The sequence below is a fragment of the Paralichthys olivaceus genome, chromosome 21 (assembly GCF_024713975.1).
Source record: "Paralichthys olivaceus isolate ysfri-2021 chromosome 21, ASM2471397v2, whole genome shotgun sequence".
Classification (NCBI taxonomy): Eukaryota; Metazoa; Chordata; class Actinopteri; order Pleuronectiformes; family Paralichthyidae; genus Paralichthys; species Paralichthys olivaceus.
The window spans coordinates 12,008,881-12,152,203 of NC_091113.1; the positions used below are offsets into that span (position 1 = coordinate 12,008,881).

General features: G+C 41.4%; 9 protein-coding genes and 1 long non-coding RNA gene across 13 annotated transcripts in view; 6 read left to right on the top strand and 4 right to left on the bottom strand.

Annotated features, from left to right (window-relative positions):
* Window positions 1-15,575: 15,575 nt before the first annotated feature.
* fam20cb (FAM20C golgi associated secretory pathway kinase b) lies at window positions 15,576-67,237 on the top strand. The gene is made up of 11 exons (XM_020083565.2): window positions 15,576-16,886; window positions 17,115-17,290; window positions 21,081-21,159; window positions 57,167-57,259; window positions 60,849-60,964; window positions 61,956-62,136; window positions 62,752-62,861; window positions 63,168-63,249; window positions 63,851-63,910; window positions 64,168-64,318; window positions 65,347-67,237. Exons 1-11 carry the CDS (start codon window positions 16,372-16,374, stop codon window positions 65,461-65,463), a joined length of 1,680 nt encoding a protein of 559 aa, XP_019939124.1. The 5' UTR covers window positions 15,576-16,371; the 3' UTR covers window positions 65,464-67,237.
* A 4,637-nt stretch (window positions 67,238-71,874) lies between these two features.
* On the top strand, window positions 71,875-74,284 carry foxl3 (forkhead box L3). Its single transcript, XM_020083018.2, has 3 exons — window positions 71,875-72,078; window positions 73,304-73,472; window positions 73,661-74,284. Exons 1-3 carry the CDS (start codon window positions 71,972-71,974, stop codon window positions 74,132-74,134), a joined length of 750 nt encoding a protein of 249 aa, XP_019938577.2. The 5' UTR covers window positions 71,875-71,971; the 3' UTR covers window positions 74,135-74,284.
* Window positions 74,285-78,881: 4,597 nt separating this feature from the next.
* Window positions 78,882-92,035, bottom strand: LOC109627001 (target of myb1 like 2 membrane trafficking protein). Of its 3 annotated transcripts, none has more exons than XM_020083309.2 (15): window positions 91,886-92,035; window positions 91,354-91,438; window positions 90,565-90,643; window positions 90,113-90,262; window positions 88,913-89,047; window positions 88,642-88,788; window positions 88,266-88,382; window positions 87,981-88,114; window positions 87,771-87,822; window positions 85,703-85,871; window positions 84,647-84,773; window positions 84,218-84,293; window positions 83,055-83,114; window positions 81,398-81,443; window positions 78,882-81,294 (listed from the first exon to the last, which is right to left on the bottom strand). In XM_020083309.2, exons 1-15 carry the CDS (start codon window positions 91,935-91,937, stop codon window positions 81,146-81,148), a joined length of 1,578 nt encoding a protein of 525 aa, XP_019938868.1. In that variant the 5' UTR covers window positions 91,938-92,035; the 3' UTR covers window positions 78,882-81,145. The 3 variants fall into 3 exon arrangements, with proteins under 3 accessions (XP_019938868.1, XP_069373256.1, XP_069373255.1); XM_069517155.1 differs by having other exon boundaries at window positions 91,581-91,962; XM_069517154.1 differs by lacking the exon at window positions 83,055-83,114.
* A 268-nt stretch (window positions 92,036-92,303) lies between these two features.
* atpaf2 (ATP synthase mitochondrial F1 complex assembly factor 2) lies at window positions 92,304-96,168 on the bottom strand. Its single transcript, XM_020083404.2, has 8 exons — window positions 95,701-96,168; window positions 95,570-95,614; window positions 95,299-95,447; window positions 95,001-95,098; window positions 94,652-94,732; window positions 94,418-94,530; window positions 94,012-94,127; window positions 92,304-93,385 (listed from the first exon to the last, which is right to left on the bottom strand). The coding sequence occupies exons 1-8, from the start codon at window positions 95,798-95,800 to the stop codon at window positions 93,248-93,250; spliced, it is 840 nt and encodes a 279-aa protein (XP_019938963.1). The 5' UTR covers window positions 95,801-96,168; the 3' UTR covers window positions 92,304-93,247.
* A 71-nt stretch (window positions 96,169-96,239) lies between these two features.
* LOC109627047 (glucose-induced degradation protein 4 homolog) lies at window positions 96,240-100,430 on the top strand. The gene is made up of 6 exons (XM_020083405.2): window positions 96,240-96,634; window positions 97,078-97,137; window positions 97,787-97,894; window positions 97,974-98,075; window positions 98,172-98,302; window positions 98,969-100,430. The coding sequence occupies exons 1-6, from the start codon at window positions 96,443-96,445 to the stop codon at window positions 99,030-99,032; spliced, it is 657 nt and encodes a 218-aa protein (XP_019938964.2). The 5' UTR covers window positions 96,240-96,442; the 3' UTR covers window positions 99,033-100,430.
* Window positions 100,431-109,213: 8,783 nt separating this feature from the next.
* On the top strand, window positions 109,214-112,784 carry noxo1b (NADPH oxidase organizer 1b). The gene is made up of 8 exons (XM_020082959.2): window positions 109,214-109,655; window positions 109,750-109,830; window positions 109,929-110,001; window positions 110,285-110,468; window positions 110,584-110,792; window positions 110,892-111,008; window positions 111,350-111,467; window positions 111,685-112,784. Exons 1-8 carry the CDS (start codon window positions 109,581-109,583, stop codon window positions 112,340-112,342), a joined length of 1,515 nt encoding a protein of 504 aa, XP_019938518.1. The 5' UTR covers window positions 109,214-109,580; the 3' UTR covers window positions 112,343-112,784.
* A 5,941-nt stretch (window positions 112,785-118,725) lies between these two features.
* Window positions 118,726-137,092, bottom strand: tex2l (testis expressed 2, like). 2 transcript variants are annotated; one of them, XM_020083490.2, is made up of 12 exons: window positions 136,952-137,092; window positions 127,228-128,666; window positions 124,561-124,761; window positions 123,984-124,314; window positions 122,955-123,229; window positions 122,642-122,791; window positions 122,436-122,535; window positions 121,805-121,937; window positions 121,124-121,261; window positions 120,467-120,676; window positions 119,355-119,475; window positions 118,726-119,267 (listed from the first exon to the last, which is right to left on the bottom strand). In XM_020083490.2, exons 2-12 carry the CDS (start codon window positions 128,623-128,625, stop codon window positions 119,094-119,096), a joined length of 3,231 nt encoding a protein of 1,076 aa, XP_019939049.2. In that variant the 5' UTR covers window positions 128,626-128,666; window positions 136,952-137,092; the 3' UTR covers window positions 118,726-119,093. The 2 variants fall into 2 exon arrangements, with proteins under 2 accessions (XP_019939049.2, XP_069373854.1); XM_069517753.1 differs by lacking the exon at window positions 136,952-137,092 and adding an exon at window positions 132,301-132,581.
* neurl2 (neuralized E3 ubiquitin protein ligase 2) lies at window positions 136,304-138,347 on the top strand. The gene is made up of 2 exons (XM_020083491.2): window positions 136,304-137,729; window positions 138,010-138,347. Exons 1-2 carry the CDS (start codon window positions 136,958-136,960, stop codon window positions 138,123-138,125), a joined length of 888 nt encoding a protein of 295 aa, XP_019939050.1. The 5' UTR covers window positions 136,304-136,957; the 3' UTR covers window positions 138,126-138,347.
* LOC138406088 (uncharacterized) lies at window positions 137,933-140,792 on the bottom strand. Its single transcript, XR_011239746.1, has 3 exons — window positions 140,768-140,792; window positions 138,804-139,024; window positions 137,933-138,136 (listed from the first exon to the last, which is right to left on the bottom strand). It is a non-coding gene; the product is annotated as an uncharacterized lncRNA (long non-coding RNA).
* Window positions 138,973-143,323, top strand: part of msrb1b (methionine sulfoxide reductase B1b) — a 4,407-nt gene continuing 56 nt past the window's right edge. Inside the window, exons 1-4 of the mRNA XM_020083492.2 lie at window positions 138,973-139,132; window positions 139,876-140,018; window positions 141,770-141,887; window positions 142,596-143,323. The exon at window positions 142,596-143,323 is cut by the window's right edge and continues 56 nt beyond it. Coding sequence (XP_019939051.1) covers window positions 139,078-139,132; window positions 139,876-140,018; window positions 141,770-141,887; window positions 142,596-142,612 — 333 coding nt within the window. The 5' untranslated portion in view covers window positions 138,973-139,077 and the 3' untranslated portion in view covers window positions 142,613-143,323. The remainder of the gene's footprint in view (window positions 139,133-139,875; window positions 140,019-141,769; window positions 141,888-142,595) is intronic.

The following is a 143,323-nucleotide window of genomic DNA, read 5'->3' on the forward strand; positions in this document are numbered from 1 at the left end:
TATATTGAGTGATTATGTGTTTCCAAGTGGATCGTTGTTATATATTATTTTAAACATCAAGCTTTTAGTCTGTTGACAGTTTTGATGACAGACCAAAATATTTACTTAGGCACAGACTTCATCTGTGTTTGTTCCGTTTGTCTGTTTGTTAGCTAATTACACAAAAACTGTTAGCTCTCCACCAAACTTGGTTGTGGATTCGAATCAGGGGCGGTTCCAGGAATGCTTTTCACCTCCTTGAACATTGTGAGAAAGGACAATTTTCATTTTCATTGATTTCTCAGAGAATTAAAGGATCTAGGCAAACAAATTTGGTATAATAAGGGAACTGATATCTAGGTGTAAATGCAATTTGAAGCAGATCCAAATAAAATTCCAGATCTAGCTAAACCTGGTTTTCTAAGGGGACTGTTGGACCTTGGTGGGGGTATGCACGGTACTAACTGACGTTCTAGTTATCTCTGTAATTTCATATGATATGGTTCATTTTTGCCAACTTTCTATGCTTTCTTTTTTGTCCTACACTTTTAACAGTGTCCTTATTGCAGAGCATAGCTGCATATGTCCTCTATCATCAAATATGTTTGATGAAGACAACTTAATTGATTTTATTTGGATATAAATAGCAGGTGATTGTAATTTTAAATATGGAAACTCCAGTTAACACATCAACCCTGGAACATGCATGACATGCTAAAGGCAGGACTGTGGGTTAACTGGGTAGCTGAGCAGTGCATAGCTCAGTTTGTAGGGTCATCTATGAGAGCTGTGTAATTTTAGCTCTGTCGTTGTAAGCCTGTTATGCGGCACTATGCAGCCTCTCAGAATATTGTGTGTGTGTGCATGTGTGTGTGTTTACTTTGGGGTGAGCAGAGTTCAGAAGCTACTGTGTGTTCTTAGAACTTAAAAGTGATTGGATGCATCAACTATATCAGCTCCGGTCTCGTCCCCATTTCCCTAATCAATCCCACTCTGGATCCTGCAGCAGCCCTTCATATATTTCCTCTGGCTCGGGATCAATAATAGAATTGAATGATTGAAGACGGCTAATCCAATTGACCCCACCCACCTCCCTCACCCAGTTTGACTCAGATCTATGCGGAGGTCCTGAACTGTTTTCTTCCTTGCTTACCTTAATTTAAAGTGGGCTAAATGACAGATAGAGACAGAGGTCGTTAGTGTCTTTGGGTTGATTGTGATCACTGGCAGAGTACATCTAGTCTCGGTTTGAATTCGTCATTGTGCTCAGACTCTGCAGCGGTAGTAGAGCGGCAGCGTCTATTAAGGTGAGTGCTTTTAAAAATTAGGGAGATTTCCACCATTTTGCTCTGCAGCTATTTCTGTGTGCAACCAATGATATTTAGACGGATGCGCAATCATCCAAACAGTCTTCCTGGACCGCTTACAACCACTGACCATCCTTATACTACACAGTGAACAAGATGTTGTTAAACCTCTGTTGATATTCATTCTCTCACTTTTAGCATTGTGGTTGCATCTTGTAAATGGAAATGGGATGTGGCAGGAGGCCTGAGAGAAAGCCTTTACTGGTTTAGCCATAAGTTTTAAGCTGCTCTTGGGGCCCAACAAAGCTCCTGCAAACCCCCCCCCCAAAGCAAGTGGGAGCTCACGGACTCAGATATAGTAAAAGCACTGAGATACACTGAGGCCCGGTAATCTGGGAGAAAACAGAAACCTGAGCTTTAATGTTTGCTTTGTGTTCAGGGGAAAATTAGCTTTACCATGTGTTACAATTTGATGTCGCACTAAAAGATCAGGAGTTGCTGATAGTGAATTAGCTTCATCTGGATCTATTCTCGGCATGCACCTCTCAATCCCTCCCATCATTTGTCTCTGTATCTCACGCACTTCTACAGTTTTTCCCTCAAACCACTGGCAAGTGGCAGGAAGCCGACTCCCTGCCTGTCCCTCCTCTGACGTTTCAAGTGCGTCATCCGTCTTACGCAATCACAGCTGGTCACCTGCCCTGGCCGCAGCGAACCACCACCTATTACAACAGAGCTTTTGTCTTTATGCACAAAGACACAAGGATTCTGTTTGCTGAGATCAAGAGGTGATAGAAGAAATGAGAGACGGGAGGAAAGTTAGAGTAACTGAATACAGTGAATGTTCATGCAGCCGCATGTTCAAGTATTGTTCTTTATGGGGTCAGATAGTCTGTATATGGAAATTTCAAGTGACAGATGACCTGTCCTTTGCTTTGTAGTGTTAAGCACAGGAAGCCAAAGGAATGTTGCAGCGTGTTGATCTATTAAGGGTAACAGCTCAATATCCACTACATGAGCACATGGGGCTTTAGTCACTGCAGTCTTAAGGGAAATAAGACAGGAACAGTTTTGTGTAAAGCTAAATCAATATGTCCTTTGAATGGCTAAAACACAGACAGCGGAGGTCGTGCATGCTCTGTCCATTTGATAGTATTAACAGTAACAGAACCTCTATATACATTTTATTAGGCTTTATTGCAGCAGACAACATGAAACAAAATCCTGAAAGCTGAGGTATAAAATCACAAGAACAATAAAATTATGGATGCACTAAGTGCAGACATCAAGTCATGCAAGTTTCATGGCTCATATCACCCAGCATTAGGGAGTACACTGGAACGTGTCCCATACTCTCAATGTTTTCAATTTTTAATACACCTTCCATCCCTAATGCATTTGCATGGTGGGGAACTATTTCTGTAAAAGAAAAAAAAAATCAGTTTGCTCTCCAAGGTTGAAAAATGGATGAGCGTGCGACTTTATCGTAATTTTGCCTGACACTCGATAGGGAAAGTGGAGGAGAAACCGCCGCCCTCCTCTCTCTCGCTCCCCCGTTCAATAAAGCTCCCTTTGAGGGGAAGAAAACAGCAGACGCACTTTTTCTTTTTACCCTGAGGGGAAAGTACCTCACATTGAGGCTATCACTGAAAGGTCAAGCTGCACCTAATCTCATAGAAACTGTGCTCAGGATACACACTCCTTGTGTCGCACTGGGCTCCGTGCAGCTATCATCTCTCATACAATAACATTTGTGCGACCCGGTGGGGGATACAAGCTCCAGAGGTGTAGAGAATGTCAGGACCACGCTTTGACCTTTTGATCATCATGACTATAGATGGGTATCTAACACTGTTGATTTTAGACATACAATTTGAGTTCTTTCACATTTACACTGCCCTTTTGCTATGTGTCCTTCTTAAACATATCAAATTTTAGCTTTAAACATATTTTCCTTTATATCGCACCCAACTCTGGATGACCACAGCAATAAATAATGTTTAATTATGCTAAGCTTGCAGTGCACAGGGGATGTCAGTCAGTTAGTCAGTTCTGCACTTTGTTACAATTCAAGGGGTTTCCTGTAACTTTGTACAGACATATATGGCCACATACTCTAATGACTTTGATGACACTATTCTAGTGTCACCATGAAGTTATGGTTTTGAATTAAATATCTGATTACCTGTCAGACTGGCACGTTCATGTCCCCCTCGGGTTGAATTGCAATAACACTGATCATTAGGTCAAAATTTGGAATCGTCCAAACATTGGCCTTCAGCTTAACTTTGTGTTTAGTGCTAATTAGCCAATTTTAGCAAGTCCAGACTCCTGAGGACAAATGGACAATGTGCAATTGGAACAGCAGCATTCTTGTTGATATCAGCAGCTCAGCTCGTATTTCTCGTCAGCACAGCTGTACCTGAGAGTACTGTCACAAAATACTCTTAACTCAAAGGTCCTCAAACAAACCTTTTCGGGGAAAATTGACTTGAGTGTGGTAAAAGATGCACTTGATATCACATCTGTAATGTCCAATTTAATGTGGGCATCACTGGCTTTATTCATTTTTCATTTATATAAATATTTCTTCACCGTTATTTAAATATTGGTTTATGTCTCTAGATAAGAAACCCACAGATACTGCGTTGTTTTATTGTTTATCAAAATGCTACAGACAGCAGAGCCAAAGAGTTTGTTTTTAGACTCACCTTCCAGGACGACCTCACATATTGACCAGCCAGTTATCTGAGGAGCCTGCGGCCTCACCTAAACAAAGGGCCCTCACATCCCAAAATTGCTGGAGCAAACTATATATATATATATATATATATATTTAAGGCATCATATATTTAAAATCTAATCTGTTGCATTATAGTTTAAAATTTGTTACAGCTTTGACCTTCACTCAATCTCTGCCATCACAGCTGGTTGACCTATTAAGTAAAGCAACACAAAGCTGCTGGCAGGCAGGTAGACAAGACCACCAGGGTAAAAATGTCAATGTCTTATTTGGCCAAGATAACAGATAACAAAATTAATATTCCCTAAAAGTGAAGGCCAATTATCTGGATCACCCCCTACTGGCTGGCTGCAGTACAGGTCATAAACCCCATCTCCTCCACGTTAGTGGGTGGAACATGGATGTCAAAGGCACAGTATAGTGGCAAATAGTAAATAATAATGTGTTTTCTGACCACATGTAACGGCAAATAGGATTACACCTGATTACAAAAGCCACATTTGAAAGTGGGGGTTAAAAACCAGCCTTCTTGAGATGGGAGATCTGGTATCATTAAAATATGTGGCATAAGAGCTCTCGGTTCTTCACATGAACAGCGACACAAACAGTTGTGTTGGTAATGAAAAAGGAAAGCTAGAGAGAAAACTTGGTGTGAATGTCAGACAGTTCTATTCAGACGCAGCCTTTGCTAAGCTGACATGTATGAGGTATGAGGAGAGGTCAGATGTTGTTGCTTCATCATTCCTCACTTTATTCATCACAGGTCTGCTTGACTTGTGAGTTACTGTAAGAAAGAATTAAAATCTCCCTTGCCTCTGTGGTGGAAATTTATCTTGAGAAGTGAAATAAAGAGTTTCTCAGACCAGAGTTATCTTTGGGTCTTTAATAGAGCTCTGCAGAGAGTTTCACACTCAGCATCAATGCTCAGAGTGGAACACCTCGAATAGTGAAAGGAGAAGGTTTTATACAGTCAGGTAAACAGGAAACAAAAGAGGCAACTGTTTCTGAGTGATAGCATGAAAACTGAAGCTACCTGTAGTCTGGTTGAAGTCTGGTCTTGCTTCTGCGTGAAAGAAGAGTTTTGCTAGCTACACAGATCAGGGTTAACAAGGGGATCATCATCAAGTAAGGACATGAACGCTGAGGTTACATCTGCCAAGTGCATAGCAACACTCAGGGCATTTGTTGGTTAAAGGTAAAAAAGAAAAAAAGGTATCTGTCTAGTTTCGATTCGTCCGTCTGCATGTTTGCCAGACAGTTCCTGTTATGCGAGCACAACTGTTTCTACTGTATATGAGTTATAGTTAAACACAGCACACAAGCATTGATCAGACATAGGAAAGAGTTCAAGCTAAGGTCATATGCAATTCTTCCATTACACCTCACTTACTTGAGTTTCTGACAACAAGACACTATCTTGTGCAAGCCAGCCAGTGCTCAGATACAAATGTTGGCAGTACAACAGAACCCTGAATGAATAGCTTATTGTTCATCATTGATCACACACACGTAGGTAGGAATCACAAAAGTGGTGACATTATACATTTTTGCGAAATGTTTTTTGTGAGGCTTTATGGAACAATAGCACAACAGCTCTATGAAACAATGTCCTGAAAACACGCTTCATCCACCAAACCCCCCCCTGACTGTACCTTTGTGGCTTTGTGGTGCCACACTGTGTGAGGGCAAAACCAGACTTGTACCTCCTGTAGAAAAACAAAGACAAGTGCCTCTTAGACTGTGTCACCATGACTCGTTATCCTCCCACACAGTCATACACATGTGAGTGGATGCACGCACACACACACATACTGAAAAACCAAGGCAGCGTTGCCAAGTATTGAGAACGCACCCTCTCACAAAACCTTGTGTTTATGCAGACAGTGATGGGACTTTGTGGCACAGAAGAGATAAGTGAAAGGAACAGAATGGCACAGAGGAGAGGAAGAGAAAGAGAGAGGGCAAAAGGAAGAGAAGAGAAGAGGAGGAAAGGGGAAGGGGGAGAGGAGGAGGGAGGGGAAAAGTAGGGGGATGAGAAAAGAAGTGGGAGAGTAGGCAGGGATGAGAAGAGAAGAAGAGGAAGAGTAGAGGAAGAAAGAAAGGAGAGGAGAGACAGGTGTGTGTGGGAGGAGCTCCTGGGTGAGCTGCAGAAAACAGGCAAGTTTGTGTGTGTGTGTGTGTGTGTGTGTGTGTGTGTGTGTGTGTGTGTGTGTGTGTGTGTGTGTGTGTGTGTATGTGAGGTGTTTTAGTGATCCACTGTGAGTAAAGATCCCGGATGGAATAGCTTCATACATCATTCTCATAAAGTCTTTGGCCTGGAGTCAAATATTTCAGATATCTCTCATTATGCCTTAACTTCAGGATCTGTCTCCATTTAGCTTTGTTTTAGCATGACTGTCATAACTATGGAGAATTACTGCAGTGTGACACTCTCCCTCCCAGTACACTCTCACTGCATTTAACAACCCAAACATGTCTGTGCCGGGCAGGCGGCTCGATTAATAGTGAGATTTCTGTGTTTCCAAGCCATCAGGATCTTTATTGCCTTTTCAGCTCCCAACACGAGGCTTTTCTCTTGCAGCACACCCTCTTCCTTGTGAAGGCGGTCTTAACTAAACCCATAAAATGTTTTAATATAAATGTTGATTTTGTGAGATGGTATCAGTAAAAAGAGGCCGCGTAAAAACGTACAGGGAGCAAAAATTTGTTTAGCAAAAGGAGCGTGTCACAAGATAACACTGCATTTAAAGAAGAACTCAAATTGTGGTTTCAGCTATTAATTCAAATAGTCACATGAAATTGAATATGTGGACGTGGAAAAAATATCATTCAGAATGAGAGGTACAGACAGAGTGAGGGTAAAGCAGTTTAGCAGGGGAATAAAAAGTACTGTATAGAAGTGAAAAGAAAAGTAGTAATACTTGTAAGTTGGTGAAACTTTAAATTAGATGTTAAATTAAACTGAATAGAAAATCTGCTTGAGTAAATGTATGCAAATTTAAAATGTATTTATTATAAATAATATTAATATATATATATATAAATATATAAGTAATTCAATCTGTAAGAATTCTTTCAAGTTAACAGGACGTTATAACAGCTTTACCCCTGGATTTGCTTTCTGCTATAACTATGATGAATGAAAAACACCAATGGGCCAATCACGATTATTCTTTGGCATTTGCTGCTTAATGTCCCATGATTCCACGCTTCACAATGTCATCAAACAAGGTATTTTACTATGTTACATAATGTACGTTTAAGGCAGTTTAGTTAGTACCACTTCTTCTGTAGAACTGATTGACAGAGTGAGGGAAACTGAGTGGATCTCCTAACTCTCAGCAAGAAAACAAACTGGTGTTTACCCTCCAAAAAAACCCAACTGTATGATTGCTTTAAAATGCTCTGGTCCCTTCATGAGGGTTCATAGCTTCGAAGGTGAGCCCACAGGTCAAAGGGCATCTCAGGCAATCAGAGTGAAAGTGCACAAACAAACTTACCACAGATAATTGCTCTCGGACAGCGAGTGGGGAGGGTCCTTACTATATCTGTGCCTGAGCAGAGAGCGCCATGCTGGGGAGGCCCGCAGGTCAACAGAGCCACACTCTAAAATAACCACACGCTTGTACCGAATGATCCAAACAGAAACACTCATCCATCCAAGCCAGCCTTCATTAAAGTGGTCCGGCCAGGCTCTAATTATAGGATTACAGGGCAGCCAGTGGCACAAACACAGCAAGGGCCTCTGGTTGGATGCAGCAGCCCCAAAACACACTGATCACTGTACCTAGTGACCCAGGTATCCGCCCACATGCACACACACACTCCAGCACTAACCCCAAACACTCATTTACACAGTGCTCGTCTTTCTCTCCCGCTCCACAGGACACTGTACACACTTCTCACTGTTTGAACTAAAACACTGACACACACACACACACACGAGCCAAACAAGCATATCCCTGGATAAGTATAGTGCAGACCGAGCGCCTCCCAAATGGACTTAAAAATAACCCCAAGGTGGAGAAGCAGGGAGAGTCAGCTCCACGGTGTGATAGCAGAAGCAGGCATACAGGGTCAGGAGAAGTTTTCTCAATAACATCTTATTAGAGCTACAGACAGTCTGGGCTTTTAAGATGTTTTAAGAGATGACCCTGGGGACTCTGTATCACGACTAAAGAGTACTGATTCAAGGAGTAACATGTGTCCTCTCCTTCTTTTCCCTCCCTGTAGATATTCTCACACACAACCTCCTTCTCGTTTAGTTAATTCTTTTTGGTCATTCAGTCATTTCATTCCCTCTGGGGTTAGATAAGTAGAAAAGTAATGGTTTGGTCTGCAGAGCTGGAAGGCCAACTCTGAGGAACTGTTTTCCATCATTTCACTATGTGTGTGATTTCAGCTACGCTAGCAGCACGGCTCCAGGGATTACAGTTGACTTTGGTCAGTCCACAGTCCACCATTTTGGTCCAGACTGAAAAAACTCGACAACTGTCCAATGGTTTGCCATGTTATTTTATTGGGACGTTTATGGTTCCCAGAAAGTGAATCACACAGACTTTGTTGATCCCCTTTACTTTTACCCTAATGCCACCAGCAGATCAAAATGTTCACTATTTTCCCTGCTTGACAGATTGGTGCAAACATTTTCATTGAGATAGTCATGGTTCCAACCCTGAGATGTGACTTTGTTTTGTGGAATGTCTCAATAACTATTAAATGGAGTACTATAGTTCTAAGAAATCTGTAACAGATATCTATGGTCCCCTGAGGATAAACCCGGATGACTTTGAGGCACAATGAGATGATGACTCCGTTAGAAACATCTCAATGGATTGCCATTCAATTTGTTAAAATGTTCATATCCCTCTGAAGATAAATCTCATAAATCCCTTAACTTTTCATCTGGCGCCATAATCGATGTAATTTTTGATTTGTCCAATAGTTGCGGTTGCTAGCGCTGTGCCCTCACAGTAAGAGGGTTCCCTTTTTTGCCTTCAATGTGGATGTTGTGTGATTGTGAACGTGGATGGTTGCTTGTCTCTTTATGTTTTATTATATTCACTGGCAACCTGTCCAGGGTTTACCCCGCCTCTCGCCCAATGTCTGCCGGGATTGGTTTCCCATTAAAAGGATAAGCAGCATAGATAATGAATGGATGAACTCGGATTTTGATAAAATTGTCAAACTAGCATAAAATATGGGTGATGGATATTTTTAATCATCAACTCACTTTGATTTTTCCTAATGAGAAACAAAACAGCCCATTTAATTCACAGTTTGTCACATTTTGTAGATAAACTAATAATAAGTTAGAACCACTGATCTGTAAAGAGATGAAAAGATGTTTTTTTAAGCCTCCAGGCATCATCATACAAAACAATGAGCTCTCTGTGAATATTGCGTTTTATCTAAATGAGACGGCAATTATTTTTATAAACAACTCCCATCCCTTTGCAAGTGGAAACAAAGTGCAGATCACAAAGAAAACATGCATCTCTCTCATGCAACCCTAAAATGCAATCAAGTAGAATGTCAGCGTTGCTTTGTGCCGGCACCCTCAAGTGATAATTGCGCAAACAAAAGTTGCATAATTCATTCAAACATTATAGGAAAATAGATGAAAAGGGACACACAAAGGGGGTGACAAAAGAATGCAAACAGTAATAAGAACAACAAAAGCAGAACAGCTTTGTGTGCGAGCGATTCAGAGGCAACTCTGGTGATTTGAAAATGTCACTTGGTCTCCTGCAACTGTGTAATATTTTTACAGAAGCGATTTTCATGACAGTATAAATGTGTTTGGCTCCCTGAACTGAGCAACTGTCGATGGTGGCGAGGAGGGGCTGAAAGAGGAGGAGGAGGAGGGTCAAGGAGCTGGAGGAGCAGCGAGAGCGGCGTGAGGCTTATTGGGGCCAACAGAGGGCATTGTTATCTGTAATATCCATTCAAATGTGCCGTATCAGATGCAGTGAGTGCGGCACTGCTCAGGGATGGAAATTAGTCTTGTTCCCCACTCAGCCCTGGTCACGCCAAGGGCAAATTCAGACAAATGAATTTACTCAGACAATACATATGGAACGCTGACAATACAGAGGGATGTATGAACTGCAGAGAGAGCGGGAGGATGTGAAGCAGAGAGGTCCATGCCTCAGTTCAACTTCCGACCTGCTCTCTCTCTTTTATTTTTTCTTGAAATGCTAAACAACTGTCAGCATTTTATTTCTGTGCAGCTTCAGGGTGACTTTCACATTTTAACACGGTACATTTCTAAAGCCTTTTAGGCTTTGCCCACTGCTGCCATGGTTGCAACTGATGCTAAAATCATAGTTGATGGCGCATGATATTTTCCTCTTACTTCTTATGGAGCTTGATGCAGTCATACTTGAGAGAAGTTGCTGTCAGACATATTCTCCTGAAATTATCCAGAGGGACTGTATGTTAGGACACAAATCTAAATCAAAAATCAAAACTTGTTTTGGACATTCTCAGGAGTTTTTTTTACTGCAAGCTCCCCGAGTAAAACCTCCAGAGAATGAGCCCATGTGAGAATGAGCAAGTGGGTGTGTTGATGATGTTTAGAACACTTGGCGGAGGCAAAACTAAAAAAACTAAAAAAATACATATATCTCAGGATGAAAAAGAGGAGCCGCACACGTCGGAGATTCAAAGGTTTTTGGTGATGAGGGCCGACGCTGGTGTCGCTGAGATTCTCCTGTTGTTGTAAGCGCACTTCACCACAACATTCTCCAAATTTCAATTACCTTTTCAAACAAGCTCACAAGCTTGCACTGACCTGTCATTCTTACATTCTTCAATCATTGAAAAGTTGAAATCCTCAGCCACAAGAATGCAAGCAAACCTGTTTGGTGTTATTCTGGGATTAACAAATCATAGCTACAAGAATAGATAATGGTGTTTTGAACATAAGGAATAACTGTAAGGCACTTATTCTCATCACAGAGTAGAAGTGTTATGTTATGTTATGTGTTATGATGTAAAATATCATATCAACAAAATGAAAATGTCTTTTTTTTTTCATTCCAACTCAAATCACATGTGGATCTAAGACTTTGTACAGTTGTGAACTTCACCTGTTACACTGATAGTGGAGATAGGAACATGGGAATAGTGCTTGCTAATGCCCTGTGATATCTCACCAGGAGACACAGGGAAGTGTAGAGGACATAAATCTTATGTATTTATGACCTGTGCTGTAGTCAGCTATCTGTTATGGTGCCCTGCCCCCCTCCTCCTTCTGATTTTGTCTGTGCAAGGTCTAGGTGCCTTGAATGCTGTTGTCCAGTGGAATATTGGAGGATGGTGTTTCTCAATCAGGCGGTTATGTCACTCTTTTGAAAAAAAAACATGGTCATGCTGCAGACAAAGGGTGAAATATGAACCAGGAAATCCCTGAGATGGATCCTTTTATCTGCGGATCTTTTGTTTTCTTAAGCTGTACGTTGTCATGATGGCCTGACATTTCTGCCCAGTAACAGAATGAGATTATTAATTTGGAGTCGCAAATTGTCATCTCACAACAGTCCGCTTCTATTAGTACATCTGAAATGCTAATGTCATTTGACAGCATATAAAATGAGAGTCAAAAAAAGGTTTGTTGAGGTGACAGCCCAGCAGAGAAAGAGAGAGAGAAACAATCGAGCAGCCCTCGAAATTCCTCCTGAAAGGATCAGCTACAATTGCACAAGACAGGCCTTGTGAGGAGCCATTGACCCATCGACTGCTGTGATCCATGTCTGACTGACATCAATACACATTCATCTCTGCTTGTTTCACCTCAGGCTAGTAGGCCACAGGGTACAGTGGCTGGCATGAGATCTGGACAGGCAACAAGCATCACTTTGTCTTCCACACTCGCGCTATCACTGACATCTAACACCAGAGGAGGCAACCCCATGGACCTTTTGCTTTGTTGGGAATTAGTCACTGTTAAAAGGCCCCAAAATGTCAATGGTCAGTGTATCTTCTGTGTGTAAACCCTCCATTACACAGCAATTCATAGGGGAAAGGTTGCGGGTGGTTTGAAACCTGATGCTTCCTTCTGGAATGATAAATCACTTCCTGCTCACTGTACCGACTGTTTATTTTACACATACAATATTAATACTTGAATGTTGAATGAGCATCTTTAAATGGAGAAATAAACTTGTTTGTCTCAGTTTGTGCTGTGATGTTCTGCTCATATTTACATTTGTAGGACAGGCTGGGCTGTCATGCAAAACATGATGGCAGATATTGCTCGATTTGTGACCATCGGTTATGCACTATGTCCATGATGCACAACGGGAAACAATGAATGCACTATAAAAGGTATAAACAACGGACACCACTGCAAAATGGCGAACTCACTATATAGTGAAAAGTGAGTGATTTCTGGCGCAGCCCGTGTGAGAGCTGAAATAGGAAGACATCACTTACCACAGTCAGAATAATATAAGATGACCTGGAAGACACCCAAGATGTGTCTCATTGTGACAGCACCTAAATTAACTAACCTTACTATTTAATACATGATTACCATTCATGATAAACAGAGCATTGACCCATTTCTCATGTGAATTAAGAAGTGCAGTTTTCAAGCATTGGCAATACAACAAGAAAACCAAAGCGAAGTTTAAAAAAAGAAAGTAATTTGAATCAAATTGGAGACATATGCATGCAAGAAGAAGATTTGAGGGGCAGTATCCACAAACTACAAGCTGACCTGGACTGGGCCCTGCCCAAAAGACAACCACAGCCAGCACCATCATCATCATCTGCCCAAATGGTGCAGCCAGATTCACCTCAGCTCCATTTGAATCTTAGCAGCATAAAAGGAGAGGTATGAGGATCAAGCAGGAAAGCAGACCCCCACTGTTCGTCACCTCATATGCTACAGCAGCAGGACCACCATGAACATGGCACCATCTTCAGGCAGGATACAGCTATACTGGCCATAGCTACTGAACATCTTGAATATATGCTCATCAGTGAAGACATTCATTTTAACAGGATCATGGATAAAAGCATTGCCTACTGTGTTTATGAAATTGAGAGCGATGGTAAAAAAAACACACACAAGTGGTATTAGCCCCTCTGATACTGCACTTGTCAGAAAGCTCAACATCAGAAAAGACAACCTCCCACAGTAACTTACTGTGAAGATGAAATTCTGTTGTGGAAACCCTGTCCTCTTCTCCGCATTTTTCACACTGAACCTGAAAGCTGTGGAGTAGAGGCTTCACAATTTGGAACCAGGGGACTTTATTGTGGTGACAGACAGGAGGAAGAACTGAAGAGCATGCAGGTGGAAATGATCATTCCAGATTCTGTTAACCACTGAGACAGCTACGTGGATTCATGCCAACATGGGTTCCCGTAACAATAGACGTCATCTCACCAGAGGGGCACCAATGACAAAGCGCTCGACACAGAGACAGTAAACTTCACCTGCTCGGACTTGGTGTGTAGGAGAGAGGTAGAGAGACAGCCCTTGAAGCTTTTATCTCCCTAGCCCAAGAAACCAGCCAGAACTGAGAATAGGAGAGAAGTGACTTCATTGTGAGAATGGCAAAAGAAGATTTGAGGAGACATCCATGGCACCCACTCAGACTCCAGGTAGGCAGCAAATGGAGAGGTGTTGCTGTCTGTTCCTGATTGCAGTTATCATTATCCTAACTACTATTTCTATGAGACATATCTTGGCGGTGTGAAGGTCAATGCAACAACAGCCTAAACATCAGCCAAACCCCAGAGCCCCAAACCAGAAGAAGAAAACCAGTTTATGATCCCAACAACAGCCTGTAGCCCTGACCTGAAGACAACACCTGCAGCTGTGCTGTCAGCGGTGAGGACAGAGACCGAGCTGTTTGTACACAGCTCCCCCATGGAGTTGGCACTGCGCTGCCCACGTGGCCCGGCTCGCTGAATGTCTGAAGAATTGAGGGCACATCATGACAACAAATCTCACAAGGCAAACTGGGACTGTTTATTTCCCCAGATAATGCACATATATCGATGAAAAACCTGACAGCCCTCATGACCAATGGTTTCTCCGCCCCATCATCCAGGACTGAATCTGCCACATCATCTACTGTACACTCCGGACATTCCAGATAACATGACTTACTAACATGCTTTCTCCCATCTTAATGATCTGCGGCAGAAAGACAAAAGCAAGGACTCTCCAGCTCCCAGGGGATGGGGTTTGTAGAACCAGTTGACAGCAGGAGGGTGGAAATTGGCCGGTGTGTGCAACAACCAGAGAAAAACACCTTCCCACCAGAGGAATGGTCCCCACTGTGTTATGATGAAATGAACATTTGAGTTCATTATTTCTGTTTAGCTGTAATCAGGTGAAATTGTAATTATTTTTCATTAAAACAATACTTCACTGATAGTGATTATAATATTGGGTGATGATGATATATAGTTTTCCTCATTATGCCAGCTTTTGATGAGTTTTTACCAGTTTTTTAATTACGCTAGTAGTATAGGAGTATGTAGTATAGGAGTATAATCTGTAGTAATGATAGAAATTTAGATTATTGGACTGGACGTTTGGCTTCTTATGAGCATTGAAGTTTACTGGGAATTTCTAGATCCTATATATTCTGCTTTATCACTGTGACCAAACTTTTTACTTCTTTATGCGGATATACAGTTCCTATAAAACATCAGTCAATGTCCAAGATGGCCTGGAAGACACGTCTCACTGTGAAGGGAGCATGTAACATTGTGATATTTCCTTTTCCTTGTGCTCATTTGTGCATCTCGACCAGCATTGACTGGAAACTGCCCCAAAAGTATGACAATGACAATCATGCATATCCCATACATACTAAGAAACATATGAAGTTTATTCCATATATCTGCTGCCTATTTACAGCCTCTAAGAAGCATGGATGCAGCCATGATGCTGTGCCAATTAGCCGTCAAAAAGAAACATTCGTCCACTGGCTGCATGCTGGAGATGGCTGTGTTTGGCTTTCATGGTAATCTGTGTGCAGCATGAGCTTCACATAGGTTGGAGGTCACTTGGAGAGCAGCATGAAAGCATGAGGTCAGTTTATTTCCCTGCTACATGAAGAGCTCGGTGCTGAAAGGCGCTTTGTGGTTTTCATTTCATGCAGCCCTTTAAACATTATTGAAGATGTAATTGCCGCTGAGTGGCAGCAGCGCAGGATGGAACTGGATCCTCAGACTGATGAGCGCTCTAATAGGCCTGTCTAATGTATCAGCGATGGATCGACTGTCGTCTCGGAGGAGACGTTTCAGAGGGATTCCAGCAGATGAAGAAAAAAACATAACACGGCGTTGATGCTGCGTGTGAGCCAGACTGAAAAATGTTGGCCGGTGAAAAGACGCCCTCTTCTTGCGCAGCCGGGATGTGCAGGGGAGGATTTCAATCCAAGATGAGCACAGACGAGCGGTTATACGCTTCACATGGTCGCAGTGTCTCTCTCACTCTCCCCCCTCAGCCAATGTGCGCACGGTGACGCTGCGCAAAGGCAGGATCTAGTCCTGACTGCGCCGTCGTATTTAACACACCCACCCAGATTCACACATGCTACAAGAGGTGCGTTCTCTTATACCGCTGCTCTCCTGGAGGCTGCCTGGTCCTGCGGGGAGGATTCCTGTCTCCTGTTACCCGACGTGCGCTTTTCTATTCCGTGTCGGGTGATTAACTGTGGCCAGATGTGACAGAATTACGCATCCCGCTGAGGATCGCAGAGGTGGATGAGAGCGCACACGTCGGCTACTTTGCGGGGACTTTCCCTCAAAAACTGTTTAATGCGAAGAGCTTCACTCCCAGTGCGTTTCTATCCGCCGTCCCAGCTGGTGCGCTGCTGCTGCCGCTGCTCTCCCCCTCACGGGATCGAGGCTGGACGGTGAGACCTCTGCGCGCAGTCAGACCTCCCGGACATACGCGTTTAATGGATCAGTTCCCTCAGCTGGTTTCGGATCGTACTCACTTGTTCTCCACAATAGTCGGTGTGCGACGGGAGCGGCTGTGTGAAAAGAATGTGGTTTGCGCAAATCCAGCGCTGGTCTGAACCCATTCGACCTGCTCTACCTGGACACTTGCGGATGCTTTTTGCGCTTCTGAACCATCGCCCGGACACGCGCACGCACTGAGCTGAACTCTAATGTTGAAGATCCAAAGGCTGAACACTGAATCCTTTACTCAAGACGGCAAGTGAAGATGGCTCCTACGTGTTTAATGTATATTTCATTAGATTGGCGTCCAGTCTGATCAACATCATCAGCGATGTAGTCAGCTTGTTCATCTGCGTACTGATCATTTGCAGTAAATACTCACATCTGCTCAAACGGGAGACCATGAAGATGATCCTCCTGCGCAAATTCCGGGTTCTGATCCTCATGGTGTTCCTCATCGCATGCTCCATGCACATAATGATAGACTTGCTACCAAAGCTGGAGAGGCACGGCAACAGCGGCTGCTCCTGCTCCCACACGCCGAGCGAGGAGCCTCAGAGCTGGGGGAAGCAGCAGGGCTGGCCTAACAAGCACACCCTGCGGATCCTCCAGGACTTCAGCAACGAGCCCAGCTCCAACGTGTCCTCCCACTCTCTGGAAAGGATCCCGGTCACGGGCGACAAAACGCAGGCTCTCCGGAGGCTGGAGCTCCACGGGCTGCGCGGTGACAGGAAGAGACAGTTCATCCAGGACGCCGGGGCGACCAAGAACATGCCGGTGAAGGGTTCAAGGCTGCTGGCTCTCTATGAGCACCCCCTATATAAAAGACCCCTGCCACCTCTGACAGACGAGGACACACTGTTCAACGTCAACACGGACATCAGATTTGACCCCAAAGCAGCTGAAGACCAGACATGGTAAAACCTGAAGCATTTCCGAGCCAGCCTCTCACCCATGATTAAACATTTTATAATTTGTCTAAAAAGCAAAACATCACATGAAAGGGATTACAGTTCTACCCAATCACATTAGTCTGTGCTCATGTACTGTTGCACAACACCTGTCACACACAACAAACCTGAAAATCCTCTCTCCCTTTTTCTCTCCCCCCTCTCATTTTCCCTCTCACTCCTCCTCTCACCTAGGAATACTGAAGGCAACGCAGATGAGTTTAGCCCCACAGGGGAGCTGACAGCAGAGTCCTACCCTAACTGGCTCCGCTTCCACATTGGGATTAATCGTTACGAGCTGTACTCCAGACACAACCCGGTCATCGATGCCCTCCTGAAGGACCTGGTCACGCAGAGGATCACCAGTGTGGGTGAGTCATGAGCAAAGAAAAACAACAGATGGGGGTGACTCAATGGCAGCAGCAGCCAACAGGAGAGTTTGGGTGCACAGATGTAGGGTCAAAATTACACGTGTCTTTTAATCACATTCAAGTCACTGTGACATGCCTTATTTTAAGGTGTGTTGAGGTTTAAAGATGATCGAAGAAGTTTTACCCACCTCAACACCACATCAGTGATGCCCTATAATAAACACAGCGGTGAAGTCCAGGTCACTTGCCTGCAGATGGACGCAGACATTGGTTGGGCTCATGGATTAAACCTGTGCCATATTGGCTATACGGTGTGTGTGGAGACGTCAAAGTAGGAGAAACGGCATCAGCAAAGTTGCCAGATTCGACTTGATGCCAAGTTGCCCAATCAGATCTTTACCAGATCTTCTTCAAGAGTAGAACTATCTTAATTATTTTTTATCGAAAAATACTTTCAACAAATATCTGGATTCAATAAACAGACATTGTTAGGTTTGTTCTGTGGTTCTAAAAAAGGCATTAAGTCCTTCACATCCTCTGTGTTACAGTATGTGGCTGAATAAAAGTGCCATCTGAACCAAAACCATGCAGGAATAAAATAGCATCTTAACTGTGAAAAGGTCATAATTTGCATGAGCAGGCATATGATTATACGTTTTTTCTCACACAGAAAAGAATTAAATATAATTGAATAACTATGTAAAAAGGAATTTAAGCTATTGAACTAAGTGCCCTGTTAGCCTCAGTTGTAATACCTGGAGAGGAGAAGGTGCCGATCCGTTTGGCAGCTTAAATGGTCAAAAATTAGCCTAAATTAGAACAAGCTGCACAATAGGAATTTCACATGCTCATTCGAATAAGAAACAGCCCAGTTTGGTGGAAAACAGTCCAATTTGGCAACACTGAGTGTCAGTTTAAGAGTAAACCAAAGGGGAATATGTGCACATAACATGCTGGAACAAGCCGAGTCCAGAGGGACAGGAAAGCCAGCTCAGTGATGGACAAGTGTGTTCCTCGCTGCCACAGACACAGATGATATAAACACTCTCCGAACCACACACGCAAGCATGCATGAAGATGGAAGTCAGCTGCAGGCTGATCGTACAAGAGCGCTGCACGCTCCCGCCGTACGAGCAGAATGCATCAAGCCTGAGAGAACACCTGGTTCTCAATGCAAATCACGCTGCTACTGTACATTGTGGTTTGATTCACATCAAATTCGGAGATTTTGATTTTGATTGACAAGTGCGCAGTAAATCTAGTTTTCGACAGAAAACGCCACAAAGCCTTTGCTGCTAGTTCAGGTGGATACCTGACGGCAGCAATAATCCATCCTGAGGCAGTTATATGGAATCTATTTCTGCTTTTTTTTCCTCTCTGGGGAGATCGTCTTCCTTTTTGGCTCCGTCCAGCTCCCACATTCCAAGAGTGCTTGTCGACTCAAGGTCTCCCATCTGGCACTCACTGTAAAAAGTGATTGCAGATTTCAGATTTATCTGCCAATGACAAAACTGTAACTGGCCTGTAGCAAAGATTAAATACTTATCTGGGAGCTGGATTAACTGTTTGTAAAACTACCTGTGCTGCCTTGGTCACTAGACGAAGACTTTCTTCCTTTCTTTTTCTGTCTTTTCTGCTCAAGAACTTCTCTGTTTTTCCCAGATTTTCTCCCTCGTCTCTTGGCCTTGGTGGGGAGAGGAAGCAGTTCGCAGCGTCTCTAGCCAGCTAAATACATGGTGGCTCAGTAATTACAGAGCCTTAACACAGGCCTGAGGCAGAATACCAATAGAAGCCAACAGCAGTCGGTTATTATCTAAACTTAAGGATAGAACTGCTTGGATGTATTTTGTACTATAACCTCTTTTGACCAGTGTTCATCAATGAAGACATAGTGTACAGCAGCAGAGAAGATATGATAAGCACGCAAGATTTTAACAAATGTTTTGCTCACTGTGAGTGGAGGCTAAAAGGAAACATAATTTTCATGATCTTTGAACTGCCGCTCCACATGCATGAGTTCCTAGCGAGTAAATTTATATAAACCTTTATTTAAAATGTCTCCAAATGTCCACATGAACACACACTCAGCAGCAGGTGAGGGCAGACGGACATTGATCCTTCCTCTTGTAATTTCTTCTCCGTAAACATTTCGCTTGTCCTCATGATTCCCATATGTAGAAATAAATGAGAAAATTGATCGAGAGGGTTGTTCTTTGGCAAACGCCGTTTCCAATCGATCAGTTGAAGAAACAACAGGCTCAGATTGTTTTAGCTCTGTAAAGTCCTCGCCCCAGCACTGAGCCCAGTCCCGAGACTTCCTTTAGACTCCATTAGTATGTTCAAAAAAGGGACGAAACATGAAGGACAGAGGGATGATTAGAAACACAAAAAGAGCGGGGAAAGACAGCCAGACATCGGCGCACCAGAGAATTCACACAGAGAGAGTAAACAGCGGAGGGACAGAGAGCGTCGGTCGAGCACTCGCTGTCCTTCACCCTCTCTGTTTCCCTTCCCATCAAACAAACACTGTGACATCAGTACTCTGTCCTTTCTCTCTCACTCTGAGTGCAAGCACACACAAATACAGACATGTAGACAAACACGCATCTATGCACACACACACGCTCGCATTCACAACAGTGCGCTTCATTTAGCAGGGCAAAGGGAAATCGATTGTTTAGGCATCAGGTGTGCCTTGACATGTCAGTGTCCGTCAATATTACATTCAACGAAACGATGGAAGCCTGTGAGCAGATTAGTGTTAGCAGGCTCACAGTGTTTGTTTTGCTTTGATTCCAGCTTTGGTCGGTATTTTCAAGGATGGAGCCGCACTAATAATTAATCATTAAGTTGTGATGAAAGAATCAATGGGGGGGGGTCGATGCATACCCCATTGTAAATATTGTAAATACTATGAATACTATTACATACTATATTTGCTCTGCCACACTTTCATACATATATTTATTACACAACATAGATCGCTAACCTTGTATTTTGAGCCGTCGATTCATTTCAGAGCTGTGTACATTGCTCACACACAAACATATTGACTGTCTTTCACAATCAGACTGACCATTAGCAGCACAGGAAGCAATTGCGCCCGTCGGTGGCCCGTCTCAGCTTGCTGGTTACAATCAACACACAATGCCCAAACACATTCACATTGGGTTTAGAGAATTTGTGCAGGTTACATTTGTTATATTTTCAGATATTTTAAAGCCATTTATTTCATAGTTCTTGTTGTTTTGGAGTTGAGTTAGATTTTTTTTCAGACCAGAATTTTGATTGGAAGTGTTGGACAAAGCTACAGTTCCAGATTATCTAAGCTACAAATTTGAGAGGGCAAAAAAAAAAAAAAAAACGAGGCAGCTGCTTCTTTTTAGTAGAAGTGTTTTTAGACTGTCTACAGCATTATTAATTAACTTATCTAAATAAAATATTGTATGATTGTTTTGAATGTCAAAGGTCGGATTGTGAAACTAAAACTCAACTCCAGTGGGTTCATTTTTTATCAGAGCACATAAAACTGGCTTGTCAATGTCGCCATCAATTTTATTTATATAGCACATTTAAAACAACTTCGTTGACTAAAGTGCAAAGTATAAGGTACAAGAACAAGAAGAGAGCAACATGTAATACATCAGAGTACAAGTAGAAACTTTACTTAAGCGTACATTACACACGCGGCTCATTTCTTACGGTCAACAGTAAAATGTGAAGTTTTGCACTAACAGTAAATATATTGTATAAATTGTTAATAGCAGTCTTGTCTGTTTGACTCCGACAGCGATGAAGTCTGGAGGCACTCAGCTGAAGCTCATCATGACCTTCCAGAACTACGGCCAGGCTCTGTTCAAACCTATGAAGTAAGTTATTTTGCTTTTCAGCAAAAAAGCATTTTATGCTCCACATGTGTTAAATGATAGTTTCCTCTAGCAGCGTTTTCCTCTGGTTAAACTGCCCTCACTTCTTGCCTGCTCCACCAGGCAAGGTGGTCTGTGTCGGGTTCACCCTCTTTAACAAAAGGCAATCTCTTTTGTATCGTGTTAAACCTCGAGTGCCATCTCAGCATAAAACTCCAGCCATGCAGCCTCCGACTGACTTCCTTTTTTCACATCCCACCACCTACTCATTCTCCTCACAACATCAATCTCATTTCCTCATTCTCCTCTCTGGCTATATCAAATAGCTTTCATTTCAGCACAATCATGATATCGGACTGATGGCCGACACCGTTCGGCTGTGTCAGAGGCAAATGTTAAACAGGCATTTCACCTCGCAGGCTTTCAGGTGACACATCACATCCTTCAGTCAACACGTTGGAGGTCATCAGCCCTCGGGCCACAGCTACTTTTCTTTTATGACTGATTCATCTGATCAATTTTCTGTGTTTTGATGTTAAAACTTCATGTCGGCTAAATTTCACTGCCTTGTAGTCAGCACGTGAACACAAACAAACTGATCCTACAGCTTGTGATGCTCTGAACCCAATGCTGCCATGAGTTTGTGGTTCTGAAATGAACTTTCATTGGATGGATTACCTCCAAATTTGGTAGCTACAGGCACCCAGCTCTCTATAATTGTGCCACACATCTCCTTCTGAATCTTACAGTTGTGAAATAAGAACATCCAACCTGTGAATTAAAGCATATCATTAATGTCTCACATAAAGAGGTTAAGAGCTGTGAAAACAACACGTTCCTGTTCTACCTAAGCTTACCTCTGCACACCTTGTAATACACCTTGGCTTAACTGGTAGAGGAGATAAGTCTCCCCAATCGTAAAAATACCCCGGTAGATGCTATGAAATATTAGATTAATTCACTTATTCTTTATCCAAGCTGTCATATTTAGAAGATAAGACATCCCACGAGAAGTGCTCTTTGCTCCTAATCCCTTCTCAATTGGTGGATTTAAATGTCACCCGTCCTTTGTTATGGTGATTGTAATTTAATTGTAGGTTAATGGTTTTCTACACAGGCTGTTGTTTGGCCCTTGCATGTCAGCATGGAGAGCGGGGTTAAGCCTGAGGAAGATAGGTAGCAAGGTTTTCAGTGGGAGAAAAAGCTGTTCAGAGACTGTTGTAATTACCACTTCAATTGTACCACACTAAGTCAGGCCAGACGCAACAAGCCTGAAATCATGCTGACAGGCCGGGGAAGAGGAGAGATGAGAATGACGTGAGAAGAAGGAAAAGATGCGAGAGAGGAGAGGTTTGCTGTTCGAGGGAGGAGGGAGGAGAGGTGAGAGGCCAAGGACCGGAGGAGATGGCTAGGGAAGGAAGAGAGACAGACGAGGAGACTTCTGCAAAGAGTGTTGTCAATACACGCACAGAGTCGGAATCCACAGATTATCTCGGTGCACTGCCTCGAATTTGAACCCAGACGGAAATGTGAAATGACATTTTCCGAGAAAAGCATTGGGTGATGGGTTTGGATGTAAATCTGTTGCTTGACAGTTGTGCTTGTCAGGGCCGCCGTGATATTTGATAATCCCAAAAAACGGCAAGAGCGAATGGGGAGGCTTTTTCATTCCCTTTTGCTTGAATGCACTTGACTTTAACAAAATAGGGCAACCCATGCCGGCATGCGTGTTTGTGTGTGTGTATGTGTGTGTGTGTGTGTGTGTGTGTGTGTGTGTGTGTGTGTGTGTGTGTGTGGTTCTCATTTGGACTATAATCAAGGTCTTGACAGATCTGCATTCCAGATATATATATATATATATATATATATATATATATATATATATATATATATATATATATATATACATATACATATATATATATATACATCATTGCAGAGATCACGCGCACATGGACATGCAAACACATGGATACACATAGATACACACACACACACACACACACACACACACACACACACACACTTAACACTTAACACTCAACATCATCCCCTCGTTCCCAAATCTGCTGGTGTGTTTCTGCATGGTGCATCAAAGAGAAAGAGGCTGAGAGATCAAAGACTTCTCCGGCTGTGCTCTTCTGCTCGGCTCCTCTCAACTCTAATGCAAATGTGTGCCAGGCAATCAGGCAGCGAGGGGGAGGCAGGCAGGAAGGCATGCATGCGGTGTCTGGGTAACGATCGACCCTCCAACCATCCGTATCTGTGGAAACCTGGACTCTCGCTCCTCTATCGGCCCCGCTGTCTTTCTCATTCTTAGTATTCTTCATCATTCAACCTCCCTCTCTGCAACTCTGTCTTTTTGTTTTTCTCACCCACAAGGTCTTTACTGAACAGCACAGATGAGGAAATCCATTAACAGGCTTGCCCTATCGATTCTTCAGGTATTCTCTCTTCTTTCTTTTCCTCTATGTCTCAGAGAGAGAGGAAGAGAGAGTGATATGATACTACAGTCAGTGATGTTGTTTAGTGGTGGCGGAGTTCCTCTTTATGTGTCTGTAAATCCTCACACACCTTAGCATGATGTAAAAGAGATTTAATCAGCTTCTGCTCTATTGAGACACCACAAATGGCTCACAATACCTGTCCACTATGATGTAACAAAGATGAATCAGGCCATTGCACTCCTGTCTGCGGTTCACTTTTCCAGACGTGGAATAAACCCAGTCTTAACAGATCTAATCTAACTCAAGGCTTGTTGTGCAACATTTGTTAAGACTACAGTCCTTGTGAGGTCATAGAGACTTCATGGGATGGCCCCAAAAATCCCAGATGAGTCCCAGCCCTATATGTTGCATAAGCAGACAGATTAAAAACATTGTATCCGGAATAATACTGTTTGGTGACTAAGCACAATTATCATCTTCGTCATCCTCTGCATCCTGTTATGACCAGGACTGAAATAACCATGAATTGCAGCATTTCCATAATTTATTATTTTGTTCCCATAAGCAAACACCTTACAGTGTCAAGTTTGAGGCATTTTCTAAACAAGTGTGTGTTGAAAACATGTTGTCAGTTCACATAGTCTTCACATATGCACCATATAGGCCCAAGGAAAACAAGGTACAGGGGCTCAGCTTGTGAAGATGCTGCTTTTTATTCTGATTCAGCATGTAATGAAATGACCACGTCGTCTGCATGCATTTGGATAATAACTAGCAGATGATAGATTATCTCTATAAATACGGAACTAGAATTACTGCCTCATGATTGTACGTCTCCACCATCATTCAAGTCACAGGTATGTGTAGTGAAGCCTTAAATGGAATGAAAGTGTATTTTTATTCTTACGCCATATGTTATCTATGAAGTCACAGTGACCTTGACCTTGTACCATCATAATCGAATCGGTTCATCCGTGAGGCCAAGTGAATATTTGTGCCAAACATTAATATATATTATCTCAAGAGAATGGGACAAATGGAAGTATGGACGGGCAACTCAAAAGCGTGATTCTTCCGGCCACAGCTCTTGCCAACTCTGAGGCATAAAATAGGAATAAATAATATTCCAGAAATACTTGTGTTGTTCTTGTAAATATTGGGCCCCTAGTTGTCCCTGTCTGGTTAATGAAGCTTAACATTACTGCAGGTGCACAATGTTCGATTGATGATGCTGAAAGTCCCACTCAATTTTAACTCACATTAGCTAACTGGATGCTATGAAGCAAAAAGGGTCACAATTGTGGCCATCAGCAATAAAAAAAAATACTACAATGTAGAGTGGTAGCCCTGGAAGCGCTCTGTAGCCCTGAAGAAAAAAACAGCATTCCCTTTGAAAAGGTACAGTCCTCTGGGAGGACAACTCCAGCAACAAAACATTTTGTACCTTGAAAAGCTTACCCTCAAGTTCAAATAATACCATATATATATATATATATATATATATATATATATATATATATAGTGCACCTATTGCTGTCAGACATGTCCATGTTCCTTTTAGTGCAAATAAAACGGTGTACATATAAAAACTTAAGGACCACAAGGGACCTTTGTTACAATCACCTGTGTACACAGAAATGTGCTGTACGGTATGTTCGAGTCCCAGCTGTAGTATTGTACTTACTGAGCACTTTGAGTGTCTTGGTTGTGAAAACAATCTTTTATTTTCTGTTCGTCTTTGTCTCATCCTGCCGTTCCATCCTTCTTTTTATCTCCCTTCCATTATGGCTTTGTGCTGCTCTGAGCTAGAGAAGCATGATTGTAACATTCACAGTGAAATTAGTCTCAGAGCACACAAAGCCCATTAGATGACGATCGCAGTTGATCGACGAACGGAGGCGGGGGAAGGAGCGATGATTGATATAATGATGGTCTTCCGTTCCCTTCTTGCTTCTACTTAATTGTATCGCTTGTCAATCAGGCAACTGTTGGTTCAGTCACATGGGAGTGTTTGCAAATGAGATATCTGCTCTTTCCGCTGCCCCTCCCCTCCGAGCGATCCATATCGGTGCTGCGTCGTGTCTGTGAGTAATTTTTGATTGACACATCGGGGAGACAAGAGACGGGAGCCACATAATGTCACATCGTTTGTGTCAATAACATATTGACGGGAGCACAAATAACAGCCTGAAGGAAATGTCTGTATATTAGTGAAATATGAGTGGGAAATTGGCTGCATATAAGAGTTGATGCTGTTTCATTAAGCGACATCAGCTGTGGGAGGTGAAAGAATAAGATTGAGGGAGCTTTGTCTGAAGACATGTGTCTCATGGTGGGCATGTCTTGACAAAAAGCCTTTTTATCCTCGTTTAAAGCTGTCTAAATTTTCCTTTGAACAATAAACACTGGGAGGCCAATAAACAAAGGACAATCCAGCACTTGTTCCAGTATGTTGCCAGGCAAAATAGACGTCAAAAATACTAACTTCTCTGCGGACTGGCCTCTGTTTTCACTGTCATTCTTTATACATATTTTGCCGGGTTGATATGTCGGTTGTCAGCTTGTCTGCATGTGTGCTTGTTTACTGTGTGATGTGGTATTCACAAGGTCTTCTGTGCCTGTGCTGCGACTTTGAGTCGGAAAATAAAGGGATGAACCGCCTCAGGACAAGTCATTCAGAGCACAAATGATGAGTGTGTCTCTGTTTGGAAATACAGAAAATTCACAACAGCACAGTGGCAGAGCTGAGGGCTACAAAGCACCAGGTTAACCCTCACACTGCCGGCCCACATACCTGGAAATACTGCAACACATACTTCAGCAGCCGCAACGACCCGTGGCATAAAGCATTAAAACACTATCACCGGAAAAATTGGATATATACCGTACACGCTTGCGGCATACAGTACGTAGCACATGAGTGAAATCCACAGTGAATGCATTTGCATGGATTACATGCTTTTAATTCAAGTGAAGTTTATATCTAATAAAAGCTGTTTTTTATGTGCTCTGGGTCTCTCAGCAATCCACCTACTATCATAATCAAGTTTCTCTCAATCAGAGGAAGTGTTTACCTTGACTGTTTATACAATACATGCTCCACTTCTTAAACTCAGGAACTGTGAATAACAGCAGAATATTATAATCGCTTGTAAAAGCATTTACCGACCTCAGGAAACGTTTCTGTTCACTTCCTCTCTGCCCTACCACCTGGCTCTGCTCGGTGAAAGAACCATTTGAATAATTAATCTAAAATTACAGCCACTGTGAGATGTGTGATTTAGCAGCATAGCTCTCTGCTTAATGTTTCGGCTGTTTCCCCTGCGCTATAATTGTTTCACCGGGGTATTATTGTCTGCCCTACAGTTTGTGCCGACGCAGAAATTAAAGTGTTTACGGCATATTTGTGTTCAAGTGCTCAGTTTAAAAGAACTGCTCACACAAGCACATGAATGCAGCGGGTACATGCAGGCACACACATCAGTCATCACATGTAGTAAAGATGAGATTTGCAATAGCTGAACATATAGTTCCGTGTGCAGCAGAGTGATACATATAATCAAATGAAGCCCTCGGGCTTGGTAATCCGACCCCCTTACTGTCTCTTCTGCAGAGACTGTGACACACTGCAGGCCGCTGGTGCACCAGCATCATGTAGAGCACATCTGCACTGCTTTCATCCAATACAGTGTGTGTTAGCATGCACAGAGAGATGAAGATAAAAAGAAAAAAGACGACACAAAAGTGGTGAAATCCACCCACATACTACCGAACCTCCATTATATAATACTATCAGCAGTTTTGACTGACGCTGGATACCAAGCTAATAACACCTCTATTCATTTCGGATGAATAGGTAAAAAGAAGAGAGGTGCACCAGCAGAGCATTGTTGCTAGAGGATGCTAAAATGACAGCCATGTCAGGAAAACGTTAGAGAAATAGACAGATTTCTACAGATGATCTACATTGTAAAAGGTTGTCTGCTACCAAATAGGCCAAGACCCCGAACATGGTCTTATACAGTTCCTATGAGTAATTGTATTGATAAATTAGGTTATTGCAATAACCATAGAGGTTATTGTATTTCTATTAACAGATTCTGCATGTGAATACGCAGACTCAGTAGGCGGGGGGCAAGAGCTTCCTGGTTTGTGTTTCTAGTTCGACCAATCACGTCTGAGCAGGCTTTGGTTGCCTGCAAGTAAACAGTCCATGTTGAGAGCATGGTGGAACACATTGACCGAAATGCATGAGCTTTTCAGCTTAGCTGCGTTCATATGCAGATTGCTGTTAATAGACATTAGCCAAAAATGGCATCTGGACCTAAATCTCCTAACTTTTTGTTTCATGCACCTAACAACATATCCACTATAAGCCCCAAAATATTGGCCGTTGCCCCCAGAGGCTAATTCACCATCAGATGATTGCTTATGGGTTCTTAGACTGCTACATAACAAACCTCTTATTCTGTGAATGGAAAACATAATTATCTCAATCCATGGTCTTACAGGACAAAAATATCTGCCGTTAGCTTCCTGTGTTTTATACAGCAGATATTATATTATATAATATTTAGTAATTGAAAATAAAGGCTAAACTGACTCACCCTGATTATAATCTCTTAATATGGGGCTGAAGTTGTCCTGGTAATGGACAACAAGCAGTGCAGACCTATGGCCCACTATGCTATAGGAAAACATGCTATGAGCACTTAGTGACAGAAGCTTATCCAACTAATCTATAGTCCAGTGGGAATAGAAAAGAAAAAAAAGCTCCACAGGAAGTAGCTCACTGTAAAAATCTGTTAATGTATTGTTGGCGTTCTGCCATCCACAGTAATCAGCCATCATGATTTATGTAGAATGTAGATATTAGTAAGCCAGTGATGTTTTCCCCAGGAATATATATTCTAACGCCCAGTGCCATTTTTAGTCAGTGTAGTTGATTAGCATAATCATTACTTTTGACACGTCTGTCAGATGCCGGCATCAACTTCTTTTCTTTCTATTTCTTTGACACTTTTTCCTGCTTTTTAAAAAACCTCCACATCAGCATCCATTCATCTCATGACTTCCTCGCGCTGCACTGCTATCGCTGCAAGTGAGATCTCAGTGTGCATGTGTGTGCGTGTGAGTGTCAAAGCCTTACTGCAACCTCTCACGACTTTCGACATGCGGCACTCCAAACTGTCACGGCATTCATACTGCAGTTGCCTAGGAGACAGAAAGTGGTGATATTTCTTGTTTTTGCATCCTGATCTATGTGTATTTGTGTGTGTGTGTGTGTGTGTGTGTGTGTGTGTGTGTGCGTGCGTGCTATGATACTGTTGAAGCAAATTCCATGCAGCGTTCGCTCAGGCCTTCCAGGAGCAGAAATGTCTTGACGATATTATCAGTCAACTGCCCCCTTCAGGTAAATGTTATCAGCTCTAATGTTGTGTTGAAGGAATGATAACACAGTGTTGCAGCCAGCAGAAATGACAAGCCAGCATCCAATCTGCATATCAAAGCCTCGGCTAAATTCCTCTGCCATCTGTGTGTGTGTGTGTGCACACTTGTGTGTATGTGCCTGAGCGATCGCCAGAGCTACACACACACTTGCACACGCATGCTTGCATTTCAGATGCGTGCTGTGCCGCGACTTCTCTGCAGTCTCAGAGGCAAGTCGTTCCCGGTTCGTTGTAGATAAACTTCATTGTTTCACAGAAATAATAAAAAAGAAGCTTAATTACTTGCCCGTCAACATTTTAGAAAAACCTGTTCCAGCTCCGTGTTTCTTCGGGAACGTGGGCTTTGATACCATCTGTCATCTTGTCTCTTTGCCTCGAAGGAGCCGTCAGTCAAAGGCACGATTTAGTCCCTGCCTGGACACAGTGCACCTCGACAGATGATGTGACAATCATCGCAGACATTGAATCATAGGGGCTGCCGTCCTCATTGAGGAGAGAAGAGACGCAGAGGGTGTTTCATAACTGGAAATGAGCCTTTTATGTTTTCTCAGCATCAATGAACAAAGGGAGAGTAGGACAGTGTCATGTGTCCCGTGTTTATTATCACATACTCCAGTTGAGTGGAATCACCAGCTGCTTTATATATTTAATATTCATGAGGCTGAAAATGAGCGTTACGGGAATTATGTGAAGCTTTTCACACCTTTCGCTGCGTGATCACACTATGCGCTGTCTTTTTTTGGCAACTTCATTACATTTTTACTTGTCTTTCATTTACTCTCAAGATGCTTAACACAAACAAACTAGGTCTTGTGAACAAAATTCACACTGACTCACAATGCTCTGGTTTACTGGACGGAGTTTTGGAAACCTGTCATCTTATGAGGTTAGACATTTTTGGCAGCAGGGTGAATCTAAATAAATCTAACCGCAGCCCCTTTAACTTTTGGCCAAAAAGCACACACTCATTTACTTTCTGCACTGTTTATACCAGTTTAGGAGCATGTGAAGAAATAACAGTGAGTCCTGACGGCTGTTTGTTTTGCTCAGCTGCCGGCTATCAGATGTCAACATCCGTCTTCGTGTAACATTCAAACCTCGCGTTTTTGGGTTGCTCCCTGCAGCTGGCCTACATTTTCACATCTTAAAAACAGCACCACACTTATCTTGGAAGAAATATTTTCACCGGTTTGATTATTTGTGCCTGAAAGTTCAGGCCAAACAAACTTGAGTTTGCTGAAAATGCTGCAAACAGGTTTGGGGTGATGATATATTCATTAATCATGAGCTATTTTCAGACATGAACTCCAGAAAATGTCAAAAGATTTGAGTCCAAACATTTTCTGGAGTTTGCCTTTCACATATAAACCATGCAGCAGGAGGTGCGTCTGAGTCAGACATGTTCACAACAGTGTGAATGCTTGGGTAGATCATGTATTTGTGGTTGTTTTTTTTACAGAAGATTGACACAGACATCAGCCTGTATTGTCAAAACCTGTTAAATCTTGCTTTCTTTCTAAGTTGACATCCTTGTCAGCGTCTTCTACTGACACGACACCTCTTTTTCATCTTGAAATATTTGTTATTCCTCCAGTTTTGCATGTCATTTGTTTGAAACGTCATCAACACGCCTACTCGCTCACTGCTTTATTCTCACAAGCTCTCTCGGTGAGACATTCCTGACATTTTACTCGGGGGCTGGTGGGAAAAGCTCTCGAAATTTCAGGAAAATGCCCAGAGTTCAGTGCATGTCTGAAAGCAACGTAAGTGGGACATTGGCAGAAATGTACTGCATGGTGCAAACATACCTTCAAGATGTCAGAGATTTTTTGGTTAAGAGCAAATTCCTGGAGAAACAGCCAAGCTAAAAGACACTGAATCTGTTTTCCTGCCACAAAGAGACAGCTTTAGTTTAACTGAAGTATCAGGTGCTTGTATAGTTTGGTGGAGCTTCAGTCTGGTCTGCTGGTCTCTCTGGTTTTCTCCTGTGATCCTCCTCCTTTCTTTCTGTCTTTACCTTCACTCACCATTAAAGCTCCTGCTCTCTTCTCAACTGTCCCCACGGCAGAAAGTGATCCCTTTTATAAGCTGCAGTTAGTGTCAGGGAAAACACCTTGGGGGGATCATTAGACTGTAATGAAGCAGGAGGTAAAACACCATGTTCACCCGTCGCTCTCCAACATTCCTGATTGTCAGGTTTAATTATAGCACTGCAAGGTCTTTGGGCTGTTTTTACTGCATTTATCTCATTTCTTCAACTCAGCCTCCACCTCTCCCTTTTCAACAGACGGACACTTGGTCTAATTAGGCTTTCTCTTCCGCCCAAAGAGTCGCCCGCTCAGGGAGGCATTATGTGGCATTATGAGGGCATGTTGTGATACGTAATTAGCAAACAACAGAGAGGCGACTGAGGTTACAGAGGGAAAGAGGTTGTGTGAACCACAGCTGTCAGCACTCTGGTTATGGTATAGATGCGGATTAAGCAACATCTGTTCCACACTGATGGATGCTGTATGAGCTTGATTAAAGTAGAAAGCTCTGCTCTTACAATTCAATGTCTGCATATCCCCCCTGAGCCTGACCAGTGACGTCCTCTTCTCAGGAAAAGAAGGATGTCGAAAAGTCAAAACAAGTGATGCAACCAACCTCAGATAGGGAGATTAAAAAAAGCCACCCATAACGCCCAAGTCTCAACATGAACTGCTGCCTCACATGAATAGAAAAAGGTTGGATGTGCTGCGGCAGAGTGAGGCTCTGCACTCAAACAGCACCGGTTGTCTTAGAAATTAACATAATTTAAAAATGATGACAGCATGTAATTTGTTTCACTGGGGTTGTGCTGCTTAAGTGGCACAATAATGTACTCACACTGAGTTGGCTATTTTTTATTGGAGCATTTTAATGCACTCTATTGGCACGAAATGCAAATGTACTCACTGCTGGAACAAAAACATTAAGTAACAGATTATAATTGACTTAAAGAGCAACTGTTATGAGGTGTGACAGAAATTACATCAAACACAGCAATGCTTTGTTTTATTCTCACCATAATAAAATAGTCCATGTTGGGAGTGTAAAATAAACATTATCATTGTGAATCACGTATTTTGCTTGACATTGTCGCAGGTTCTAAGAAAGATTATTTTTCATGTGTGCAAACTCTTATTAAAGTCGTTTCCACTAATGTTTGGCCACTGGGGGGCAGCACGACAATCTGTAAACTGCAAAGATTGACAACATGACAACTTCCCAAAAGTGAAGCCTGAAGCTTCTCCAGCACCCCCTGCTGGCTGACCACAGTATAGGTCCCACCTCCTCCATGTTAGTGGATGGGACGTGTGCCTTCCTAAAAAGTACACGTCAAATATATTGATCTCTGTACTGATTTGGTTTACTGTCAACTGGTTGAGCACATGTATCGTTGGGACCACGCTACCACAGCTCCATCCCCAGATTGCTACTGCAAAGAGTCTAGCAACATCCTAGCAACGTCCATATCCAGGATATTTTGGCTTCATATCAGGGTAGTGGGAGGAAGTGGAAACATGTCATCCATCTTTTTATACAGTCTCAGCTATAAACACAACATTAATATCCTGCATTATCACCATATTCGGTGGCTAACATATTAGCAAACAGTGGCTTATTAACACATCTATAGAGCAACCCAGGACCATAAACACTCATTTTGAGATGTCTTTCTGGTCATGTAATGCTCCATTATTCACTTTCTTTTTTGTCCCTATAATATACAGTATGTATATATATTTATCTGAGACAAATATGTTAGATAATAATTATAAGATTGTTACAGCAAGCAACACCTGTCTAATTATTTTTTATGAAATTTCTCGTAGAAAATCATAATTGATTAGTGAAGCTTAAATTGTTGCTCTATTAGTCATGTGTAAAAATATAATTTATACACAGATATTGTCATTTACACTTGCAAAACACTCATTCAACATCAAAGCCAGTTGCAGCTTAAAAAAAACCGTACAAAATGACACCAATATTATTTGAATGTTTTTTTGTGTGTGTGTGTTTTGTCCCTCATATAGCATCTCCCCGGCCCTACAGATTATTAATGTCGGTGGAGTGTGGATAAAGAAAGGATAAAGAAAGGAACATACAGTTGGGCTCACCAAGGGATTATGATTTGTTGTTGTTTGCAAAAAAAAAGAGAGAGGGAGGAAAAGTGACTTCAGCATTGTTGGGCCCAGCAAGGAGAAAGCAGCTTGGCAAAATGGCACGGATTAGTGTGCTGGGAGAGCGCACTTCCCTACCAACTGTGCTGCTGTCCTGTGTGTTCAGTTAAGTCAGCGGGGGGTGGGAGGGGGAGCACGAGGGAGGAGGGCGGGGAGCATTTCGGCTGTTTGTCCAGCGCTTATTCAAATATGAGCTTTGGAGTCTCAGTTCTTGTCCAAGCACAAGCTATCTCCAGAGCGGGGGGCGTGGCTGCCTCGTCATTCAGGGTAACGATCCGCTGAAATCAGAGCCCCGAGAGCGATACACCTTTATTTCCCCATGTCCTCCCCTAATTCCACACTCATGAACAACTCAAGCACGCAGCACGCTTAAACATGCAGCACGCACCATCCTAAATGTAAGAGTGCACCTCATAATTCATCAGACAGACTGAAGAGGGGCTTTCACATCTGTCCTACCATTTAAGGAGACATTAAAAGCAGTTTGTTTGAGCTCTCGGCCAATATTCCCCCCTTCATTCTGCAGTGCAGAAATGGAAGAGCTGCAGTTAAGTGCAACATACTTTTGAATAAAAACACATATTCAATATTAGACAGATCTTTTCCCGCATGTTTTTCCTCTTTCTTTTTACTTCCTTAATTAAATCTGCATGAGTCTGTCATGGTGTGTACAACGTTAGTTACTGCCGCTCGCTGCATTTCAACAGTTTTTTGCACAGCAGAAGAGACACTGGAATGTTACAGTTGGATTTGCATTCTCTTGTTGGAAAATAGGAGCTTGTGACAGTTTGTGTCCCGAAGTCCAGTTCGCTGCTGCATTTTTCTCCCTCTTTACTTGCAGTTTCTTTGCAAATACATTTTACTGCATCACACAAAAACACTTTGCTCATATTTCAAAAGGTAGGCAAAACTCTTCTCTTTAGGTCCTTAAAGACATCAATAAACCAAGTTGTATAAAAAAAAGACAATAAAGTGTATGAGGAGTGTAATCTGAAATTACCAACCCTAGCTTTAAAGGTTCAGTGTGTAGAATTCAGTGACATCTAGTGGTGAAGTTGCAGCTGAATACCCCTCACCTCACCCTCCACTTCCAAATATGACAGAGATCTTCAGTTGTCATATAAACTCAAAAGGTGTTTAGTTTGTCCAGTTTGGACTACTGTAAAAAACATGGCAGCCTCCGTAGAGAGGACCCACTCCTGATTTAAATATAAAGTATTACAATATAAAGGGCCCATTCTGGGGTAAAGAAAACAACAATTCATACAATTTAGATGAGTTGCACTAGTGAAAAAATCACTAGGGTAACTTTATGTTCAGTTTCTGCCAATAGATCCCTTTCACATGAATCTTACACACTGGACCTTTGATACTGTCTTTGCCATTAAAGCAACATAATTTCCATCAATAGCAATAAAAAGAAAGACCAATAATTCAATATAATACTCATGTATTGTGTGTCCACAGTTAGAAGGTATACTGTAACACAATTGATTTGTAGAATGTTTTTGTCATTCTCCGCTCATAAAGAAAGTAAAAAAAAAATCTGAATTTAAACTTAAAATAATGATTCATGTGACATTTATTAGAATAATTCTTTAACCGAATTATGCAAATGTTGCTGTAATTTTCACCCAGCCCCCTTCTTACACTTCTTACATGCCCATGTGTACACTGAAACAGGCATTTGATCAGTGTAATTACTCCTCCTGACCTTACTGATAGTGAATAGATCCCTCACTAATAGAATTTCCATGTTCACAGGCTAATTAGCACTTTAATATCTTTGGTATGATAAGTCTGCTAGTATGAGCCAATACAAAGTACCCCACATCAGTTCATTTTATCAGCACCTTTTATCTCTCCTTTCTTCTCACCCTCATTCTTCGTCTTCCTCCCGTCTGTTTTTATTCCTCGTGCACCTCTTTTGTAACCCTCAATTGGCCATTTCCTGTTTCCCTCTGTCCCTCTTCTCTACCCTCTGTCCCTCCTTTTCACCATCACCCCGTCTTCCCCCAGCCACACATCTCAATCTCTTGGTCTTGTGAGAATAGAAAGCGAGAGGAGAGCGCTGCACTCACTCCCTCCTACAACACCCTCATCTTCTCATTTTCTCCGGATATGATATGAGGGATTCATCCGAGAGATGCAGGCTCGCTGTACAGCACGCTGTCCCCTCCCTCCTCTCCTCTCCTCTCTTGTGAGTTTCTTTCTTCCCTCTCATCCCTGGAAAATCTGAATCTGTCATTTATTGTTCCTCTTCTCGCAAAACTTGTTTTTCCCTGCTCATAAAGCCGCCCAGACAGGCCTTATAAAAGCTTAACAAGGTCAGTTTTGTATTGTACTTTCCAGCAGTGTCCATCCATTTGGCTTCCTCCTGTATTTGTGAGGTTATAATGGTGGTGCAATAAAAAAGAGGATGGCTCTTCTGAGGTTGGAGGGAAAAGATACACCTTTTACCTTCATTTACTGCTCTTATGTAACAGACGTGAGTCACTGTGTTACTGATATCTGACCACGTGTGCTGGTAAATGTTTTGCTTTTGAATTTTCCTGAATACCTCAATGTTTGTTATTCTTTCCCTCTTTCTATCCATCCATCCTGCTGTTTTTCACAATGTTTCCAGTGTGAAGCCTTACCTCACTCCCGCTGTGCCCTTGCCATACTAGTCCCATGGCTACAGGGTTTCCATGTGTGTATTTATAGTGTATTTATAGGCACTGGGCCCTATTTTCTATCTGCTTATCAACAGCCACCATGTACCCCACCCACCAATTTACCAGACACTGCCCTGGGATTTCAGGATGCCACAGGCCGTGGCTGCAGTCACTCACAGCTCACCAGACCTTGATGTTTGTCCTCCCCTTTCTCTCATCTGTTGCTTTTTATAAAAGTCGCTTGAAATCACTTGATTTGTGTCTTTGCTGATTTGTCTTTTCTCCGCCCGGTTTTTATTATTTCTCTGTCTTTTACCGTCTCTCTCTGCTAACCCACTTTTTTGACTCTCATCAGTCACTGGTCTCACATGAGCAGTTTTTAGACATGAACTCATTTACCTTTCACTTGTGAGGAATGCAGCAGGAGATCGTCTGGGTCAAATGCAGGAGAACAGGAGAATCTCCAGAGCATTCAGGAGAGGGGTGACGACTGGGCGGATTGTGCAGGAGGCAGGACATTACGTTAAAAGTTCGCTGTGGAAATCGCATGTTTTTGTTTTCAGGACACCGACAACAGCGTCAGGTCTTTTTTTTAAAAACCTTTGAATCTCGTTGTCTTATCAATTTGATATTTTCAGCAGCATTTATGTGTGTGACACCTCTTTTCTTCCTGGCAGGAAAACTCCAGGTGAAAGTCTAGAGCAACTGACTCAGACATTTGCGTTCTCACACAATCTGGATAATTACAGGAGAATATCCGGAGTTTAGTGCATGTCTGAAAGCAGCTATAGAGTTAGTACTCATCTGCTTTCACTCAGTGGTTTCCTCCAGCAAAACCAGAAGAATACCTGCTGTAACACTCCTTGCCTCTGCTCTTATCATGTGTGTATTACTTTAGCTGTGAGCTGTGAACTGTAATCAGCAGAGATTTGAGTGTCATGAATCATCCATGCTCACTAGTCACCACGTTGCCAAATCACATCCGGGCACATCTTATGCACCATCTCTGTGTTTCTTCATTTGCAAAAACATGTGAGTCTAGACTGAAGTCACACAGAAGTGCACAAGTTGGATCCTGTTTTAGTGGCATGCAAGCGCCTTCTAAACCAGGCGGCAAACAGCATAATTATACTAATTGTCTCAGCAATAAATTTACATCCAGACATGAAAGAATTTGGGGGGGTTACATTGCTAATTGCTCTCATAGTTTTTAGTCCATGTTCAGAGACAAGACACAGGCTTAATGCCATAGACTGGCGTAGTGGTGAAGGGTAATTTTAAGTTAGAGCTGATTAAAGTAGCTCTCAAGTTGAGGCACAGTTAAGTGAAATTGTGCACAGCAGCCACAAGATTAAAAAAAAATAGCACCTTGGTTGATTGTAGTGAGCTGCGTGACGCAGAGATAGAGACAGACAGAGAGCAACAGAGTAGGAGGACGGATGAAGCGCTGCCTGGCAGAATGGGCCACTTCTACTAGATTTAATGGGGTGTTATATGAATGTATGAATGGTTTATCTCCTCATGTCTAATTCAGCTCTGCTCTGTTCTCATTGTCAGACATTGTGAATGAGGCGAGGCACTACAGGTGAATATGAGGAGGAACAAGCTCTTTCAACCTAATGACATTTTATAAGTTCAATATACTCACTTGTTTGACATATTATACTTCCTATAATCAGATTAGTGAATATATCATTTAAAATGCATGACTTGTACTTGTGGATGTTTTATTTTAGCATAATACAAGAGTATTTGTAAGAATAGGATTTGTTCATGGGAAATATAATAATCGGGTCTCTAGACAAGAATATCTATATCAGAACAGTGCAGACAGACAGGAAATGCTGGGAAAGACAGAAGGGGAAGTACATGAGTTGAACCACATGGGCATTTACGCCTATGTGGTTCGACTCATGCACCCAACACCCAGGCCACCCAACTCTTCCCCAACTCTATCATAAATCAGCCAGAATACAATTAGCTTAGCTGAGCATAAAGATGCTTAGGGGAAACAGCTTGCCTGGTTCTGTTCAGAGGCAACACAAAACAAAATATCTGTGATTTCAGAGGAGCTACAAGGTGTTACCGTTAAAAATTGAGTTTTTGTCGCAGGGAATGGTTTTGAGTTTCGTTTTTCTTGATACTACACCTCTTCCATGATAGCAAATGGGACACCAAAAACTCAAATTACACATAGTAAATTTCTTTCTCAATAATTTTTTTTTTCATTTGTTAAAAAATGGGGTGAAAGATCCTGATAGACAGCTGAGACTCACTCACGACTGGCCGAGCATGTGTATCGTCAGGAACTCTCTACTGTGGATCTATTCTCAATAGCTACTGCTCAGACTCCAAAAGCTCAAGATGGGGGCATTCATATTGTTTATCAGACCACTTCTTTTATATTTCCACTATAAGAACTAGACAATCATGTGTAGTCTGGTTCAGCCTTGGTGCATGTGCTTTGGAGTTGTACCTGTGGTGCTGTACATTTACCATCCATCCGTGGTAGAAACGTGTCAAGAGAAGATTTAATTATTCAGCAGCCACACATTACAACCTCTGTGGTTCTTAACTTAGGCTCCCACATTAAAAACCAGTCAGCCATGATCTGAGATGGCCCGATCTGCTGCATTAATCATTTCCAACTCCAGCTTATGCTGATTAAAAGATAGCAACTTTTTGTCTCCAAATTATCTCTCTTAAAAAATCAGTACTCTCACCCTCACCAGCATCGTTGCAATTTTTTTTAGTATTCTCTTTCAAGTCCAAAGCCACAGGAAATGAGGAAAATCCATTAGCTTGGTGGTTTTAGCTGTTTTTCTCCCCCCCTCTCTACTCTGTACTTTAGCGTAGTCCTGCCCCGTGGGCCTGCATGACAAGGGCAGAGGAAATGGCCAGGCATTAATGGCCGCTTTGATTACTCTCCTGTCACTAATGCAGCCAACATGAAACACAAGAAGAGGAGAGAGATGACTTCAGCCTCAATCAGAGGCAATCTGATGGCATCTACATGTAGCCAGGCCATACTTACTGTGGCATTTGGAGCACACAAAGGCTCTGGGGGGTTATTTTATTCAGTCACTGCATACCTCCAAGCACACAACTCTCATCCGTATGTCAGGATAATGATTAGTTGCTGGGGAGATTACACAATCTTTGCTCTCATCTCTGTCCTTGATCTGCCGTCTAAGTCAGAGGGCTCGCTGTGCTGCTGTGCGCTGTAGGTTGTTAGTGTTGCTGTTTGGAGCAGTAGAGATGTGTACTGTGAAAGTCCATATGGACGTAAAGGCACATGTAGGTGTGACAGCCAGTGGTACAACTTGCTTTAAAAGCTGGAGAAACTGGAGGTGGAGTAAAATGAATGCACATATTGTGTTGAGTCTGGACAGCAGTTTGTTTTTGTGAAAGTGTGTGCCCAGTTTTGAATGAGTTTCCATGGTGTAGCTATGTGCATACGAAGTAACTGGACGAGACAAGTTTCTGCTAATTCATGTGTCTTCTGTCTCCATAAGGTCTTGTGGAAATAGAATATTTGACTCTGTGGAGAGAGAAGTTCGGTCAAGTTGGTTTTCCAAGGCCAGCTCATTAGGCTATGTGAACCAAACTAGCAACATTACCTTATAACATTATCTTCTTGAATTTCACAATTTGTTGCTTTTATGCGATAGTAGATTGAGTATTTTTTAATTTGGGATTCTTAGTCGGACAAAAAAGGATACAGTATGTCACCTTGAGCTCTACAATACTGTGGTGGGCATTTTTCTATGTTTTATGCGTTGTTACAGGGAAATTTCGTGAAAAATGTCAAAAATCTTGGTGAAGTTGAAGAAAATGAAAGTAATTCCTGGCTCCGCCTCTTTGTCCAAATCAGTGCCAAAATTTGATTTTTTTTGTGTCCAATCCTGCTGACAACCAAACCAACCAACCAATGAACAAGCAAACAGACAGACAGGGTGAAAACATAACCTCCTTGACTGATATAATTGTTGAGAACAAAAACCATGTCACGCACAAATGAAAACCTATTACCATTTTTTTGATTATTGTTCTTTCTTACTTTCGGTTTGGGATGTAATTTATCGGCTGTGGTGCTGCAGCTCTGCCCACCGATGCTAATCGCAGCCAATGAGATTAGCTCTGCCTTTATCAAGGCTCTGGCTTCTTGAAATGTTTGGATAATTACATTTCCAATTTGCCATATGCATGTCCCCAAGCACTGTGGTTTGTCATACAAAACCTGATCATGAGCAGACATGTTATCCGCCCAGTTCAGAGCAGGAGTCGTGCTCAGTGAAGCTATTTGTCTGTCAACTTGAGTCATAAAAGAGCAGCGTGATAATCCATGGTTTTATACTACAAAATTCAGACTGAATTTAAATTCAAAAGGCTTCCTTCCATTCATTTTGTAGATAAAGTAAGTTAAAATTTGATGTGAAAAAATAACTGTCGTATCAGTTCTAAATAATGGCTTCAGTAGAGAAGAACACACTGTCCTCTCCTAATTGAGATGCTGCGATTTGCCGTATTTGCCCACACTTGCAGGAAATCTTCCCAGCACGCAGGGTTGATGAATGGAAACTCAAGAGCAAAACACAAAGCTGTCTTCTAAACAGCAGCAAGCTCACACTTTGTAGGGAGGAAACTGGACTCAGCAAACCTGCTGCGAAGAAACTCTTTCCTGTTGAGTTTGAGTTTAATTTCTTAACCAGCCGACATTTTGTGCAATTGTGTGTTTGAATTCTTATTTTACACTCAAATGATATAATAACATACAAGTTACTGCTTTGCACGTAGAACATTTTAATTTGACTTCTTTCTCTGTGCTTCTCTCTGCTTTGAATTAAAGCACATTCAAGAAACAAATGTTCCTCAAGCAATAAACGCTCTGTAAAAGCATTTTAAATCATTTTAATAACTTAATGACAGAGTTAATAAAGTGAGACAGGACACCAGTGCATTATAAACTATTAAAGCAAACCAGTGTGAGGCTTTCTGCTGCTGTGCATCAGTGCTGAGCGACCCCGTCCAGCTGTTTCCTGACTGCTCAGCCTCAGACGTTACTCTGGTGGAACACACACACTCTTCATGCACATCAAAGATGTGTGTGTGTGTGTGTCTGAAAGCTGGTAGCATTTGTGTGTGTGTATGATTTGAAATTCCACTTTTCCACCTGCTCATTCAGCGTCAAAGTGAAAATAGAGTCGCCTGCAGTTCACATCTCTCTCCATCTCTTTCTTTCTCTCTCTTGCCTGCTCCCCAATCACAGATGTGGATGTGACTCCTGTGGTTGCTCTTACCCCCGTGCCTGGGAGTTCATTTAGTGTCAGCCGCGGCCTTATTGACTGGGAGGCTGCACAATGCCTACAACATATGTCCGCGAGACTGTCGCGCTCCTCTGGAAATGGGCTCTGAACAGAAACATCGCTGCCATTCTCTGCTCCTTTCACTCCCTCCTCATAATTCTATTAGCGCATCCTATTCAGGAACAGCCCGATAAGTCCACGACACAATGAGCAGCGCGATGGAGAGGTTCTTGTGGGGTTTGGAAGGCGCTAGCATGTGTGGGGTTCCATAGAGCCTTGTCTTTGTTCTTGCTAGTGCAGCTTCCAGTGGCGGCTGCTGCTGGTACAGTAAGCTGCAGTCTATCAGCTCGGAGAGCAGCTTGATGAGCTTAGGAAAGGCCTGTGTCTTTTCGGGCTTTCATGCTCTATGTTTGATGCCACAAATGGCACGATATAGCATCCTGTGCATGTGCGTGTTTCTGTCTGTGTTTTTGTCACTAAAATGCATTTGCAGACACATAAATGAGCAAACCTAGTGACATATATGCAAATGCAATAGCAGATTCATATATTTTGCGCACATGCACACTCGGTGACGCACTTAATCACACTGACTCGTCTCCGCTGCCTCAGGGAATATGTGTGTCTGTGTGTTTTTGCTTTTGTGCGTGTTTGCATGTGTGTGAGTGGGACTCTCAAAGGAAGATTAATATGGCCCATGTCTGTCTGCGCTGTGTGTTTGTTCCATTAAGCTGTGTCTAACAGGGAGAGATAATCTGGACTGAACAGTATCTGGCATCAAGATTTTCGGACTTGGTCATCATTACTGCCCAGCCTTCACTCCTCTGATGACAAGTGTCTGCTCTCCTGAGGTTTCCGTGGTTATTCTGAGCGAGGCCTGGTCACTTTATATAAACAGTAAAGAGACCAAAACAAAGATGCAGTGAAGGTTTGAATGATGAATTGAATCTTAGAGGGAAATGAGTAGACGGTTTTCAGGCAGGTTCAGTACAAAGAATAGGATAGTACTCATGTTACTAAAAAACAAACTGCATCGTCACACCATCATTGCAATTCTTGTTGCAGAGTATGAAGAAAGTGTATTTTAAGAACACACTTTTTGCCTCTCATGAGTCCTATTTGTGTTTACTCCTCCCTTGTCCGTTCCTCCTCCTCTCCATGAATTAATCTCGCTTCTCCTCCCCCCACTCTCACCTCTCTCCCCTCTGCATCTCGTCCATCAGGATGTAAGATGGGCCTTCTCTGTAATATCGTCTAATAAATCCACTGCACGCTACGAGAGGAAGAGGGCGGATGAGGGGATTGAGGGGAGTAAGAAGGGAAACTGCGACAAGGTTGAGGGCAGGCATGAATAATGAAAAAGTGCCAGAACTCACGCTGTCCCATCAGGCCCGGCAACACCCGGGCATCCTCCTGTGCTGTTTTGGTAACAGGCAGACGAAGGCTGGAAGGGAGAGGGAGATAGAGGCGGAGAAGAATGGCCCGAGACGTGAGCGGATGAATGTGTGCTACGTGCTCTGAGAGCGAAGGGCAGAAGCTGCTGATAATTAGCAGTAATTGTTCAGTCAGGGAAAAAAGGCCACTTGGCTGGAGTGTGATCTTATGTTTGCGTGTATTTACATTGGAGAGTTTCTCCTGTTCACCCCTGTGTTTATATTCCATTTTACATGAACACAACACATCTATTTTAACTAGTTGTTATTTTCACTTTAGATATCAAGCAAAAATTGTGTAAAAAGATTTTCACACTTTTTTTCATCCCTAAGGTGACATCGTCTCCTGAATATACATGGTTCATTTTAAGTCTGACGTTTAGTAATCAACAAATGTAAGTCCTCTTTGCTGGGAAAATGACTCAGGTGAATTTGTTTTGGCCATTTAATAATCGCCTAATAATTTCATATTTATTTTGTATTATATCTTCACCCATGCAATTCTAACCAAATGTTTGTAGATAGGGAAATATTGTCCTTTGCTGTAATGTGAAAGATATGAAAATGAAACATGCAGATAGGGATGATGGAAATGCTGCTGCCAAGGTAATTGATATCAGTATTTGAATACTGCGTTCTTAATGGGCTGTTTGCTTGGCCTGTGGTAATGCACAAGTGACCTGCAGTATTTTAGCTGAAGCAAGTAAAGACCCACTGCAGGACTCAGTCCACAGAACCATGAAGCTGCTCCACTGCTGCTGCACAAAGAGCTGTTCATGTTTATTCAAAGTTCAGTAAATACTCAATACACAGAACCCTGAACTGGAGAATCAGTTGTTGTTGCCATTGTTGTGAATGTGCTTTTTGTCGATTTTTTTGTTTGGCAAATTACCTAAAAACCGCAAGTAACAGCATTGCCTACGATTTAAACCAAGTCCCTCAGATTTAAATTGATCGCTCAAAGTGGACAAACCTGAAATGAATATGAAGCGACATGGAGCTGTCGAGGACTCGGCCTCCACTACCCGCTTTGTCAGATCCAGGGAGGAAGGTCAAAAGGGAAATGAATATATTAGACCTCAACCACGTTAGTTATAAGGGCAACATTTTTTAATAAAGGTTTTTCACAGACTGAGATCCAGATACACCTCTGACCCATGGAATATTAGATTGGATAAAGTTACACGTCCCTCATATCAAGATGTGTCATCTAAAATAAATTGATTTGCTTCGCGGCAAAAAAAAGAGATGGATTTTAGTCTAAAATATACTGAATGCAGTAAAACAGCATTTAAACATTTTTTTGAAAAAGAGACATTGTCTAGTTCGTCTGATTGCAGCCAAACTACCCAAAATTAACTTTGATAATTTTACACAATAACCAGCTAATGAAGGATTATGATCTTGTGAATGTTTGAATATTCATTTACATTTTAATTGTGGGCTCCATGGACTAAATGAGAAAACATGAAATCTTGTTACCTGACCAACACAGCATCCAGTGAGGGCCTGACACATCTGCACTGTAAATAAAGAGCTGTAAAAGCAGGCTTCCCTCCGCACACTTGACTGCCTTGGGGAATGATAGAGGAAGAAAGAGAGAGAGAGAGCAAAAGAGAAGGCGAAACAGACATAAAGCGAGAGAACGAGCAGCCATGGAAGGTGCTGTAAAAGAACAGCCCTGGATGTAGTTACATGGAGGCCGGGGCCGTAAGCTTTTGTGGCTGCACACTGGAGAGGAAAGCTCAGTGTAGGTGAATGAGCTCTCCGACGATGGAGAAAATTGCAGTTGAGCGTTGAGCAGCAAAGGCCAATTACACACGCTCAGAAACTTAAGAGACAAATTCCTCCATTTTTTAGGATTACACTTTCGACAGCAATGGGAATCCTTCTTCAATTATTCATCTTACAAATGCTCAGCTGTGTCTTACCAAATATATTTAAAAGGAATCATTTACAAAAACACTAATCAAACATCAAGCATCACATATCGTAAACATCTTGTTCCCAGTCATATTTTACTTTTCGCACATTGAATATTTTTTTTTGCAGTGGACCAGACGATGGCTTGCATGTCTTTTTTGATGAATGGGTTATTGCCTTCCATAACTAACCTTTAACCCCGAGGCATCCACCTGCATCTCATTATAGCGAACAATAGCAATCGTTTTTCTAACCCTACCTACGGAGCCGCAGTTACATGGACGAGCTGCTCAATTCCAATTATACTGCAGTGATTGCAATGCCGTCACAAAGGCCTACAAAGGCTGCTCAGTGGTGCACGACCGCAGACACACACTGGAGAGAAACAGCGGCTGGCTATTGTTGATGCAAGGAGAGGCTACATCAATCTTGTCATCAAAAATCAACCTGCTTGTTAGTCTGCGTCTCTGTGTTTGTGTGTGTAAGCTCGGCTGGTCCTGAGTGTGCGGTCGGGTTGTGTGTGTGTGTCTAGAAATGAGATTCACCTTTTGGTCTGAGCGAGGTTTTACTGGACTGTGGGTCGATAGATCAATGTTGAGTGGAAGGCACACACTCAGCAGAGCAAGAATAGCTCTGAAAAGGCCACAGCAATCAGTCTCCGCCAAGCCTGTCCCCTAATCATCCAGTCGAGATTCTCATTCTGAATGGAGGCTATTTTTATGAAATGACACTTGAAGTGCTTCCAATGAAGTCAAATATGCAGCAATTGCACATATGGATAATTGAATATGATGATGCATTTGGTGTCTGTCTTAAATGCTGATTGTTTATTGTGTGTCACTGCTTGATAGTGCAGTGTGACATGCATGTTACCGCAGCAGGTCAGACTCAAAGTCAGTCGAACAGCAATCAGAGACAGAGGGCAGCAGATATAATCTCAGTGCTTGACTTAAACCCAAAGAGAAAGAGCCAAAACCACAGATCGCGAGCTGCCAAAGCCGACTGGCAAATAAATAACCCTGATCACAAATGGCTAGCAGTCGTCCAGCCAGTGGGGCTTCATAATAATATTGTAGCTACTCTCTCTCCCCCATTTGGTCTTTCTGCCTCAGAGCAAATGTTTGTTTAACTAAAGCAAAGCATTACTTACTGCATTTCTTTTTCAAACAGCCGTCTGTATTTGTTATCATCGCAGCTTTAATTCTAGTGGTTTAACTTATGGAGGTTTTGATTGTGTTTATTGTCAGAATTTGTAGAAAAAAACAATAAATCTTATCGAGTTGACTTTGTTTGCAGTATAAGTCATAAATACCACCTCCTCCATGTTAGTGCATGGGACATGGAACAAAATAATAAATGATCATTGGACACGTCAAATTAAGATTTAATGCACTTGTATGTAGTTCTTATCACATTGATGTATGTTGAAATGTACATTTTTCAGGTAAGTTTGGTTTTAATTAGTTTTTTAATGCTACAAAACGGGGTTGACACGGGGTTGTTGAGTGTGTGGCTCTGCAGGATCTCCTCACTGTGGCTCCATCCACACCAAATCTGCAATATGGCACTGTTTGTATCAGAAATATTTTGGCTTCATTTGATCAAAATATAAAAATCTTCAAAACATTTATCACAATACCCATTTAAAATGCTCAATTCAAGTCTCCATACATTGATATTGCACACAGTTGTGTAGCATACATGTAATGCGATTATTCGGTCAATACGTGGCCCTGCATGCAACACTCTCAAGCAGCCTCGTGTGAGCCGACAGACGGTGGCACCACTTCATTGATGTCGTTCATTTGAAAACTGAATGAATGCTGCAGATTAAGCATCATCTTTTATGTTGTATGGTAAAATTCATCATCTCCTCTTCCCACTCAGCAAGAGACGCACACATGTGTAATCCACCTCTTCTTTAGTAATGGAGATTACGAAACAGTTTGGTCGTCCTCTTATATTGGAATTCAACAACGCATGTTTATGCTTCTGTTAGCCTACGAGATTCAGGTTCAATCTTCTGCATGCTTTTATCGTGACTTCATGTTTTATTTCCTGGATTGGTGCATGGAAATTGGATTTCTCCTCCTCATGGGAAACTGAAATATTTGAATTGCTAAGCAGAGACGTTTTCATCTATCCATCTATTTGCATGAATTGCATTTATGTATTTCTTTCATCCTCTTCTTAAACCTTTCTTCCATCGATTTTTGCCGCTTCGCTCTCGACTCTGAAAGCTCCATCCATCCGTCCATCTATCCTTGCCTCATTCTGTCCATCCATTCCAGTCCACATTCAAGACGGAAGAAATGGCATTAGGCATTTTGCAGTGCTTAATTGCATTCTCAAACTCAGCTTTTAATCAAAGCAATTTAATTAACTTGGAGCCCTCCCTGAATTCTTGCTGGCTTTGATGCCTTTGGAACTAAACAAGAAATGATTGGATATTTCCTAGACATATTTCCCAGCACTGGAAGGATGACTCACTGCTTGTTTTCTGGTCCATTCAAATCACAAGAAACATATTGGGGGAAAAAAACAATTCAAGACTTGAATGACTTTTTCGAGCGGGAGATCCAAATATAGAGAGAGATGGAGAGAGGGACCGACAGACAGAGTTAGAAGGGCAGTTTTTTTTCTAGTAAAGAAAGACTTATTGAGACAGAGAGGGAGATAGAGGTGCTGAGATGAGATGTGGTGCGGTATTAGAACATGTACTGTTGGAAAGAGGCATCCTGTTCTGAGATAAGGGGATCGAACTGGCTGTCAGAGGCGGCAGTATATCTGTCTCAGATTATGTTGAGATGATGGCTTCATCTTTATGGCCTGTTTATCTGCACAGGATATTTACAGGATGACATGACAACAGCTGAGGGAGGAGGCCGGACGGAGTATTGTAGCTGCTGGGATGTAACTCTGCACTCTGCCTCCATGTGTGTCTGTGTGTATTTACACACTCCTGCCTCTCCAGGATTAATACAAAGAAAATGACAATGCAAATCCTTGCAGACTTAAACTAATCGTGCACACATTTCACCTTTCGGCCCCTTGTCTCTTGCCATCATCTATAAACCCTCTCAGTGACAATCTAGAACATCCCTCTTCCAGCGTCTCCCTCCTTCTTCTTCATGGTGTCTTGCCACACACTCTAACAGCTGTGTTTTGCTCAGTGATTTTCATTTAGGACTATTCTTTGCTTAAGCACAAGCCTCTTTGAAGTGGCTCCAGATAAATAAAATAGTCTTCTGTGTTCCGAAGGCATTGGCTATTTATTCAGGATGGCGGCATTTACATGGTGCAGGCCTTGAGGACACAGAGGCTGAACTTAAAACAGGATGTAGTTTCTTGAAAGAAAAAACAAATTGATGCATAATTCATTACATTGACATTTTTATTCATACACATTGTGATGTATGTGAATCATGCTTGTGTTTATGAATTGGTCTCAGAGCGAAGCAGTGTTTAACATGAAAGCACAATTGTTTGTCATTTAGATTAGAATCTGGCTGTTAAATGGGTTTTGAACTATTTGTGTGTGTGTGTATGTGTGTGTGTGGTTGTGTGTGTTTTACTCTACTATAATACTTTCATCACTTGCCATTGTGTATATGTTCCTTCCTTGTGTGTTGCCTATGTATGCAGCTTCATGGCTTTCTCCTCTTTATTCTGTGTTCGTCATGATCTGTCCCTTTCTGTGTGTGTGTATCAGTGTGTCAGAGAGAGGGAGAGGGGGAAGGAGAGAGAGAGGGAGAGAGAGAGAGAGAGCTTTGCTGGAAGGAAACAGCTGTCTCTCTGTATGTCAGGCCTGGGATCTGAAGAGCTAGGGGAGTGAAAAGAGGAGGAGGACAAGTACTGCAGTGCCTTGGGAACTATGACAGCCATCACACTTAGAACTAACATAGCCCGAGCCACACGCAGAGTGATGACACACACACACTCACACACACCTGGATGGGAGTGTGAAGGTTACTTTGACAGCCCCTGGGTGTTTGTGGTGAGCTGGTTAAAAATCCTGAGTGAAATTTTTACTACTTGGCTCATTATGCCTGCACACACATGCAGTTTGACCTGATGGGCTTTTGAAAGCAGATGCTGATTAGCTAGATTTGTTTTTCTGTTTTTGTTTAAAATCTTCAGGGTTCTCTTTGGTTTTTCTAATTGTCAGTGCAGAAAAAACAGCCTCAGAAACAACATTCAGTCATCACATGAAGCTCTTAACTAGACCAGAAACTTTTTATAAAGATGGATGACATGACAGCCCCCTCAAAACTGAAGGCAAAGTGTCTCCCCCATGTTAGTGGATGAGTTATGGACTAAACCAATAAGACAAAGTACATGATAAATACAATTTGCTCAAAGATGGTTTCTGCTTAATCTATTCCATCCAGAGTTTCACAATTGATCCTAAGATTACAGTGCTATTTGCCAATGCAGACGTTTTTACTGTCCATGCAGACAATCAGATTTTATAGTTTAGCCCGTACCATCAAGTGTTTTCTCTCTCTCTCTCTCACACAAGATCATGTCTTTCACTCGTTAGTCTGTGTACCTGTCACTTGGAATCTGTTGGGCACAAGAGCAGTTTTTGTATATGTGCAGCCCTGGTACCACCATAGGTTGAATAAGTTCTGGGGGAAACGATACTGATGTATGTCCAAGTGCTTATTTTTTCCACTAACTTTGTTTAAAATAGTTATTTGATATAAAAATGGAGTGAAATGATATGATTGGCAGCTGAGACCAAATGTTGGTATCCGGGGTATTTTAGCTTCATTTTTGGATAGTGGGAGGAAGTGGAGACGCATCATTCATATTTATATACAGTCTTTAATTGAGCCTTTAAATTACTAAAGAAAATAATTTACATTTATATGACAGGTTTTCATATTGTCTTTTAATGTGTCGAGGAGAAACCTCCATTATAGGCTAATTCTTCCCTTTAATAAAAGTATATTCTTCTGTATGTCCTTTCACACACACACACACACACACACACACACACACACACACACACACACTGAAAATGTCATCTCCGTGTACACCTGCTTATACAGTTACAAAATATACCCTGTCACGCATTGCCATTTGCGTGTCAGATCCTCATCGCGGGCATGAGATGACAGCAGAGGGTTACAGCAGTGAACAACCAGTAAACGCTAACACGCATTGTCAGATGCAAACGTGCAGGTACGCTCGCTCTCATATGCTCGTGAAAAGCTTTTTTCCCTCAATTTATCAAATGCCATTGCTCAAAAGGTCAGCCTTCACACACGTTATGCTTGAGATAAAACAATGCACCGCCTCCGCTCATCCCCAGTCTCCCTGTGGTGGTGATGGGGGTGTTTTTCTTTTCTTTTTGACCGCTAGGTGGGATTCGCTATCTTACGCTCTCATGCATTTAAGAATCACCTGCTTCTCCGCAGCTCAACACCACCCTCTTGAGGTTTACCGTAAATGGTCTGTATTTATATCGCGCTTTCCTAGTCTTGAAGGCCACTCAAAGTGCTTTTTATACCATTCACCCATTCACACACACATCCATACAGGGCAGCCCTTTTTTTTCTATGAGGGGCAATTTGAGGTTCAGTATCTTGCCCAAGGGCACTTCGGCATGCAGATGGGACTGGGATCGAACCGCCAACCTTCTGGTTAGAGGACGTTTAAAAATGTCTTTCAAGCTGTTTTCTCTGCGTGTGTATGTGTGCATGTACAGTACAATTTGATACCATGGGTTTGTGTATCTGTGTGTGTGAGCGTACACGCGCTTTGCCGTGCCCGTGGGTTTGACAGATGATGTGTGACAAGTGTGTGGAGTCAGCCCTTTGGTGGGAACCCGCTGGGGCTGGAAAGATGCCCTTGTCCTTTTATATTTTACAGCATATCTTTTTTACTCCTCCGCTCTGCTTCCCCTCCGCTCCGTGGCCACGACCATGGTTATAGGCTTGCGGTGATCGATTGGCAGTTTGACTTTGAAACTACATAAAACATCCTCTCCTCGCTACGCCCAGATGCTCCGTGGCACGGTGACACCCGGGTTATTAACTACCACGTCGGACAAGATATTCCCTCTTATTATAAAGTCAAAGGCAACAACATTTTGACGATGTTTCGTTTCCATAATTCAAATAAAACAGAATTGTGGAGCGAGGTACAAGACCCGTGAGCGAGCACCATTCAAGCATGAGCAGGTTGGACAGCGAAGAACATGAGAAGCAAGAGTAAATAAAACCCACTCTATACTCGAGATTCATTTGTGTGGAAGGAATTCACAGTTAAATGCTTTGTGCATAATGCGGTGCTGTCTTCATAATGAATGACTTGTAGTCACTGAGATGCAACATTGCTGTCTTACAAAAGGGAAACAAGGATTTGTGGTGTGAGCTTCCAGAAATGCTAGAAGGATTTTCTATATCTTAGGCACGATGAGTCAGGAGGAGAGATTTTAGATACAGAGTTGCAAAACGAAGAGGGATCTTGCTCGTGTTTACATGTGTCACAGATAACAAGTTGAACAAGACATTATGCCATATAAATTCTTCTGCTAGTTGCTGTAATTATTGTAAGAAGAGAGAGGTAAAGGTGTAAATTCAGTTCACTCATTAATAGGACTGCTTCTCATGTTAAGACAATAATTTTGTGGGAGAGAGCTTATTAAAATCTGTGAAAACAAAAGTTTTGGCTTGAAGACTAAATTCTAACAAATAAAGTCACAAAACTAGGACATGGAGTTTGCAGGCATTTACCAGACAGTGGAATTCTAATAAAATATGCTAACAAACTGCATTATGGGGATGTAGGATCCAGCATGTTTGAAGGTTTAAAAGCAACCTAAAAGTTTTAATATTTTGGTCTCTGAGGCTTCAATTTGGAGTTCTCTTCTTTAAATCTCACCCTTGCATGCCTCTCAATGATGTGAAAGAGCAGCTCTCCATTTACTGTGAAATGTCAGAATTTACCTATAGAAATCCTGCAAGTGTATCAGCAAACTGCACGCTGCAAACATTTACATCTTTCACTATTCTGTCTGTGATGTCTCTGCTGAACTCTTGCTGCTGCGTAGAAATTTGTGTGTTTCGGTTGCAGACAATCACTGAATGCAAGAAACTGGCCAGACTTTTTTTTTAACAAACAGAAATGTGAAAAGTGTTTTTTTTATTATTTTTTTTGCAGCTCGAGGCAAAAAAACATATTTTTCCGATCTGATGTCAATACCAGGGCAAAAGGAAATGCCTCTTATTTTATTTTCCCTCACTCTCTCCTGCTGCTGATGCAGAGGTCAGCTGTGTGCTGTTTGCACAGGTAGATTTTCCAGATGCACTGCTCTAATTCACATTTATATTCTCACACTGCTGTGTGTTTGCTGCTCACGACCTCTGCTGCCCCAGTGGCTGCTGGGGCCCCTTTGGAGCAGGAAGCAGAGCCAAGAAACTGTCTGGCCACCCAGTGTAAACTATCTGTTTACAGCGGGGGCCAGGGTCACTGTGGGCGCACACGGCCCAGCACATCTCACCTGCAGCCGATGATAAAGGATCTGATGTCGGTGCAGACAGACGGCCACGGTGGCGCCACCGAAGCTCCTTAAAAAATATACAGTTTCTTTCAGTGCTCACAGAACAACATTTGTCAGTTCTGTCTCAGTGATGAGAAAAAGAAAGGTGTGGTTCTCCTGGCAGCTGGCTGCGTGATGTCTACTTATCATTCAGCATAAATCCGCTGTGGATTTGTAAATATTTTAAAAGTTAAGCTCGACCAGGCAGTCCAGAGCGTTAGCTCTTGAGCAACCAACGTCTCTGCCCTCTTCTCTGTTTCCTCTGAGCTTAGTGCACACTGTCTGCTCAAACATTCATAGACCGTGTGGTCGTGCATTTATGAATGTTTCCTCTGCCTCTCGTTGATGGAGCAGCCTCTTCGCAACAACGTGCCTCTAATAGTTTCCTTCATCAGAACATGCTCAGATTCCCAGAACACAGGTGCCGCTGTTGGAGGCCTTACGTAACACAACAGCTGCCTGTTTGTTAGTTCAAAGAACACTAATAGACGTTGACCGTAGTTGGTCCCTGGTTATTCTCCCTGTTTAACAGCAGCACGTTTGTCACATTGATCTCCCTTCCTCTCCTCCCTCACTTCCCTCCTTTTACTCATCCTCTGTCCCGGTCAGGACGTGGGAGGGGGGGCGCCATGCCATGCTCTAAATAACTTTATTGACATTTCAATTGGATGTGGATCACGGTAATTATACAGGCTTCCTGCTTCCTGGCTGGCATTCATTGAGAGGAGAGCATCGGTGCAGCCTCGTCTCGATCAGGCCCACACGCACAGGAACTTCTCTCTCAAACACACGATGCTTCTATTAAAGGGTTTCCACTCATATCATCATTCACTGTTACTTGAAAACACAAAACATGAACCAAACATATTTCACTATGACATGTTTTTTGGATCGTATCAGAACTATATGATAGAATCGTGGACAGAGCAGCTTATTGTGCTGTTTTCCTCATATGTAGACAGCAATGTAGCAGGACTATGTGAAGTATGCTACAGGATTTCTATAAGGCTGAATGACAATGAATCATTGCACCAGTGTTTGCTCGTACTTATCCTTCAAGAAATCTCCATGACTACACTCCTGTAAGTTCAGTGCGGTCATGAAATACTATACTCTACTCAAATATCAGACAATTTGTCTGTACAGTTTTTTTCCTCCTGAGAACAGATTTTCTTTGTTTTAATATAAATTAATATCTTAGGAAGTGCTGGAAATCAAGATGTCAAGGGATGGGTTTCAAAAGAACATCTTAAATCTTTATTTAATAATAGAACATACAGTTTTTGCTTGATGGTGTTTATCTTTTACATCATCCTGCAGGTTTTAACACGATTTGTAGTGAAGCACTATAATCTTAAGGTATTATTCACTCTCTTGCTGAGAATTAAATGAGAAGATACCACTCTTAGTCTTAGTCTCAGTAGCTTACCATAAAGGCTGGAGACAGAGAGAAACAGTTAGCATTTCTCTGCCCTAAGGTAACACATTCTGAAATCTGTTAACCAGCACCTCTAAAACTCAGTGATTAAGACACCATCAATTAACCTCTGTCGTCTGTTCACCGCCTCAGGAGGTAGAGAGGGTTGTCCACTAACCACTAATTTGGTGGTTTGATCCCCAGCACCTCTAGTCTTCTGAAGTTACCTTGGGCAAGAAACTGAGACCTAAATTTCTCATGACAACTGTACCAACAGTGTACGAAAGGTGCATAATAGAAAAAGCCCTGCATATATAAGTGAATGCATGTTTGCTAAAGTCCAAATGTTTTATTTACGGCAAAAGTGCTTTGAGTGGAATAAAACTGGAAAATTGCTCTATAAAAACATTCCGTTTACCATAACCCTTTATAACACCACACGAAAACTGTTTTAATGTTCCATTAATCAAGTCACATATTCATTTTATCATAAATGTATCATTAGCTACCAAAGAAAATTTATCAACATGTTATCTGAAAACACAAAAAAATAAACTCATAGCTCAAAGCTTACTGCTTTCCTGTTTCCTGGCTTTATGCTAAACTAAGCTAAGCTACCAATTGCTTCCATTTGCTTTATATTTGTTTGAAGGAAAATAAAGCTCTGCTTAAATAAGTTGTTTTTAGTGGATTTTCAGTGAACTCCACTTAAATCCTTTCACCTCACTCTCACTTCACTTCCAAAAGTTGAACCCAGCCCATTGTGGCTTTAATGATACATCAATGATTCATCCATCCGAGACTAATTCTTCCGACATCAAATAAATTCAGGCCCCGACTTTGCACGAATATCCCCATCAATAAAACAGTTGTAGTCACTTCATATTCTGACTCAATGATATTGTCCCGTTGGTGTAAATAGACACTGCTCGCCACTTTCAAAGTCAGCGTAAGTTTTCCTTGAAGTGGAGCGATACCTGCGTCCCTGAAGCAAGGCTATATCCAGGAGAGGAGATGCGATACAATCACCAGACAGCGCTCGGCCTTTACTGGCAGAGAGCCGTCATGGCCGCTCAAGAGTGAGGGATGAGCTGGGGCGAGGGGGAGAGAGCGAGGAAAGAGATGGAGAAACATAAAAAGAGGACTATGTTACCTTCACGTACAGTTCGTGTTAAATTGTGATGTTGATCATAGTTGTCGGCAGAGAAAATTGAAGCTAAGGGCCTTTCTGCTGAGCTGATGGTGTATGTAGGATTTTTCTAAAGCAAGCCATAATGGGGCTACAATTTACACAGTGGGTCCGATTACATGTGCAACATCCATACACACTTCCTGATTCAGTAAGGTAAACATTTAAGTCATTCCTTTATACTGTTAGTTCTATAGATTTGAGGAAAGCCCAGTGCCCCCATGGCCCCACCCCTGGGTCCACCCCTGCTGAAAGCAATATTTAAAACTATTTTAATCCAAAATGTATCACCCTTATCATACTGTTCTGCTTACTTTAGTCAAACACGTCTTCCAATTTGTACAAGCGGTAAGCGGCTGTCTGTCACACAGCGAGATTCAGAGAAAGACACAATGCGAGTGATAAAGAGAGGAGGAAATTGAGGAGTTTTCAGCGGATGAGTGTGTTCTGGGCTCCGTGTTGGGTTAGTTAATGACTGGTGCAAATGTCAGCCACACAGCTGTGGAGGCGCAATCAGCCAGCCAGCTGAGGAAGGGATCGGAGGATGGAAAGGAGCGAGAGAAAGAGAAAAGGAGTGAGGCAGACAGATATAAAGTATTAAGGCCGCGGATGCACAGAAGAAAAGCAGAGAAAACAGTTCTGCATGAGGGAAGAGGGAGAAGCAGAGGAGGTGAGATAGAGGACTTTGAGTGAAATAAACAGCAAGAGGCATCCGGAGGGAATAGAGAGAGAGGAGGAGAGACGGAGAAGTTGCCAAGATAGTTTCCATTCTTCTCATCCTCCCTCGCTGTAACAGAAATGGCAGAGGCTGCGGTCCAAATCATTACACACTGCCTTCCTGGAAAGTATTTACTGTTGTCAATAAAAAAAGCAAAGAAGCCAGTGTGGATAAAAGGAAAAATGACTTAAAATATGCAGCTCCTCTGTAGAAACATTGTGAGCTGATGATGGACTGTGCTGCTCCCCTTGTCCCCTTCAAAGACATTTACATATTTGAAATACCCAGCACCTATTTAGGGCGTCTTTTCACCTCCACTTCTTTTGACTTTGTCTTTCTTTTTTTTTTAACCCAGCCGTCCAGTCTGCGCTGCACCGTCCTGGCCCGTGTTCCATCAGCTCTGGAATTTAAGCCTTTAAGAGCCTCTTTTCCCTCCAGTAAGAGCTTTAAGGCAGAATGTGTGTGAAAAGCAGTTTTTTTGGGGTGGGGGTGGGGGGGCAGGATCAGAGCCGGACGGAAATAGGTACAGATCGAGAACAGGAGTGGACGCTTCAGGAGGAGGTCTTTGACCTTGACTCGTCCCCTCTCTGTCTTTGTTGTCCCACAAAACAAGTCAGTCCAGGGCTTTTTCCTGTGAGACAAGGACACTTCACTTTTTCGTGTCCTGGTTATTGCTCACAAATGCTGTTAGAAGTATCAGGTACACAGGTGTAAAGCTGGGCTGCTGTTTGGATGACACTGGAAATGTGAAGATGACCCATTGCGCCAATGTCACTGTGTATATTGTGAGCTGTTTGTTTTCCAGTTTACTACTTCAGGCTTGTTTTATTGTGTTTATTGTATATTTTACACTTTGTCATGTGCCTTGTCTTTTCTGGTTCAACACGACAACAATAACGATTTTTCTATCCTCCACCAAGGACCAACAGTCCCTTAAATTTAATCGAGCTGCATATATTTCACACACTCATGTGGCTGATTTCTTTCATCAAGATCCATGATTTACTCCCTGGGAAACTGGAAAATTTAAAAAACGCGGTGTCTTGCAATGTTAGAGAAAATCATTTCTTACATCAGTTCTCTTATCCTGACGTGCACGGAAATTTAATAGGTTATCCCCTCACACATGCTGCATCCTTCTGTCAAGTTTGGTGTTAATCCGTCCAGTAGTGTTAGTGTAATCCTGTTTACAAACAAACACACAGACGGAGAGGGGTGAAAACATAACCTCTTTGGCAGAGGTAATGAATTCCTGTTAGTGTGAGCTCTGCTGCTGTGCGTTACTTGAAATCAAGACCAATATACCTCAAATTAAATCTGTTTATGATCAAATGATTTGTGGATTAATGGTTGATTCAAAGAAAATAAAGTAACTATTGATATTGAGCTGATTTTTTAAAGTAAAATTGACCGAAAAATGTCTGTTTTCCTCTGCTTTCAATTTGTTCTAATTGAATACATTTGGCTTTTGAGGTGCTAGTCTGAAAAAACGTGTCGTTAGAAGAAATCTGATGTTCTAAAGATTAATAAATCAATTGAGGCATTCATTGGAACATCAATCTATAAGGAGAATGAAAGCAGCTGCTCTATGTCCACATCACTGTGAGGTTAACACTGTTCCTTTAGCATATTGCTGACTGACAGAATCTTGGCTTTGCGCTGTAGTTATATCAAACCTCTAAGCCTTTTTTCCTTTTGTTGCTCACGCAGGCAGACCCGGGAGCAGGAGACGCCGCCAGACTTCTTCTACTTCTCTGACTTTGAGAGACACAACGCTGAGATCGCTGCCTTCCATCTGGACAAGTACGTGAAACCTGTTCTGTGTGTGTGTGTGTGTGTGGGAGTGTGTCCATACGTGTGTGTTTGTAGTATAATTTTAAGGAACTAATGATAGTTTGGCACAGGAAGCTAAATAAAGGTAAACTAAATGAAAAGAGCCATTTCAGTTAAAAAGTAAGATAAAATAAAATAATTATTGAACTAATAATCAATGAAATAAATGAAATAATTAAGTTTACACGAATAATTAGTTGTAATAATCAAATAATTCTTCTTCTCTCCATCCTGGAGGGCCAGTATCCTGCAGGTTTCTCTTCCTCCCTGATTGCAAATGTTCTTCTTTCTGTGTCAGCTCATTAACCTCCCAGGAGGAGCACAGGCCCTGGAGAGCTGAGCAGAGCTTCAGGGCCAGAGCTGAGTACCTGTGTTTTACAGTAAAGCTTTATGATATGTGTCCCCTCCAGTGAAGAAACACCGATACAGGATGTGTGTGCAGGCACAACTGAGAGCAGACCCATTTCTCTTCTTTGCTTCAACGCCGTCAGAGTGCTTGAGATTTTCTGCATGCTTACTTGTAGATTCTCCTCTCCTCTCCTCCGCGGCCATCCTTCAGAAGCTCGTCTCTCTTTCAAATGCAGCGAGCGCTGTGAGCCTGGCCCGTACAGTAGAGGCTGCGAGCTCCGAGAGACCATGAGTCATAGAGAATGAATGCCTCCCTCCCGCAGCTAGCATCTGACTGAACAATGACTGCAGCCTCCTTGCTTAGCTAACTGCCACACTCTCTGACTTCACTGCCTTTACAAGGCTAACACTTTATGGCCGGGCCTGCCCATCCACCCGCCTGCTGGAGAGACTTTAATGGAAAGAGAAAAGCACATGAGGCTCCCTGATCGACGACAGAAAGCAATGAGTCTCAGCAGCGGCGTTGCTGTTAAAGTCAAGGTGACGCCACCGTGGCTCTGTGTAATTGTGAACAGAGGGATTGTGTTGTAGTGTGAATGCTGGTGACATGAGATGATGCTGGGGTCACACACACACACACACACACACACACACACACACACACACAAACACACAAACACACACACACAAAGGGCCCACAGAGGGTAGTGATGTTGAATCTGCTTTCGCTTCAAGCACAATGACACAGTTCAGCAGCAATTGCATTAGCAGCAGCTTTCTATACACCAGTCTGCTACACATCTGGTCATCCTCTGTACACACACATACACACACACACGAAAATGTACTCACACACTCCAGGCATATGTGTGGGTTAAGGCGAAGAGGAGGAAACCAAAGGCATGAAAGGCCCTGTGCCCATTCTAAATATAAGCCAGGCAGGGTTTGCCAAAAGCAGCGCTTTATTTTTTTCCCCCTTATTTTGTCTGTTCTAAATTAGAGCCTGGCTACAGAGCTGCTGGTGCAGAGGCTGAGGCTACACTGCCTCCCAGGGGGCCCACAGACACACACAGGCTCTTTTAAAAGCAGCACTCGATCGCACAGACGTGTGCACAAATACCCACAGAGACACACTGTCTTTTATATAGGCTACACTGCTTTAGGCTTCATTAATTAAATGATTAGAATGAAATGGGAAGTGCACTTGGCTGCATTAGGTAGTCAGCAAATATACAGACAATACAAGGCCCCATATGACTTTCAAATAGTAAATCATATCGCTCCAAATTCATGAGAGCCACTGGGGTCTAATACACTTTTCAGCAGGGTTTGATGCACAGTCTTAGCTGGCCTTTCTGTCCCACTCTGGATATAACAAAAGTTATTACGGCCAGTGTGGGAATAAGGTTTATAAAAGAATCTGAGGCGAGCCGTCCTCCTTCATATGGCAGCAGGCCCAGGCCCAGCAGGCCCGACGCTGCTTTACAGCGCTTCATCCTGCGTCCTTCTCCATGTTTGACAGCGAGGAGGAAAGACACATGACTGTGTGCGTCTGTCTCACTTCACCCGTCGCCACGCTACTCGATGGCATCATTTGTACCACGGGCTCTCGATTAATGGCCACCTTGTTTTCCCCACGTCCTGCTCTCTCTGTTCTCACTCCCCTGCCTCCATCTTTAATCTCAGCCTCTCTTCCTGTGTCTCTCTGCCCTCAGGCCGTGGCCATTAGGTGTTGTCAGGGGCATCAATTTTTAAAGCGGTGGAGCTGATGTTGTAGCTGGATCATATTGACGGCAGGTGGCTACACATGCATAAAATAGGGATGCGGCACGCACACAGGACGACAGCCACGCAATCTTTACTTGGATAAGACGACTTTCCTTCACCTCTTTTTCCCTCCCTCCATCTACATGTACATAAATATTAAATTAATGCAAACACAACATCACGATAGGCTTCAGAAGTGGAACATAGATATATATTCCCAACATGGGGGACATTTATACCATGTAGGACATTAAAGCAGGAACCTATGTGTAGAAGTTAAAAATGTGTCTGGTGTAAAATCACAGCCACATTTAAACCAGCGGGGTAATACCACCATGTGGTGGAGTTGTCATTGCTTGTGTCACAGTGCCCCCTGTTGTCAGTGACAGGGACCCATCTTGGGTGAAATCTAGTTTTCCCACAATAAGCTGTTCAGTACGTCACAAAACTCATTTTAACTTAAGGGAACTTTCAGGGTTAGAGCCAACAATTAAAAAACACAGATGCATTTTTGCCCTCACATGACTCCTGATATTTGTATATCTACTGTGATTATGTTATCAATGTTTAAATACAGTGTTACAAATGTGTTTGCGTCAAACCTCACACGTAACTCATCCCCTGCTCCAGCCACTTTTTTTTTTGTATTTTGGCAACTTTTCATCATTAAAAGAATATCTAGTTAACTATTAGAAAATCCTGTTTGAATTGTACTCATTTACTAAAAGGAAAGGATTTTCACGCAAATTCTAGTTTACTATTCAAGTTTAAAGACTTTTTTTTATTTCTATGCACGTATTCTATTCTGTTTGGTGTAGTTTGATTTCTATAGTTCCAAATCACAACAGGCATTATCTCAAAACACTTCACAGATGTTCAGTTGGAGATGTTACAATGAGATAAACTGCTTTTAAACCTCTGACAGCTCCAGACTGAGAGTAGGAGGAAGTCTGCTCTGTTAGACTGAGAGGAGAGACCGGGGGGGGGGGGGGGGACCAGAGAAAGAGAGAGAGAGACCAGGATCAGCTGTATTCACGCTCTGTCAGCACCGGTTGTATAATAGTGTTTAATAGTGCTGTGATTTACTGTGTATGAGGAGAACAGAGAAGTTCTCTATGTGTCGGGGGAGTTCCTGGAGCAGCCCTGGTCTATATCTATTTGTGATAACAGATATTGATCGTCCGTGAAGATGTAAGTCACACTGAACTAAAACATATGTTAATCATTTCTGATCAGTTCATATTTGGCCGAGATGTGACTCCACAGAGGAGGGGCATTTTGATGCTAATTGCGGCAATTGGTTTCAAGTACCTCACATGAGCTGTGCTGCAGCTCCTCCTGTGACTGCTGGCAGATGTTAGTGCTTCTCCTGCACTCCCCTGGAAGTTTAAAAAAACCTCTGCTCTGCACCGAAGGCCCCTCAGTGTTTGTCTCCGCCCTGCAGGATCCTGGACTTCCGCCGTGTGCCTCCTGTGGCCGGCAGGCTGGTGAACATGACGAAGGAGATCAGAGACGTCACGCGAGACAAGAAACTCTGGAGGACCTTCTTCATCTCACCAGGTAATGATGGCTTTTAGAGTCAAACCCAGAGAGAAGAGAAGAATCCTGAACTGTATTTTTCATACACCCACAGAGCTTCTCAAAATACAACACACATTCAAATCAGTTCTTTTAATTTATATTTTGTGCAACACTCAGTGCTAGGACCATTAGCAAAATAGTAATAATATATGTTAGATGAGCTTTCATATTTAAATTACAGCTCAATATTTATTTTATTTGAAGTCAGCTCTGGCTTCTGATTGGTTAAATACTATAATACGCTGCCTGTGCTTGTTAGATAGTTTAGTTATAGAACACACTAGTCTTTGACTGTGTTTATATTCTTATCTGCGGTTATGTCTGTGTAGTATGTTTGAAGTATCTTTTCAAAATCTTTCATTTTGTATTTGAAGACAAAACTTTTCAAACATTTTCAAACTAAGTACCTAGACCGTGAAACATGCATCTTGGACTCTATAGGCATTTTCAAGAAATAGATGCAGCCACACTCTCTTCTATAACAATTTGAATTTCTATGATCTTCAACAAAAATTAAATGATCTCAGCTCAGTCCCCCACTTCCTGCAGACGCTACAAGTCCAGCAACAATAATGGTTTCCTGCTCATTATGTTGAGCGGAGCTTCTTCAGAGCCCTGAGTTCCTGGGATATTCATTTGCATGGGATTAGTATTATCAGGGGTCTTTAGCTTGCACCGGAGTGCTACAGTTAATTAGCGATGCAACTTTTTACCTTGCATATTATACACAGGGAGAATTCTCAGAGGATTAAAATTACAGACAATTTCAGCAATTAATACAAGTCCCTGAATGTCCCCAGGTGGTTTGAATCATGTACAAAGAGGGTGTTCAGTATAATTTCCTGGAGGACAGAAAGAGTGAAGTCATATTTTAAATATTTAATGCTCAGTAGAATACTAGATTTTATTCAAAGGGGTTTCATTCAACAAAGCAGCAACAAACAATGTGTGTTTCCTCTTCGATTCTCAGCCAACAACGTGTGTTTCTACGGAGAGTGTTCGTACTACTGCTCCACCGAGCACGCTCTGTGCGGGAAACCAGACCAGATCGAGGGATCCCTGGCTGCTTTCCTACCGGATCTGGCCCTCGCCAAACGCAAGACCTGGAGGAACCCGTGGAGACGCTCCTACCACAAACGCAAGAAGGCAGAGTAAGAGATCCGTCCTGTGCTTTAGACAGTGCTGCCTTTACTGACACTCAGTAGAAGCAGGCGCAGTGGAGCCCTGTAGTATCGGAGGGTTTTTATTACACCCACTGACTAACTCAAGATTGATTGATTGACGAGAGCAGAGCAAGAGATCTGTGTCAACAGTCTATTGCGAAAATTAAAAATGAATAAATAAAGAGATAAAGGGATTAATAATAAGGGAGAAAACGAATAGTAATAAATAATGAAATACATAATTAGATAAAACATGTAGAAATATAGAAAGAGCTGTAATTATTTTTTTAAGTATTCAATTACTAATTTCAGCCTTTATTCATTTAAGTATTTATTTATTATTTATTTGGTTATTTATATATTATTGAGTAATTTATTTGTTTTCTATTTATTTTAATTTTGGCAGTTTTGGCCCTCCATATGACAAAGCTGACTCACAGACCGTGCAAATCTATTCATGCAAGAAACAGTTGATTGCAATATTTCTTTAATAGTTTGTTATTACAAACGTCATTACAGCCCTCATTTTATTACTTCTCTAGAATAAATAAAAATTGGTTTCAAATTCTTGTACATGTAAAATGTTTGCACATAATTCTTCAGGTGGGAGGTGGACCCAGACTACTGCGAGGAGGTCAAACAGACGCCACCTTACGACAGCGGGACGAGGCTGCTGGACATCATGGACATGACCATCTTTGACTTCCTCATGGGTGAGTCTGCACGTCTCACGTTGTTTAACTAAACATCCTAACAGTGAATTTCCTCTCGTGCTGAATAATGAATAATGAATATATACAAATATATATATATATGTATATGTTTATAGATATGTATATATATATATATATATATATATATATATATATATATATATATATATATATATATATATATATATATATATATATATATATATATATATATATATATGTAATATATAAGTAGCCACATTAGACTCACATTAACACACTTTATTTATTTTCCCCCCCTCTTGTTTTATGTATATTCCAATACAGGGAACATGGACCGCCACCATTATGAGACGTTTGAAAAGTTTGGAAATGAGACTTTCATCATTCATCTGGACAACGGCCGAGGGTACGCCACAAACTGTCATGTGATTAGTCTCTACGAGCTCTGCAGCTATTCTGGTTCTAATTGTTTAGCTTTAGTGTAAATGCACGTCCATATAAATAACAACAAAGAAGAGAACTACAAACACCTGCACAACATGAAGATGATGTCCAACATCTAATCAAGCAAAGGATTTCCTGAACAAATGCATGGGATTGAAGTGTGCACCGATGCTAACTTTATAACAACATAAACCCAAAACTAGCATTAATGTGTTATGGATGCAGCACTTTAACTGATTAAATATCTAACTGACATTGTACATATATATACTGTATATGCAAACATCTACTTTACATATATCTACAATATGTCAGTGGGTAATACTGAGCATTTTGAAATAAAGGCTGTGTTATTCATTAATGTATAATACAAGGCTTGCATTTATACATTACATAAAATGATGCATGTATTAATTTTACATTCAGACAAATAAAGGGACAGAACTGACTTTAACAAAGGCGTTTGCAAGACAAACCAAATTGTTGCACAGTGTTCACGCTCATCAAAAACACCAGTCAGTGATCATATCCAGTACTAACTCTGCTTCTGTTTTTCATTCCAGCTTTGGGAAGCACTCCCATGATGAGATGTCCATCCTGGTGCCGTTGACCCAGTGCTGCAGGTAAGGCCTTCTGAGGGGGGTGTGGTTAGCTGTTCAGGAGAAAAAAAGAGACCGAAATCCCTGTGAAGCTTCTAACCTTTATAAATGCTCAAGACGTTATCTTACTGCAGCTACACGACCCCCCACCCCAGAGTAAAATAAAAGCAGGATTCGCATGTGATTTGTTGTCTGCACATGATCAGTTTTGCAGAGCCTATAAAGCCGTGCACGAGGCAGCACTGACTCTGCTGTCCCGGGCGGGCGCTCTCTTTCTGCAGGGTCAGGAAGTCGACCCACTTGCGTCTGCAGCTGCTGGCTAAGGAAGAATACAAGCTGTCCACGCTCATGGCAGAATCCCTGGTGAGGGACCGACTCAGTCCCATCCTCATCCGGCCGCATCTGGAGGCCATGGACCGACGAATACGCCAGGTCTGTGCTTCATATTCCTTATATAATGTACAGTCTACAGTTCTACAGTTCTACAGTGTACAGCCTGTACAGTGTATTATTTTATTATTTTAATCAACAAATTAGAGCTGAAAAAATGAGTCTATTGATTCATTAATTTTCAGTAAGTTAATCTTTTAATAGTTTGGGTTATTTTTTTACTTCTTATTTTTTTAACTACCAGCCAAAAAACAAAAAACTACTTTTGACGACTCTGGCTCTGGGAATTTTTTTTTGACATGTTTCACATATTTCTTGTATTTTAAGACCAAACAATCAATCAGTTAATCAAGTAATCAAGAAAACGGTTGGCAGACAAACTAGAACGCTCTCAGTAGAGCTCAAACCTCCCCCAAGGCCCAACAGTCCATCAATCATCCCCTGGGAAATCAGGGAAAATGTCAAAAAAAATAGCTAAGTTAAAGAAACTAGATCTGCACCAAAATATAATGACTTCTTCCTTTAACAACAACATATCCTTCCACCAAGTTCTCTGGAAATCCCTCCTTTTGTTTTCTGTAATCTTGCTTACAAACAACAGACGGGTGAAAATTCCCGATGTAATAATTGTTAGTTGAGCCCTTCTTTAAAGGAATTGTTAAACATACAGGGAATATTCTCGGCCTTTTAACTTAGCTGAACATAAAGACTGGAAACAGGGGGAAACAGCTAGCCTGCCTCTGCCCAGAAGTGACAGAATTCACCCACCGAAACCTCCAAAAACAATAAACACTTTAACAACAAACTTAACAAACCCGACATAATGTGTTAATGCATGAGTTTTAAAGGTGCCGGTACGTGACTTTTGTTTGCTGTGGACAGAGCTGAAGTAGCTGTATCCACTCTGAGCTTAACGGCTGCTTACTGTGCAGACATAAGAGGAGCATAAATCGACTCATTGAATTTGCCACTATGTGTGTGTCTTTTTAAGAGGCCGTTAAGAGCCAGGACCCTGTTTGACCTCTAATGGGGACAAAACGATAAAAAAAAGACTTGTCTCGTGTCACTAGGTGCTGAATGTGCTGTCAGAGTGCATCGAGAAGGAGGGCTACAGCTACGTGATGGAGGACGACCTCCAGGGGGAAAGGGGGACAGACCACATTCACACCGGCCCACGACGGAGGTAGCTGTCTGGGGGTGGGGGGGCCTGGATGGAACTGAATACTTGGAGATAGGAGGCTGGACGGAGCAGGTCCAGTCTTTGTTCTAAACTGAACTGGCTTCCTGTGGCACAGATGAGCTCCATCTGTGCTGAATTCCTCTGGGGGGGCTCGGTTTGTGCTGAACTTACAGAGGAAGCCCACCTGCCTGAGATAAAAATACGCTGCGTGGAAGTAGAGGCCTGCTGGAAAGGACTGGACTTTGACAAATGAAACTCGAGACGCAGGCGAAGAACGCAGCGGAGACTTCTGGACGGAATCTGGGGTCCGCACGGAACAGAACCATTCCGCATCACCCAGACTCCTTAAAGTATCCAACCCTGTCTGTAGTGTAGGAGAGCATCACCGCACCACGGCTGACCCCAGCACCCACTGACCCACCGCAGCATTACCAAACCAGTCTCGCAAGGGACGCCTTCTCTCTGTCTTGTCCGGGACCCTTTCTTTGAATTCAGTGAATTCTGAGGGACTTGTGAAGAACCTCCTGACCCTCCCCCCTCCTCACAAGCTGAGTCACGTGTTTCTACATATCGTTGGTATTTCCAGTGTTTGGTTCACGGAGGAAGAGGAGATCGACTTCCTGTTGTCTTAATTATCAAAATGACGTTTTGAGTTTCGCTACAGAATGTTTTATTGCGTTGTGTCTTTTCTTCTTTTCTTTTTTTTAAATCTATTTCTGCTGAGCTGCTTCAGCTCTTACCATTGGTGTTGGAGATGGAAATATTTGATTGGAGTGCAGGTTTACTCCTGGATTTGATTCATTTTGCCCATTAATGTCCTTGAGAAAGTATTTATTGAAATTCATATTTATTGTTTTCTGTTAATAGGAGCTGTTCAATTGACATCAGAGAGATGTACTTCTTCATTTGTCCAATAGAGGGCAAACTGAGCATGTGCAAAAGTAGCGGCCAGGTCTGTGCCTCTCAGTAAAATGACCCCTCTCCATATTTCAACCCATTTCCAAAACTCAAACCTGATTTTAAATGGTTTCATAGTCACCATGAGTAAGATTCAGAAGAACGAGTCTGTGCCTCTGTTTACAACATTTAATCCAACTACTGTTCTTTTCTGTTTCTATTTCTCTCAATGCAACTGACAGGAGGTTATGTTTCTGGCACCACAAGCAAAATGTGACACTAAAGGTTTTATAGTATTGTTTTCTTTGTAATATATTTGATGTCCAGATGTTGCTGTTGTGGAGAGATTATTTTTCAGGATGTAAATTATCATTCATCGCCAACAGCAGACGGCCGAACTGTTGGCGTCAATGATTCAGTTGCCGGCTGAAAGTTAATATATACAGTAGGAAAATATCTAGTGCCTGTGCAATGATAGAAATACTTGAATGTCTGGTTTCACAGTGGAAAGGTTTGAGCTTCTCCCAGGTACGAGATAAGACACGGAGGTCTACATGTATATGTCTGTGAGTGAGTGAGTGAGTGAGTGAGTGAGTGAGTGAGTGTGTGTGTGTGTGTGTGTGTGTGTGTGTGTGTGTGTGTGTGTGTGTGTGTGTGTGTGTGTGTGTGTGTGTGTGTTGACTCCATCTGTCTCCATGAGGGTTTATTCTGCAGTCTAAGTTTCCATAGTCCTGTGTCAGGTGAGTGTGTATGGACGTGTGGATCCATGGAGAACCTTTAGATGATCTGCTTTTTTCTTTTCATCACACTCATTGTTTCTGTGGATTTTATTGCTCATTTCTTTGCATCATGGTTAAAAGTGCAATAAAAGAAAATGAGCAGGATTTCATAGTGTCTCTATGTTTTCTTTAGTAGGAGAATTACATGAGTTATAACATGAGGTTATTTAAGAGATGATAACGGCCATTGATGTCCACATCTTACAACCTGCAGCCAAAGTGATATTTGAGATTTATTTTAATGTGGAATCTGTAATTGTCTTTAAACTCCAGGGATTTACATGAATATATAAAAAAAATTCAAAAAGTATAACTGAATTCTTGGATCCGCTCGTGATCCAGATCCACACCAGAATTTCCTTCACTGACCCACATCCTTCCACCAAGTTTCATCCAAATCTTTCCAGTAGTTATTGTGTAACAAAAAAGTGAATAATATCTCCACCAAGTTTTAATTAACCATAACAAGAATATGTATCATAATTATTTCCTTCATGGCACCTTTCTCAAAACCTGAGGAAACCTATTAATAGATCAAACAATTTAAATTGAACCAAAGGATCAAATTGCAGAAGGTTGACAGAATGGGATGAGGTTCTATTTGGTAAACTGGTGTTTTGATCAATGTTCTCATTTCAAAATGTTGCAATTTCCCTTTAACAGTCTTTATTTTACCAGTCTACCAGTTTATATTTCTTTTTGGATGAGTCATTAGATGAAAAGCATCAGGTCATATTGTTAATTTAAGATAAAAATGTAAATATATGTTATAAAAATTATAAATTTGAAAATGATATTAAACAGTTACTCAACCTAGAATAATAATTTGCTGTCTGATTAAGAAATATGTAAATATTTCCCTTTAAAACTTCAAACAGCCGAGCACAAGATGTCTCATACAAAATTTCAGTCTCAGTGTGAGTAGACTGAACACGTCAAGTTTCCTCCTCAGACTTCTGAATCTCAATTAATCTCCGAATCACTGACACATATTCACATTTTTAACTCAGATTTAAATCCATACAGAAGTTAAGTGAAGTAACAACAAGCGAAACACATTTTTAAGGGAGGTGGACTTTAAATCTGACCCACGAACCAAATGTCTAATAACTGGATTCAGGGGGAAAAAAAAGGTATTAGCCTTTCCAAAGAAAAACAGATGAGACATTGGATGTTGAAAACATTGCAGACACATAGCTCATGGAAAACAGAAATAATCCCACCCTACCATCTGAAGAAATGATTCAACAAAGATTTATTTATCCAGTTTGGAACAGACACACAACTAAATACAACGTGCTATTAGCTCTGATCAAGATAAACACAACAGACCCATTAAGGCAGAGTTGTTGGTATATACTCAGGTGATCAGAGGCCTGTTCAGGACTTCTTGTCCGTGGCGCTCCAGTGTAATTTAGTGACACACAGTGAGGATATGTGCACAGCACAGTGCAAAGGAAAACGGCCCTCAGCCCCTTTAGCTCTGTGCCGAGCATGTTTACTGTTCCCACTGCACTGTTGTGTTTTGATAACCTTTCCTCGCAGAACAGCCCCCAGAAAAGCTACTTGGTTGGTTTACATAACGCACGTATACACACACACACACAGGCTGACTATGAATGGAGGAAGCAGTGTTGTGAGACAACCATCAGAGGGACAGAGAGTGACCAGAGGACAACCAAGGGCTGTAATCAGTGCGGCCGGCCGCAGACAGGACGCCAGAGGAAGCCTCGTCATGGGAGTGAGACAAGAGGCTCTTATCAGATCTGAGTTCAAACCAGCCTGATACTGTAACCTCCTCCTCTCCTCTACACTCTGTGCTGATCCCACTCACTGTTTCATATGTGAATCTGTTCTTCTGTTCTGGAGGAAACAGACTCAGACAGAGAACTTCACTTGTTTAAGTCTGTTCTCTTGATCTGTGGCTAAGTGTCTCAGTGTTGATGGACTCTGTGGTGGAATTATTCAGGACGGAATTATAACTTCAATTAAACTTCTTGTATTGGAAATATTCCTTAAATACAAGTATTATTAGCAAGACATGGTTCATTAGATTAGATTAGAAGGAATAAGTATTCAATGAGTATTATAACATTAAATATTCCATTTGATTTCTGATGTCGGCCATGGTCACACCAACTTTTACTTTTACTTATTGATACACAGTATTTCACAGTTTGACATAAAGAAAGACATTTATTATTTAACTTAAAATCTCAACATGCAATTTTACAACCAGCCAAAGATGGTCTTCTGCATATAACCTGAAAATGTAAATGAGTGCATTACAAATAAGAACTTAAGAACATCACCTGAGTAAATGTATTAAGTTGCATTCCTCCGCTGGCAGTACTGTTGACTACATACTGTGATATTTTTACTGGTTGAGCTAAAACATAATTTCAAGTATTTTTTTGAATATAGAACATATTCATAAATGTAATGTGATTGAATAGAAAAGTTTTCAGAAAAGTTATTTTACTTCATGATGTAGCGCAGTTTTAATGAAGCCACTTAAACTCTGAGCCTGCACCTAAAATTGAGTACAGCATTGACCTTTTAGCTGCTTCATTACCCCATCAGAAACAAACAGAGCACTGCTTTAATGTCTCCAAGTCGCACCAGTGTTCAGCCTCTGTTCACGTCTCTGCTCCTGCGGGGCCACACACAGAGGCCTGGCAGACCTCGGGCTGTTTCCTCAGCCTCGGTCGCCCCACAGGAGGCCTCCAATTGCCCTGTTAAGAGCCCTTCAAAATACACATCCCCCTGTTTTATAGACACGGAAACAATTTATGGCCATTATAGAGCATTATAGATAGCATCTCCAAAACTTCCCGTTGTTGACTAAACGTCTGCCAGAGTGGACACACACACACCCCAAAGAGTTAACAGAGAGAAAAAGACAACAGAGATGCAAAGGATCTTGTTTGTTGGTTTGGGTTTAGCTGTTTTAAGTACAGTTGGAGAGATTAGGCTATAAAAAGAAACAGAATAACACATGAAGGCGGCCTGTGAGTATGGTGAGACCACCCAGAATCCCACTGAAGGAGGAGGAGGAGGAGGAGGAGGAGCAGTGTGCAGCACACTCTCCAGGTTCAGACGACCATGCCGCTACTGTGAAAGCAGACTAGTTGAGTCCAGGTCTTTCTGCTGAAGTCTATTTGCTTTTGCTGATGCATTACTCACTTTCTCTTGTTTTTTTTGCCGTTCTTTTAATCTGCTTTTTTCTTTCCGTGCAGCATAATTCTGTTGAAAAAGTTCTATATCAATTAAGTTTATTATTATTATGTGATAATTAGTTAATACGATAAAGAGGATTGCCCTGGTGTAAAATTGCACAAAAAGGTAGTTAATAGTCGCAGAAGTAAAACTCACTCTGCAAACACACATTAATGTCTTTGGATTTGATTTTGATGCACAACAGATTTAAAAAAGAAAGAAATTGTATCCATGCTGTTGAACTGTATTCTGGGAAATGTAGTTTTTGGTATAAAAAGCTAAAAATATTTATATTACTGGAGAAAAACCACAGTGACACACAGAAAGATCCCAATAACTGCGCCGCCCAACTATTCATTCATTTATTTATTTATTTCACGTACACTACTAAACATGAATGTTACCATTTGATGCATTTTACCACACAAGGCGTATTATCACATTATCACCTGCAGCCCCCTGGCAAGTCACAATAAACACATATTAAAACACAGTCCAATACAGTTATACATCACACACACACACACAGACTTCTATCATGAATTAGTGTCACATCAGGTGATACTAGATCTGAGAATGGACTGAAAATATCCTTCATTCATCGGTAGAGTGAATGAAGTTACTGAGTGATGTTAAAAATATAAATCAGATCAGGAACATAACGTCCTGCTCAGCCTGAACACACCAACAGTTTGATCCAGCCCACAGCCATTCTGATGCACTGAGGCCACATGTTCCGCACGTGAGCACTTCCTGTCTGTGAGACTTAAACAGAGAAATAATGATTTTACTTCACTGAGTGTAACCGCTGAGGGTGTGGCTGAGTAACATTTTTATTTTCCTTTGACCATCCATGAATATTCCAGACAGGGTCTTTGCTTTTAAAGTCCTGAGACTGTGGAACGTCATACATATTGAGATGAGACAGAAAAACATCAGTGTCTTTTAAATCTCTTCTTAAAACTTAAATGTGTTTAATATACAGTGTCTTTTTTATGTGTGTATGTGCATATGTATTATGTGTTAGTCTCCATTTTTGTAATTCTTTGAAACAGAAACTTTGTTTAAAAAAAGTGCTATAAAGATAAAGTGTATTATTCGGATTAATATTATAATTATATTATAATATATCAGTACCAAGTGCAGGATATGGCCTTAAAAGAGAATGTTCATGGTGGGAAATTGTATAAAAAAAATTTTTCCCAACACTTAAGAGATTAGAAAGTATAGATTCTTTTAAAAGATTAAGGTAGAAACTGTCCAGCATTTTTTGGTGATAAAAGCAGCAAACTGTGGGCAGTGAAATAAATAAAATCTTGATCAGAAATATAAAATACACATGGATGGCAAAAAAACAAGCAGAAGAGTGCAGAGGACCAGGAGCAGGGCTGTAAGAGTGCAGGGAGGGGGTCCTGAGACCTGCAGAGCAGCTGGGACGAGGGGAGGAGAGGGGGGCTGGAGGGGCAGCCGTCATCAGCAGAGCTGCTCTGAGTGTGTGAGTGTGTGTATGAGTGTGTGTCAGCCGGCTGAGCAGCAGGAGAGAGGTGTTGCTGCTGGGCTCGGGCCGGGACAGTCAGAGGAGCCACAGCAGCAGAGTTCACACGTCCTCACAGAGTAGAAATGTTTGATAACACCCACTACCCCTTCAACTGCTTCAACTACGATGGGGACGGATACCCTTCATCCAGCACTGACGAGGACAAGAAGATGTGCAGACCTGCATACAGGTATGGAGGATTTCACTTTGCTTTCTTTCTTTTGTAACTTTTACTGAGCCTCTTCAGTTTTCCCACAAGCGTAGATAAATACATTTAATAGACCCTGTGATTATACAGAACTTTTATTGGTAGCTTTTGCTTTCAGTTTGGTAAAAGAGAACAGAAAGAATTTGTGTGTCAGCTTATGTCAGTTTTACCAGGTCACTTTTCCCATTTTCCACCCATTACAATTCATGATAGAATTTCAGTATTATATTACATTTATATCATATTTTATTTCTCAAAACAATAATCAAAGCTTTGACTCTTATTTTGGCACGTATTACTCTTCAAATTATTTTTTACTATTCAGAAAATAATGAGTTAATTTGAGTTTCTTTTGTTGCTACTGTTTTTAATTTGATCTTCATTCTAATTTACTAATTAATGTTACAACAAATATAGTTTATACAGCAGCTTACCTGTGCGTGAGTTTAGAATTCAAAATCATTTTCAAAACATTTCATTAATTTTGCTCCAGTGTTTTGTTGTGTTTCTCATCATTGTCTTGTCTCTTACGTCACAAATCTCCATCATTTATTAAAATTGCTACTGAACACAATTTAGCTGGGTGACATTTTCAGAAATCTGTATAGAAAATGATGCATTACTTCGACTTGCTGTGCTCAAAAACACGGTTACAGTCAATGGATTTACACTCGCTCTCTGTTTGTGGTGTTGACAGCAGATTTTACACACCATCACCTCTTTTAATCCTTCTAATGAAGTGAAGTCAGTTTAAATTAGTCATTTTATAAAAGCTTGTTCACAGCGTCTGATGTTCTGAAACTAAGAATATCAAACATTTCTCAGTAAATCACTTGATTTAAAAATATTGTAATCGTTAAATTTATATACATACGTATATATATGTATAAATATATATATGTATATTTATATTTATATATCAAATATTTTTATATTAATAAATCCCCCATTTAACACATGGAACATAACAATTTTCTTTATTTCTTTATTATAAGTGGTCGACTAGTGGTAATTAGTGGTCACCCTTTGAAAATTCAGAAATTTGTGGTACAAATTTTCAAAACAAATTATTCATGAAAAATAGATTCTGCAGTTTTTATTACTTTTACAGATGTACCATCTGTGGTATGTTAGAGTGTTGAGTAAAGAGAATAACATAAAGGTACGGATCCTCCAGCTGGTGACCTTGTCCATGTCTGTGTCTCAGCTACATCGCTCTGATCGCCATGGCGATCCAGCAGAGCCCCGAGCAGCGTGTCACTCTGTCGGGAATCTACGAGTTCATCATGAAGAGGTTTCCGTACTATCGCTCCAACCAGAGAGCCTGGCAGAACTCCATCAGACACAACCTGTCTCTCAACAGCTGCTTCATCAAGGTAAATACTCAGCAGAACGCAGGGCACCCTGGGAAATCACGTCTGTTTAACATGATGTTCATGTGTTTTAATGGCTAATGAAAGAAATTTGTCCTAAATGCCTTTTAAACCACATGAATGAATATTAATTCAGCCAGTAATAATAATGTATTTCTTCATTGATACGTTTTTTATTTTTATTTCTCCAGGTTCCTCGAACAGAGGGCAACGAGAAGGGGAAGGGAAACTACTGGACTTTTGCCACTGGCTGTGAATCCATGCTCGACCTCTTTGAAAATGGTAACTTTCGGCGTCGCCGGCGCAGGAGGAACATGAAAATCAGCCTCCGTGACTCTGGAGAAACCCCTTTCCACCCTCTGGAAAGCCACAACAATCAACATGTACCCTCAGCCCGGCACCCAGAATCTGACTCCACCCTCTGCCCTTTGAACCCTGACAGGCCGAGGCCGGGTCCGCAGCAAAACCTCCTCATCCCAAACCCCACCCAGCAGGGGAAACCAGAGTCGGAGATCAAGTTTAGCATTGACTACATCCTGTCCACTCCAGATCCACCCCTACCTGGGTACAGATCCTCCTATGGCCCCGTGCACATAGGGCCCACAGGGCCGCCATTGCATGTTCTGGAGTCCCAGCAGCTGAACCTGCACTTCTGGACTCTGTGAGAACATGAGAGGAAAGAAACAAAGAGACTGAACTGGTGACTTGTTCAAAACTGGGAGGTTTAAGGACATCCAGAGACAAGAGGGATTCCACAAGAGGAATTTTACAGACTTTAAAATATACATGAGGAACAAATAAAGAGGTACAGTACAGTGTGATCAGGTCATCATGCTGTCAGAGTTGAAATGTGAACAAAACAGTGGAGTGTTCATGTTGTTGCTGTTAGTGCAGTGTTCAGTACTGACGTAGAGTATAGGTTTATATATATATGTATATATATATGTAAATACACAGGAGCTGTGAGGATGATGTGTTTAAAATATTTGAAACAAAGTGAAACTAACTCCATATGTTGGATTTATTGATTTATCTTCAGGTCACATGAGGTTCTTCATAAAAGAAGAGTTTATGTTCATGTCTGTGTCGTCACATCATTGTCCCCTGTTATGTTGGTCTGCAGAATTTAAACTATTCTGATTACAGTTATTTTAACCTAACAAAATGACAAGAATGTCAGTAATTCAATTCAATGTATTTGTATAGGGTCTAATCTTAAAATGCATGATCTCAAAGCTCTTAAGAGAAGAGCCCAACACTCTCCTTAAAGTCAATCAAGCTGCACAAAATTTCACACACTAATCAATCTGGGAAATCAGTGAAAATGAAGAAAAAAAAGATAAATACATTTTTAAAAATTGTATCTTACAATGTTAAAGAAAATTATTTAAAAATCCTCTATTCACTCTCTAATCTAGATCCAAGCCAAAATGTATTCCCTGACACACCCTTCATCTTTTCACCAAGTTTTGTTGAAATCTGTCCGGTAGTTTTTGCATAATCCTGCTCACAAACAGACAAAACAACAAACAAACTGTCAGGGGTGGAGACATCACCTCCAGGTAAATAACGACCTTCAGAACTAAATCCATTTCCATACAACAACATACAAACACACTAATATCACACAGGTCAGAGCCATTGTTGACGGTGTTACCTGTGTTTTTCTACAAATAGTATTTTCTTTAAAAAAGGCCTATTCTGACTGAATTCAATTATTCCAGTCCCACCCACCTCCCACATTTTGCAAATTCTTTTCATTGACCTTTCAAAATCCTGATTGACTGACACTTAAATTCTAATCCCGTCAGGCCTCATTACAACAAACTGTATTCACACACTTAAGAGAAGCCGAACCAAACGGAGGCCTGTAACATTTCCTGCCTGTTCGGGGGGAGATCAATCATGGCGTGTGCCTGAGAAGCTGAAGGGACATTTTTCAATTTAACCTTTATATTATGTCTTGACTACATCAGAGGAGTTTCAACACACTTATCATGAGTGGCATTTAATATAGCAGAACACTTGCAAGGTGAGGCCGAAATGTGACCTTATTTAAATACAGAGGCCCCCGCGAAGCAGCCAGCAACAGCAGCAGCCCCTCCCCCCAACAAACACACACACGAACACCAGACGCAATTATAATTAAACACACCTTATGCCTCCTTTGCAAATGCCCCTCATCGATCTGTGGGTTTTTAACATTCATATGTGAACTGCCCCCCAGCAAACGTCTGTGGCAGCACAAGCGTTTATGGATCAGTAAGTTTCCATTAACAAAGTTGTTGATGTTGAATAGCTGGCTGCCGTCGCCATCATGATGCCGTGGATATATTTGGGTAAATTAACTTAGCATAAAGTGCTCTGAGGCTGCGGGGTCTTTTGAGGCAGCTAAAGAGAAACAAGGCAACAGTGAGGCCCCCAAAAAGTCAATGCACATATTACGTTGTCAGAGAATGTGTGAAAGTGTAGCTACTGGCGCAGTTCACCAATGAACGTCCTCCATTAAATTACCATATTTTCATCCAGTAAGTTTCATTCCAGCTAATCCCCCTACCATCTTCTGCCACTTGTTTATAATTACACACACAATGTCATTTCCCATTTATCGGAGTGTGGAGATGTGTTTTTGTTTGAGACTTCATTACGCTCGCCAGGTAAAATGAGCAGCTCTGGGCGAGAAACAGCAGAAGTGCAGGTGGAGGAAATTGGGAAAAGCGTTGATCTGCAACGTTAATATAAAATAAATCATAAACACAAACAGGTGATTTAATCTCCGGTGCTTGTTTAGCGGCTGAGGCTGTGGTGAGGATTATGGGATGAAGATAAATATTAGCTTGTTGTTTTTTGTTCTAATGAGAATGTATCTGTGTAATTCTGCTGTTCGCTCGAGCTGAGGTCGGAGGAGGTGAATAATCTCAGCGCTATCACTAGGAGCGAGCAGCTAATGAAGATCAGTGAAATAGCCCCAGGCCTCTGACGTACATGCATCTCTGCCCTTTGCCATTTCTGTGGCACGTGCTGCAGGTGAAGCCTGAGCGCACTTTAACGCTGGAATATGTGTTTTGTTTTTTGAAATGGCTTCCAGTGCATATATATATATATATGTATGTATGTGTGTGTGTGTGTGTCAGTAATGAGAAAATCAACACAGCATGTCAATCAATGCAAGTTGGAAGATGTTGACTGTTAGAGGAACGTCCCTCCCAGGAATAAAGAGGGAGTGGAGCTGATGAGAAGAGAGGAAAAAAGGGGAAAATGGGCAGTTTAATAAAAGGAAAAAGGGGTTTGACATTCAAAAGGAAAATAAAACTCAGAGAACTGCCAGATAGATGTTTAAATTTGTCACATCTCATTTCATAAACATGCCACCTTCAGTAAAGTTTTAGAAAAGAGGTTGAGCCATTATTTGACCCTTTACGCGTATTGTTTTAATGCCCCCTGCACCTGAAACCTACAGAGAACTTCTTTAAAGGCACAAATATATGATTACACATGACAGGAACAGTTTACTATGTATTGTAATCTATTACAATGGGCTCAATTATTACTATCGGGTTCAATAAACAGCTTTGTGGTGAGTCCCAGCATCATATACTCATATACTGACAACAAAGACATTAAAAAGACGTCTGTGTTTGTTTTAAAAATGTCAAAGTAATTTCCTAGGGACTGTAGTTTTTTAAATATACAGGTGTACATGGTGGGTTTGTTGTGGACTACTTTCAGCTGTGGATTAATGCATTTATTTTAATACCCATTTGATGCATTGTTAATGAAGGAATTGTGTCACTAAGTGTAATAGTCATCCAATAACAGTGGAGCTCTATGACACAGAATAACCTTATAATAATAAAAAGATGTTCTGTTTAATATGTCACAGAAAAAACAAATTGAAGCTGATTAGGTGAGATTTCATTTTAATATTAAATCACTTCAGTAATGAAGCCGAACATCATCCATCCTCGTACAGGCCTGTTTTCTAATCCAGATGTTGTCCCTGATGCAGCTTCAGAAGTCAACATCACACAGCATCAACAGCCAAACACACACAGGCTAACGGCTGTTATTTAATAATGGATCACACTTGTTGATGCTGTTGATGGTCGAGTTGTGTTGAGGTCAAGGTCTGTGTTGCAGAGCAGATCCATTGCACTGGCTCAGCTTGACATGCAATGCAACTACAATGCACCACAGCCCAGGCCAGCATCTCCACGCACACTGGGGTCACTCGCTGGATGGTTCCTCCAGGAGGGTTGTTGTGTTTTCTGCAGTATTTTTATTATGCTGCTTTCTATGGTTCAAGATGCTGAATGATGCTTTTTCCACTCACGCTGACCTCTGACACGTGTCGTGAGGCTCTGTAATCCAGCCAACAGGGGGCGCTAACTGCCTGCTTGTGGACTGGACACACACACGCATGCACACACACACACACACACACACACACAAACCAGGGTGGTGGATAAAGCCTGAGAAAATGTGGATCCTCCAGATTTCTTCTCTTTAGTGATTATTAATCCGACCTTGAGTGATCCCACAGCTCCTCTGTAAAAGATGTTATAATGTGAGAGTTAATGTGATGCTGATCAGAATTTAATCTGAGTCTCATGTTGTATTAGAAGAAGGAAACAATAGTAGAAATCGTTTTTGATCTTGAGTAACTGTATCATCTGCATCATTGTCTAAACATTTAACAGTAGCTGTTGTTGCACATCGTCACACAAACACTAACTTTACTCAGTCTCATCCCAACAAGCTGAAGATCATGTTTCTGCCACAGACAATAAAAAAATATCGTTTTCTCTGATTTAGCTCCATATTCTAATATTTTTCTTCTAAAAATGTAACACACACTTTAAAAAAGACCACATTTCTATACAGTTACTACTTTTTAGTTTGTTTCAAAATTTTCCTCAGTGATCAAAATGAAAACATAAAAAGCATCCATTTACCTCTTATAGAGAAATCCAACAGCTCTTTTGTGTTTTGAATTAAACTCATTTCTTTTTCTTTCTTTTTTTAAACGGCCCATGTTGCATCAAAACAGGGATCCTGTGCACTGGTGTGTTCCAGTCTACTGTCCGACAGACACACCCCTCTTTCTTTTTGACCGGGAAAAACGCTCCAGTGACTGAGGCAGAATGTGAGGGGCCATGTTGTGGGATGAGGCGATTCCCGAGGACCAATGGGGAAGCCACTGGTGTGGGGCCCACAGGCCTCAAGAGAGAGGTGGTAGCAGGGGGGCTACAGTAAATGAAAAGGGTTTACTATAGGACAGCCTCAGCTATTACCATCTGAAGGAGGATCCAGCAGAAGGGTGGTATGACTGGAGCAGTGGCCCGGGCATTGTGGCGAAGAGAACAGCAGTCTTATGAAAATAAGACAAGAAAATGAAGACAAAACACGGGATTGCGGATCACACACTGCTAATGTTTTATTAGAGTTCATGCATAAGTCCAACAACACAAAGAGAAATGACAGATGAGGCAACAGAGGAAAGTTGCAGTCACACAGCACAGCCTCCCTTTTCCAGCATCTCTTGTTATATTATCCAGTGACAAAGAAACACACTGTTCCTCTGTAATTCAGGTCTGAGATGGCTCTCTGGCAAAGCTACTGCGACACTGAGATTCAGTTACAAATCACAGACCGAGCTCAAACTGAAATAACCCCGGGGCGATTTCTAACAGGACAGTGACGACATGAATTTGAGATAAAACCGTTTCTGCTGCCAACCACATGTTAAACACTAAAACAAGAAAACATGAACAGGGAAGTTTCCCTTTGAAAATGTGCAACGTTGATGCTGTGTGGAAGGTGTCCAGAGTAGGTCGAACACGTCTGCTTGTTTGTGTGCTAGTCGTTGATTTTAAAAACATGTATCCTTCATGAGATAAATGAGAATAACTGGTGTGATGCGTCAAATCAGTGATGATCTGCGCTAATTAACCACATCTATACGATTACTGCATGGACACAATCAAGCAACCCACAAAACCAATGAACATGACAAAGATACATTAGCTAGCAGCAATGTATAAAAAGGAAATCAGGACTCCATAAACAAAAAGCATAACACACTAAAAGATCAACATGAGGAGTTCTCATCAACATTTCAAATCATTCCCAGTTTTCCTTTACAACAATGAATTGATTTAAAATACTGATCTGAAAAATAAGCAGTGCAGAGCAAAATATTTCTACACCTCAGCTGAAATATTTCTTTTCCATCTGGTTAAGTGTTTGCTGATTCACAGCACAAGTTGAAAGGTAACACAGCCGTCAGAGTGCATGCTTGTTTGCAGCTTGTTATGATTGTGTAACATGAGGCATTTATTATTGTCAAAGGAGTAAAATGTCTCATTTGTGGCGCTGCGTCTGCGGTGAGCTCATTTCTGAAAACAAATGTCATGTTGAAAGGTCAGGCCTTTTAAGATGACATGAAACAAAGGAGAAATGCACAGAGAAAAATATATGTGCAAACAGCTTTTGTAGTGTGACACAGTCATCCCTTATACATATAAAGCTGTGGATTCTGGGTAAAAGTGCGCGGACACACTGGTTATCCAGAACTTTCCTCCCACATCCAGAAGAAAACACAAGTTTGGTCCCTTACATACAGTATCATCTCCTCAGGTGCCAGCAACTCAGACTGGGAACCTGTTTAAAACATTCAACGACACAAAAATATCTTTGCATCCATCTTCAGCATACGGATGTTTACATCAAGAAGAACTGTGGAGCAGACGGAACTACAGCAGCTTCACACTCATAAAATCTCAGCACAATAATCTCAATAAATCTGTTTCCACCAACGGGTCGCCAAACCTTTGCGGGTACAAGCTTTTAACGGAAAAAAACATATTTGTCAGTTTGTTGCGCAATTATACTGATCACAAAACTAAAGTCCCTTCTTCATCTTTCTGATTTAGAGTTTGTAAATTGTACTATTCCCTTTTTTTGTGCCCGGTGAGGCACATCCCTATTGTCAGAGCAGCTGCGAGCATAAACCCTTTTCAAAAATCTACATTAAATCAACGTCTCTTTCATACATATTGGAGCTTAAATATACACACAACTAATAAACTGGACATTTGTCATTTACAGATTTACAATCCAACTTAGACTTGCAAAGGTACTGATACAAACACCAAAAGAATATCTGTATATGTAGGCTCGGTGCTTCTGCCTTTCAAGAGCAATTCTGCAAAAACAACTTTAATGCTTCTGTTGGGGGTTCTTTTAAAAATTGAAATCATCAAGGTTGGATGGTCTTAATTCATGCTGCTGAAGGCTTGGGAAGGAAATGGATCGCCTACTTATGACAATGACTCTTTTTGTTTTTATAAAACTCTACATGTCATCATCAGGATAAGCTGCGACATGAAGCTCTGCAGTCCACAGCAGACGGAGGGAGACTCTTCACACACAGAGATGAAGGAATAAGCAGGCTGCCTCATTGCCTCTGACATCATGGGGGCGAGATCCAAAATTAACTGAGAGCATTCGATCATTCTTTTTTCTTTTTTTAACAAGGACAGCACGAATCTGTGTAGTGTAACTGAAGTGTGTATCAGGTGGATGTGTTTTAACGTCAGGTCAGTCTGTCATTGGGTGATGCTGCTCAGCTGGTCGGGCTGGGGGGGGGCAATCGAGGGTCAGAGGTTGAAGGTCTACATGGCAAACAAAGCGTCCTCTGGCCTGTCTGCTTTCTTGCGGTTGGGGGTTCCCTGCCCTGCACCTGGGTCGCCACTGGGGGGCGACGGTAGGCTGGGTGTCACCTCTGCAGCTTTGGCTCTTTCCTCGAGGAACTTGTCGAACTCTTGAGGATTGAATGTGAACAAAAGGAATAAAACAAGAGGAAGTAAGTTAGTAAGGGGAAAAAAACAGGAAACTGAGAAAAGGAGATATGTGTTGACACTAACCTTCGCTTGTTACACCTTCCTCGCCTTCCTCACCTTCATCTCCTTTCTGGTGGGGGGGAAACAAAAGACAGTTACGCTCGGTCAAACTTACGTCACAGCAAAGCACCAAAAACCAAGAAGAACTCTCATCCTGTGCATGTGACCCAAAACCACTAAATTAAACAAACACACATACAAACACACAACAGCCCAGAATATAGTTGTTATCATGAACAGTGTTTATTACAATACAAGGAGCCACTTACCTGCCACCACCACTTTGTATTGATGCCCAATTACATAACAAAAAATGAATACCCAAACAAATAAACCAATTGTCTCCCAAACAAAATAGTTGCATTTCACCACTTAGTAATGCAACACAGTAAAATGAGCATGAAGTCATGTAATCCCTTATTGTGAACCAGGGGCAGTTAATCACATCCTGTCTTTAATTGCATCACATTACAAATCTGGCTGTGGGATAAGCTCAGTTGATGTTTTGGTTAAGATTCCGTTGTTAGGCAACATAATTTGGTTAAATTTAGGATAAACCTACTAAACTAAACATCTCTAACAGTAGAATTGTCAGAGATTAAAGCAGACAGATGCTAAGACAACCTGATTAAACAGGCTTAAAAGATTCAATCTCCGAAAAGTACAATTGTTTTTCTGAATTAAGAAAACTTTCATATATTCTAGATTCATTACACATGAAGTGAAAGTTCAACTTTTTGTTTTAATTTTGATGATTATGGCTTCAAACATTTCCTAAGATTAGTCAAAAACAGGACTTACAATACAGAAATGTCCAACTTCTGAAAGGCAAGTTCATTTAGGCACTCCACATTGGGTAGGAGCTCCTCTAGCACAAATTACTGTATCAATTACTGCTCTCTTCATTCCAAGTAAGATGCTTCTGATGTTGTTTCTGGTTCAGGATTAGCTTAACTATAGGGATACGACAGTTGTAGTCAATCTCTAGCGGACGTCTGTGTGTGGTGGGTCTTGATGCACTGACTCCCCCAGGTTCTTAACACTTTGACAATCTTCTAAAGACTGTGGTCATCCCTGTTCCTTGTGCAGCTTGTCCTACCACATTTTCCCCTTCCAGTCAAAATTCCATGAATATGCTTTGATACAGCACTCTGCAAACAACCAGCCCTTTTGGCAAACACCATCTATACTGAACTAGAACGAGAGATATGCAGTATTCATACTGTATGAATAGAAATTTACTCAAACTCTAAATGAAATATTCTGATAGTTTGAGATGTGTCTAATTTGAGCTCTAGGCTGTATTCATCATATATTTTTTTAGTTTATAATGTATTTTACATGTAATGAGTCTAGGATATATCAGATTTTCACTTACTTAAATACCTGATGAAAACTATTGAATTTTTTCATGATATTCTTTTAGATGCACCTGTAGACACTTTTCTGTTCAAGACTTTATGCTCATTTCACAAAGTTTTTACATAACAAGGTTATTTGCCCTCACAGCACACTGTTAGTAACTTAAAGTGGATTAGGATGTTACATCAAAGTAATCAAAGTATAAGGAAATGTATTAAGAATAATGTGTAAAAAAGGATAAGTGGATGCAACAGAGTAAAAAGGGAAAACTGAGAGAAAACTGCAGGCAGAAATAAAAAAAAAATCAGGATGGGCTCACCACGTCTGTACTCAGCCACTCCTCTATGTCATCCATGACAGAGGACTGGCCACCGACACCCTACACAGCAGCAGCGAGGCCGCCACAAATGAAAACAGAAATAAAAAAAAACCCGACCCAAAAACAACAGAACATAAGACTTAAATGAACTAAAGTGTTAACTCAAATACAACTTAAGGAAGTAAAGTATTTTCTGAGGAAAAAAACAGCAAAGAAATGGGTAATCAATAGTTGTGAATGGTGTGGCACATCATGCACACATAGGAGCAGATTTTATTAAAGAAAACAACCCACTAAAAATAACTGTCATGATGGGTATCAGAGAACAGCACAAAGTCTATGTTTCCTTCCGTACTTGATTGTTCAGTATCACTATGTGTGAAAACAGCTTCATGACAAGCTCACAAACAACTGACAAGACAAAATGTGGGAGTCCTGTTAGTAATGCTGCTTTAACTACATATAAAGATGGACGACGAGTCAATCTGTTAATCATGAAGCTTCACCATTTTTTTTATGGCATCAAATAACGAACAGAAAAATTACACAAAACAGAAATTGGTATGATAAGAACTACCTTAAATAGAGTGTATTTGAAATTTTTTATTTGGTCCATGTCCCATGCACTAGCTCGTGGATACCCGAACCAAGACCATCAGGAATCGGACAAAAGTTCAAATGATGATTGGGTTTGAATTGGTCATGTTAACTGGGTTATCTACGTGATTTTTTACATTACACGTGCTTGTTATCAAGGGAAACATCTGGTTCTGCTCGGGGCTTCGATACAAACAAACAAGACGCCGGTTTGTTTCAGCTCATTTCTCTGGCTTGGTCGGGTTTGGACAGCGAATTCTGGTGTGAGCCACACTCTAGCATCCACAACCATGGAGGTGGTGGGGTTTATGACCTATACTGCAGTTATCCACCAGATGATTTGGCTTTACTTTAAGCTGGCATGTCGTCCATCTCTATATATAAAGCCTATGGTTCCACAACATCTAGCTTCTAGAGGCAGCAGTTAAAGTGAGAAGACATCTGCATCATGATGGTAAAGCTCGTCAGGCCGTCATACAGCACACATTCACAGACATACTTCAGATGTTGACTAAGTAATACAGAGTGACTGAATGGACTTATGAGCCAGTTTCAAAGAGACTCACCCCTCCTGCAGTCGGCTGTAGGACGTCCAGAGTGGGAGGAAGGCTGCCAGGGGCGTGGGTGTCTTCTGCTGTGGTACTGAGACAAGACAGACAGACGCTTTTGAAGTAATGTTTGGAACTTGCTTTGCCATTTTAAACAATCAATTGATCCACTGATCAAAAGAAAAAGATTGTTGAAGCTATTTTCAAGCAAAGAGTCTGTGGTGCCAGCTTCTCCAGTGTGAGAAAGTAGTTGAAACTGATGGACACTGTTTTCTGTACATCAGATGATTAATCAAGGGAAAATCTGAAGGTTGATTTGCATCAAAAATAATTAACAGAATAAAAACTTAATTTACACTTTGCATCTAAAGCAGCACAAACTGTAAATGTTGACACCTACAAATGTTGCATAGCAGAATCAGCAATAAGTCTCTAATGCTTCCTTACATCTTGCGTGGTTCTGACATAGCTCCAGTCCTGGTTTGAGCGAACACATCAAAGTCGTCCTGAGCAGGAGGCGGCTTACAGCTGGACAGAGAGCTCAGGGTACTGCTCACACTGTCTGCACCCATGTCTGGAGGGGAGAAAATACACCAGATTGTCATGTAACCCTGCAGCCTCAAACACAAGTACTAAGCCAATTGTACATATCTTTTATTATAAATCCCACAGAGGCGTTGTTAGTGTATCAAAACAAACTGTTCAGCCTTTGTTGGAATAATGTGTACTTGCTTTTTAAGAGTCAGGGAGACAGTTAGCCTGGCTCTGTACAAAGATCAAAAACCCGCCTACCAACAGCCATAATTACCAAGCTGTATCTTGTGTGTTTAATCTGTACACAAACCGAAAGCATAATGACAAGTTGTGGTTTTATGGAGGCTTAAGAGCAGGGACCTGTCTTGAGTTTTGAACTTTGGATAGACCTGAGGGAACTCTTCATTCTGCTTCCAGTCATTTTCTAAAGCCTCTTTTGCACTGGTCAATAAACCCACTAACTCCCACTAACGTCTGGCTTTTAACTGCAATGAGAATGGACACAAGCTGCGTTCACTCCTGGATCAAATGACTGGGCAGAAGAAGACATGGGTTTTTATCAGCTCTGGCTCTGATAGGCAGTGATGGAAACACAACACCTGTGTGACTGCGCTAATTTTCCTCTTCTTACGCTTTATTTTGACAGTCCAGATGCTCTGCTGCACTTGTCCTGTCATGACGTTATAATGTGCATTGAACTTTGGGGGCTTGGTGTTCAAATAGCCATGAATGTTTGTGTATTAATGTTTTTCACATCTTGGAAATAATATGCAACATCTTTTTCTTCATATTGTGCAAGACGGAACACTGTCAAGACAGCAAGGTAATTTCAAACATGACCAGGGAAAAAAACAGAAAGACAAAGGAGTCAATTGACTTATTTTAGAGGAGATTAGCCGTGTTTTTAAAAAATCCACATATACCTTCTAATTTTGGTGTTATAAAGATACAGAGGTAGGATGTGCATACCGAGACCAGCCAGGCGGGAGGCCAAGGTGGCTGGCGAGGAGGGCCTTCCTGCAGGGGCAGTGATGGTGGCAGGCAAGCTGGTGGGGGCTGCGTTGGACATGTTGCTGACCACCGCAGGGGAGCCTGGGCCAAGGTCTATCAGGTTGTCCTCTGTGGCCTCACTAAGGACCTGGTGAAGGAGGAGTGATGAGACACACTTAAAGCTCTTGTGTCGTGTAGTAGCGGAGAGAAGGATTTAGTGTTTAGTGTTCAGGATTATACAGTACATTGTGGTAATGAAATGAATGATGACATAGTGCATAATAAGTACAAACTTGCAAAATGCGTTGGTTAGCTTCAGGAGAGCATGAAAATGTCTGTGATTGAAGGCAAAATTAAATTAAATTAATTTCTGAAAAACTGTTTCTTAAGGGGCTCCAAGATACTGATTTACAATGAGGGCATGTTTGGTATTTGCTTAGAAGTAATTCTTATCTTTAATTTCTGATTCGTTGTCAGTTATTACAGATGCACCGAAAGTGCTGGTCATCCATTAAAAAAACATCCCCTTAAGAAGATAGAAATCCAGCAGGGAGGGAGGAGGGAGGACTAAATCTTTGGGTTCTGGAGGTTCTGCTCTACTAAGATCAGTTTGCAAATCTCAAACCCCGATCATTTGAGAAAATGCAAACACGACATGACAATGTCACTGTCTACCTCCAGGTTCCTCATATCATTGGCTATAGGGGCTGCAAAGTCAAAACATGCCATATGGGGTGAAAAATACTACGCTGAGCCCATATATTTAACTATGTTTCAACGGTTGCTGTTGGGTGACACTGGTCATTTAGGTACAATATTTTCATACTTGCCTGTCTCAGCTAGCCACAGACACATAAGAACCGAAAAGAACAGAAAGGAAAAGACAGTGAATACCATTGACATGTGCAGGGACACAATGTAATGGCATAACTATGGGAGATATACTGTGCCAGATTAATGGGAAAGGAGCCTCCCAGAGCACAGTTTAGCTTCATGCTTTGCATTAAATTTCTGGTAGACCCAGTTGAGATCTGGTATCAACATCCATCCATCCATCACACGTGGTCAGTTCCTAAGTTCAGGTCTGAACGCACCCAGATGCACCATCTTTGCGTCCTGAGATCCGATCACTCACACCACATTCAGAGGTGAATGCAAATGCATCCTGGGCCACCTAAGGTGACATTCCAATCTGACCCGCTACAGTTTCACAATGATGATCTGACGTGTTTGTACAGTGTCCATTCACATGTTGATTTGTTTGTGGCCACAAACACAATATCAACACTGATCACCACCCTTTGACTCCACGCACGCACAAACCACTTGCAATCAGATCTCTCAGGACAGATGTAAATACCAGTTCTGAACAGTGCCTAACTGAGAAAATTTGAATCAATGTTATAAAAATTTAAAGCAGCAATGAGGTAAAAACAACATGAAATTGAGGAAAGAAAGATGCTACTGTTAGCAGCTGCAAGCATGTGACTTATGGAAGTACAACCTAGCTGCTGATAAAAGTTGCTCTGTCTAGATTTAGATTTTGTATGATTTGTTGATGGGTTTAAACCTTGAAAGACAGAAATGGACGCACATAACGATTCAGACAATAGAGAGGGGACAACTGTTTAAGTGTTATGAATAACTCTCTGCTTCAAACAGTGCTTTCACATGTAAAGCCTTCTTTATTTTTGGAGTATAGCACCCAGCCATCTCCAAAGCTGTGACTAGACTGGACTCTGAAGTGCATTGACACAATCAATGTTTCCCCCTGCTGGCCAGGACTCTGATACAACAGGCCTGATCCATTTAATTAGGTATGTGCAATTGTGCATTATGTAAAGTGCTGGTGATTGACCGGACATTGTAAAGTCTGACCGATTATGTAACATGCACGGACACACTACACAACACTGAGAGGTGAGGGCATGAAAGAATGAAGAAAAGAAAATTAACACTGTAACATGGAGGAGAAAGCTCAGAACATTCAGACAGGTAATCCAGGAATTTCATGTGTAAAACAAACACTGGGTGTTTCGCGACTCACCCCGTTGTTGACGCTCTGAGCAGAAGACCTCCCAGACCTAAACCTCTCGTACCTGAGGCAAAGACAAGGTGGCACAAGAGAGCTGAATGAGAAATACTTCAGTTTATCTAACTAAATCAGAGCAAACATGCAGGAAAAAGATGAATTTGGATGTGTGTAATTTTTTTTTTCCTCCTGCCCCAGCCGTTGTGCCCATGAGCATTTTCGAACCTTTCGTAGCGTAAGAAAATATTGTTGAGGTCGTCATTGACATGCAGCAGCTCCTCAGTCACGGATTCATTGGAAACACAGGAGATGAGTTCCATTATTCTCTGCTGCATGGCTCTGCAAGTCCTGTTCAGCTCCTAAGAACGTACCAACACACAGATGGTCTCAGGTTAAGTTTTCTTAGTTTGTACTAGTCTGTTCAAACAAAAAAATATTCATCTTTTATATTTGCTTATTTACACACTTGAGGATATAGACACTGACAGACACACATAAGTGGTTCCTTGCCTGTAGTAATTCATAGTCTGAAGCATCCTCCTGTCCTGGGACCATCTCGGTCAACATCTCAGACATCACCTTAGTGTTTCCACGAACAATGTCCAACTCGCTGCGCAGCCGGCAAATCTGGATGACACAGAGACACATTCATCCATCCATCCATCCATCCATCTGTCTGACCAGTGGGTGGAAAACTATATTAAGCTGATTTTAACTCTCTTAAAATGGATAATTGCATTGGGGAGACTCAAACTTCAATCATGTAGTTTGGTTTGTTTCACCATTGTTACTTCCATGACACAAAAGAAGGAATATGTAGGTGACAGTGCTTTTGTAAGGAGCCTGCAGTTGTGGTGTCATTCTGTTTCAGGGAATAACTCTGCACCTGTTCAGATGTAGGATTGATGGATCCAGAGGCGAGAATGTTGGGGACCTGAGGCTCAATGTAGGCTGGCGGGACAACTTGCGGTGTGGGCTGAATGGGGGCGCTGTACTTGTTTAAGGTGGAGTCACCCTCTGGAGCAGTTGCAGACTAGAAACAACAGAGAGGGTTAATATAAATAACACAATGTGAGAGGTTAATTAGAAGGACTTTCTTATGATACTTAGACTTTGCATATGAGCTGAGGTAAGCTGCTTAATGAAATGCCTCCTACCCGCTGAGGTGTGTGTATAGGCGACAGAGTCTCCAGGTCTGACATGGGGAACTCGATGCCTTTCCTCTTCAGCTCCTCATAGATTTGAACGACCCCTGTGAGGTCTGGACTGCTCCTGAATGCATCTGCCCATGCCTGGAGAAGGCCAAGAAAAGAGTTCAAAAAGAGATGGAAAAATAAAAAACACAAGTGGATAAAGGGAGGACCTATATAGCAAACAAAGCAAAGAGATGTCAGAATAGTAAATCAGGCCTATTCTCTGATCATTTTTGTTTGTCTGCCTTGAATATAGTCAGTTGGCAAACCACAAAGCACTTGGCATCTCTCTCAGCAGTGGAGAGGCTAATGCTACACTGGGACACGATAATAGCTCAAGCACAAGCCAGACTTTCTAAAAAACAAGTTCACATGGACTTTGAGGGTGTTCTTTTTTTACTTGGCTTCTTTAAACTGCACAGCTGTTTGATCTAAAAATAATCTCTACAACCTTCTTTTGATTGAAAGCAAAATAAAAACCATGTAAAAGTAATACTCTGTGGCTTGAGATATTGTTTAGAATGTATTAACTGTGAACCTTTGCTCACTTGTGTTAACACATCAACACAGGAGAGATGAGACAGTGAGGGAGCTGCACAACACGACCACAGATGTCTAACTGGGTGTTGTGCATCTTGCTTAAAGATGCATCAACTCTGCATGTGTGTTGCTCAAAAAACTTTCCCACACAATTGTCCCAGCTGACCCTTGTGTCATAAACTTGTTTGTCTAATGATGAGAGAAACAACATTCTCTCTTCCCTCTCCCACAGGTATTGTTAGCTCCCCTGCTGGATCCATGCTGCAGCTGTAGTCACAAGGTTCCCATGGTGGAAATACGAGCAGTCCACATGAGCCCCGCAGGGTAACCTGAGCTGTGACAGGTAACTGAATGCTGCTCCTGGCTGAAGCCCTGAAGACATTGTACTTTACCTGAGGCTCATACTGAACCTTTGCACAGGTACATAAGTAATAAACACCTACACTTACATAAATAAAAAAAAAACATGTCAGTGCTAACTTACCTAAGTTTTTTTTCCCCCTCACATGTACAGCCATTAAAAAAAATATTTAATAGACTAGATAAATATCAGATGAATAATCGACTAAGATTAATGATATGCACAGGCTGTAGAGGCAGGGTACAATCTTGCTGTTATCTTACCTGAATCAGGGCGAGTACTTTATCTTGAACGATTGTCGGTGGGTTGTTTTTAGGAGAGATGATTTTAACAAGCACACCATCAACAAAGTCCCTGCTGGTGACAAGAGCATGAAAACGATGGCCGCAGTTCTTCACACATGTCTCCAGCACCTGGTGAATGCAGAAAACAGACTATTCAGACAAACAGAACATGCTAATGCCATGCAAAGCGTGGTTCATACACCATTACAGATATGCAAAACGTTTTGCAACCCAAACAGAGTGGAGAGGATAAGTGGATTTCAAAACCTCTGAATGCAAATTATGTTATAACAGACTGTAACACTTCATTTTGACTTCTGATTTATTTGCCTGATTGTCACAATAAAAAAACTAGAATAAATTAATCATATTTTAAATGCATTTTAATAAGTAAATAGGTGTGTCTCTTCCTCTTGCCACTTTTAACTCACCGTTAAAGCCAACATCACTTCTCTATAGTTCCTGTTGCCATTCAGCCTCTTCTTCACTGCTCTAATGGCATCTTTTGGCCTGTACACACACACACAACCAAATGTAAAGACACACATTAAACACACAAGTATAGCATAGCACATTATGCACACAGCTTTTTAATGGGCTGCTGAGACATACGAAGCAGAACAAACAAAGAAAGACTTAAACGTTAATGGACAAAAACCTTCTGAATGGCACTGATCCTTCACAACGTTGAGATACATGTCAACGATTATTTCCTTTTCACCACTGTGACCACTCTACTGTTCAACAGAACTAATTAACATGTGTGTTCTTTGACTGCTCCTAACAGATGACATCAGCGCCAGAGTAAATGGGCGTATGACAGCCCTCGCATTCCTCTGCGACAATAAAGAAGTAGAGTCAGGAATCTTTTTATAGACTGCTGCTGGTGTGCAGTACATTGCACCAGTCTAGACCCACCAAAGCCTGTTTACAACCTGCTAATCAAACAAGAGCTGGACTTCACACAGCAGCTCAAACATACAGGACAAGGTTGATGGAGCAGGGAGATAAGCAGGGAGCTCTTGCATTCATCCACCTCACACAGCCAGAGCCAGACCAGAAATGGGAAAGACAGGACTGACGCTGACATGTGGAGCATGCAGCAGCAGCAATGCATTGTGTGATCAGCGCAGGAACAAGGAAGACAAAATGTGCATGTGTGTGAGTTAATCAATAACACGTAGGGATCAGATAGCCTCTGGTTTTCTCTGGGCACTCACCCATCCTCTGTTTCATTGATGATGTCGCATATTTCCATGTTGAGGGTCCAGTCTTCATTTTGCAGGGAGCCATCAGTGGCTCTCTCTGCAACACACACAAACACATACACACATGACAGAGGCTGAGAGGACAACCTGTGAAGACGTTTCAGTAAAACAAGGCAGCCCAATTACATGACGATGACCGGTGGCTAGCAAGCTGTTAGCTAACTTAGTGATTAGCTAACCTTTAAGATGTAGCAGGTCACTGCGTTGGCTGATGTTTTCAGCGCTAAACTAAGAAGTGACGGTTTCGGAAAATGGAGCATTAGAGTGATATCGACTCAATGACAGCAGGTGACGGCGTAACTACAGGTTAGCTTAGGAGGCTAGCGGTGGCTCTCCAGCTGTAGACAACTCATTCAGGGGACGTTAGCATGCTAAAGCTAGCTATGACCGTAAGCACCTATTAGCCCAAAAAGAGACGCGTCTCCGGGACTCACGCCCGTCGAGCTGCACGCACTGTCGTTCCTTAAATGTGTGGGTACATTACCGATGCAGTGTCCCACCGGGGTACTGTAAGGATTTCCCAGAAGGAACTCCATCTTGCTCGACAACAAACAAGTCAGTCCATGGGCTGATGATGAGGAGAGCGATACATGAGGAAACGACTGGAAAAGCCCGCCCACCGAGCAGCCTGATTGGCCCACAAATCCTGACCTTTAGCGTGATTGGACAGTGGGAGCCTCCATCAAGGGAGCAGGGCGATTGTAAATAAAAGGCACCAAAGGTTGCATCCATAAACAATGAGGCGTTTATTTTATGGCTTTAGAGCTTATTCTGATATGAGATGATGCCAACATAGAACCTGCACATTTAGTCTTTCTGTTGTGATGAGTTGAAATATACATAATAAACTCTGCAAACATATTTTGCTTCAACGTGGTGGAAAGGCTTCAGACAAACATGAGTTAGACAATGTCATTTATTTTAACTGGAAAAGCAACAGAGCCTTGTGATTTGCACATGAAAGTTACTACAAGAGGAAGATGGAGTACAATTGTTTTCAGGAGTGTGCAGATGATGGCGATGACCATTTTTGTTTAGTCTCTCATCTTGTTACCACACTGAAAAATGCCAAAACACATAAACTATACCAAACTGAAGAAAACAAAAGGATATAATTTTCTCGTAGAGGATGGCAACTTAGGAAGACAAGATTCAACTGTGAACAAAAACATGATTTCTGGAGCAAAATGTATACGTCATGTCCTCCTACATGTTCTATACATACGTCTCCTCTCACCAGAATGTTCCCAACATTTTCTTGTTGTTGTGAACGCATCTGCCCCCGACAATCTCCAGCTGCTTTCCTCATATGTGAAAGGCAAAACTTTGGAAAATCTCACGACCCAATTTTCCAGTTATTTTCCAGAGTTCATGTCTTTACAAATACTAGTTTGAATGTAGTATTTTTAACCTTTTGCAAGAGGATTTCACATGAAGCGTGCTTCATCTACACACAGCACGGTTCGACTCAACATGGTTGGTTAGAAAGGCATATGCACCTTCCAGCATTCAAATTAACATTCCACCAAAAAGACAACAGCAGTAGTTTTCAGCAGCCAAAATGTCACGGATGACTGAGAACTGCCTAGAAACTCTGAGAGGGGTGTCACTCTTGGCAGCTGCTACATATTAACATGGCAAAAAACAGAGCCAGCATGATCGTGGAGTGATCACAGACAGAACAGTGGTCACTGCTAAACAGAACAAAGAGGGTGTGTAGTGTTTGTCTGCATGGATGTAGAATCACAGATAAACATTTGAGTTTCTGGTTGAGCTCTGGGTGATTTGGATTGAGGGCAGATTTGCTGTGTGCCCTTAAGAGTTTTTGTGTTTGAGCTCATCCTTCTCAGTCCTGCATGAGTTTTCTCTTGACAGTTGAACTTTCAGATGAGAGGTGAACAAAAAGAACTCCGGCAGCGGTCCGTGCCCTCAGCTCATACATGTCGTAGTCATGTGCCCACTCTACATTTCCCCAACTCTGAATCTGTGTGGGAGAAAAAAGAAAGATAAATAGAAATGTAGAATGTCATAAACCATCCAAAATGCATTAAGAAATTAAATTATTTCCCAAGAAACTGACCAAAGTTTTGAAAAAATGCCCCATCTTGCAATGTTATAGAAATTGATAGAAATGTCTGTATCCAGATGTTGAACCAGATCTTCCTCAAAATGTAACCATTTCTTCCCTGGGTCCTGCCTCATCAGTTTGGAGGAAATTAGTTCAGTAAATTTAGTTTAAACTTGCTGACAAAAAAAACAGTCCTTTGTGAAAATGTGCCCTCTATGGGGAAGTAATAACCAATGACTGTCAGCAGAAAGGTTATTTTTTCTCAGCTGCAACACTGAAGTTGCAACATGCAATACAAGTGAGGAATAAATATGTCTAAGGTCATACTCTTCTGATTTCATGAGAATCATTATGAAAACACAAGAGGGTGCTGTTTCTCTCAAGACCATATGAAGAATTTATTTTTCTGGCAGTTACAGATCAAGGACACAATGACACTTGATAAAATAACCCAAAAAAAAAAAACACATTTGTGAGAAGTAGTAATATTAAATTATATTAACTCATCTTTTTGGAAAAAATCTGTGAGGAAAAAAACCCACCTGGTATTCCTCCTCCAGTCTGGAGAGCAGCACAGCCTGCTCCACACTCAGATGTCTGTCAATCATTGCCATCGACAGCACAACAGACTTCAGCTGTGTGATCACATACTCAAGTCCTGCACAGGAAAAGATATATTACTGAACAGCTCGGCCCTGCTGCTATTACAGCCTATTAAAGTTCTATACAAACTGTCAGTAACTATCACAAATATAACTCTCCTGTCCATTTTAGTTGTACAATTTACATTTACAGTACAACAAAGAATAAAAAACTCTTTCATACAGATGATCTTGTCATATTACAGTATGGATTATAATATTTTACACAACACATACCATTAGACAATCAGAAGAACACCTAATCGCTGTATCTGCTTATCTTGGATCAGTTTTATAAATATTTCACCTGTCAGAGACCAAAAGTTGTAAGAATTCAGGTGTTGCCGGAATGTGTCTTTGGTCTCCTCTGGGATCTCAGGACCCAAAATACTGGACGAGGAGCCGATAGTGATGTTGTATCTGCAAGAGAATTGGGGGAAAATATACAATAAAGAACAAGTTGGTAGAGTACTTTGATTTAACAGTGCTGTACCGGGAGATTTAATGTCAGTGTTGTGACAATGATTAAAACTGCTGTTACCTGTTTTCAATCCAGTGCAGCACCGGGTCCCACTCATTCCTCTGTAGCTCAACCAAAGCATGAGGCTCATCTACTCTGTAACTACACAGCAGCACATATGCATCGTGAATATTTGAAGCCACAACTAACATAAGTAACTCTCTGATAAAAAAATATGTATTTATTTCACAAGCAAAGTTGTTATACTGTGTTGATACATTGATGCATCGGTTATATTGACCTTTTATTAAGAGAGTGTTGTTAAATACACTTTTATATGATAAAGCTATGTTTTAAATATGGTTGATATAAAAAAAAAATATTATAAAGAACAAAAAAATCGAACCAAATAAGTAATTGAGTAGTATACCAGACAGTGTCAGTCTCCAGAAACTTCAGAGCAGCACTGATCATGTGGTCCTTACTTCGCTGGGTGGGATTGTCCAGGGCTGTGTTGCACAGCGTAGTCTGCAGGAAGAGTTAACAGTTTACCTTTACTAGTGGCATGAAAAACTAAAAACATGGCAAGAGCTTCACGGTAAAAAAATATTCCTGGCAACATCACTAGGATTATTTTATATTCCATTTCTGCCAATAGATTCCTTTCACCCGAATCATGCACACAGGACCCTTAAACCACATTTCAATCCCCGGGTCAAAGGTCGTACCAGGTGCATACTGTAGAACTTGAGAGTGTCCCTTTGAGCATCCCACTCGGTTGCCACGGCGATGGCCAGGGCTTCATTCGGCACTGTGAACAACTTCCCTCCAGGTGTTTTCAGTTTCTTCCTGTCCAGGTTTATCTCATATACACCACCTACGTGACACAAGCACAGAGAAGGAACAACTTTAGTATGCCTTCTTTTATTTTGTCATGACATTGAAAAATACAATTGACACACAACTTCAACAACAACAATAATAAGATCTGACACTTACTTTCACCTTGGGATATGCTGACATCTTGATAGAACTTCTTTCTCTCTGGTTACATCAGAGGAGACATCATCAGTCAGCAGAGTTAAGCTGTAAACTAACAGGGGTCTCAGTTTGTTGAGTATTTCTCTTACCTGCTGCTGCTGTGGAGTACAGAGGACTCTGACTTCTTGGGCACACTTTACTGAGAGGATTTCTAACGTGACTCTGAAATCTGATCAGGCTCCTCAACATGGTGGCAGTTTGGTGAAGATTATTTAGAAGAAACCAGCAGAGAAGAGAGCAAACAAGCTAGGCTACCTCTTTGTGACTGCAGTTCGTTAGTTAACTACACGCAACATTGTTATACTACGGTTGTTTTCCGTGTTAGCATCAGCTCTTGTTCATCCTGTCCTTGCTAACTGTGCTAAGTCGCTATTTCCTTCCACACATGTCTTCTCCAGCTTTCACGACAAGCTCCTACGTTCAAAAGCATGCGTCTGACCTTCTGCGCTAGCTTGACAGATGGAGTTAAACACAGTTAACAGTCGGGAAGTGTAGTTTTTAATTGCATCTACGTGGTGTCACACGACGAGCAAAAAAACTACACTCGCGTCCTCCCATGGCGACTTCCGCCAATGTAACCAATGAGCGTTAAGAATCTTTGCGAGGTCTCTTCAATTGGCCAATGAGAGGGGTGGATGCTGCTTCTACGTCGGCGCAACGAAGTCCCCTCACTTTTTTTGGGAGCTTGGTGCCTAGTGAACTAAGCTCCGGAGGAATAAGTCGGGGTCTGAGTGTTGGTGGGCTTCACCGCTCCTCCTCCCCGCTGACAGAGCCCATCGCCCGGACGGCCAGTGACCGCGGTCGGCGCCCCCAGCCAACGAAGCGGGAGCCATGCCCGTCCCCGCCGGATACCTCGGCGAATGCCCCGCCGCGGCCTTCGCATCCTCGGCCTCGCTTGTCCCGCCGCCGCCGATAAACACCCGGCAGCCCGGCGTCGTCACCTCGCTGCTGTACAGCGGCTCCAGGTTTCGGGGCCACCAGAAGAGCAAAGGGAACTCGTACGACGTGGAGGTCGTGTTACAGGTGCGGCTGCTGGGGGGGGCGGACATGTTCATGATGCGGGCGAGCTGTCAGGGCGATGTGGCGATCTGTCAAACGGGCGGTGTGCTGACTGACAGCTAGGAAATCAATGGGGGCCTGTCGTCGATCAACCCGCCAAGCTAACTGTGACTGTAGCCACAACCAGCAGCCCTGTTTACCCATTAATAGACATTGAATTCATTGTTATTACAAGTATTTAATTCATTGTTATTATAAGTAAACACCTCCCTGCTGAGGGCTAATGTGGTATTGCTGCACCACGTAGCAAGACTCATGCAACATGCATGTCTATGGTTGTTTTGTGTGATAGGATATAAATAGCAAGTGAATATTTTATCCCATAAACACGTCGTTCCTGCTTCTTGGCTGAACATCATGATGCAGATGTGTAGTAACACTGTTGTTTGTTGTGTTTTCTTTCTAAGCATGTCACCATGGAAGATTCCTACTTGTGTGGCTACCTGAAGATAAAGGGACTGACCGAGGTGAGAGGACTCGTTCTCTTTATTATTCAGCCACAAACATGATATTTTAAAAGCTGTGTCTGGCCACTGGCTCGTGGTGTCCCCCTTTTTTTCAGCAGACTGGTACAATCTAGCTCCACTCGGTCCTGCTCAGTATTGTGCAGTTTACATTGTACTCAGAGGACATCACGTTGGACTCCACAGCAGATCCGAGCACGTTAAAGCTGCCTCACAACCTGGGTGTCTGCTGGTCAACTCACAATGCACCTGATGGCGTGTTCTTATAGTCCCTGCACAGTTAATGATGACTGTCTCCTTTCCTCTTGTTCTCTTTTGTTCGTTCAAAATTCCCCGACCATTAGACTGCCAGATGTTGTGTTTAAAAATCAAATTGGCTCACCCTCTCGAATGTGTTAGCTTTACTCGTTTGCTGTACGAGCTAATGCACACACAATGAGGATGGGACAACTTCCATAAGTCCTGCTCTCAAACTGGAATACCACTCACTTGAATATAGATTAGGAAAATGCCTTATATCATAAAAAAAAAAAACTCTTTGCTGTGAAGCAAAGAATTGTTTTTTCATTGCACTGTGACGCCACCATGTAAAAACATAACTCTAATCAGTGTGAATAAAATGATTTATGTACTGTTGTGTTAACGCTCACAGGAATACCCGACTCTGACCACGTTCTTTGCTGGAGAGATCATCAGCAGGAAGCGGCCATTTCTCACCCGGAAATGGGATGCAGATGAAGATGTGGATCGTAAGCATTGGGTAAGGCAAAAACTGAATTTATAATCTCTGCAGTGCTCCACACATGCTGTTTTCTAATCAATAGTCATTTTGTGTGAAGGGCAAGTTCCAGGCCTTCTACCAGTATGCAAAGACATTCAACTCAGACGATTTTAACTATGAGGATCTAACGAACTCGGACTATATTTTCATGAGGTGGAAGGTAAGGTGCTGCCTAATTTAGAGCTTGACCACATGTTCAAGTAAGTGACCCCTGACCTGCAGCTGCTGCTGTTCCTCACCCTGTGCATCTCCTCAGGAGCAGTTCCTGGTCCCAGACCATACAATCAAAGACATCAGCGGCGCTTCCTTTGCTGGGTTCTACTACATCTGCTTCCAGAAATCCACAGCAACGATCGAGGGCTACTACTACCACAGGAGCTCTGAATGGTAACACAGCACAACACTGGTCACTGTGAGGTGAAGTTGATTTTAGTGAAGGAAAAGGAAAAGTTTCTGGATTAAATTCCAGTTGTTGATGGACAAGGTTTCCTGTGGATTCTGTCTGTGAAGACTTTGCGGAAAATATTAACCAAATTTACCAACCTGAGCAAGATTAGGTCAGTTAGAGGTTATAAAACTATCTGATACATTTTCGGTTAATTGCCCAGCCCTACGATTGACTGCTGCTATAAACCACTTCTAGCATTATAATATTTTGTTTTGGGTTTTGTATTTGTCAGACTTGACCAGAGTCAAATGATTCCATTCGTTGAAACTTTTTGAGACAAATGAAAACCTTTATTAATCATCTTAAAGTTCAAAGATTTTTTCACAACAACTGAAGACTGAAGTATTTCTTTATAGGTTGGAATTAGTGTCTTACAACTTTACTTATTGAAGTTCTAACTATAAAAGCCCAGCGTTTCGCTCTTATGTGAAGAAGAAGAAGCAAAATGTCTCATTTGCATTTGTCATAATTTTAATAAAGCTGAACACACATGAAAGCCATATAACAGGCAAATAACTGAATGTTAACTCTAGGATGTTTTCATCTACATGTTATCTAGTCTGCCCTTATTTTTTTCTAACATATACCATGTTGTTGCACTGCAGGTACCAGTCTCTAAACCTCACCCATGTTCCAGAGCACAGTGCAGCCATCTATGAGTTCCGGTGACCCAGGCATCGTGGATCTTTGATTTTTTTTTTTTTTATTGGACGGACAAAGACTTGCGGCTAAAGCAGAGTTCTGCAGATGCTACTGAGGAGGACAAAAGAGAACAACCACGGTTGAGAACGTGAGCTTTGGTGAAGTGCTCGTATGTTCTCACTAAACGGATAGACAGCTGACTGATGGGTGGGACAAATGAATGTATGCACAGAGGAGACGAGAAGGAAGAGCCAGTTCTGCTCCCTGCCCGGAGCTTGTGACGTCAGAACCAGCAGCAGAGACTGGGTGTGGGTCATATCAAATACCCATTTTATCATGTGTTTTAATGTCTGGTTTAAAAAGACGCTTTGCAAAGCATCTCGAGACACTTTATAAGCTGAGTTGGGAATGTCCCCCTCTTGTTGTTGCAACTACAAATGTTTCCAGCTTTCATTCAGCAGATGCAGAACGAGCTACATAAACACGTTTGACGACAGCAGGACAAGGATTCCTCTGAGAAGTTCGCTTTTACAAACACAAGCCCTCAAGAAATACAATCATGTCAATTTTGCTTTTCATGGTTGGAGCTCTTCCGGGTTGAGGATCGGAGCTTTAATTGACCCATAAGCTACAGTATAACAACAGTATTTTTTTTTAACGCTAAGCTGGTATTAGTTTGCCTGCCAAGAGTATGGACGCAGCGTGGCACCTTTTTAAAGGCTGAAGTGTTAGTGATACACAAAACAAGCTTTTCCCCTGTGTCAAACTTTCTTGGGAGATTATTATCTCATGTGATTGCTGTGGATCTGAATCTATTGAGAATTTGCACAAAGATGGAGTACGCGATACTAACGCTTGCAGTCGGAATTTTACATTCGCACACCTCAGTACACAAGCTCCGAGCGTCACGGTGGCATGTCAAGCTTTTTTGACTGGTTTTTAAGGGTATGGAGCCAAAAGAACTACAAAGAAGTATTCAGAAAGAAAGTATTTTATTTTACCTTGCACTCTGCATTAAACAGAGCTTTTTGCTCCCTATGTGTCATTTTAAATTAAGAACCCCCCCCACTATCCCTACATTTACACGTCTCCTCGACTATGCAACACTGTCAACATAGCACTCTCCAAACATCAAACCTTCAGTTTTCAGAGACAAAAAATTTATTCTATCGTGAAAGAGTATATGAAAAATTCAAAAAAAGAATCTATCTTCATTAAAAGAGGTATTTTTGTTAAATTGCCTATGAAATCACTCTCCTCCCCCATCATGATCCCCTTCCATGTGATGGTGCCATCTTTTTAAACGTTTATCAGAGTTGTATTATAACAGGTCAGAAGTGTGTTTGAAGAAAAGCCTGGATTTTGATTGATGGTGTGACTGTAAAGAATCGATTGCAGATTTGAAAAAAAACAAATGGTTTCAGACTTTTCCGTGTGTCTTGAATGTCTGACTGATGCATTACATTCAATATATTTGAGCATTAATGTGGCGTTAGACAGGAACACAGTGGGCACTGAGATACAGAAGTTCTGGTGAAGAGAAAAACCCCTCGAGCAAAGTTGGGGCATGAAATGTATTCCATCCATTTACTATCTATATTGCTTATCCTTGTGGGGATTGATGGTGGAGCAAAGCATATCCCAGATGACATTAAGCGGGATGTGGGGTACACTCCATCACAGGGCAGATTAACCCACTATCAATACTCATATCAACCAATCTGCATGTTTTAGGACTGTGGGAGGAAACTGGAATCTCAGGAGAAAACCCACAGGGACTCTGGAAGTACTTCACACATAAGGACCAAGGAACGATTTGAATTGGGAATGTTTTTGCTGTGAGACAACTGTGACAACCAGCACACAGAAATATATAGTGGTTGATATGCTTCACACAATGGTGCTTTGAGCTATGGAATGTCACTAGTTTTGCAGAAATTATACATGCGTAATACATTTTTTTGACCCAATTATTATATTAGATTGAAAACTGGACTTACCAAAGTTATACAATTTTGTCCTGAGGGTGGCGTGAATGTGTGCTGCAGACTTCCAGGCGTTATATCCAACAGCTGCTGAGGCATTCCACTCCGAACCACAACTGTCCACCTCACGGTGGCACCAGAGGTAAAGTTGGGATCACCAGAGCCATTGTGTGCTAATCCACCCAGCAGCAGACATGTCCCTTCAGTGGCGCTGGAGGAAAAGTCAGGCTGCTTATCAGAGCAATATGGATATCTGCACTAACTTTAATGGCGGCGTGTGTATAATAGCTTTAATAGCTTGTATAAAAACTTTTTATAACGCCCAAGTCACTTCAAGCTAGAATAACAAGTGGGACAAAAAACATATTACATGATCATAAACCAGTTCTGTTACATATATGGAATGCTGACATTTAAAACAAATTCCATGACGTTTATTGTGTGTTAAAATATATCTGTGTCAGCCGCAGGCCTGAAAAGTTACACAGCTCAAAACTGGAAATCATGTCACTAGCTTTGTGAAATAACTGTCTCCAAACAGAAGTGCAGGTGTCAAACAAACATTTAGATAAAAACAACTTACCGTATGTCAATCATTTTCAATTGTGTGAGAAACTGAACGTAAACTGTTCTCAGACTGCTCTTTATCACCTTGCACTTGTATTCATATCAGATAAATAAAGGTACAAGGACATTTTCTGTAAACAATTTAAATATCCCTTCTCTGATATAATTTAGAGGAATATTTGTTACTGTATCACAATTATCTCCCCCCGAAAGACCCTGTATCATTATCTGTATCGCACCCAATTTCACTTGCTCGTAGATATCTCTACATATGGCTGTTTCTTTTCATTAAGATCTCTGCATTATAACTGAGAAGTAATTTCCACGAAACTTGGTGGTGATGCAGTACGGGTGAGGAAAGAACTTATTACATTTTGGAGTGAATCTGGATCAGGGGGCTGATCCAACATTGTGAGATGGGGCATTTTCAACATTTTTGTTGATTTCTCAGAGAATAACTCATGGATCCCGATGGAAAGGGGTAAACATTGTGCAGCTAAAATTCAATACAACTGAATTAACTGGGGACCACTTCTTCAAATGTAAAAAAACAAGTAACTTTGGAGTGAAGTGTTTTCTGGACTCAAACACTTCACCGACCCCGGGCATAGTGGTGAGGAGATAATGAGTACTATCCCTTTAAGAGAAGTGTTTTTCTTCTGTCCAGTCTAGACTTGTCAGACCAAACTGGGCTTGGTTTTATGTTTTTGAACTTGACTTAACTTTTAAAGGCTTGGTCAGAGGAGTGGTGAAATCTGGGAATAGTTAAAGCTGACTTGGCAGCGGGATGTGTTTTTTTAAAACAAACATTTACAGTGAGTGTCCACAGCCAGTTTTATTGCACCAAACTGAAGATGTGGCTTTACCAGCATCCTCTCTTGGCACCATGGCACTGATTTGAAGTGGGATAAGTGTGTTGTAAAAAGGTGTATCAGCCAAAAGTGTGCATAGTTATGACAGTTATTAATCACATGAAAATATCCTTGTTTTTTAAACAGACAATTTTTTCCATGGTCTTCCTTCAAGGAAGGATGCTGATGCTTCCTTGTCAGAAATACATTGATGAGAAAAAGGCGTGTCTTATCATTTCTGAAATGCAACAATAGTTTTTATGATATGCAGACAGACAATCACTCAGTCAATAATCAGTCAATGGTTAATAGCCTTAACTACTGGAGTTTTGCAGGGGAATTTTTGCAAAGTTACCAGCGTTGCCACATTTTTCTAAATATATTGAACCTTTAAAACATTTAACACGACCACTAACGTTTTTCATTGCTGTTTTTTTGTCTGTCTCACTTTTAGCAGGATAACTCAAAACCAACAGAACCCACTTCAATGAAATATTTTGGAGGTGTGGGTCTTGACACAAGGAAGAACCAATTACACTTCGGAGCTCAGCAGAATAAACAAGCACATCCATTTCCAGTTTCTTTAATATGGCGAAACGGGGCGTCAGACTTAGCTCTAAAGGCGCCCATCTACTTATCTGTCTGTTTCACTGTGCTTTTAAAATAAAGAAGGAAAAGGTTGAATAACTATCAGGAAAGCAGGAGGACAACGCAGGAGTCAGGTGAAGGTAAATAACAAGAAACGGCCTTTACTACTGGCAAAATCAATATAAGTTAAACAAAAGGTACAAAAGCAAAGGATGGTCCAACAAAAACAAAAACTCAACCTGAAAAGAAACACAAGGGAACAGGAAAAGGCTGAAAATCACGTGCGATAGAGACAAGCGAAACAAAATAATAAGGAAACAAGACGAACTGATCAAGACAAAGGAAAGCACAGAGACTTATAAGAAGGCAGTGAAAACTGAACACCGGTGAATCACATTCGGAGAAGGTGCAGACATTCACGAGAGCGGGGAAACAGGACAAAGGCAGGAAATAAATGAGCATAATTATAAAAATTTAAAAAAACACAGGAAAATGCTAAACTCAGGGAAAAACAACCAAACACCACTCAAATCCAAACACAAGAAACATGCCAATAATCTAAAAGTGTCTAACAAAATCCAAAAGCTCTTCAGTAAAATAGAGCTTATGACAACAAACAATACATTCTTTAAACCCTGTTACTGCAAATGAGAATAAGAAGCCAGGCTGTAAACTATATGTGCATTGACAAGTTATCACATTCAGTATTCTAACATTTAAACTGACCCCAAACTCTCCCTGTGACATCAGCAGGACGTCAGATTTTCTTGTTTATTTTCTAAAATATCTCCACATCTTTTTAACAGGTTACCAGACTTCTGAATGACAGCTGTTAAATTTACAGACATTTTAGGACATGGCTGTTTGAAATAAATAAATAATAGATTAGATTGGATTAGATTAGAGATTAAACCACTCAAGGAAGATGTTTGGCAAAAAAGTGTATGCACAATCAGACTCTTAGAGCAGAAGATAGCATTCCACAACAAGTTCACAAAATAAAAAAAATAAAACAATGTATATGACGTCCCTGGGAACCTTGCATCACACGAGCATATTTGGCATTGTGACTCACGATCCTCAAAGGGAGTACCAGTAAGGAAAGCAAATAAGTTGCACATGTCTGTGTTTGTGTATTTACTGACCACGCCAGCAATTTCCCGACATTGGCTAAAGATACTACGTGCTTTGTTAACCACGGCCTCCGTCCTCTTGTGATAAAAATTACTCACAGCAACTTCACAGAAGCTCTTATCCAACAACTCCGCCTCCTTCTGTGCATGATTATGATGACTGGATAAACCTTTGGTCACGTTTTCAATGAGGAAAAGCTCACTGGGAAAAACAAATCTATCTTTATGGCAGTGAGTAACAGTTTATAAAGTATGTATTAAATACAAGGAATCCCAGTTGTGTCTCACTAACATCTAATCTAATATCATCCATGTTTTTTAAACTAAAAGCTGGTTCTGTTTTGGTATTCATTTTTATGAAGTCCATTTTTATTTGTTGGTTTGTTTGTAATTCAAAAACTATCACCATGAAACTTAGTGGAAGAATGTATGGGTCAGGGAAACATATGTGGTTTGCAGCCTACTGAGGACTAGTCTAATGTATTTATTTAGTCACATTTTTAACCACATTTTACACACTTACAAAAATCAGTTTCCTAAATGTACATGAAAGTAAAAAAAAAAATCTGGATCCACTCCAAAATATAAAAGGTTCTTCCCTGACTACTCTAGCATCTTCCAGAGGTTTTAAATGTTCTACTACTAACAAACAAGTTATTAAAATCCATTAAAATGTCTGCACATTTCTTTTACCGTGCCTCCTGGAGAATAAGGCGGTTTTGGTAAGTGACTGTAAACTGTGCTTTATGTCACATTCTCATGTGTTTGGCTGGTGTTTAGTTTGTTTTTTCTTGATCCACCACTCTCAGTTCCTCGTAATCTGAAAACCCAAGTTTGATTTGCTCTGATAAAGGAATACAAACACTTCCAAATTAAATAAAAGGAAATAGATATTTTTGCTTTCATTTCCAGTCAGGTAAACATTCTTATTTTAAACTGTGAATTTTCCATCATGGTGACATTCATATTCCCGTATGTGCCGTGGCAGGTAGAGGCAAATGACAGGTACAGTAGCCACACCTATTCTGCTAAGTGACTTTTCAATTGATGGTTTCAAAGCTGCCTAAACAAAGAGGTGATTGTGAGCCAGGCTGTGTGGGGCTATGCGAAAAATCCTGGTGCTTTTTCTGTTCCACAGACAGGCTCTGTCAGTTAATCCCATACAAATAGATCCTTTGCATGGATCAATTCTGAGCTGATCCTCATAAAAATCTATGAGTCTATAAATCATCTCCATGAGTCATCTGTGGCAATGCCCTGAGGACTGTGCACGTACAAACTGCAGATGAAAGTTATGACAAAAGCCACAACATGAATACATATGTATCCATCGCTCTATCTCAAGAAGACCAATAACAAACTGCAACAGTTGCTGGAACCATTTCCTATGTGTCCGCATTGGGTTAAACATGTCTTTAAACATCAGTTAATCAACTACATGTGCCCAGTGAGCCGCATCCACAGACAGCTTAAAATAAGCTGCTGCACCAGAAGAGTCCCAACAACTGTGAGACCCTGATGTGAGTCAACAGAGGCACACGCCACCAGGGAAACATCTCACCCCCATGCCCAGTTAAGTTCTCCAAGCTGGAAAACATGAAATCATTTGTCTGAGGAAACCCCAGACTGCAATCACAATCTAGCTAAAGCGAGGAATCCTCTTTAAAGTACATCAAAATAGATCCAAATTAGAAAGGATACATATGTGAACACTCAAATATCAAAAGTAAGAAAAGAAAAGAAATTCAGTATCCTTACTTGTGAAGATAAATGAAAAACAAATGAGTAAAATGCATTATTCAAATGGATGACATCATGATTTAGAACAAAAAACTTGAACGACTAAAAGAAACTCTAAATATAATAAGGAACCAAAATATCTATTGTAATCATTCATGAATTCATTCCATAGTTCACTTCAATAATGGATCATATGTTCAGTTCCATCATATAGTGAGAAATGTAATCTTTCCAAGATCACACTGAACCTAATTGTGTTATAGTCAATTAATAATAAGTTAAAAAGATGAAAAACCACAATAAGGGAAACAATATTAGAAAGAAATCACACTGATTATATTTCTCACACAAGCTCGATCTCATGATAGAAACACACAGTTTTCAGACAGCATTCTCTCTTTATTTAAATGAGACGTAACAACGCTGTGATGAATGTGGCTGTCAGAGGATTCATCATCTGTGTCAGTGAAATAGACGCCTGCTGAACGATGTGATGGAACACATTGCATTAGGGGGGTTATTTGATTCTGCCGGTACGTCCTGTACCTGCCCTACTTAATCAATGCCGACTCAAAGAGGTGATTATGAGGACCTTGGATCCTATGAACAGGATGCTCATAGCATATATATCTGCACAGAGTGTACAGTAATTACTCGCCTATGGAACAGTTCAGCTATGCTGTTCACTCTCAGCAGAGAGGAAACTTGAAAGACCTGACAATTATCATGTATGTGAGTGTGAAACTTGAGTCTCTGTGCCATTGCAACCAAATCACAGGGTTGAAACGCAGGAGGAATTGTTACCGGAATATATGGAGCAGATAACGAAGTGAAAAACAATTGTCTCTGCTCAGACAGATTCACAGCCGCTGCGCAGCCTTCAGGGCCGAAACATGCGTGTGGGCTTCCTCCTGCTGGTGCCGCTGCAACTTTAGCCAATGTTTGAATTGTATTCAGTGCCAACAAATTAGAGAGTATGGGCGACTGAACGGGCCAGAAATATATATTTGATTATTGTAACATTTGAGTCCCCTGAATCATCCGGAGGCTCTAAAAATAACCCTCGAGGAGCGCAGTGGATCACAGCATTCAGAGCATATAGAGCATCCTTTGAGATGTACTGGTGAGTTAAAGGAAAATTAAGAGTCACATGTTCCAGAAAGTGATGTTAAAGATAGGTGTGGACTGGTTTAGAAACAGGTTCCATTGATGTAATGCAAGCAACACCCATGGTGAAAACCTTTCCTTTTAAAGGTTTACAATATTTAATATTGTTTCGCAACAGTAGACACAGGAGCGGTACTGATTTCCACCTGATTACTTGTGAAAGAAGGGTGACTGGGTCGACTGATACCACACTGGTTCTGGTTGTGCATTGATGTTGTCACTGATTCGTCTTTACTCCTCCCCCCACCTCTCTGCAGTGGCTGTGTGTATCGAACCCCTCCCTGCCCTGCAATCTGAGCCATAGATAACACATTAGGGTCTTTCTCCCTTTGACTGATTTCCCCCTATTGACTGATAATAATAATTAGTTTAAAAATGGTGGCACATAAATGCAAAATATTTTGGCATCATTTTTTAACAAATGGATGAAGTGGAGCTGTGTTGTCCATCTTTATATGAAGTCATTTGTGTGAGCTAGTAATTGTGTGACTGAGTCCATGAAAGACTTTCAGTGTTTTGCTCCTACAGACAGTGAGGCAGATCTCATGCACCTGCACACGTGCCTCTCAGATGGACAAAAATTCTGAAAATGGGGAAAACCTCACGTGGCTTCAGACTCAGGTGCTGACATCTTCTCAGGACATAAACAAAACTGGACAGTGACCTTTTACATCATAACACTGTGTGTGTTTGTGTGTATAATATCTTGGCATCACTTCAGACGAGGACTCTGCATCCACATCCATCTGATGAGTGGCTGGGATAACCCCCTCTGACTCTGGCCCTCTCATGCAGTCCTCACTTTGAAGACACACCTGCTCGCTCCCACAACATGCACACCTTTATTTAGTCACATACACACATGAACACACACACAGCTCTCCACACCAGTTGCTGATAAGGGATATTGCCGCCAGATGACAAGTGTCAAGTGACCGCACGTGCAATACAGTTTTGGTTATGGGAATTATGGAGGCATCACATACCAGGAAGGAGCAGCTGATATTGTGATATTGTTAGACTGGTACATCAAATCAAACCTTTACACATTTACCTTTATTATACTTCTACCATGTTAATTAAATCTAACATTCTGGGAACTTATTCAGTAATTTGCCAAGAGTAAGAGAAACCATAAGCTAATTGGAATGTAATTACTGGTTGCTGTGGAATTAATGACGTTCCACTCACCCCCACCTTTCCCTCTGTGTATTATCCTTTTCCCGTCCTTGGTGGTTATTCCCCAGTCTTTTTGTAAGTGGGCGTGGTTAGTGGCTCGTGGCAATTCACCTGCATGCCTGGATCTCAACTCCTCAGCCGCTCACACACACGCAGTCCATGTGCACTGTCACAATATATTGGGTGGCTGATGGCAATATATAGAAAATGTGCGTGAATGCTGCAAGTAAATAATAAGCCGTGATACAATACGATATGCTATGAAGCAATACAATAAGATATGATATGCTCCACTACAAAATTATACGATTTAAGAAACTATATTAATCCTTCAAGGGGGAAACTGAAAGTTTCATAAAGGACAACAAGCCAGAAAACATCATACACCTCTCTATTCCATTCAAGATATACGTGAAAAGCCTGAAAAGTCTGTCACCAAAACTGTTTTCTATGTTGACACATTCTCAGAGGGGCTGGGGGGTGGATTTTGTGTCCTTTAGCCTTGCTTGATGTATTTCCTGAGAATCTCAAATTGTTCCTTATATTGCATTATTACCTTGAAATCTGAGATTTTATTATAATTGATAAAAAAATTATTGTTGCGGTGGGGACTGTTCAGCCTTAGAGAAAGTATATCAAGTATCTGTAAAGTGGGAAAACATAGGCTATATGTCAAATTATTCCAATTGACATACATGAGGGTTCCAGGAAGGTTTCTATCTGAAGGATACTTGGCTGAGAAAATATTCAGAGCTTCTGTCCCCAACCGCCAGTTTTCGGTGATGCACCTCGATAGCAGTCACAATAACCCCGCAGCTTCACATGAAGGTATGCACTGAGGTAAAGATAGATTACAGCACCACTGCCCTGCTAAAAAAACATTGAAGATCTACTTAACCAGCTTTTCCAGCCGGAACCAGCTCAGACATAACAAAAGCAGAGACCAGCTAGTCAGCAGCATCTGAGTAGCTGATGCACACTGTTCTTTCCAGCAATGAGGACATACATATATGTTATATAAACAGTGCCACAGGCATTAACACACAATCTTTTTTGGTTTGCACATGTTTCTACCGTAGGCTATTCATCTGGGACTTTTTCCAGATTTACTGCATTCCCCCCTGCAATCTGTGATGAACACTGTGTGTGTGCAATAAAACCTCCCACACTCACAGTACAGATGCTTGTGTAGGACACACCTCTTTGGATGCTGCAGGCATCAGGTGTCTTACGACCGCCTCCTCCAGCCCCGCCCCCTCTCTGTGAAGCATATATTAACCGCAGGAGGCTGCAGGTTGACAGGAGATCAGTGGTCTAGTAAAAAAACCTCTTCATCCTGCAAGCTGAGACCAGAACACTCACACGATGACTGGGGATCAGCGCTTTGTATTCAGTGCCCGCATCATCGGAGCCGTCCACAGGGACACACCAAAACTCAAGGTGAGTTAAATAATAATTTATTTTATTTCAGCTGATAATTTCATAATGAATCTGTTACAATTTGATACAAATCTTTTTTTTTGGAACTCCACAGATGTTCATGATATCTGTGCTGTGGTCTGATGAGGCTGAGGTGATAATCTACAGATCTTTCCAGGATTTCAAGACATTTCATGTAAGAAAAATCAACAAGTCAAAAGTAGTTAATGTATTGTAGTATATAATATTAGTATTAGTATTATATGAATATGTATTTTACCTTTTTTTCCACAGAGGCAGCTGAAAAAGAGATTCCCTCACATGAACCCTTTTCGGAAAAACGACAGAGTGATCCCCAAATTTCGAGGTAAGGTTATTAGTTTTAAAAATTAATTTATTACAAGTATCTGCTGAGGCCCAATCATCTCCCTCATCACCTTAAGACTCTTAATCTGCCATGATTTGGCCTTATAGCATCCTGATGTGATGTGTCTTTATTTTTGCTGTGAGAAAAAGTATGCAAAGATTTAGAAGTCTTAAAAAAAATATTTAGTTATTAAAAAGAGAATGCTTTGAAAATATACAGTTGGGAAGTTCATCTCTCTCACAGCAAATGCATTTATTTTAAACCTTTTTTTTCCTTTCTCCAGCAAAGGCCAGGAGGAGCAGCCTGCAGCAGAAAGGTTCCAGGCGATCTATCCAGCGCATGACGTTTTTGGAGAGTTACTGTGACAAACTGCTCAAGTGTGACCAAACTGTGACTCAGAGCTCAGAGGTCATCCAGTTCTTCATGCCCAAAGACCATGACCTGCAGCCTGAATTCACCAAGAGCAGGTAGCTTGTGCTGCAGTGCAGGTTTCATATTCAGTTTAACTGCATTCCAGGATCTCCTGATTATCACATAATAGATTGTTCTGAAGTGACTGAAGGTGCCCCCTCTCTCACACAGTGTCATGATCCTGCTGTCTGATGATCTGCCTGACGGATCCGGTAGTGGAGGAGGTGATGCCACTCGCCAGCATGCAGACAGTATCACCCACCCGCTAGTCACCCAAACGTACCGCTGTGTGGCCGCCTACGAGACAAAGGACACCAAGAATAAACCATTCAAGGTCGCTGTGGATGAGAAGCTGGATGTACTGATCAGAGACCCTGCAGGTGAGTGATTGAACTGAAAATCCATTTTATTAAGGCATCTTATTATCCGGTATCAAACATTCTTGTCTGAACTGTGAGCTTCTACCTGTCTCTCTTCAGGCTGGTGGCTGGTGGAAAATGAGGAGAAGCGCCTGGCTTGGTTTCCTGCTCCCTATCTGGACCTTTGGGAAGCGGAGGATGATGATGATGTTGACAATGCCAGATTCCAGCTGGGAGGTGAGATATTGACTGTGTAACTCTCTATGGCTGGAGGCAGGGTGACATACTTAACTACTACTTATACATAACATACTCTACATACATTTAGAAGTATGTCACGCAACTGCTTCTCAGCATTTGAGAAATTAACACTTTAAGTACTTGACATATCCCCATGAGATCTTGTTACAAAGAGCCGACAGTAAGGAGAACTTTTTAACCATTGAAAGTATCTTGTTTTTCTTCTCCTCCATCAAACATCTATGCTCTGTCTTTTCTAAAGACAATTTGTGTGTTTGTCCTCATTCAATAAAGACTGTGGCAGGTTTTTTTTTAAAACTACAATTTGTGACTTTTAGGTTCCCTGTATTGTGCGGTGAAGAATTACTCCACTAAGAAGGATGATGAGGTGTCTGTGCCCATTGGCTCTGTGGTGGAGGTGCTGAGGAAGTCTGACAATGGCTGGTGGCTCATCAGGTATCCCTACGATTTTGTCTGTCATTGCAACAATTCACTAGGACACATTGAAAAAAGTTGACAAAACATCTCAATGTCTTTTTATTTTCTATACAGCTGACGTACAATGCAATCAATTAATTCCCACAACAATGAAGTTGTTGTTTAGTCCACAGACCATTACATTATGGTTTAGGGTTCATAATTAATTCTCTTTTCCTTACAATCCTCTGTCCAGATTCAATGGCAAGGCAGGTTACATCCCCTCCATGTACCTGAAGCCATACAACAACCCACGTAGAGGCCTTTTCAACCTGCAGAGAAAGCTGCACAGCTCCACTCTAAGCCTGGCAACCAGCAGTGAGCCTCAGGCCTCTTATTCACCCAGCACCGACCCAGAATGGGTTTCTGCACGTCAGTACAGAGGTGAGACCCCTGCACATGGGCGGTTCCACAAGGCCCAATCTCTGGATGTCCTCTCTGAGACCTTGTCACAGTCACAGACAGAGAGGGACGCCTTGACCTCAGACGGGCGCATGCGCAACATGAGCAACGCCAGCACCGACTCCAGCCTCTCCGACTTCTCCTCGAGCAGCGGATCCAGCCTCTCGGACAGCTCCACTAGCCACATTGCAGCCTCACAGCAGCCTAACAGAGAGGACAGTGGGCACAGTAGCCCTGAGCTCAGCCTGTCAGATGGCCGCAGCTTCAGCATTAGCTCTGAGGGCTCTGGATCGATTGGTTCCAACGACAGCGAGGGAGGTCCGAGGGTCCCGCCCAGACCCAAGACTGAAGAGATCCTAACCCGCTGCACCACCATGACCCGCAAAGCAGCCCTGGCCTCCCAGAACCAGCTCAGAATTCAGCCACAGGCCAATCAAAGCTGCTGTCGCTGACAGTTTACAAAACAAATACTGATATATCTATCTATCTCCTGTTTATTGAAACATTTTTGATTTTAAAATGTATTAATGTAAAATACTTTCCCTTTTCAGCCCCACACACCTCTCCATGGGTCTGTCAGTCAGATGTGCAGCACTGTTTGCACCTATATTTTAGATCCCTGTTATTTTATCTAAAAACAGAATGATCAAATAGAGCATGTTGGGAATATTTAACTTAAGCATTTGAATAATGTAGCTTCAGTGAAGCACTGTAAGGAACAAGTAAAAAAATGTATTTGACATTGTTAAACAGTAGTTGAAAAATATTTTTTCTATCTTTAAAAAAAAGATCAATCAATGTGATGGAGTTGAAGAGATTACATATTTACACATTATATTGTTTCCTTTTTTTGTCTTTATCAACAATAAAAAATAAACTATATCATACACCCTCTCTCTGATGTACTGTATCATCCCTAACAATAACTAAACAATAAAAGTTTGTATGCTGCTCATAATTACTCGCTCATCCTAATTCCCTGCTGATGGACTTGAGGACCTTCTGCAGAGCAGCCTTGTAAACTGCATCTGTGAGGAGTTTGACAAGTGAAGTTTTTTTAATCAACTTCCAAATGTGTTGGGTGTGGTGAAGAAGCTGTACGGTATGTTCTGCATCACAGTCTGTAAGAGTTCACAGTTCAGCCTCACAACATGTATGTCTGACACTAAATAGGTTGATAAAATCTAAATTGCATTAAAATGTATTCAAGAGTATTTTATGAATGTAGAATCCATGGGGGGGGGGGTTCTGATTTTTAATTTCCATAAAGTTCATGCATCCATCAGCTACGCAGCTCATCCTTTGATGATCGACAACCAACAGCCATTCAGACTCACATCCTATGAGCAATATAAAGACTCCATTAAACCTAAACTGCATGTGTTTGGACTGTGGGAGGAAGCCGTGGTAGATATTCAGAGAGAACGCATGCAAACATGCCAACTCCACAAAGAAAGGCTCCTTTGAACCTAGAACTTTATTGCCTTGAGGTGACACAGCAGCTGCGGATCAGGAGGGAGAGCAGGTCGTCCACTAACCCGAGGGTTGGCAGTTCCATCCCAGTGGCAAAAACTGTACCGTGAAGTGTGTTGAGTGGTCAAGACTAGAAAAATGCTACATATATGAATACAGCGCATTTACCACTCGCCACAAATCACTGCAGCACTGGGCTGCCAGTCACAGTCAGAGAGACAGATCTTATCTGTTCATAAAATGAATCAATTGCTACAATATTTGATGCCATTTTCAGACTCCACAGCGATGCCTTGATGATGTCAAATGATCAGAAAATATGTTTTCAATCAATAAAAGATTAAGCTCATGCATATCTACAGTCTTATATAGGAAGCAGAGATACCTGGAAAAATGCATTTTTGAATTATCAATGATGGCTTTTTCTTACTTTTTGGATCACTGATCACATCATATATGAACTTGGGAAATGTGTTTTTTAGACTTTATTTTTGTTGAACTAGACCTTTGACCGAGCAGCTCCAAATGTTAATAATTTGAGATGCACTCTCAAGTATTATTCCCACCAATGATGAAAGTCTCTCTGTGTGTATTATGTAAGTTATTTCGTCCATGTTCACACATACAAACACGCAGACCGCAGACAAAGCTGAAGTAATGCCAGTAATGACAGGATGACGAACAATTTGTTAGAGGAGCTGTCATTCACAAGCACTGATACTTGAACTACACTGACAGGAGGTAATTCTATCCTGTGAAGGTTATAAATATGCCATAGCCAAAATACTTTGATGTAACAGAGTATGTTCCTCTTTTCATATTAGGTCAGGGGAAATGTGAAAGCAGCACTCAGCTACATGTTATGAGCGCAAGGTGTGCCTCTTACATACACACACTCACACACAGCTGTGTTTTTACAACTAAGATGAAGTTACATTGACTTTCTATTATACATTTATTATATCATAATTAAACTGACATCATGACAGATCTAAAAATGATACGGGGACTTTTTTGTCACGATAGTAAAGAATCTCCTTTAATTTGTCTGTGCAAAAGGTTAAGGTCCCCACAACAAGAGTAAAACCTACACCACACTGAGTCATTTGAAAAGACAGAAATGTTTACAGTGCCAATTCTGGCTGGTTTCAGAAAATTCCTGTTTAAATTAGCTCACATGAGCACATTTGCGCACACACACACACACACACACACACACACACACACACAAACACACACACACACACACTGATTGAAAAGAGTGTGCCGTTTCCCTATAACCATTATTCTCTTCCCAGCACAGTTCTGAGCAATAATTTACCTGCAAGTTCCTTGTCTGTAATATCAATAAATCCTATCTTGTAGGTGATGACTGTCCCTTCTTAAGTAAATACTGAGTTACTGGGATTATTAATTGTGGCATATTTCCTTTTGCAAAATACTGAGTGGTTGTCTTAACTTTTACAACCTCAAATTTTAAGACAGTTTGAAGTGACAGGCAGTGAAAAAAACTATTTGCACTCTAGTTATCAGCCAATTGATGAAGTCAGGGAAAGCTATTTGACCAGAAGATGAATCACACTGTTCTGCTCAGAGGGAGGAAAAGCATAAGAAACCTCCATTTATGTGTTTATCAGTTATTAACCCAAATGTCATGAAGCGTAACTGAAGAGTTAAAGTAAATGCACATATCTGAAACTGATTGTGTCCCAAGTGGCAACTGGTGCAGCAGACAGAGACAGGAAGTGGCATATTAACTCCACTGCGAAGGTCCCACTCTGATACTCCCAGCTCTTATTCCCACAGGCTCTCTTGAAACCTTCATCTGTGTCTTCTGCAGGTGTGTCACCGCTTTTGCACTGGGAGATATTTGTTTTCGTGTGTTAGAAGCGGAGTTAATCATGGGAGTTCAGTTTAGGTAAACAGCTGCATAATAGATGCTTCAGGGCTGATCTGAGGCAACTGAACCTGACCTACATGGAGATAGGGTGTCGGCCACCTGAACCTACATAGGGAGCTGGTTCATCAAGTGGAGCTGAAAGCTCCAACGCCCATTCAACTATTGGCACCCCAAGTAAAAAGACATTTTTGTCTGTCAGGATAATTAATACAAGAAGCTCTTTAGAGATGTGGTGGGGCTTGGCCTGTAAGGGCTTTTTATGCAAGGAGAAGGATTTTAAACTGGATTTAACTGGGAGCCAATACAGGGAAATGAATGATATGATAACAATGGCATAAGACTCCAGAAGAAATGTCAGGAGATTATCAAAGTAAGCACCACCTCTACACAGCCTCACAGCTGCAGCTCAGTTAAATGAAATGAAACAAGGGAGAGAAAAGGCAAAATCAGAGTATAAGTTAATTATTACCTGTGAATCAGATATGAAAAGATTCTTTGCATTCCCCTTCATGAATAATTATTAAGATCACAAAAGAACACCTGATTATATTTTCTTTTACCCACACGAACACTGAGAACATACAGAGAGACCCCAGCTGAACCAGGTTTCAGACCAGCAACCTTCTCGCTACGAGGCAACAGTGCACCATAGCACTGTACCGCCTCGCAAATATATATGGAACACATTTTCTCTTCAAGGCTTCTGTAAAATACAGCATCATGCCTGAAGTAGAGTCTTTATCTTGTGTTACCAGAGGCCACAAGGATGAGCTGCACAAAACAGTCCAAAATGTTTTTGATGTTATTTTCTTCAACCTGACGTGGTCTCTGCATCTCGTTCCGCTTGGGTAATGCTCAAATACAGACTGTGTTCACACAGCAGCCATTTTCCTCTGATATCATCTCAAGGGTGAGATGCTCAGATACTGTTATGAACAGAATAATGTAATGCTGCTCTGGTCCAGGTGCTTCCCAGCTGTAAATAAAGAGACAATGGATAACTAAAATCTGGAGGCGAATAGTAACATGTAGAGTAACATAAGACTTCAACTACATCAGAGCTAATGTTACTTTTAATAAGATGAATAAGAATTAGACATAGCTAGACTGCTTGAGTTGTAAAATCACCAAAATGTTCGAATTGCAAGAGAGAAAGTAATAAACATCATCTGTTATACAATCATTTCTTAGGTTAAGTTTAGAATGTACAGTTTAGATTTTCTTAAATGGTAAACATGGAAGTGAATGCGTGGGTCGACGAGACACAGGCTCAGGGGCCTCAAGGCGTCAGGGGCTGAGTGACTGTTTAGATTTAATGTTGGAAAGTCAGTCAAACACCGACAAAGACACATAAAAGAAGTGAAGCTCTTGAATTTCATTGTCTCTCCAAGATGACGTGGGAATTTTTCTGCTGTATTCTCACACGAGCTCAGTCTGATGTTATGTTTTATGAGCGGAATTTCCAAAACATGTGTGGAGCAACTGGTTGTAGACGTTTGCATCAAAGCTTCTCTGGAGAATTTCAGCAGAACGCCTGGAGGTAAGTGCAGGTCTGAAAGCAGCTTTAAGGACCACATTAGCAGTCTATTTAGATCTGAGTGATCTTTCTCTCATGTGCAGGAAGGGTCACAATTGATTTGATCTTTTTATTTTTTTTTATTTTATTCACATTAATTAACATTAAAGGCTTATTTTAATTTTCTTTAACATCTTCTCCCTCCCCCAAACCCTCCCCTGGTCCAAAAAACAAAAAACTACGAAGAGAGAAACACTAACATGAAACAAATAAACAAAATAATAATAAAATAAAAATAAAGAACATAAATAAATACAAATAAGTCAGATTTGATCATTTGTGGCAGAGTGTATGTGTGTGCACTCGAGAATCTGACAGGGGTTCATTAAGTCGGTTGTAATTTGAGAAAATAATTAACAATAATTTAGTACTCTCCAAGAAAAGATTTGCTATGCTTAATTAGACAGAGCTTTAAAATATGGCTCGGTTCAAAGTTGATCATGTTGTTCATGTTCTTATGTTGTCCATGTGGGATAATTACATTCGCTGAAGAAAGGAATTAGCATCTCACGGCTGTTTCAGACAAAGCCCTGAGTAATGAACCATACTGCAAATAATTCAACTGTACCATGAACGTCACGCACACATTCACACACACCCTCCCACGCGTGTCACATTTCTTTCCCATTTGATTTCATATTCTTTGCAACAGGAATTATGTACAAGCTGTTTTTCTGTCCTCATTTGGTCATTTTGAAGCTCTGTTTTATTATTTGGTTTCATAATAAGTGAATGTTTGATTATCTATTAATTGCTGCATTTTCATCACTTTGCTCCTCTGTTTTACTTCTCGCTGAAACTAATTCTGTCCAAGCTGAACCTTATTTAATCCCTTTCAGAAGCTTTTCGGAGTCAAGGCTCAAGCACTTGCTAAATTTATCTTCTTACTGCTGACATTCAAAGATTTTTATATATCCTGATGTAAAAGGACTTTTGTGTTTTCTACCTCAAGTGCAAAGAAGAACATTCGCCTCGACTGATGGACAACAGTGATTTGATCTTCACCACAAACGTTCAGAAGAGCGTTAAACTATATTACTAATATTTAGGTCAATAGATTGAGATCCATGCACCAGAAGAGTCACTTCCTGTGCAGCTTTGCATTCAAATCATGGAGTCTGCTTGTGGGCTGCAGGAGCTGCTCAGTCCAGCCCATAGAGGGCAGTCTTGTCAGTGCTGATGTTGATGCTGCTGAGGTGTAAAATTTATATTATTATTTTTGCCAAGCCAACTAATAAGAATAAGACCGAGGCTCAGAATCCATTAACTGAAGCAATATGAATAATTTTGAACATTTCATATGATGTTATTCCACTGTTCTTTTTATTGGCATTTATCGGGTTGTGAAACACCACCAGTATAAATCTGATTTAACTTTAAATAACCACTAAGCATCTTTATTGTCTGCACTTGTCAATGTGGCACTAAACCCCTCTCACAGCCTGTGATTTCTCTGCCACACCCCTCGTACTAATGCGAGATCGTCTCTCAGCCAATCACTTAATCCCAACACACAATATGATTTAATTGGATATAATTCAATTCAATGTGTTCTTGCAGAATAACACAAAGAAAAAAATATAGCAGATTATGGGTTAGAATCCGATTCATTCTCTCAGCACACGGAGTTGAAGCTAAAAGAACCTCTTACACTTAACTCTTGTTATGAGGCGGTGTCATGATTGTCATATTGTTCTCACTCAGCTGGTACTTTAGAGCATTCTTAAAGGCTGTTTTTAAGACATTGGAAAGGAGATGAAAATTTGCTATTTTTTATTAAATTCTTTTTATATACAGTATAGTCATGTGAAGGTATGATTTCCATATGCGCTGCCCCATCAGGGTTATACTGTGAGGTCATGTGGAAGAATAGAACTGACAAGTGCTTCTCAATTTCTTATTTAATAAAGTCCACCATCATTTATCCAAAGTGACGTAAGTTGTAAACATCAAAGCAGCAAATACATACATATATATATATATATATAAAACGTACAAACAAATTTCAGCTACAGCGCAAAAACATCAGACCTTCAGAAACTCCTGTCGGTCTGCATAAGAGCTACCTTTAAGTCTATACAGGCAAATAAAACTGATGTTCTGTTTGGTGACATTCAGATTCTGCGTCTTCTCCATTTAATGCAATGAATCCATTCTGCAGCCTCAGGTTTCTCTCTCCGGACTAGTCAGATTCTGGACAAGACTCTGAACTGGTCACAATCTTGGCTAATCAGAATCCTAGCCAGACTCTGGACTAGTCAGACTCTGCCCCGGAGACCTCAGGTGGGATCCTCTCTATAGATTCTGTGGAGGAGCTTTGGGAGCCTCGGGGCTGAGGAGACGGATTTTGGGAGCCTTGAGGTTGGTCCATCCCAGAATGCATCAGGGGTAAGTAGATGTCGTCCATGTTTGGCAGCACAAACACTTTCTGGAGAGGAAGAAAAAAACAACATAAATGGTATATTTGTGTTTCTGAAACCAAGACGGAAACACTGTACGCACAGGTTTCCTTTACCTGGAACTCATCCTGCAGCTTCCTCTCGATCCACTCTGTCACATGGCAGAAAGTAACCTCCCTCTCCCCCAGTTTTGGACGCACGTGCAGTTCCAGCTTGGGCGGCACACAGAAGCTGTACCTGCAGATGAGATCATAACATTTACTTCTCATGATCTCATGTGCTGATTAAAATAAGCGATTAGAGAAATAAATACATGTTCCTTTAAGAGGAGATGAATCACAACAGTCGTAACAAGCTGATGAAGAATGAGTGTGTCTGAACATGCAGTGTTAAGAGTTTCACAATCCACGTCTTTGTAAATCCAGTTTCCTTTATTTCAAATGTGACACATCATCTAAAAAAAAGGGTTGTTAATTTTTTTTGTACATATTATTTTGGCATCCTGCTTGAAATAAGGGAGTGCCCTACTTATCAGTCTTTTAAAACCCATCTGACACTATGACTCATGGTCAACAGCATCACGTTCCTCAATGTGCTTTATCCCTCTCAAATAAACAAGTATAAAAATAGAATTTGCACACACGGGTGTGTTTACAAATAATTCACCTCACACTTCCTTGTCGTTTTCTGTAACAGCAATAATTCCTTTCTTTGAGAGGATGACCATCCCCTCTAAGGTAATTTGAGAAATTACTGTGATACATGGTAGGGAAATACACTGGACTGCAATACCACAGTTTTACATCTAACTAAAAAAGAGGTTTGTCCTGACGCCAGTGAAAATGGGCTAAACTACATCCTATTCAATTTGGTCAGATTCTGGAAAAAAAACTACTTTGATATCTGTTTCACAACATTTTTCTGCAGACTCAAGAAAAGAGGGAGAATGTTTGAAAGCTGAACTAGGGAAATGGTTCATTGAACAAGGAAAGCATACAGGTCCTTTCAAAACTGAAAATGCAGGATAAAAAAAACACAATATGGAATTTAAATGAATTCAAAATTTATTATTCTAAAGTAAAATAATAGTGTAAATGTATACTGTATACCGCAGCTTGATTTGACTAGTGAGTCTAAATCCTGAATCCCTTATTGTCTTTAATCCGGCCTTTGGATCAGACACAAAGCAGTTGACATTTTCTATTTTTCACCAGCATTTTGTTTGTACCATATCCTGTCAGTAGGAGGAGGAGGGATGTTGACGACCAGAGTCCCAGACAGCTCCTGAACCTCCACGGTGAGCAGCAGGGGTGTGTTGGACATCTCCTCAAACTTCTTTTTAATAAACTCGTTCTCCGTGGCCCTCTGGAAGTACTTAGATTTAGCGATTTTGTCCACAAATCTTAAAATCTTCCTTCCAGTCTTGCCTCCCGCTGTCCTGTAAGAGAAGATTAGAGGAGAAGATGAGGGAGAGGAGAGGAGAGAAGAGGAGACTTAGTATGATCTTGCGTTTGTGAGTAGATTCAGTATTTAGATGAGAAGTTCAAATCTGAGTAGGGATGAGAGGCTGAAATGTAAATGAAGCGACAGCCATCTGGAGTGTGAAGTCGGCCCAGTTTATTTTCTGCTTTAAAATGTGAGGATTCACAACACAGTAGGGTAGACATGCTGCAGATTACTGGTGATGAAAGTGGAAAGATTTTCTTTGACATGAAACTGTTTACGTAAATATAATTTGACTTACTTATCGATCAACAGAAGTAAATACATTTGTAATACTCTTCACAAGCAAAAAAAAAATCCTTTTAACGTTAAATGAAAAAGTTATTTAAGCCGTTATATATAGCACAGTATTTTGTTTGACATGACTGAACTTTATATTTACCCTTCAGTTACTGGTGTGGATCCCTTCTCCCCGACCAGGCCCTGAGGCTCGGAGAGAAGCAGCTCTTCCTCATCAGAGGAACCAGCGCTGGAGGACTCTACATCACTGTCAGCCAACACACTGGGGATGGGCCGGCAGCTGGGAGGAAGGCATGTTAGTCTATTTAAAAAGGACCATAAACTGCATATATAGATGGACGTTGATTCTCTACTTCTTCCCAATGTACAAATATGAAGCTTAAATTTTCCAGATATTGATGTGACATCATTTGGAGCTGGTAGTGGAGTGTGTGAGAGTGGAGCCCCAGTATCGAGGTCCCATCGACACATGCTCTTCGCGATCATGACATTTCACCATATACTTGGCCTGTGTCCAATCCACTAACATGGTATATGGCCTACATTGCAACCAGCCACTAGGGGGCGATCAAGATGATTTGGCTGCAGGTTTGGGCAGCTGTCATGTCGTCCATCTATGATTGCAGAGAATGTTACAAGCCATAATCTGCACAGTGCTCACCCCCACCACATAAAGATACTGAATTTGTATTGGTTGGTTCTGTCACTAGAACTACATTTACTGCATATTCGTGCATTTGTATTCATAAAAGGAGATCTGTGAAACACCATATGGGATTTAAATGTTTCTTTCCAGTTAATCTCATACGTGTGTGGTACAAACCGTGGGCTGCCAGTTTCAGAGGCACAGTCTGCGTCCTGGCCGCCCTCTTTGCCCAGCTTGGACAAATTAAATTTAGTCTGCAGGGTCATCTGCAGGGCACCAGTGTAGACCAGCTGCAGCTCCACCCACAGACCTGTAGGGGGCAGCACACAGAGGTCAACTCCACACAACCAAACCTAAAACAAAGCAAACAACCTAATCTAGGCACACACCGTTTTAGAGGGTAGATTAAAAAAAGATTATCGAGCCAGAAAATGAAATTAATAATAAATTATGCCAGATTACAAACCCTGCTCAGATGTTGACACATGGACACACGGACTAAGCAGGAAAAACTGGGAAAATCCTGAGAACAAGGTGAGTGACACAGTTTAAACTCCTCCGTCATTAGGAGTGTTGACTGCCAGGAGGCCAGATTTTAAAACGCATCCACACGTATGAGCCAATATGCTCTAAATGTTGAAGGCCGTAGCGTAATGACTGCTCTGCCCCGTGAGATTACAACAGGATAACCACGTCTGATCTGATGCTTTGCAGTACTCAGCCGTAATCACATGAGCAAGTGTGTGTGTTTGTGTGTGTGTGTGTGTGTGTGTGTGTGTGTGTGTGTGTGTGTGTGCGTTGCACTCACCTCTGTGGTTAACCTCTGGTTTTGAGCAAGCAGTGATATGTGGCATAGAGCAGCCCATATCCAACTCAGTCAGGGTGAGCTCATTCATAAAGTAAGGCAGCTGCAGGGAATATACAACATAGTTTCATTAAAACTAAAATGTATCAATTTAAGTATTTTCTGTGACTTTAAATTGCCACTGTAACTGTTTTTAAAACTGTGCTCACTCTAATTTTGCTGAGCTTCTTCTGGATCTTTTGGGAAACTGCGTCGGCCCAGTACTTCTCTCGCAGGAAGTCCCAGAAAATCCTACCAATGAGAGCATCAACCCATGCAGTCTGACTCTTCCCAGGGTTCTCTGCTAGATAACAAGTACACTAAAGGAAAAGACACAAAAGCTGAATGTTTAGGAACATTTGAAGAAGAGAATATTTTCACTGGATGAAGTGTCAGGCTATAGCAACAGAAAACTGCCTCTGGAATGTTTCTACAGATTCATTTCATGTGCTTCACTTAATGTCATCTACAAGCGTGACGTACGTTTCCTCTGATGGTGGGGCTTGTCTCAGGGCTGCCGGCTTCAGGGCTGGACAGGGGGGTCATCTCCTCTGTGGCCAGGAGACGAGCCATGTAACTGGGGTAGTCTAACAGTAAATGGCCCCTGGTGCTATTGAAGGTCTGACTGACATTAGCTGCAGGAATGCAGGGGACTGGTGGTGTGCAGGGGGCGTCATCGTCACTGCTGCCCACTGTGCTGGAGCCTCTGTTGCTTGGATTACTTGAGGCACTACAGCTGTGAGCCAGCTCTGGATCACCTGGAGAATCAAGGAAACATTTCACTGGTTGGTTTGGATAATGTTCATGTAGGTGCTGTTTCCCCTTATTTGCAGCATTAATGCTAAACTAAGCTTACAGGATTTAGTTTCAAACTAGAATTACTCCCCTGCAGTTATACACCTCGACTATTCTGTAGTTGATCATCTTTTTTCCAGACTCATATGAGGTCACCATGACCTTTGACCTCAATATTCTAATCAAATTCATCCTTTACTCCAAGAGGTTTGTACCAAATTTGGAAAAATTACATCAAGGCGTTCTTAAGATACCGCGTTCACAAGAGCGAGACACACGGACAACCTGAAAACATATTGCCTCCGGCCAATGGCTGTCACCATCTTATAACAAAAACATGAGTCATCTAACTCAAGTCTCTTTTTAAGTCTCTTTCAAATGTAAGTCTCTTTTCCTTCACAACTCACCATCCATCCCAGAGAGTGAAGCACTTTTATTTTGTCCTATTATTTAATGCATTTTACATAAATGGAGCAACATGCAAAAAGAAGTGTGACTGCTTAAAATAACTGATTTGATATGAATTCTCTTCTGCAGTGTTTCCTTATGCCAGGTCACAAAACCATGGTGAGATCTGTGTGTTACCACCATAGGGATTGACTTTGAAATGCAAAGAATTGGGGCATGTAATCCATAATCCACACCCATGTAGCATTTGTATAGATGCCTTATCTAGAATCCTTCTCTGCTCTAATGCATTATTAACGTTTGTCATACCCGATCTGGACACACATCTGTCAGGCCTCTGTATGTCCCTCTCCTTATCCCTCTCTGTATCCATGGATGCAAAGAGGAAATGGCGAAACCACTCTTCTTTCTCTCGTCCTGTGCGGCCGAAGAGGTAAAGAGTGGTGGGGAGGTCATGGACGGGTTTGGCGGAACTTTGTTTTGGGCTTGACGGTTCTGCACCCGGCTCCTCTCCCCGACTCTCCTTCAGCCTTCCTCCCACATCCTCCTGTGAGTTTACTGCCTCGACAAGTTGGATGCAGATGGGATACTTTGGGTTCCACGTCCTCTTGCGTGCCAACACAGATGGTAGCAGGAATACCTTTGGGGAAGAGTGGCAGAGTTTTGTTGTGGCAAAGCACAGACAACTGTTGAATTGGCAATGCAGTCAGATGTCTCATTTGTTGACTGTTAATCAATGCTGAAGAGTTTAATCAATATCAGAATTTGATTTCATGGTTTCTTTCCAGTAGACAGTTATTTCAAATAAGCTTTTCTCTATTTTTGTCTTGATTCTCTAAGGTATTCCAAGTAACTGCAGAAGAATAGAGTGCAGCTGCCATCTTACTTTGCTCTTTTCAAGATGAAAGCAGCGTGACTTGACAAAAGTGGCTTCGTGGACTCTTTCGTTGTATGTGGCCCTGCGGCTGATGTTGGTACGAGGGGAGTCCAGATGGAGACAAGAACCCTCCAAGGTGGCAAACACGGAGTGAGTCAGAGCTGGATGGAAGCTCTCTGGGTCGTAATCCTGTATCTCATTCATCCAGCCCTGGAAAGAAGGAGGGTAAATGCTGATTTAAAAAAAAATCACCTCATGTTTGTAATAAGCCTGGAAGTTAAGAACAGAGAGAAAAGAAATGTGATTGTAGATGTATGTTACTCTAAGACGTGTCAGAGACAGATCCAGAGTGGATCCAAATTATAAAACATGGCAAATTTATCTCTGGGCATTTAAATATAATTGTTTTTTAACAAGGAAAATTTAGTTATGAAACAAAGGCAAAAAAAGGAATATGGTTGGCTTTCCAGACAACACGTCTTTCCAGACTTTATACTGTTGTCAACAAACTACCAGGCACAAGCTGTGAGTTACAGATGGCAAGGATTCGGCATATGCCTCAATTACGTCATGTGGGATAGTTGATAGAGATGTGAAAGATTACCTGTATCAAAGACTTGTGAATGTGTAATCTGACAAATCAAGACCACTTAGTGATCACCTGTTGCAACAACAGTATATCCAGTAAATGACGGTTTAATTGCATTTACATTGCAATGTTTCCAGGCACTTCTTTTGTAGTCAGTACCAAGTCGGATTTACCAGTCATATATGAAAACATGGATGCAAGTAATCACAGCAAATATGTGAGCATCTTCTTCTTTGTACAATTATTGGCGGGTGACAACCAATGTCAGTGTGCATTATTTTCACCTACTGTGTTGCTGCACTATTCCTTGAGGCACTGCAGTACCAGGTTAATGTGTGGAGTGGACAAAGCCAGCCCCAATTCCATCTCCCTGTTCCCAAAATCAATGTAATATATAGTCCCCTGCTATTCGCTTCTATATTATAATTAGCTTCTATTTTATAATATTATAAAATAGCAGAGAAGCCTGTTTATTTGTGAGCATGTGTGTGCTTTAAAATCCAGTCTTAGAATAAGACATTAGCTTAATACTGTTATACGATGATCCCCATTGTTTATATACAGTATACTGTATATATAAATATATATGACAATCCAAACACTACGTTAAAACAGTTTACGACCAAATGGAGGAATTAGCTCAGGGCTGAGTGAGTAAACCGCCGTTTCCAACTATCACCACCACTCTACACCCCCACAGCCGACTCGCGGTCTGACAAATAACATTTTCTTTCTGCTTGTTTCCTTCACTAATTGCCTCTGGAACTGACAGTGTCTGGACGCTAACTGTCCTCTCCAGTTGCCCAGTGTCAAGCTCAGCCAGGAGGGGAACAGTAATTTCCTCTGCAGCTCCAGCAGTTTTTATTATTAATGGTTTTAATTGCATTCTGGGCACCTTATGTAGTTACATGCCACTTTCAGAAGCTTTAGATTTGTTAAGGAACACACTTGAGTTGCTCGAGTGAACGGACTCTGTTCAGTTTTAGAATAAATTGGCATGGATGAAAAATAATTGCAAGTTCTCTTGTTACGGTAATCTGTCTGTTTCATGAAAAAGGATTTCTGATGGATTTTTCACTTGTAAAAGCTGCAAGTCAAACTAGCCTGCAGCTATTCTATATTACACAATCAGAAAAACAAAACTTCTTCTGTTTTCAACCTTTTTCTGACTTCAAATCATTCCTTTGTACTGCCTGGTATCACTTTCAAGAGAATCACAGACTTGGAGGAAAACTGGTGGTTCAGGTGTGTCCAGCATATTGACATTTTTATGATCAGGATGCTACAGTGGCCATTTGTGTCTATATAATAGTTAAATAATGAACTGTAGCAGCCTGATACCATTCATATTCCACATTTGCATATACAAAAACCTGAATTGAAATGATCGATTTTTAAAACAATTGAAATCTTGCAAGTGTATCCCTGGAAGAAGTGGAAAAGCAAAACAGGCAGAAATGTCCACTGGAGCTTTCCAGGCAAAAATAAAAAAAAAGCCTTTTACAATAAATACATGAAACAAATATAAGTGTCAAATAATTTTGATAGGTCTGGTTAAATTGAGATTTAGTGGCACCAGATGATATGAGCATTAACTTGTTTTTTATTGAAGATTTTCTGGACATATGTTTAATATTTTCATTACATTTAACAAAATATGTAATCGCTCAATACTTCTCATTCCTGTCTGTTTAATATTAAGCTAAAGCAAATATCTAGTTCACATAGTTACCCTTGCCTTGCTCTATCCAAAGCTACGCCTGCCAAAATTACTAATTAACATGCTATATCTTTTATGTTCATTTGATGAAAATGCTTAAGCGTATAAAAGCAATTTTCTATTTGCAGGGAGTAATGAGTAGAGCAGTTGTCCTGGAGTCTCCTGAGTTTGCTTACCAATTAATCTGCAGATTTGTTTCCCAAAATGACAAACTACTAATTTGAGATACATCGGCTGGGTGATAAAAAATAAATTAAACTCAAAGCCTGATTATTATGGAAGTAACGAGTGAGTATTGGAGTGAGAGTGAGGAGGTTGAGAATTGGGTGTAAACAATGTGACAATTTCCCACTCTTCATCCATTTACCTTAAGGATGTCTGGCTCAGTGTTGACAGCGCCACCTGTCAGAATCACTTCTCCGAGCAGGGTCTGTGCTGACCTGCAGGTGGGACGGGGACATCGAGACCTGGAGGAACCCATCCTAATGAGCAAGAGTCCTATCAAGAAGCCCAGTGCTAATCCCAGAGCCAGGCCTGAGAAGTATGAGCTAAGAGGTAAGATGAAATAGCCGTAAGACAGAACTGCTACACAGAATAAACTCATGCGAGGCAGAGGATGAGGAGGCTGAGGAGGAGGTGAGATCTGAACCAACGGTGCTACAGGAATCTGAGAAGCAGCAGGCGGTCTCCTCGCCTGTCTGTGTGTCTCCGTGGCTAACACTTGCATCATATCACCATCTGTACATATTTCAAGCTCGCCATCCCGGTTATTTTGTCTGTGGTGATGCACAGGACAGGAGCTGCTGTGAATTATACCGGGATTTCTAACAGAAGGCCAGTCAAACACAGGCAAAAAATCAACATCTGTTTTTCTTGAGTTCCTCCCAGGTGAGTCCGAAAGAACCGTGTCTGTGCTACTTTCCCGTCCCAAACCTCTGGAGCCAACATGGTGAGGTCCCTGGGTCTTACTCTGGTGTTTGGGGCTGCCGACGCTCTCTTCCCTCATGATCTTATTGAACATGCTGCTCAGAGGTTCGTGCACCGCCTCTGAGAGCTTCCTCTTGGTGTCCTCCAGCTCCATTTTGAAGAAGCCCCCTTTCAAAGCCTCTCCACTTGGGGAGAGTGAGCTCGGAGAAGGGGGCGCAGTGCGAGAGTCCCCATTGCTGCGGGCTCTTGGTTGGGTCAGCTGCTTCCACAGGTGGAGGTTGAGGCGGGAGTCTGATTTTGACTGCGACACTTCAGGTTCCGAGCGGGAGAGCTCCGTGGAGATCGACTTTACAAGGCTGAGAAGGGGCTTGGGTCTAAGGGTGGAACCCTCCTTCAGCTCAAGCTCTGTGGAGAGAGATTTGACCAAGCTAGCAAGGGGTCGGTGGGTTGGCGAGGATGGGCCAGGGGAGAGGAAACTGGGGCCAGTGGCAGAGCAGTTCCCTAGAGATCCGGGCGAAGAAGGAGAAAGCGGGACGTGAAAAGCTTGGGAATGCAACCTGCTATCATCCTCCACAGAGAGCTGCCTCTCCTTAGAGAAAGATATGGACGGATAGTCCACATCTTGATCAAGGGAGAAGATGAGCTCACTGTCATCAAGGCTGTCCCACTCTCCCTCTGTCCCTGTCAGCTGGATCACAATCCCTCGGGAAAGATGCCTTCTGCTCCCACAAGTGGGGGCACCAACTGGGGAGAGTTTTTGGGGTTCCTGGAGAGGTCTGCCATCTCCTCGTTCTTTATCTCCACTTCTCCTTTCCCCATTATTTCCACTCTCTGCCATTTCCTCACTTTACATCCCACAGCCAAGGCACCTACACGTCACTGAAAAAGAATAAATAAAGGTCAGCTAAAACATTAAACCTCATGGGTCAAACAAATAAAGGTATGCAGGAAACAAGCCCTACAGAGAGAGGGGAAGGGCATCTTTTCCATGCTTGTGCTTCATTTTTGCAGAAACTGCTTACCGGTGCCAACTACACATTGATGTGCGATTGTCAAGTAGTTTAGCTCTGATGAGTTGTGGAATTCAGCTATAATCTGAAGACTAGTGAGCCTGAATCAGAGCCAAGTAAGCACCTCTCACATAGCTGTCGCTCCAAATACCGAGCAGGTTTTAGAGGCTTGTGAAAATAGACAAGACAGACTTTCCCCCCCAAATGTTGCACAAACTAGGGCAGCTCAGGCTTGAATCTAATGATTGGATGTCTGTGTTAATTCAAATTATATAGTGGGACACTCTGAGCACATGAACATGAAATGAAAAAGCATAATTTAAAAGATGCACCCCCTCAGTATAAAAAAATAATTTTTGGTTTCATCAAATCTCCAAACATATTAAGCAGATCGACTCCTCAGAAAAAGCACCACAGTTTCTGCAAGTCTCACCCCCCAAGGTGTTGACTGTCAGGCGTAAAAACCCGGAGTCACAACCCTCCCTCTGATGTCTTCTTGAGCTGCTTAAAGAGTTACTTATGTAACCCTGAGACAAATAGTCGAGGCAGTTCAAAGAAAATTGCCGTCATCCCCCCCATGAGGCATTTGTGTGTCAGCGTCATTATACAGCCACCACCTACAGACTTGTCAGAAATAATACCAGCAGAACGCAGAACAAAGAGAGAACATGTGTTATCAGTGGTCATTGTGTGGGAGGAAAGAGCAGTTCTGCATCACTGGACACGAGCTGGGAAACAGCACAAAGGCCTAGTGGAGACCCTTTTACTAGCCGTCTCTCTGGGTCAAGTGCCCTGCTCTTTATGCAAGTTAAACCCTACCTCTCACTGGTCAGATTTACATAACTGTATTACAGCGCTGGTTCAACCAATTCCACAGCAGCTGGTGGATTCTAACTAATCTGCTCTCACCCAAAATGGACGGTGGGGAGATAAAGCTCACAGATTCACATGCAGCCTGGTGGCATTAGATCTTCCTCATAGCTTTTTTTCAGGGTGAGAAGAGGGACCATAAGTTGCACTCAAAAACACACACGAGGAAGGTTAAACTGCCATCAGGCTAACATTGTTCTGTGCAAGCTAATTGTGGAATCCAAACAGGACAAAACAGGCCACAACAGTTAGTTTGGAGACAGCTGGACTGGATCATTTCCCTTGTCACTGCAGCTACAATGCAGCCTCTATCATAATCTCCTCGCAACTGGACACGTTTTTTAATAGTAACACATTTCCTCACACTAGTTGAGGGTAGGGGATAGAGGATGCTGAGTCTTGTACAGCTAAACACTATGAGGCTGATTTGTGGGCTTTACAATTTGATTGATAGATAAAAAGGATGAAATCAACCAGTAAAAGCTTGGGTCGATGACATAGCGAGTGGTGTCCCAATTCCTAGGGGAAGAGAGAGGGCTAAAAAATGACAGCCATGCCTAGCTGTTCTGTAGCTCTTCTCACAGTTAAGCTTAGAGCTAAATAGATTATATCAAAGTTGTTGAGAAATTGTCCTGAAAACTAAATATTTCTGAAACTAAAGTGATTAAAGTTAGTAAGATTCACCTGTTTATCTGGGAAATCCAAGAAACATAGTCCCATCAGTTACTTTGTTATACGTGAGTGTGATGATACCTCTTTGTTGTAAGCAACACTGAAAACTAATGGCCTGTGGTTTAAACATGGACAAGCAAAGAAAGGTGGGAACACAAGGAGGAGGGGGGATGTAGTGAAAATACATCAGCTTGTCATTATCATTTGAGCGCATATTTTCATGGTTGTCAGGTCCCTAAAGCAGCAACATGTGATGCTCACGGATGAGCTCCTGTGAAACAAGTATAAGAGAGCTGTTAAGTGTCCCATAAGGCTGCGTGTTAAATACATCATGTGACAACTGTGGTATGAAGCAGCTCACATCTGCTCTGAGTTTGAGTGTTTTGATCAGGCCTTCACATCCTCAATCAGCGACAGAACTGACGTGTCTGTGGCTCAGTGTGTGTGTGTGAGTGTTTGTGTGCCACCCTCTGATCAGACACGAACAGTAACAATCTCAGATTAACATTAATGCAGGGTTTTACTGTGAAATCTGACAAATCACACAGCATGGATTATGGGCTAAACCAACATTTGGTGGGGTGTGTTTCCAAGCTGGCTCATCTCCGTGACCCAGTGTTGATTGCAGTTATTATAACACCACTATGCTGCCGAGCCCCCCACCATCACTGTTGCTATTCTTATGAATGAGAGTATGGGTGACAAATAAAAAGACAATTGTGAATAAAAGAAACAAACGCAGGTCGTTCATGTTTGAAAATGGATTTCAACTCTTGGCAGCAGCTATGGGACACAAAACAAAATCTTTTTTTTGCCCCCACATTAATTACAACGTATAATTAGAGGATATGAGGGCTGTTAAATAAAAACAAGCCCCATTTACACCTTTGTAAATGTAGTTAAAAAGTCAATATGATTATTCCAGTATATTTACAATGTATAAAAAAATACAATTAAACATTAGAGAAAATATATATTAATCTCCCTATCTGCAATGGATATTTTTGGTTTTGAGATTGGGTCACATGTATAAAATGAATACAGTTTTGTATTTTTGAGGGACAATGACAGTATATATAAGAGAATATGGGTGACAAATTAAAAATGAATGTTCTGAAAAAATCTTTTTTGTCATAGTAATTGCAAAGTAGTTGAGGATATGTGAGCTGTAAAATTAAACAATCCACATTTGCAACTTTTTAAATGTAGCAACTAACTACATAGGATATTGGGTAAGTGGGCATTAGATATTCCAGTATATTTATACAGTATAATATAATTTAACATAAACCAAAATAAGTCCATCTAAATATTAACATTTAAGATTTAAACAATAATTAGAATGTGCAATATTTGCACTCATATATCCTACAAATTACATTATATAACTGATGAGGTGTCAAACATTGCTTGATTGCAAATTCTCGAAAAGGTAGGATTTGCTCCTTAATGCTGAATTTAAATTTTTTTGAATTTTGAAAGTTGGTTTATTAAAATAAGCATCTAAATTATGTCACATGTGGGGCTCTGACACTATGAAACTGACAAATTCAGGGCATTTTCAAAACAATTTGTTTGCCGGAATAATCAAGAAAGCAACAGATGAAATTATAATTAGACTGTAGTGGAAGTCACAGAATTACATCAACATGATGTGATCAGACAGGCACTGACAGCCACTTAGTGCTGCACCTCTCAAAAGTATGTGAGCTCATGACAAAACAATGAGCTCACATTATTATTATTAATTCACACAATGCAGCATGTGCATCCATGACAGCAAATAATACAAGCACCTTCCTCTCTCCACGACGAGTCACCTGTACAGAACAAAGTGAGACATGCAGATGTGACAGTGGATGAGAGCGGAAGTTAAAGTACATAGTGAGTCATCTGGACGAAATCTCCACAGCCGTGCCAACAACGCTTTGTAAATCGTAAGGGGAAGTGTGTTTACTTACCCGAAACATGTTCTGTGCGCATGGTTTTCTGCACGTCTCCTCTCCATCTGTGCGCTCCAGCAGTGGAGTGGTTTTGACGCTCTCTTCCCCCCTCTCTTTCCCTCTCTCACGTCACACACACACACAGACACACACACACACCTCTCCTGAACCGGCTGCCTGCATCCAGATGTGTCATGCGCTGCCGAGAATCACAGCTCACCACAACTGATTATGAAAAGCATGGCCGTGCGCTGCTTGGTAATCCAGATTAAGAGTCTTGCAGCCCCAACAGATGCGCACACACACACACAAACCCACACAAATACGCATGAAGAGTGTGAATGTTGTCTAATTGTACAAAACTGGCTGAGGGAGAAGTTCAGCCTGATGGCTTAGTAGAAGTAAACACTCTATTCTGAGGGGCATCCAATGCACAAGTGAAGCGGTGGACCATCATCACATACCAATTTGTACTGGTCGACAGAGGGAAATTGTGAAAATATGACTTAAGTATAAGAAAGTGGAAAAAATAATGAATATCCTTTCCTTCTCTATATTTCCCTTCCTCCATCTTGGCCTACATAAGACACACTGGGAGACCTAGAAATGACAATATGAAGAACTATGGTGTGGGCCCCAGCTGAGGTGAGAGACAGTTACCCCATCCATCACTGACTGGAGGAGGTGTTCCTGAAGAGTGTGGTTGGCTGGATGCATAACCAACTAATGACAGATAATACTGAGGACCATGCAGTAAATGTCTATCTTTTTATATTACTCCAACAGCCTCTTTTAACCTTTTTTTTAATATCTGTTTCTGTTGTATTACAGTTATTATACTTGTTAGATTGTTTTAATTCTGATTTATATGTGTCTATCATAGTGAGGGGAGTCAGGGCTCCAATACAAGTCAGAAATGTAGTGTATGACAGACTGTTGTTGTCTGATTGTGATTGATTTATTGTGCATTATGCATATTAGGGTGTACTAATCACAGGTTTGGGTTTTTTCCCCCAAACCTGCTCCATGTGGAGGACATAAACAATCACCACCAGCATTTTGTGTCAGAGCTGAGAATATACATGATATATACATGATATATAGATGATATATATATATATATATATATATCACTTGGCCACTGTCCCATCTGAGCTTAATGGGATTCTTTGCAGAACCCAAACCTGACAACATTACGCTTATGGAGCAACAGCAGCTGCCACTTGAAGTCAAAGATATTAACCACTTGCTACAGAGCATGTGAGGGGATTCTACATATACCCTTTAATGAGAACATTGATATGTGGCCCCTGGGCCTGGTAGCTGCTGACCTGGTGATCCCTCTATCCTGGGCAGATGGATTATGATGTGCTGGAAAGTGAACATGTTGTATGATTGTCATGTTGGGGATTTAAGACCCCAGATGAATATGAAGACAACTTTAAGCTCAATAGGAGATGCATCAAAGTGTCCTGGTAGAAAGATAGTGTTGAGATAAACTGTAAACACCAAAATGACTGGTTCAGACAAATCAGCATCAAGTTCACTTTCAATCTGTTCTCTGTAGATCAAACTATGTATTTGAGTACAGTGCATAAGCTTTTATTTTGTAAAAGAAAGGCTGAAGTCTCCTACAGTAAATGGTGATTCCATTGAGAAAGAAAACCCCCACTCTTTGCTTGTCCCATTGCTGTTCTGTGTTTTCCTGTTTGGTGGAACAGAACGTGAAGGCATCGCAGTCAGGACGCAGCTGGGCTCAGTCAGAGGAAACCTCCTCCTCTCCTCAATTTTCTTTTGCAACACAACACCCATGGAAGCTCCCTCTGACATGTTATACATTCATGTCACTGCAGCTAAAGATCATTCACAGGGTATTTGAACTAAAATGAAGGCAGATAAGTATCATGTGTAAACCTTAATTAACCTTTAAATACAAAAAGAAAGGTAGTGATTTACAGAACGCAGAATGCATTTAGGTCACTATAGGTGCGTTGGGTTTGAATTTGATGTTTGATTTGAAAAGGAAAGAAGACATCTCCTCTCACAGGAGGAAGGGACAAGGTGATGTCTAGGAGAAACTCTTTTAGTACAAGGTTCATGATAAACGAGCCTCCTTGGCTTGAGGGACATCCAGTGCCTGGCATGTGCACACAGACATTGAAGGGGGGCCTTAGCCCCTGCCCTTTTCTGGGGTGCTCAGACAAACAAACAAATATATTGATTAAATTAAAAAAATCGAAACATCCGCTCATTTCAACCCCATTGTCGATGTAAATAGAAAACATTTTGCCAGGGATGTCGTTGTAATAACATTGTTGAGATATTAAACCAATGCTACTGCTTGCAGTCACTAAAGTGACAAACGTATAATGTCCAAATAACGTCCACGCTAATGCAGGTGAATCACAATAATGGTACAGCACAATGACATTTGCCATTTATCCGATGGAAACTGCAAAGCTTGGATGCTCTGCATTATTTCATGTAGAAATCAAAAGCACACTGCTTCAGGCCACTAGCAAGGGTCTATAGGCAACCCAGGATGCATTGTTATTGGAGGAGCAGTTAAGGTTCAGTAACTTCTCTGCTATACACTAGTTAAATCAAGTGCATCATGCATCTGCAATATAATGATCAATAATGACGTTACATTAGCATGCTTTTTAAGGTTGTTGTGAAAAAAATGCCCATAATACATTGAAAGGACATTAAACTAAGACATTATAATTATTATTGTTTTCAGTCTCTACCCTCCCTCTCTCCACGTCGCCTGCACAGTGGTGAGAACAGTCATCACACTGATGTCAGACAGGCAGCACCTCCCACCTCCTGTCGCAGTTGTGGTGGTTTTTCTTCCCTTGTGTGGAGGTGAGTGGTGATGAACTAAAGACTAAGCTACGTGCCTCCAGTTTGCAGCTAATTATCCAAAAGATTAAAAAATATATAGTTAACTTGTGTCTTGCTAATGTACACGCATGAGCTACTAGCTAATGTAATAAGTCAGAGCATACAGGCTAATGTACTGTACTGAAAGGGATAGTTCACAGAAAAATGAAAATCTAATCATTATCTGCTCACCAGTATGCAGATGGAGGGATGGGTGAATTATTGAATTAATGAACCTTTGTACTCAAGAGAAAGAGGAAGCCTGCAGGAGCCTTTACAGTTCTTATTAAATATAAATAAATCATTGTTTTTCACATTATGCTATGATTCCATTATAACAAATTTCCATATACTGTACATATATATTGGGATATTACTGTAATTGCTTTTTTATGTAAGCATTCAATCCCTGGCTGTTTTTTTTGCGGGGACTATATTTAGAGCAGAGCTATGAAAGGCCTGCTGTTTAACATATCTCCCTAACATATGGAATTATGATAATTACACAGAACACAGATTGGTGGAATGAAAAGAGTGTCGAGGCCCGAGGGGCTTCATCGCCCCCACTAACCCAAACTCAATCTCTGTGCTTATCTGGTGTGTGTGTGAGAGTGACTGCTGGCATGTGCATGCATGACAAGTCCCCATAATGCAACTGTGTAAACGGACTTTGGTCCCCAAAACATGAGTAATAAAACACAAACACACACACACACACACACACACACACACACACACACACACACACACACACACACACACACACACACACACACACACACACACACACACACACACACACACACTCTCTAGCATTGTGAGGAAAGTCATATCATAATGAATTCCCTATACCCCATTACCTAATCTTAACTATCTCAACTAAATGTCTGACTCCGACCTCTGCTTTAAACTCTTATATATCCACAGGGTGGGTGGTGACAGCATTTATATAATATCTAATAATGGTATTAATAATAGAAGCCATCACTGTATAAGGCCCCCTATGTATTTATTACTAAACTAAATTCTCCAGGCACCTCTGCGTGTATGATTTACGACAATTTATTGTGCTATTCAAGCTGAAAGGAATACTATTTTTTTAAAGAGATTAATCATAATTTATTTTCATAATAATATACCTCATCAGCCGGAGAAGAATTTTTGTAAGAACTAAAGCTCCCATTGCACCACCTGTGTCTGTCTTAAAACTTATTTCACTCAATTGTTCTATTTACTAATTTATTCCTCTCATGGTGGGATTTTAACTGTTTTAATGAGGGACTATTTGAGCATCACCCATTGGGGGGAGCTCCTCATAGCCCTCATTCAGATTGCTGCGTTTTAACCCAAACCAAACTCTAACCTGAACCTTGAAAACAGGTCCTGATCCTCAAAGTAGTGAGGACCTCTCAAATGTCCTCTGTAAGGTCTATAACTGAAGCTGGTCCTCACACAGATAGAAGTGCAAACACAGACGCACGGTCAGAGATAGTTTGCCATCTGTTGAGATATGCAGCTGTTCAAAAATAGCCCTGTACCAGAAGCTTCTGTGAGTGGCTGTCAGATAGGCAGAGCAGGGAAACAAGTCATGTCGGTGCAGTTTGTTGTGTCTCTACAATGTCCACGTGTTGTCCACTAAGTCAGAAACCACTGCAAGACTGTTTGATTGGAAAGTTTATGTAAGTCTGACTCTATTTGTTCTTTTCAAAGCTACCCAACTAGAAGTTTGTTGTTGTCTAGTTTCTCTACAACAGACCGATTGTTTGTATTGTTGGAAACTTGCCTGAAAATGGAGCCGTTTCCTGACCGGTTCTTGGAATTCCACCCCATCCACGGTACCAACGTCAGACTGGACCACTTGGACACACAGGCCACCCGGGTGGAGAGCTTTGCCAACGGGGTGTGTTTCAGCAAACACCCTCTGAAGCCTGGGGAGATTTTTCTCATAGAGATTGAGGAAAAGGAGCTGGGCTGGTGTGGCCATCTCCGAGTGGGCCTGACGGCCAGAGATCCCATGAGCTTAGAGGTGGTACCTGAATACTCAATCCCGGACCTGACAGACCTGGGAGACAGCTGGGTCTTCGCCATCACCCGCAACCACAACAAGGTCGTGGAGGATCCTGGGGTCCAGGAGGCAGAAGAGGGAGGACTGGCTGGGGGTCGGAGGCTTGGTAGAGGGGAGGTTGAGGATGTAGCTGGAGCTCAGGGACTTGGAGGCAACAGCATGAATCCAAAACATTTCTTCACTGACTCTCACTTGCACATTGAAGATGTTCGGATCCCCAGAGACAAGCTGGTCGGTAGGAGCCGGCCCGGACGCTTCAGTCACATTTTGGATGACTTGTACAAGATCAACGCGCTGCCTCCCACAGCCAGACGCAGCAGAATAGGAGTACTATATGTGTCTAGAGGGAGGGACCTGGCTGATATGCACATTGTCATCAATGGTGAGGACATGGGAGCGTCTGCAAAGGGGATCCCCACCATCCAGCCCCTCTACGCAGTGGTGGACGTCTTTGCTGCCACTAAGTGTGTCCGGATTGTCCAGGTGGAGTATGGATGTGAGTGTCGCAAAGATTATTTTAATCGCAAACAGAATATAAGTCGAAGGACGGGTAGACTCAGAATGACTACAGGTTAAGCCCCTTGAGGACATGACTCAGATCTCAGACTCGTAGAAACACTCAGAGATGACATTGTGGTACACTCTTGCACTCAGGTCTATGGGCGACTATGTTGCTCAGTAGTCCATCCATGCTTTGAATCCATTAAAAAATTAATTTCTCTTTATTTATTTTGTTGATCCACTCCTCCTCTTTTCTCTCTTCTCTGGTGCTCCAGTCTCGTCCTTGCAGACGTTGTGTAGAAAGGCCATCCAGAAGCACATTGTCCACAGGATGGCCATTGACTGGCTGGAGCTGCCAGAGGCACTTAAGCACTACTGCAAGTATGAGTGAAGGATGAAGGCCTGCAATGGACAGAAATAATAATAATGTGACCTTGTGTTTCATTTATAAAACAAACCTGTGTATTGTGAAGATTGGCACAGACCAAACTGACTTCATTTGATATCATCTGCTTACTAAAATAAATTTACAGTATTTTTTCAGTGTCAGTGTGATTACGCATCAACTTTCTCTTCACAGTGGATGTGTCGGAAATAAAATTTGATTCATCATCTTCTCTTTTCTAAGAACCTTTACAGGAATAAACAAATAGATCTGTCACATGTTTGTTATATAATGAGACTGAAAAGTTAGAGGGTAGTGACATTAATGTTATCAATCCCACTGTACAAAACATGTGTTAGCTTTGCCTGCAGATTGTAAATGGGTCGAATAGCAGTAAATAACAGCTGCTGAGGAGGTTTTGTTTTCAGACCTGTCTGCTTGTTTGTGGGTTGGACTGTAAGCAAGATTACACACAAACTACCAGATGAACTACCATGAAAGTAGCTGGAAGGATGTTGTATCGGTAATATGTTCTTCGTCATCAAAAGCTGAAATGGGTTTCTATAGTGCAGCAGCATGTTAGAGAAAATATAAATAAGATACAGCGTCTTTATTAAACCGATGTTGGTGAAAACAGAGACAGATCTTGATGTTGAATAAAATAACTGTCATAATAATGAATACCTGTTAATGGGAGAACTGCATCACTCCATGGAAACACTGCTGCTCTGATTTACCATCACATTCCTGTGATTGGTGTCTTCATCATTGACCTACATGTGTTGTCGTTGTCGGACACTGACCTCTAGCGTTAATCTGAGGTAACAGCAGGGGGCGGAGTTCTCGTTAATTCTCCACCAGGATCAGATCACACGAGAGGAGGAAACCATCGCTGCTGCTGCCTCCTGCAAAACCAAACAATCATTTCTGTTTACCTGCTCTGTAGAGACACTACAACATGTCTTTCTGCCAGTTCTTTGGAGGTGAAGTCTACAAGGATCATTTCAAACCAGGTGAGCAGTGACTGTTAGTCAGCAGTGATGTAACCTCCCTCTAGTCTGGATTACAGAGGATAAAAATGAGATTTCACATTTATTCTGGGAACTACTTTATCTAGTGTAAGGCTTTGCTAGCTATGAAATTATCTATTTTGATTATACACATTTCATTTAGGCCTTGTGTAAGATAATGGGTGTAAGGGAAGGTCATGTGGAGTGACAAGCAGTAGTTTGCATGTATTTTATTTTATAATTTAACATATCTCTGATTATTCCCATAGAAATGTAACAATCACTTTACATTAAGAAACCTGTTAATGCTTATGGTGAAATTAATAATTATTAATTCTGATTTACTTTGGTACCAAAAGTGGGTCTAGGATCTGCAGGTTATAATAAGAAGATAATAAAATCTAAAATATCTTATCTATGTAATCTTACAAAGTGCATTGCAAAATACATGGGTATAGCAGAACTGATAACACAAAGAGAAAATATTTAAAAACAAGCAACACAAAACCAGTTCAAAATTCAGCATTCAAACGCTTCCATATAAAAATGTTTTAATAACCATTGCTCTAAAAACTGAACAAGCAGCCAGTGAAGGAGGGAAGTTGGCTTAAATGCAGTGAGGATTGATTGGTACATGTAGATGGTGCATTGCAGAAGAGCAGGCATGAGAAGACGAACACGTGAATAAGCTCATAAAAATATATCATTGAAACAAAGCATCTAACAGTATGAATGTGCCCCTGCAGGAATGTACGTGTGCTCCAAGTGTAACCATCCCCTGTTCTCCAGTCGCTCCAAGTTCACCCACTCATCTCCATGGCCGGCTTTCACCGACACCATCAGAGAGGACAGTGTCACCAAGATGATGGAGACTCTCACTGCCTTCAAGGTCAGAAGCTCAGTGACCTCGTTTTAGAGGTTTTACAGCAGCACCATCAATTACAATCAATAATCAATACTTCCATAACTAGTAAGGCACTCATATCTCCGCCAAGGCCCAGCAGTCCCCTTGTACTGCACCAAATTGCACACTCATAGATATCAGTCCCCTAAACGTGCTGTATTTTTTCATCCATAGGTCTATGAATTATTCTCTGAAAATAAAAATCTAGCTTGCTCTCTGCTCCAAAATGTCCATCGTGGGTAATCAGACAAGTATAGTTAAGTTTAGTTAGTTCAGTTTTACATTAGTTATTCTCTTTTTCTGGTCCTCTAATCAAACTTAACACATATGATCCTCTGTGTGTAAGGGGGGAACTTGTTATGTAAATAAATCACTTTACTCAAAGATAGCAGGGAGCACATGTCTGAACAAGTCAAGACATCTTTATTATCACCGAGGGGCAATCTGTTGTTCAGCCAGCAATCAGTGCATGACAACAACAGACAACCAATAACTACAATGTAAATAAATACAATATTAAAATAACAGATTCATTTAAAAGGCCTGTGGAAGCTTTGACAAAACTATTTAACCACAGGCCTCCTCTTCCTCCTCTTCCTCACCTGGAGCTCACCTCTATTCACTTCCTTTAATAATGCTCCACCCTGTGTTCAAATTATATATCACAGAGTCACCAGGGTTATGGGTACTTATCAATAATAAATAAAATAAACCAAAAACTCTCAGGTACTCACCTTCCCCACCATGTGCTGCAGGAGCTTAGGGAGGGAGTGGCCAAACACTTCCTGCATTTATACCTTTGGTGACATCAGCAGTGATGTCACTAGGAGCAACCATGTGTGAGGGGAGGTGTGGTAGGTTTTGGGATTATTATTAGCTGTATTTTGGTGTGTAGGGTTTCAATGAAGCTGCCAAATCTAAGTTTAGTGCCTGAACACACATTTTTAAAGTTGGTTTGCTTTTTCCAGGAGAGGCGTGGCTAGCTGGCTCCTGCTAATGGAAGGGGCTATATAAGCAGTTACCTTTAAATTTGATTGAACATCAGTGTGTAGTCATGTGCATTAATTTAAATTACTTCATTATGTTGTGTTTGTTAAATTAACTTTTGTTTTCTTTCTTTGGCTTTCTACATATTTCTGTTACATGCATAACATGGGACCACTTTCCAAAATTCAAACAATCATATTTATTTGTATAGCCCACACAAATGAACTCTTCAGTCTCTCCTGAGTTTCTCCAAAGGCTGCCTTTAACAGATGGACAACGCAGCTGGAGATTCTCTGCTTTATGTTTACAGACACAGGTGTCGGTCTTTATCACCCAAAGCTCTCCTGACATCCTAAGATATTTGTTTTCTTTTAGTTTTTTCATTTTTGCATCTGTCGCGTGTTTGAAATCATCAGCAAGCCCACTCGCTTAAAACGAATCCTGCAGAGAATCTCCTGCTGTTTTCTCACATGGGCTCATTCTCCAGACGTTCTTCTAGGCCAGAGAAAGTCTGGAGCCCCTCACTGGGACAGTTGACACAGACCCTCCGGAGAATGTCAGGAGATTCTCTGGAGTTCAGTGTCTGTCTGACAGCAGCTTCTGAGTCTGCATCATAGGAGTTTTAGAGGCCACTCAGGTCAGGCCTCCCACATTCATCCTTGGTGGAAGTAAATATTGCATTGTGATGTTGTAACCCACACATGCTACAACAACAAGTTAAGTGTGTAATGTTTGTGTTGTGTACCCAGGTCCTGTGTGGCAAGTGTGGCAACGGGCTGGGCCATGAGTTTGTGAATGACGGCCCAGAGGAGGGAGTGTCACGTTTTTGAATATTCAGCCACTCGCTCAAGTTTGTCCCAAACAAAGGTAAAAAATAAATAAATAAATAACCACAGGCGTGAGTGAAATGTTCTGCTGCTGTTATATCATAACATTTTAATTTTAAAATCCCTGCTGGCACCACAGGCTAAATAAAGCCACTTCCATCACATCATAAAACGCTGCTCCGGGTAACTCGGGACAAACCACAAAAACCTCACTGTCAACTATTTTAATTGGAAACTATTTTCAGACAAAAGTAGAAAATAATGAGACGTGTCCACAGCGAGATCTGTGGAAGCTCTCGAATAAGTAGGGCGCCGTTTCTCACGAGAGGCGGTGAGTTTCTTTGTGTAGCAAACACAAATGAAACTCTATTCACCTCCATTGTTCTGAGGCTCACAGCAGGAAAGTGGAAAGTGGAGTGATTCATCTTCATATTTTTTTCCACCTTTATCTTCTCCTATGTTGTCTCTTACTTCTACTGCTTCTTTTTCTCCATCTTCTTCTCCTCCTTCTGCTTCTCCATCTTCATCTCCTTCTGCATCTCCTTCTCTGTCTCCTTTTTTTCATCTTCTCCTCCTCCTTCTTCTCCCTTTTCTTCTTCTTCAGCTAAATTAACTGTTCTGCTTCTGCCCTAAAAATAATGTTTGAATATTTTTTTTTATAATCTGACTAAAATGGTTTCTGTCATTATAAATGAAGATTTGTCTGCTCTCCTCTTGTGATAATAACGATATGTTGTTTCGACCTCAGGCAAAGACAAACAGTAAAGCGAGAGGTCAGGTTTCCACCACAGCTGCTGAATCTGCTGCTCGGTCCTGGATGATGTGAAAGTGTCGGGTCAGCCAGTGATGTGGACGGGAGAAAGGCCCGAGAGGGACGTCCTGTCCACTGAAGAATCTTTGACCAGACTCTGACACAGGTCACCAGGACACACGCTGCAAATAATCCTTTACTTGAGATTTGTCACACTCTTTGAATACCTCATGTTTAAATACACGTTTAACTCATTGCATATTATGATGATGTCTCTGATGATGACATGTATCAGGTACATGTCATCATGTATCAGGTACATGTTGCAAGAAATTAGTTTTTTTATCAGCTTTTAAGCAGTTTTCCATAAACAAGTCATTGCTGCTATGAATTTCACTGAATTTCTCATTGTATGGCTTCTATCATTTACTCCTCAAAGTAAACACAAACAAATTATCTATGCACTGATGACATTTCTAATTAGTTTGTACTTTTGGTGTTTGTCCTCTATGTTTATTTTGAAATCATGCAGTAGCAAAGAAACTGTTAACCCACTGAATGATTCATGTACTTTAATTACATCTACTGGAAAGTTCTTTACTTCACCTGAGTAGAAATGCAAAATAATACGTCACTTGTAACCCTTGTGTATTTGCATTTTTCTTGGTTAAAACTCACATCTTAGTCAAAAGTTAAGAAAATGAAATTGTTTGTTTTAGCCTCTA

Excerpts from the sequence above, each read along its gene's own strand:
- fam20cb (XM_020083565.2), top strand. The coding sequence starts at position 16,372 with ATGAAGATGATCCTCCTGCGCAAATTCCGGGTTCTGATCCTCATGGTG. Across the intron at positions 21,160-57,166 it reads GCTCTGTTCAAACCTATGAA|GCAGACCCGGGAGCAGGAGA; the intron begins GTAAGTTATTTT and ends TTGCTCACGCAG. Across the intron at positions 63,911-64,167 it reads CCGTTGACCCAGTGCTGCAG|GGTCAGGAAGTCGACCCACT; the intron begins GTAAGGCCTTCT and ends CTCTTTCTGCAG.
- foxl3 (XM_020083018.2), top strand. The coding sequence starts at position 71,972 with ATGTTTGATAACACCCACTACCCCTTCAACTGCTTCAACTACGATGGG. Across the intron at positions 72,079-73,303 it reads ATGTGCAGACCTGCATACAG|CTACATCGCTCTGATCGCCA; the intron begins GTATGGAGGATT and ends TCTGTGTCTCAG. Across the intron at positions 73,473-73,660 it reads TCAACAGCTGCTTCATCAAG|GTTCCTCGAACAGAGGGCAA; the intron begins GTAAATACTCAG and ends TTATTTCTCCAG.
- LOC109627001 (XM_020083309.2), bottom strand. The coding sequence starts at position 91,937 with ATGGAGTTCCTTCTGGGAAATCCTTACAGTACCCCGGTGGGACACTGC. Across the intron at positions 90,644-91,353 it reads ATCAATGAAACAGAGGATGG|GCCAAAAGATGCCATTAGAG; the intron begins GTGAGTGCCCAG and ends GTGTGTGTACAG. Across the intron at positions 81,295-81,397 it reads GGAAGGTGTAACAAGCGAAG|AGTTCGACAAGTTCCTCGAG; the intron begins GTTAGTGTCAAC and ends TCAATCCTCAAG.
- atpaf2 (XM_020083404.2), bottom strand. The coding sequence starts at position 95,800 with ATGTTGAGGAGCCTGATCAGATTTCAGAGTCACGTTAGAAATCCTCTC. Across the intron at positions 95,099-95,298 it reads AGTTCTACAGTATGCACCTG|ACTACGCTGTGCAACACAGC; the intron begins GTACGACCTTTG and ends CTCTTCCTGCAG. Across the intron at positions 93,386-94,011 it reads GACTGGAGGAGGAATACCAG|ATTCAGAGTTGGGGAAATGT; the intron begins GTGGGTTTTTTT and ends TCTCCCACACAG.
- LOC109627047 (XM_020083405.2), top strand. The coding sequence starts at position 96,443 with ATGCCCGTCCCCGCCGGATACCTCGGCGAATGCCCCGCCGCGGCCTTC. Across the intron at positions 97,895-97,973 it reads ATGTGGATCGTAAGCATTGG|GGCAAGTTCCAGGCCTTCTA; the intron begins GTAAGGCAAAAA and ends TTTTGTGTGAAG. Across the intron at positions 98,076-98,171 it reads ATATTTTCATGAGGTGGAAG|GAGCAGTTCCTGGTCCCAGA; the intron begins GTAAGGTGCTGC and ends GCATCTCCTCAG.
- noxo1b (XM_020082959.2), top strand. The coding sequence starts at position 109,581 with ATGACTGGGGATCAGCGCTTTGTATTCAGTGCCCGCATCATCGGAGCC. Across the intron at positions 109,656-109,749 it reads GGGACACACCAAAACTCAAG|ATGTTCATGATATCTGTGCT; the intron begins GTGAGTTAAATA and ends GGAACTCCACAG. Across the intron at positions 111,009-111,349 it reads TGCCAGATTCCAGCTGGGAG|GTTCCCTGTATTGTGCGGTG; the intron begins GTGAGATATTGA and ends TGTGACTTTTAG.
- tex2l (XM_020083490.2), bottom strand. The coding sequence starts at position 128,625 with ATGGCAGAGAGTGGAAATAATGGGGAAAGGAGAAGTGGAGATAAAGAA. Across the intron at positions 122,536-122,641 it reads AGAAGCTCAGCAAAATTAGA|CTGCCTTACTTTATGAATGA; the intron begins GTGAGCACAGTT and ends TATTCCCTGCAG. Across the intron at positions 121,262-121,804 it reads TCTGAAACTGGCAGCCCACG|CTGCCGGCCCATCCCCAGTG; the intron begins GTTTGTACCACA and ends CCTTCCTCCCAG.
- neurl2 (XM_020083491.2), top strand. The coding sequence starts at position 136,958 with ATGGAGCCGTTTCCTGACCGGTTCTTGGAATTCCACCCCATCCACGGT. Across the intron at positions 137,730-138,009 it reads TGTCCAGGTGGAGTATGGAT|TCTCGTCCTTGCAGACGTTG; the intron begins GTGAGTGTCGCA and ends CTGGTGCTCCAG.